Raw genomic sequence first — 144179 nt, forward strand, 5'->3', positions numbered from 1 at the left:
TATCCAAGTGGCTTTATAGATGAACTCTTAAAGTTGAATCAAGAAATTATTTTGAAATATTAAATTTATGGACAATACTCCCAAAACCCTTACCTTTTGTCTTAGAATAACAATGTATTTGATGGATGAAATGAGCCTACCTGTTTTCTGTTTTGTTTTATTTGTTTGTTTTCTGGTACTAGAGATTGAAATCAGGGCATTCGGCTACTAAGCCACACACCCAGTCCTATTTTTTATTTTATTTAGAAACAAGGTCTCACTGAGTTGCTTAGCGCCTTGCCATTACAAAGGCTGGCATTGAACTCCCCATCCTTCTGCCTCAGCTTGTGGGGCCACTGGGAATGCCATGGGGCCCGGCAAGCCTACATGTTTTCAACTATGCTTTGAGATTTCCAAACTAATTAAGTATTATACAACTTTGTTTCTCTCTCTTTTTAAATTTTTTTTTTTAGTTGTAGATGGGCACAATACTTTTATTGATTTATTTTTAGAGGATAGAACCCAGTGCCTCACAAGTGTTAGACAAGCATGCTTTTTAAATTAACTTGTGAGGCTGTGCAGTGGCTCATGCCTGTAATCCCAGTGATATGGGAGGCTGAGGCAGAAGGATCACAGGTCCGAGGCTAGCCTGGGCAATTTAACAAGACCTTGCCTCAAAAGATAAAATGAGCCAGGTACCATGAGGCATGACTGAATTCCAGCAGCTCAGAAGGCTGAGGCAGGAGGATTATGAGTTCAAAGCCAGCCTCAGCAATTTAAACAGGCCCTAAGCAACTCAGCAAGAGCCTGTCTCTAAATGAAATACAAAAAAGGGCTGGGGATGTGACTCAGTGATTAAGTGTCCCTGAGTTCAATCCCTGGTAATGTCCCCCCCACCCCCACCCCCGCAAAAAAAAAAAAAAGGTAAGATGAAAAGGGTTGGGGATGTAGCTCAGTGGTAGAGTTCTCCTGGGTTTAATCCTCAGTACTACAAAACCAAAAGTAAACATACATGCAGGGAAGATTAAACTTTATATATTTATACTTTTTTGAAATAAGTCTAAACTCCATATACATTGATCAAGGGGTTAGAATTCCAGTTATGCCTTCTCATCTCTAAACATATTTGTTCTTCTTTAAATTGGAGATAATGATGCAGACTTGATGATCAAGTTAATACATCAGTTTATTAATATAATTACCTGATAAATGTCAAGTTTATAAAATGTATGTAATTATTATCATTATAATTCCTGTCTTATTATTATTATTATAGATGCGTAGTGTGATTCCTTTTTTTTTTTTTCATAGTATGATTTTTTATTGTAAGATCTCAGTTTAAAATACTCCCTCCTGGGAATGGTGCATTGCATCCTCAGTGACTTATGATACCCTCCTCTGTCACAGATCCCAGTCCTTTCTCCATCTGGACCCTATCTTACTTTATTGTAATTGCTTGTTACCTTTGTTTGTTTCTTTCTTTTTTTCTTTCTTTCTTTCTTTGAAAGCAAGTTTATACTCTTTAATCATAGAAATAATTTATATTTTAATAAGGACAAAGCAGCATGGATGACAATAAGTAACTAGTCAGTCACCTTTCTTGCCTGATAAACTGAAAGCCCTTAGAGAACAGAGACTCTGGCCATTATTAACACCATTATATGCCACAAGTACTTGGCACAGTCTATCACACAACAGAAGTCTAATAAATTCTTATGTGGTGAATAAAGAGTCAAAATTAGAGTTCTTTCTCCTCTTCAAAACATTTTATTTTCAGTATTGAAGATTATTACGTTAAAAAAAAATAGAAGCTAAACACAGTAGTACGAATGTACAGCCCCAGCTTGTGAGGAGGCTGAGGCAGCAGGATGGCAAGTTTGAGACCAACCTCTGCAACATAGTGAGACCCTGTCTCAAAATAAAAGATAATTGGGGCTGGGGATGTGGCTCAAGCGGTAGCGCGCTTGCCTGGCATGCATACAGCGGCACGGGTTCGATCCTCAGTACCACATACAAACAAAGATGCTGTGTCCGCCGATAACTAAAAAAAAATAAATAAATATTTTTAAAAAATCAAAATAAAAGATAAATAGGTCTGTGAATGTGGCTCAATGGTTAAGCTCCACTGGGTTTAATCCCTGGTACCAATAAATAAGTAAATAGAATTTAAAAGAAGAGCTGAGGATATACTTCACAGATGGAACTCTCATGGGTTTGATCCCCAGTACCACAAAAAATAAACAAGCCAGGCAAGGTGGCACTTGCCTATAATCCCAGAAACTTGGGAGGCTGAGGCAGGATGATTGCGAGTTCAAAGCCAGCCTCAGCAATGGTGAGGCACTAAGCAACTCAATGAGACCTTCTCTCTAAATAAAATACAAAAAAGATGTGACTCAGTGGTCGAGTGCTCCTGAGTTCGATCCCTAGTACAAAAAATTTAAAAAATAAATAAATAAATAAACAAATATTCTATCTATCCATGTCTTTTTGCTGTTTATATACTTTACACTTATTAAATACTTAATATGTTGCATGCATTACAGAAATGCATTAATTGATGAGTGAATGAAAAACTGGCTTAATAAGAATTATTCTTAAATTTAGAATATCACAACTAAAATTTTCAAAAAAAAATCTAAAAACAAGAGTTGAAAAGCTTTTCAGAGCTGGGGATGTGGCTCAAGCAGTAGCACGCTTGCCTGGCATTCTTGCGGCCCCGGGTTCGATCCTCAGCACCACATACAAAGATGTTGTGTCCGCCGAAAACTGAAAAATATATATTAAAAAAATGTTAAAAAAAAAAAAAGCTTTTCAATCTTAGTCTGTATACAAATATGAATTTTGGTAACATTTTTTATGTCAAATTATGTATTTAATAATGTTTGGCAGAGCGGGGTACTCAGGCACACACCTGTAATCCCAGCATCTTGGGAGGCTGAGACAGGAGGATTGCAAGTTCAAAGTCAGCCTTGACAACTTAGTGAGGCCCTAAGCAACTTACCAAAACCCTGACTCAAAATAAATATTGAAAAGGGTTGGGGATGTGGCTCTGTGGTTAAGCACCCCCGGAGTCAATCTCTGGTATAATAATGATGATGATGATTGGCAAAGGATAAAGAAGCTTATTTGTGCATAAGAGTCAAATTTTATTCAGTGGACTAAATTTGATATTTCTCTCCCTTTCCCTGCTCTTGTTGTTTCTGGATAGCAATGTGTCATTATGATTGTTACAATTTTTAAAATTCATTTGTTGATTTACAAAGAATAGAATGAAAAACTCACCAAAAGATTTTAAAAATGAAGGGGCTAGGGATGTAGCTCAGTCAGTAGAGTGCTTGCCTCACATGCATTAGGCCCTAGGTTCAATCCCTAGCACCACTAAAAAAAAAAAAAAAAAGAAGAAGAAGAAGAAACAAAACAGGTAAACTAGATCATATATTACGTGAAATCTAAAAAAAAAAAAAAAAAGAAAGAAAGAAAGAAAAATCCTTACGTATTCTCAGTTGGACAAATGTCTTCTTTCCATTATTGACCAAATGCATCTACCTGATCTAATGTTCTTTATATAGAAGTAGTCTCCTCTCAACATCACAAAGTATATATTTAAAGCAAAACATTTTAATCAAATTCACATGCAGATTCCATGGGCTCTTGCCAGTTCCTCTTATGATAATCCACCAGAACTGTGGTATTGCCATGCTTTATAGACTTTTAGAATAATTTTCTTTGATGCACATTTCATATCATAATGAAATGACTTGGCCTGTTTACAAATGTGTTTTATAAAACCAATTCCCTCTTCTGCTTTATTAACTCTTGAAAGTATTGGACAGTAAAAATTTTGAAAGTTATTTATTTTCTGCCAGATATAGTGGTTTATACCTGTAATCCCAGTAACTAGGGAAGCTGAGACAGGAGGATGGTAATTTCAAGGCCAGTCTCAACAACTTAGCGAGATTCTGTCTCAAAAAAAAAAAAAGAAAAAAAGGGTTAAGGATGTAGCTCAGTGGTGAAGTGTCCATGGGTTCAATCCCCAGTACCAAAAACCAAAAAAGAAAGTTATTTATTGTTTATCTTTTTGGTTTTGACTTTTTTATGTTGGGAATTGGGGGGGAAACACTTAAATTTCACCTGTTTTTTAAAGCACTTTTACTTCTTTTTTTAATATTTATTTTTTAGTTGTAGTTGGACATAAAACCTTTTATTTTATTTTTATGTGGTGCTGAGGATTGAACCCAACGCCTTAGCATGTGCTAGGCGAGCCCTCTACCACTGAGCCACAACCCCAGCCCTGACTTTTACTTCTTATTCCAAATATATTAAGCAAGTACTACGAAATTTTTATCATATGTAGTTACGTTTCAAAATGGAGCAATCAAAATTAGTAAAGGCAATAAATGTCCAAAAACATAAGAAATTCTATTTAGAAAATTAGAAGCCTTTTTCTAATTTGCAAATCATCTTTAAAATTTTTAATTGTATAAGTGCACATCTAGTTTTTATAAGTGTATCATATGTTTACAAAGGTTTATAATCAGGTAGTATGGAAAACAAAAGGAATAAAATGTAATAAAATGAACCTAATAACCCATTAGCTCAAAATTTAAAACCTCAGTAGTATCAACTGGTGATGACAAGAGAATTACAAGTTTGAAGTCAGCCTGGGCAATTTAGTGAGGCCCTGAGTCAAAATAAAAAATAGAAAGGGCTGAGGCTGAGTGCCTGGGCACATACCTGTAATCCCAGCAATTTGAGAAGCTAAGGCAGGGGAGTCACAAGTTCAAGGCCAGCCTTGGCTATTTAGTGAGGCCCACAGCAACTTAAAAATAAAAAGGGCTGGAGATGTGGCTTATGGCAGAGCACCCAGAGTTCAATCCCCAGTCAGTACTGAAATAAAATAAAGCCTTACTAATATCTGAGAAGCCTGAGAATCTGCTCTTCCCAGATTAAAAATCCCAGGAAGTAACAACTATTTTTTAATGTCAATTTCAATGTCAATTTTAATTTCAATTTCAATGTCAATTTCTTTATATATATATTAGTTGCAGTTGGACACAATACCTTTATTTTACTTATTTATTTTTATGTGGTGCTGAGGATCAAACCCAGGGCCTCGCATGTGCTAGGTGAGCGCTCTACTTTTGAGCCAACAACCCCAGCCCTTGATTTTCTTTATTGAGTGTTAGTGAGTGTCTCATCCATCTCTAAAAGCTTATTGTTTAGTTGAATTTTATTTATTTTTATTTAATTTATTTATTTATTTGCAATATTGAGGATTGAACCACTAAATTATATCCCCAGCCCTTTTTATTTCATTTTTGAAACAGTTCTTATTAAATTGCTACCACTGGCCTGGAATTTACAATCCTCCTGCCTAAGCCTTTTAAGATTACAAGTGTGCACCACCATGCCTGGTTTTATTGTTCAGTTTCCATGAATGAGTAGCAAACCTAAACTTAGATGTACACAGAAAAGACTATATACTGCTACTGCTATATTCATAAGGAGAACACTAACTAAACAGAGTTCATATGCCACAATCTTGCTCCCCCAACAGTTTAAAAGAGCCTTTTTAAGAGAAGTCAGTGAAACCAGGCATGGTGATGTATGCCTATAATCCCAGAGGCTAGGGAGACTGAGACAGGAGGATGGCAAATTCAAGGCCAGCCTCAGCAATTTAGCAAGGCCTCAGCAACTTAGTGAGACCCTGTCTCAAAATAAAAAGAGCTGGGGATGTGGCTCAGTGGTTAAGCCTCCCTGGGTTCAATCCTTGATATTAATTAATAAAATAAAGTCAGTGAGCAAGGCCATGAATGAAAACACAAAACATCAGTTTAGACAGTAATGTGGATTAACTTAGAAGACAGAAAAATAATGCAAGGAGTACAGCTTTACAAGAGATCACCACTCAATAATATTGTTAAATATAACAGAATATATACATTTTCACATACATATGTAAAATTCTATGAAATTTATTGGCTAAAGGGCATACATTGTATTTTAGAAATCAGAAAGTTTCTAGAAATTTGTAATATACAATATGCTATAAATGGAAAGACTAAATGGAGAAGTTGAAAGATAAAGTTAGGGAAATCTTTTTTTTTTTAATTTTTTTTTTATTGTTGGTCGTTCAAAACATTACATAGTTCTTAATACATCATATTTCAAGGACAGGGTAGGGACGAAGAGCTTGAGAAGAAGATTTACATTAAACAGGGATGAGAGGTGGGAGGGAAAGGGAGTGAGAAGGGAAATCACATGGAAATGGAAGGCGATCCTCAGGGTTATACAAAATGATACATAAGAGGAAAGGAGGGGTAAGACAAGATAATACAAATGGAAGAAATGATTTACAGTAGAAGGGGTAGAGAGAGAAAAGGGGAGGGGAGGGGAGGGGAGGGGGGATAGTAGAGAATAGGGAAATCTTTAAAAAATAGAGCAAATATATTTAAAAATGGACCCTTACTAAATAAAAGAAAATTAGAATATTGGTCTAATAGACAAAATATTCAGATAGTGGATTATAAAAAGGTAACAAATTAGTAGGAGGAGAAATCATCAGTGAAATAGTTCAAGAACATTTCCCAGAAAAAAAAGACAGGTGGAGTCAATCAACCACCTCCTGCACCACTACCTCTATTGCTTCTGCCTCTGATTCCGCTGCTGCCAGCCTGAGATTTTTGGAGGTCTTCTTTCTGGGTGCTTCTGCCACAGAAGAAACCGCTGCCCTGGATGAAACTGAAGCTGACACTGCTGCTGACTCCCAGAGATTGCCTGGTGACGCTGCCCGGACAGCTGCAATTGCAGCCACCACTACTGCTAACCTGCTGCTGCTGCTAACAACTACCACCACTACCGCTGCTACTATAGCCTAGAGGACTGCTTGGGGGTGACTCTAGGTTTGGTTGCACATGGCTGCACCCATTTTGAGACACCAGCCAGGGCCTGGAGCCTGAGTGCCAGCAGGTTTACCACCACAAGAGCTTGTGTCTGGGAACTCCAGCTGGGACCTGCAGGTCCAGTGTGAGGGTGCCTTCAGGTTTGGAGGAGCCTGGGGTCTTCCTGCTGAGAGTGCTGGTGGCCCTTGTCTTGCTGCTGCATCTCAGGATTGCTCTTTTGCATGAGTGTATCGCTGGTGGTCTCTGCATGTAAGAGCAGCATTGAGATCTTGGAACTGCAGCGTGGCCAATCCTGAGGTATCTGAAGCCCAAATGGGTGGGATAGAGACTGGGTTTACTAGAGCTGATCTGGGTTTGGTGATCCAAGCTGATCTGGGTTTGGTGAGAGACATCAGCGACAGGGCCGAGAAACTGTTGAACACTGACAGAGACAATTCGACTTTCCAGCAAGATTTGTTTTATTTTATTTTTTGATTCACTGAACTCTGTACCATATTTGGAACAGGATGCTTTTTATGCATCAGTATGTGGAGGTCAATGATGTATGAATGGTGTTTTGCATTTTTGTTGTATTCCTATGTCTTTAATTTTTTTCTCTTTTTGTTTGCATTTTTTCCTCTCTCTTGTCTAGTTTCTTGGATTTTCTTTACAACTTTTCTCCAACCAACAGCCAATCTCTGTCAGCTCCTCTTCCACTCTTCCTGTGAATTTTTACTTCTAGCTTCTCTCTTCCTCCCTAGTCAATATTTCATACTACACTACCTCTGTTCTCTCATCTACCATTCAAAATTGTAAACTGTTTTAACAAATATTCTGTTTGTACTATGGATAGTTATTAAACTTATCATTTTGGTTTAATGTGAGAAAGCAGTAGACACCTTAGTGGGAGCTATTAGGTTTAAATATATATATTGTGTACATAGGGTGCTATTGATATTGTTCTCACCAGTAAGGTGAAGTGTTGGAAAACTTCAGGGACACTATAAGTCTACAGGGTAGAATTTATCCTGCCTTAGATCCATATTTTTAGATGGGAAAACACACTAACAACATGAAAAAACAAGGGAATAAAGCACTCCAACAAACCAAGATGCTTCAACAACAGAAGCCACTGATAACACAGTAGAAGAAATATTCAAAAAGGAATTCAGGTTGTATATAGTTAAATTGATATGAAAATATAGTATAAGGAGTGAAATTAAAGAAAAAATACAGGAAGTGAAAGACCACTTCAATAAAGAGTTAGAGATGATGAAAAAAAAAAAAGCAGAAATCCTCAAAATGAAGTAATCAGTAAACCAAATTGTAAATTCAATAGAAAGCATCACCAACAGACTAGACCACTTGGAAGACAATGAAGACAAAATACATAATCATAAAAGTAGAGTTGAACATGCAGAGAAGATGATAAGAAACCATGAATTATGGAATAACATTAAAAGACCAAATTTAAGAGTTATCGGAATAGATGAAGGAGCAGAGATACAAACCAAAAAATGCACAATCTTTTCAATGTATAATAGCAGAAAATTTCCCAAACCTAAAGAATGGAATGGAATACCAAATACAAGAGGTTTACAGGACCCCAAAGGTACAAAATTACAGCAGACCCCCACCAAGACACATTATAATGAGAATGACTAATACACAGAATGAAGATAAAATCTTAAAGACTGTGAGAGAAAAAAAAATCAAATTATATACAGGGGGAAACCAATTTGGATCTCAACTGATTTCTCAGCCCAGACCCTCAAGGTTAGGAGGTCCTGGAATAATATATTTCAATCTCTGAAAGAAAATGGATGCCAACCAAGAATTTTATATCCAGCAAAATTAAGTTTCAGATTTGAAGATGAAATTAAAACATTCCATGATAAACAAAAATCGAAAGCATTCACAACTAGAAGAAAGCCTACACTACAGAGCATTCTCAACAAAATATTCCATGAGGATGAAGTGAAAAAAAAAAAAAGTGAAAACCAGCAAAGGGAGGATCTACACTAACGGGACATTCAACCAAAGGAGAAACTAAGACAAATCAAAAACCAGAAATAAATCAAAATAACAGGGAATAGGAATCATATCTCAATAATAACCTTGAATGTTCATGGCCTCAACTCATCAATCAAAAGATATAGATTGGCAGATTGGATTAAAAAACAAGACCCAACAATATGCTATTTTCAAGAGACTCCCCTCATGGGCAAAGACATCCACAGGCTAAAAGTGAAAGGATGGGAAAAAGACTTATTACTCATGTGGATTGCATAAATAAGCAAGGGTTTCCATTCTTGTTTCAGATAAAGTAGACTTCAAACCAAAATTAATTGAAGAAACAAAGATGGACATTTCATACTTCTTAAGGGAAGTATATATAAGCAGGACATAACAATTATAAATATTATGCCCCAAACAATGGAGCATCTATGTACATCAAACAAACCCTTCTCAATTTCAAGAGTCAAATTGACCACAACACAATAATACTGGGTGACTTTAACACATCTCTCTCACTACTGAACAGATCTAATAAATGAATTCAGCAAAGTAGCAGGATATAAAATCAACACGCACAAATCAAACGCATTCCTATACATCAGCAATGAATCCACTGAAAGAGAAATTAGGAAAACTACTCCATTCACAATAGCCTCAAAAAAAATAAATAAATAAATAAAATACCTGGAAATCAATCTAACAAAAGAGGTGAAAACCTCTATAATGAAAACTACAGAACACTAAAGAAAAATTGAAGAAAACCTTAGAATATGGAAAGATCTCCCATGCTCCTGGATAGGCAGAATTAATACTGTCAAAATGGCCACACTACCAAAGCATTATATAGATTTAATGCAATTTCTATTAAAATCCCAATGAAGACTGACTTCATAGAAATAGAAAAGGCATTCATGAAATTTATTTGGAAAAATAAAAGACCAAGAATATTGGTCTTTTAATTGCTTTAGCTAAAGCAATCTTTAGCAAGAAAAGTGAAGCAGGAGGCATCACAATACCAGACCTTAAACTGTACTACAGAGCTGTAGTAACAAAAATGGCATGGTATTGGCACCAAAATAGACTTGCAGACCAAAGGTACAGAATAGAGGACACAGAGACAAACTCATATAAATACGGTTATCTTATACTAGGCAAGGGTGCCAAAAACATTTACTGGAGACAAGAAAGCATATTCAACAAATGGTGCTGGCAAAACTGGAAAATTGACAAAACTAAGCAAAATGAAATTAAAACCTCTATCTCTTACCCTGTACAAAAATCAGCTCAATGTGGATCAAAGACTTAGGCACTAGCACAGAGAACCTGTGCCTAATAGAAGAAAAATTGGGCCAAAATATGCACCATATCGGCCTAGATCTGACTTCCTTAACAAGACTCCTAAAGCACAAGAAGTAAAATCAAGAATCAATAAATGGGATGAGTTCAAATTAAAAAGCTTCTTCTCAGCAAAGGAAACAATAACATGAGAGAACCTACAGATTGGGAGAAAATCTTTACCACATGCACTTCCAATAAAGCATTAAACTCTAGGATATATAAAGAACTTAACAAACTTAACACCAAAAATAAATTAAAAAATAGATAGATAAATAAATAGCCCAATCAATAAATGGGCTAAGGAACTAAACAAACACTTCAAAGAAGACGAAACACATTGATCAACAAATATATGAAAAAGTATTCAACATCTCTAGCAATTAGAGAAATGCAAATCAAATCTACTCTTAAGATTTTGTCTCCTACCAGAATAGCAATCATCAAGAATACAGGAAACAATAAATGTTGGCAAGGATGTGGTGAAAAATGTACACTCATACATTACTGGAGGGACTGCAAATTGGTGCAACCACTATGGAAATCAGTATGGAGATGTCCTCAGAAAATTGGGAATAGAACCAGCATTTGACGCAGCTATCCCACTCCTTAGTTTATACCAAAAGGACTTAAAATCAGCATACCATAGTGATGCAGCCACATCAATGTTTATAGCATCTCAATTCACAATAGGTAAGCTATGGAACCAACCTAGGTGCACTTCAATAGATGAATGATGAATGGATAAAGAAAATACGGTATATATATATATATATATATATATATATATATATATATATATATATATATATATATAAAATGGAATATTGGTCAGCTTTTAAGAAGAGCAAAATGTGGGCATTTGCCAGTAAATGGTCGGAGTTAGAGAATATAATGCTAAGCGAAATAAGCCAATCCCACAAAACCAAAGACCAAATGTTTTCTCTAATATGCAGATGCTAATTCACAATAAGGCGGAGGGCACTAGAAAAAAATAGTGTTACCTTAGATTAGGTAGAGGGAAGTGATGGGAGGAGAAGGGAGGGGATGTGGGGACAGGAAAGATAGTAGAATGAAACAGACATTATTACTGTATGTATATATGTGATTACATGACCAATATGATTCTGCACACTCAGAAAAATGAGAAATTATATCCCATCTATGTATGATATATCAAAGTGCACCAAAGCGTTCTACTGTCATGTATAACTAATTAAAACAAATAAAAAAATTTAAAATAAAAAAATAATAATTGCTGGGGCTGGGGATGTGGCTCAAGCGGTAGGGTGCTCGCCTGGCATGCGTGCGGCCTGGGTTCGATCCTCAGCACCACATACAAACAAAGATGTTGTGTCCGCCGAAAACTAAAAAATAAATATTAAAAAATTCTCTCTCTCTCTCATCTCTCTCTCTAAAGTAATAATAATAATAATAATTGCTGGTGAGGATGTGGGGAAAAGATATGCTTATACATTGTTGATGGGACTGCAAATTAATACAACCACTTTGGAACGCATATAGAGATTTCTTAAAAGACTGTGATTGAAATGACCATCTTACCTAGCTATCCCACTCCTTGGTATTAATCTAAAATAATTAAAATCAGTATACTATAATGACACATACATACAAGTGCTTAGAGCAGCACAATTCATAACAGCCAAGTTATGAAACCAGTCTAGGTGCCTACCAACAGATAAATGGTTAAAGAAAACATAGTGTGTATATATATATACACACATACTATGGAGTTCTACTCAATCATAAAGAAGAACAAAATGTCATTGATGGTACTGGAGAACATCATACTTCGTGAAATAAGCCAGACTCAGAAAGTCTAGGGACAAAACATGTATGTTTTCATTCATATGTGGAAGCTGGAGAGAGAAAAATGAAATAAAAAATGAGGAATCTCATGAAAATAAAAGGGAGATCAGTAGAATGTAAGCAAGGGTCAAAGGGAGGGGAAAGGAAAGAACGGGGGAATGAAGTTGACCAACTCATGCCATGTGCAAGCATAAGTACTACATAATACATTCCAATTTTATATATTAATATAATGTACCAATTAAAAATAAATATATAAATAAATAAAAGGAAAACCAATAGAGTAGAAGAAGAAGATCAGGAAAGGGAGGATGGATGGAAAAAGAAAGTACTGGGGACTGAAATGAAAGAACCTAGATTATACACATTTATTTTAATTTTTTATTTATTTTTTAAAATATTTTTAGTTGTAGGTGGATACCATACCCTTATCTTGCTTATTTAGTTTTATGTGGTGCTGGGGAGCGAACCCAGTGCCTTGTATGTGCTAGGCACATGTTCTACCACTGAGCCACAAATTCAGCCCTGTTATATGCATTTATGAATATTTAAAATTAACTCCATTATTATACATAACTATAATGCACTAAAAATAAAATAAATGTTAAAAAAAAGAAGCAGGACATGTGGTACTAGATTGATAGATACCATTTAGTGCCAAAAAAATAGATACATCAGATACACACCAAAGCACATCATCAGGAAATTCCAGGACACTGGCTGGGTGTCGTAGTGCAGGCCTGAAATCTCAGCATTTCAGGAGTCTGAGGCAGAAGAATCACAAGTTTGAGGTCAGCCTCAGAAATTTAGTGAGACCCTCAGCAACTTAGATAGACCGTGTCTCAAAAAAAAAAAAAAAAGGAAAAAGAGCTGGGGATGTAGCTCAGTGGTAGAGCATCACTTCATTCAATCCTCAGTATCAGAAAAATAGTAACAACAACAACAACAAAAAATGCAAAGGGGGAATAAACAAATGTTTCTAACAGAGGAGAAATGATGTCAGTAAGTTCCTGGGATGTTGGTTAAGGGAGATATCAGAATGATAGTTGAAATGGGTGTAATGAGACCAGTTTTGAGAAGGTAAAAAGTCTCTGGGAGAGTTAGGCATGGTGGCTCACACACATAATTCCATTGACTTGGGAGGCTGAGACAGGAGGATCACAAGTTTAAGGTCAGCCTTGGCAATTTAGAGAGCCCCTGAGCAATTAAAGTGAAAGGGTTTAGGAATGTAGTTCAGTAGTAAAGCACCCCTGGGCTCAATCCCAGTAATAATAATAATAATAAATAACAACAATAATCTCTGGGATAGATTTTTTCTTCAATATAAACCCCTGATAGAATGCTTGCTGTGAATTAATTTTCTTTCTTTCTTTCTTTCTTTCTTTCTTTCTTTCTTTCTTTCTTTCTTTCTTTCTTTCTTTCTTTCTTTCTTTCCACTGGGGATTGGACCCAGGAGTGCTTAAGCCACATCCCAGCCCTTTTTATTTTATTTTTTTTATTTTGAAGCAGGGACTCACTAATTTGCTTAGGGCCTCACTAAGTTGCAGAAGTTGGCTTTGAACTTGTGACACTGGGATGCTGGGATAACAGACATGTGCCAACACATCCAGCTAAGGATGAATTTCTTTAGTGACCCTTTAGACAATTAGTAACTTAGGTTTGTATTACTGCTAAGTAGGTAGGACATTAACCAACTTAAAAAAGTCAAGTGAAAACTGTAGGAAAAATACAAATTCATTCTAGAGAAGTAATCCTCATTTATCTTATGGTTTAAATCTGAATTAATGAATATACTAAAATACTAATCTAGCCTAAATCCAGTAGGAGTGAAGTGTAGGGAGAGCAATAACAAGGATGCATATGTAAATAGCAGCAGTAAGGGAAGAAACCAAAGGGCCCTTCTTCTACATTAGGGTGTCAATAGATAATGCCCACACATTATTTAGATATATGGAAGATAGCAAAAATAATAAGCTGAAAATGTAAAAATTTTCCTTTCTTCTCTGGGAAAGGAAAAATGGTTATGGAAAGGAATGAGATCTTGAATTTTTCTAAAAATTTCTTGAAAACTAATTGATTCTTTAATAAGGTACAAAAATTAACTGAAAAAGAAAGAAGTAACTTTTTCAGAAGAATGAGAATCTACCTGGTCTGCTCTGCAGAGAATCCAGGACTGGGATGCATTGAACATAGAACTGGGAATCCGGGTTCTGGTAGCCCCAGTGGTGATGAAGAGAAGTAGAGAAATGTTCAGGTGAGTGGACAAGACATTTTTCAACTTCATATTACTATTCCAGGACCACACAATCAGGTCATTTTTGCACTGTGTGTGTGTGTGTGTGTGTGTGTGTGTGTGTATGTGTGTATGTGTGTTATAGTTAAAGCATCGTCCAGGTTTTATAAATTGACTTCCAGACCACTCACATATAATCAAATCAAGCCTTTATTGAAGCACACAGGTGGTGACTAACCAGAACATAAAGCCGTTCCCCTGATCAGCCCCAAACAATAGCAAGGGTGCTCCTTATAAGCCTGAAAACTGCAAAAGGGAGTTTGGGGGTCTAGCCAATGCAAGCAAGCCAGGTTACAGAAGTAATAGAGTGCAGTCAAGTGGAGGGAAGCCTAACCAATCACAGTTAGCCCGGTCACCCCAGTTACAGAAACAGAGCCCTGTTTCCCTAGTTACAGAAACAATGCCCCATTAGGTAGTTCCGTGTTCTTAAAGGTTTCTATAGCAAAAAGAAAAGAAGATCTTGCCCTGGTCAGGACCCTTCTACTTGGCATGGTTGTTTTACAAAATGGAGTTACAAAACAAAATGGGGTCTCTTTGGCTTGATATCACATGTGTATGTGTGTTAATAGAGGTGGAACCCAGGGGCACTCTACCAATGAACTATACTCCAGCCCTTTTTAATTATTTTTCATTTTATTTACTTATTTATTATTTTGGGCCAGGGTCTCACTAAGTCACTTTGGAGTCTCACTAAATTGCTAAGACTGGTTTTGAGCTTGCAATCCTCCAGCTTCAGCTTTCCTAGTTGCTGGGATTATAGGCATGCACTGGAATTATAGGCGTGTGCCCCATGCCCGATCAACTTATTTATTTATTTATTTATATTTTTGAGACAGAGTCTCACTATGTTCCCCAGGCTGGCCTTGATTTGAGGTTATAGGTATGTGCCACAATACCCAGCTTCTCCCCGTTTCTTATCTCATCCCTAGCTACTTGGCCTCATCTCTTCCATATTTTAAATATCTCCACTTCATCTTATCATTTAGCTCTCATTGTTGTTCTTCAGTATATATTTTTTTCTTGTATAGTGATAGAGATTGAACCCTGGCATGGTTCATGCTAAGCGAGTGATCCACCACTGAGCCATACCCACACTATTTCTTCAGTTTCTCCTCATTTCTTCTCAGTAAGTACAAATAGATGTTTAGCCGGTTTTTGCCTTTTAACCGGTTAAAAGTCTATTTGTACTTACTGAGAAGTAAGTACAGATAGACTGAATTTGTGGCTCGGTGGTAGAACATGTGCCTAGCACATGCAAGGCACTGGGTTCGCTCCCCAGCACCACATAAAACTAAATAAACAAGATAAGGGTATGGTGTCCACCTACAACTAAAAATATTTTAAAAAATAAATAAAAAATTAAAATAAATGTGTATAACCTAGGTTCTTTCATTTCAATCCCCAGTACTTTCTTTTTCCACTTTTTGTGATTTTTCAATCTTTATTTTTCTCTACTGATAAGAATTCTCTTTTTTAAACAACAATAACAACAACAAAGAATTATTTTGTTAAGGGTGGGGAAGTAACTCAGTGGTGGAGCACTTACTTAGCATGAACAAGGGCCCCTGGTTCAATCCCCAGTACCACAGACACACAAAATTCTTGTTAAACTCAACCATAATCACAGAGTCTCCCTCTCTCCCCATCTCTAAACATGTGATGGCTTGTTCATTTACTGACTTTGTGAGAAATAGAAATTCCAGTGATCCAGGGGCTCAGGTTGTGGTTTAGCGGGAGAGTGCCCACCTACCACATGCAGGGACCTGGGTTCAATCCTCAGTACCACATAAAAATAAAATAAAGGTATTGTATCCAACTACAACTAAATAAACAAAATATTTTTTTAAAAAAGAAAAGAAATTTCAGTGGTCCGTTTTCAGAATTCAGTATTTAGCTTAAAATGTAAAATTACTTGGGGAGCTGGGGATGTGGCTCAAGCAGTAGCGCGCTCACCTGGCATGCGTGCAGCCCGGGTTCGAACCTCAGCACCACATACAAAGAAGTTGTGTCCGCCGAGAACTAAAAAATAAATATTAAAAATTCTCTCTCTCTCTCCTCTCTCTCCCCCCCTCCCTCTCTCTCTCTCTCTTTAAAAAAAAAATGAACTGTAGATTCCAATCATACAGGATTTTCTTTAAAAAAAAAAATAAAATTACTTGGGATATAAGAAAAGCAACTGGAGTGGAGAGCAGAGTAGGAAGGTATAAGCAGTTAACACTGGAGTGTAACAAATACATAGTCCCTTGAAAAACAGAAGGTAAAAGGGAAGGGGCCAGCCTGTCCAAAAAGATAAACTATACATGTTCCAAAATGCACTCACCCGAAGAAGGTCTTCCTGATGCAAGACAACAGGGGAGGTAGGGACAACTAAAGATGCATTTCTTTAAATAACCCAAGAGGAGACAGTAAAACCTAGGTGATGTTTGGGAAGATACTACACCCCATGTAGTCAGCCAATGAGGAATCAAGGGAGGAACCCTGTGCACTAGGGAATTAAATGCTGATGGTCACTGCTCTAGGTGTGCCAGCTCATCCAGACACTCGATCTTGCAAGACCATCATTAAAAGCCTTACTTTCTCTGTACCTTTTGTTTCTCAGTCCATTCTTTGGGTTTGGATAGATGAGCTTGATTCTCACAATCATCATCACCATATTTAACATTTATTGAATACCTAATATGTAACACATTACTATAAGCACCTTATATGTAGTTTCATTTAATCTTTACATCTGCTTATTTTGTAAAAAGTACTTATTTTTATCCCAGTTTCACTATTGTGAAAACCAGGGCACTGAGAGTTTAAATAATTTGCTCAAGTTTAGAGCTAGTAAGTGGAAGAGCCAGAGAGTTTGATTCTACAATCCTTGCTTTTAACTTATATTCCAGCTGCCTTTTAGAAATACATTAATTTCAAATTTTTTAGAGTGACTTATTGTATTCTTCCCAAGTGGATCAAAAAACCTATCCATCCATTCACTAAATATACATTTATTCTACCAGAACATCATGAAAGTTTATTTCAGATGTAACAGCAATGTTAAAATAGACAAGCTTAATTCTTTTTTTTTTTCTCCACTGAGTCACATCCCCATTCCTTACTTATATTTGATTTAGAGACAGGGTCTCACAGAGTTGCATAGGGCCTCGCTAAGTTGCTGAGGCTGGCTTTGAACTGGTGATCTTCCTTTTTAGCCTCCCATGCCACTAGGATTATAGATGTGTGCCACTACACCGAGCAACAAGCTTAATTCCATTTTTTTTTTCAAGCCAAACTGTATCCGGCTTTCTTAAAGGTATTTTTCATAAACAATCATAGTATTTCAGACAAGACATGGGCAGACAATCGTTAACAGTACACAAAACTTTCAAAATTCCTTCTTGGGTAGGCCACCAAAATCAGAAAGCCACTGAGTAAGCTCTGAGTAATGAAAGTTTAGAGTGAGGGTTGACATTTCACATTTACATGTTGTTTAACAACTTTTCATGAGTGACCTTGACTTTCTGAAAATGGCAGAATTATTAATCTGAAGATCCACAATGTAAAGGAACTGCTGCTCTTCTGAGGGACACTAACCATATCAGTGATATCATGGAAAGTTCAGATTGCCTGACACACTGGTAAAGCCAATTTTGGAGAGTCCGGTCCTTACAGGTCTGAGTTTAGGGGAGTTAACTCTATGTGGATGGCAGAGGGGGAGAGAAGGACATAAATATGAATTTGAGTTTTCCATATCACAAAGCATTTGTGCCAAGATTGTTATGTGTGTCTACATCAGGGAATCCCTCCTCTTGGGAGCCAGGAGGAAGTCTCTCAAAACTAGCAGGGAAAGGTATTTTCCCCCTCAGCAATCCGGCTTTGGAGACATTCTACTAGTGACATATGCTCCCCACACCCCCAAATAAGAACAAAGTATTCTGTGTGCTAATAACAAAGCTTTAAAAAAAAAAAAAGCAAAATGGAATTCTGCATTTTTATAAAACTTGATAAAAAATAGTACTTCAAACTGTACAGTCACCAGAAAGACACAGTTATCAAAAAGACACACTCCTTTTTACATCTGCAGCACCTCCAGCTTTCTGTGCCTGGTCTGTTTTGGCAACTCCATTTTCTGCAGGGTTATTCTCATCCTTGCCAGGGCCAGCTTTTCCCTTTTTTTCTTTGAGTACCTTCTCTCCCTTATTGGCAGGGGCCTTTTTAGGCTTGGGCTCTGGCTTTGGAGGAGCATGTTTAGCAGATAACCTTGAGTCCTTCACCTTGGCTTTATCTCCTGTAGCATCCACTTCAGCCTTTCTCTTGGGCATGGCTGGGGGAGGCAGGTGCTAGATGCCGGGACGCAGCAGCCCATGGCTTTGGTTGGTGTAGAGGTCATTCTTGCCTCTTCTTCACACTGCTCCACAAGCTTAATTCCTCTTTTTTTTTTTTTTTTTTAAGTTGTAGATGAACACAAGACCATTGTTTATTTATTTATTTAAAATTTATTTTTTAGTTTTAGGTGGACATAATATCTTTATTTTACATTTATGTGGTGCTGAGGATCAAACCTTTTTTTTAAAGATTAATAGCAATTTATGTCTCAATTGTATTTTTCTTAAAGAGAGAGAGAGAATTTTAATATTTATTTTTTAGTTTTCGGCGGACACGACATCTTTGTGTGTGGTGTTGAGGATGGAACCCGGGCCGCACGCATGCCAGGGGAGCACGCTACCGCTTGAGCCACATCCCCAGCCCAGGATCGAACCTTATATGTGGTGCTGAGCCTTACATGTGCTAGGCAAGTGCTCTACCACTGAACCACAACCCCAGCCCCCAAGCTTAATTCTTAATTGCACAATAAATATTTATGAAATACTAAATACAGTTAGATTTTTTTTTTAAAAGGGAGCTGGGTTGTAGCATACTTGCCTAGCATATGCAAGGCCCTGGGTTCCATCCCAAGCAATGCAAAAACAAACAAACAACTTCCAAGAGAATATGGGTTGCTGGAAAATGTTGTTTACAACATTTGTAAATATGTTGTAAACAATTAAGTATATAAATCTGGTGTGGTGGCCCACACCTATAATTCCAGCTACAAAGAAGCCCTAAGTAGGATGATCACAAGTTTGAGGCCAGCCTCAAAACTTGGTGGGACCCTGTCTCCAAATAAAATAAAAAAGACTTGGGTTGTGGCTTTATGGTAGAGTACTACTACTACTGGTTTCAATCAACAGCAACAACAATAATAACAACAATTAAGGATGATGTGGTGGTGTACACCTGTAATCCCAGTGACTTGTGAGGCTGAGGTAGGAGGATTACAAGTTCAAAGCCAGCTTCAGCAAAAGCAAGGCACTAAGCAACTCAGTGAAACCCTGTCTCTAAATAAAATACAAAATAGGGCTGGGGATGTGGCTCAGTGGTTGAGTGCCCCTGAGTTCAATTCCTGTACCAAAAAGAAAAAAAACTGTATATAGTACAATGAAATAAAAATATTTCAATATTCTGTGTGAAAGGAGTGAGAAGTTTCAACTGAACTAAGTTTTCCTTTTTCATTCTTGCAGTAATTTTAATCTTCAAGATGCCATTAAATTGCCTTGTGCTCTACAGAAGCTCTTCTTCTTTTTTTTAATACCAGGGATTGAACCCATGGGTACCTGATCAATGAGCCTCATACTGAGCCCTTTTTATTTTGAAACAGGTTCTCTTGCTAATTGCTTAGGGTCTCACTAAACTGGTGAAGCTGCCTTGAACTTGCAATCCTTCTGCCTCAGCCTCTCAAATTGCTGGGATTACAGGTGTGTGCCACAACACCTGGCTCACCTGTTTTCTTTTCTAAAAAGTAAAGCCCGACTGGCTTAAGTCCATAGGATACAATACCTTCCTTGGCAAACAACCTGTTATCTGCAGGGTAAATGCTGTCCCAAAATACAGATAAGCACACAAGCTACTCTGAAGCAGGACTTTAGTGACATTTACACAGACAGATCAGATCTCAGAACTCAGGAAGATAATGACAATTCTTTTTCAATTAAGAACAGCTTCCACTTAGAACTGGTCAGCTTGGGCCAAAGTGATCTAGCGTTGTCATGAACAATGGGGACTTGAAAGTCTATTGTCATCCTGCTGTACTCTCTGGAAATGTCCTTGGGACACCCTCATGAAATTGGAGAGCAGAAGAGGCACATTGTCCCTTTCTCTGAGAGGACCCAATCTCACCCTTGATAGTGTCCCCTTCTCCCCATTTTCTATCCCTTCTAATAAACTCATGCTTGTTATTCTGAGTGACTTGTGTGAAATCGTTTGCTCTGCTCAGGAGAATCAATGTTTGAAGCGGGGGCCGCTGAGCTGGCTTGGTTTTGTGGCAGACCCTAGCCCTGTAACACTACCACTCACAGCTTGGTCATTTTACTTATTTATTACTTATTTGTTTATTTTTTGTGGTCTTGGGAATTGATGTGGCTGTGTCCCTGTAGTATGCTGTTTTTAAGTCCTTTGTTTATAGACTGAGGGCTTTGCTCATGTTAGATGAGTGCTTTACCACTGAGCTACACTTCCAGCTCCATTATTAAGTTTGATCTCAGCTGTTTATGTGCTTTGTCCGTTTTTCTATGGGATTATTTAGATCACTGGTACAAAACATAGCCTTTTTTTCTTTCATATGTGTTCTATTTTGTCTCTAGATTACCTTTTTGTGACTGAAAGCTTGGTCCTTGTCCCTGATGCCAATCTAATAATGAGGACATGGTTTTTGAGAAAAAGGAAAAAAGTTTATTGCTTTGCTAGCAAAGGAGAAACACAGGGGACTCCTGTCCCAAAGGCTGTAATTCTATCTGTAGAGGTGATTCAGAGAAATGAGATTAGGGAGGAGAGATCAGGAAGGAGAAGATCAAAGAAAAAAAGATCAGGATGGAGAAGGTTAGAGAAAAGAAGATCAGGGAGAAGTTCAAGGAAAAGAAACACTTAAGTTTCAAAGCCACAAGGTATATAGTCAGAGCATCAAGTGAACTCTTGTTACATTCTGAGAATCAAACCCAGTGCCTCACACATACTAGGCAAGCGCTGTATCACTGAGCTAAAACACAGCGCAAGAGTTAGGTTACTTTATCTGGGTGTGGTGGTACCCTTATAATCCCAGCAACTCAGGAGGCTGAGGCAGGAGGATTGAAGTTTTGAGGCCAGCCTTAGTGATTTAGTGAGACCTTGTCTCAGTATAAAAAACTAAAAAAGGGTTGGGGATATAGCTCAGTGGCAAAACACACCACTGTACACAGAAAAGCCTGAACACACACACACACAAAATTAAAAAGTAATTTTCTTTAATTTTGTAACCAAAAGCTTGGACACCAATCCAATAATAAAGACAAGGCCTTAAAAAAAAATTTAAAAGTTTTATTGCTTTGTTAGAAAAGGAGAAACACAGGGGACTTCTGCCTAAAGGTTGTGATTCTGCCTACTCACAGGAACTGGGGGGGGGCGTTTTACAGAGGTGATTCAGAGAAAATTAGATTAGAGAGGAGAGACTAGGAAGGACAAATTCAGGGAAAAGAAAAAATTCAGGGAGAAGAAATTTAGGGAAAAGCATCAGAATATCAGGGAAAAGAAGGTCAGGGAGGAGAGAGTTAGGAAAAAGATCAGGGAGGACAAGGTTAGGGAAAAAGAAAAAAAAAAAATGTACATTTCAAAGCCATGGGATATGTAGTCAAAGTATCAAGTGAATGCCTGTTACAGTATTATGTTTTTTTTTTTTTTCAGTATTGGATATGGAACCCAAGGCCTTTGCTGAGCTAAGTTCCCAACCTCAATATTAATTTCTTTTTCTTTTCTTTCTTTCTTTCTTTTTTTTTTTTTTTTTTTTTTTTTTTTTTTTTTGGTACCAGGGGAGCTTACCCATGGAGCTGCATCCCCAGCATTTTAATTTTTTTTTTTTTTTTTAATTTTGAAACAAGGTTTTGCTAAATTACCTAGGTACTCTTTAGGTCACTGAGGCTGGCTTTGAACTTATGATCCTCTTGTCTCAGCCTCCTGAGTTGTTGGGATTACAGGTGTGTGCCACTGTGCCAGGCCTCGATACTATTTCTTATATTCCATAGCTAATAACGTGCTGTGATTAAAAATATCAAAGATGCTATTCAGAATCTGAATCTTTTTTTCAATACTTGGGATTGAATCTAGGAGCCCTCTACCACTGAGTTACATCTCCAAGCCTTTTTATTTTTATTTTAAGATAGGGTCTTGCTAAATTGCTGAGGCTGGACTCCAACCTGTGATCCTCCTTCCTCAGCCTCCTGAGTTGCTGGGATTACAGACATGTGCCACTGCACCTGGCTTGAAATATTTAAAATTATGTCAACCCACTTGAATCAAAGTGTGAAATATGATATATCAAGAACTATGTAATGTTTTGAACAATCAACAATAAAAAATAAATAAATTAAAAATTAAAAATTAAAAAAAAATAAATAAAATAAAATAAAATTATGTCTCTGGAATCACTCACTCAATAATTATTTAGAAAATGAGGCACAATTTGTGGGACTGAATTGTTCCAGGAACTGCCTTTTGAAAATTTTAAAGTTATTTTAGAATTCTCAATTCTTGGTTTCTTGAAGGAAAACTCTGGTCTCAATTTAGACAAATTAAAATTATTTTTCAAGTATACTACTTTGAAAATATTAAAAATAATGTTTTACAGATCAATACACCAAAAACAAAAACAAATACAAAGCCAGAATTACAAAAGCTAGTTTTAAGGTCTTAATTGACATTATTACTGATGTAAGTAAAAGGATTTAAGCAGCAGAAACTTCCACATCTTAATGTAACAGAGGTTACTTTATGCATTGAATATAGCCTTTGCTGCTCTGCCACTAAAATTTACTTTTAAAAAGGTCATGTTTCTTTCTCTTTCTCTCTCCCGGCTCCTCCCTAATCTCCCTGCCTCCCTAATTTCAGGAGAAATAGGATTACCTTTCTTCCCTATCCAAGGCAGATTTATCTGTCCTCCACCTACGATAGCAATGTAGTAATCCAGATTTTGTGGATGGTACCAGAATATCTCAGAAATGACTATCTCCCAAATTAGCAAGTGAATTACAACTTTAAGAGAGAACACTTGGAATGTAACCTTTGAGTCATAGCCTCTGGGACTGGAGTCCCCTGAGTTTCTCCATTGATAGCAAAGCAGTAAGCCTTCTTTTTTCTTAAAACTATGTCCTCATTATTGGATTAACATCAAGGACAAGGACCAAGCTTTTGGTAACCAGGACATTGGTCTGTTTGGGTGTATGACTGTAATATGGGTGGCTCCATTTTGATTTTTAGTCTGGTCTGTTGCAGCAGCTTAGTCCAAAACTATGTCTTCTGTAATTTCTTTTTAATAAAGTTTTCACTGCTTGCTTAATTTTATTGTGAAAACATATTTTTCTATTTAATTTATAATTTAAAAATTAACAATACTGTTTTTTATTTTTTATTAACTCTTACTTTTTTTTTTTTTCAAAGGCATAGCAGAAGTTTATTCAGGAAAGTAGATACACATTCAAGGAAGAATGGGGGCAATCTCAAAAGGAGACACTTTTGGGGTAAAGCAAAGAATATGCAATCAAGGGAGAATGTGGACTATCTGCAGAGAGAGACATAGCTACTTTTTCTTTTTGAAGTACTGCTTTTTAATACAGAAAACTTGGAAAACATAGAAAAGCTCAAAGAAAAATAATTCATAATGCTGCTGCACTAAGAGAACCATAGTTAACATCTTGGTAAAGTCTCTCTCTCTCTCTTTTTTTTTTCCTGAGCCAGGCTGGAAATCAACCAAAGACCTCACACATTAGTCAAATAGTCTACCACTAAGCTATATAGTCAAACCTGTAAAAGTGTGGTCTGGGTTCGATCCTCGGCACCACATACCAACAAAGATGTTGTGTCCGCCGAGGGCTAAAAAATAAATATTAAAAATTCTCTCTCTCTCTCCTCTCTCACTCTCTCTTTAAAAAATAAAAGTCTTTATAATACATTTTCTATCTCTCTCTCTGAGACATTTCTTCTATAATAAATTAATACCTTCTATAAATTAATCTCTACTGGCTGTTGATTATTCCACGATATAGTTTTTAAAAAATGACATCTTAATTTCCAATGATTAAGTGATATGTTCATTACAAAAAATTTAGAAAGAATTTAAAATTATATATTTTTTGTCAACCATGAATTCACATTATGGAAATATCCATCATTAATATTAGGAATATTAAGTTCCAGACTATTTATTTTTCTATAGACACACACAATTTTAAATGTGATTATGCATTCTGTTTTTTGACTTCTTTTCCTTTTAATACTTTAATAGTGAATATTTTCGTAAGATGATTAAAAAAAAAAGATTTTCCCTCAGTGTGGTGGTACACGTGTGTAATCCCAGTGGCTCAGGAGGTTGAGGCAGGAGGATTACAAATTCAAAGTCAGCTTCAGGGGCTGGGGATGTGGCTCAAGCGGTAGTGCGCTCGCCTGGCATGCGTGCAGCCCGGGTTCAATCCTCAGCACCACATACCAACAAAGATGTTGTGTCCGCCAAAAACTAAAAAATAAAAAAAATTTAAAAAAAAGTCAGCTTCAGAAATTTAGTGTGGCCCTAAGCAACTTAGCAGGATCTGGTTTCCAAAAAAAAAAAAAAAAAAAAAAAGTAGGGCTTGGGATATGTATGGGTCAGTGGTTAAGCACTCCTGGATTTAACCAGTACCAAAAAAACAAAAAGTCATATACAAAAAAATTTGTACAGGAATCTTCTTATTCCTAATAGCCAAAAAATGGATTTGACCCAAATGCCTGTAAACTGATGAATGAGTAAATAAAATGATGTAAGGAGCTGAGGCTGTAGCTTACCAGAGTTCATGGTTAGCACTTGGGCTTCTCTTGGGCTCCTATCCCCAGTATCAGTCCACCTCCTCTACACAAATCACAATAAAATGATGGGTGCCCATTCAGTGGAATACTGTATTTGACAAAAAGGAATGAGTAGCAATATGTGCTTCTACAGGATGAATCTTGAAAACATGCTAAGTGAAAAGAGATAGGCATAAAAGACCATATATTACACATTTCTATTTTTGTGAAATAGCTAGACTAGGTAAATCTGTAGAGATTAAAAAAAAATTAATGGCTTCCTGGGGGTTAGGGTGAAATGGGGAGTGAGTACACTTTCATCCCCCCCCCTTTTTTTTTTGAAGTAGTGAAAATGTTCTAAAATTGATTGTGAGCCAGGTGCAGTGGCACATGCCTGCAATCCCAGCAATTTGGGAGGCTGAGGCAGGAGGATTACAAATTCTAAGCCAGCCTCAGCCACTTAGTGAGGCCTTAAGCAACTTAGCAAGACCCTGTCTCAAAACATAAGGGTTGGGGATGTGGCTGAATGGTTAAGCACCCCTGGGTTCAATCCCTAGTGTATTTCTATTTTTTTCTCTCTCTCCATATATATATCTGCAGTTTAGCAGATCCTGACAAATAAAAAATAAATAGGGCTGGAGATGTAGTTTAGTGATAAAGCAACTACGGATTCAACTCCCAGTACCCAAACCAACCAACCAACCAACCAACCAACCAACCAAACACAACTACAGCTGATAGCGGTGGCACGCCTATAATTACAGCGGCTGAGACAGGAGGATCAGTAGTTCTAAGCCAGCCTCCTCAAAAAGCGAGGCGCTAAACAACTCAGTGAGACCTTGTTTCTGAATAAAATACAAAATAGGGTTGGGGATGTGGCTCAGTGGTTGAGTGCCCCTGAGTTCAATCCCCTTTCCCCCGCCCCCCCTCCAAAAAAAACACTACAAAACAAAGAATCAAAAGCAGGAGAAGAGCAAACCAGCATGTGTTTAAGAGGACATTTTTTAAAAGAACATTTATAACAACATTGAGTACCTTTTGAGTCCCCATTTCTTTTGTGAACCTTTGGAGATGTTTTAAGTGCTAATCAAATGTGTACTTTAAAAAAAAAAAATATTGGAACTAGGGAGTGAACCCAGAGGCGCTTTACCACTATTACATCACCAGTCCTTTAGCTTTGTTTGTTTTCCTTTTTGTTTTTTGAGGCAGGGTCTTGCAAAAATTGCTGAGGCTGGCCTCGAACTTGCCATCCTCTTGCCTCAGCTGTTGGAATCTGTGGGATTAGAGGGGTGTGTGCCACCGCCCAGCTCAAATGTCAACATTTTTGAGGGGACTCCAAAAGCTAAGCTAGTGGGCATTCCATTGGGAATACCCAGTACCAGCAAAGCATCATTTAAAAGTTTTTCTGTGAAAATGATAATACTACTATAACATCACACATATAATAGAGCCCTACTGGTATTATTTCGTTAGGCATTCCTTTGGGAAAAAAGTTGTGGTATTAAATTGCTAAAACAACATTCAAAGGATCTGTGTCAGGATGCTTTCAGAGTGGGGGGTAGGTTCTGGTAGAATCATACAAGATGGTTCTACTTTTATCTTACTTGTGAAACTGCATGTGTTAGTAAGGGGAAAAGTGGCCTCCTGTTTTGTGAGGTTCTCTTGAGTACTTCCAGTAATGACCCAAACTCTGCTCCAGGTTGTGAACACCGCTAAATTGCCCTGAATATACTTAAGTTAAAGTGGTAACAGGTGGGGAAGAAAGTCGGCTGAACTGTGATGGGGTGTGGAACTGTGGAATTTGAATATAATAAAGTCCTTATTAAAAAGGTGGGGGTTCAGAGCGCTGGGGTGGACCCAGTGATTTGCTTGGGTAATTTAGGGAAACCCTGTCTCAAAATGAAAAATAAGAAGGGTTGGCGTTGTAGCTCAGCGTTGGAGCGCCCTTGGGTTCAATCCCTAGTAAGGGGCGGAGTCGGGGGAGGGGAGGGACCGGAGAGGCGGGAGACCAAAAAAAAATAAAAAAACAACCCAAAACAAAAAGCTAGGAACAGAAAACAGGGTGCAAAAATTTGGAGCACAATAGAATGCACGTTTATGCCTCAGCGGACAAATGAGGTCACCAAAGTTACTCTTCTGAAGGTGAGCAAGTCACTCTGGAGCTGCTAGCCCTTGAAGTTTAAGGGCAGGAGGCCGAACCCTCGTCTGCAAGTGCACAAGCCGCTGGCTGAAGCAGCCGACCGACTGAGCCGAACAGGCAGCGGGCTCAGGGGGCGGGGACTCAGGGGCGGGTCAGCAAAGGTCGGGCGATTGTGTCGGGAGGCGAACTGGGCGTAGGCGGCGGCGGGCGGAGCCCACCGTGAGTGATGTAAGGAGCGGAGGGATCCCGCTGGGAGAGTCGGGGCGGTACATTGAGACCCCAGGGGTGCGGGGCGGGGGATCCCAATCTCCTCCCTGTTTTCCCCGCCCCTCCCCCCGCCTCCTTCACGCCCCTCCCCCCTCCTCCCCTCTGGTTGGAAAGTTTCTAGAATCTCTTCCCAGCGGCCTTTGCGGTTCCAACATGGCGGAGCTGACGGTGGAGGTTCGCGGCTCTAACGGGGCTTTCTACAAGGTATTGACCCTTTTGACGCTTTGTAGGGTCTTCTGGGGGCTGGAGCGAGTTTGAGGGAGGATTGGTGATCCCACAGAATGAAGTTTGGGGTCGCAAGGGCGGCCAGGCCAACGCCAGAGGCCGCAGGGTTCCTCGCTTCTCCCCCCTCCATCCGCGGTTTAACGGTCTCGGGGGCCCAGGCTCCGTTATGTTTGGAAACAACACGTCGGACACCTCTTGCTTTTTTCTGTTTATGAGCCTCCTTCTTGGATGCCGGTGAGGCCCTTGGCGGGCCGGCAAGGAGAAGCCCGGGGCTGCGGGGTGGCTGGGAGCTCCCTGGGAACAGGCCCGGGCCCCTGGAGGTGGGGAAGCCGTGAGAGAAGGCGGTGGGATTGTGTGCTTACACCCGCTCCCCCGCCCCTCGACCCGGCGGAGCGGGAGCGCTCTGCCCACCCCCTCGGGGGGTGCTTCGCGGAATCTCAGGAATTCACCTTTGTATTGTTAGGGTTTGGGGCTCTGGAGCCTTTAAGAGTCTGAAGGGGAAGCGGGGTAGCGGCTTGGGGGCTGGTATCCCAGAGAGAAAAGTAGAAAACCTTGAATGTGGCGGGTCGAGCTATTTTTGCGGCCTGGGTAATTGGGCGGCGCCTTACTCTAGCCCCCTCTATTACGGAAGAAAAGAGGAGAGTTGTGAAGATTTAAAACGTGAAGTGAATTAGGGAGACAAGTGGAGAGGCGACTAGTTTCTTTATAGCAGTTTCTCTAAGGTGGTTATTTGTTTTGTTTTGTTTTCACGAGGTTCTTTTTGTTTCCTTTGAGAGAAAGGAGGTGTATAATCCTGGAATCCCGGCTGGGATACGGAAGAGGGAATCTGGAGTAATTTGTTAGGGGGCTTCCAGTGTGAAGAGGGGTCACGCAGCTGAAAATGAAATGCAGTTTATTTTTGCCTTAATAACGGTTCCTTCCTTCGATTCTCCCTTTCTTCCAAAGCATGCCAGAATGTTACAAGATCAATACAAAATCTTCCCAGCTGTTGTCTGTCAGTCAATCTCACTAAGCCAGCATCTCAAATGTTTGAGTGTCTTGGCTATTTTTATGAGGGCCTTCTTCTAACGCGCGAGTATTATACATACGCAGAATAATTTCTCAACAGATTTTCATTTCAGTGTATCTTTTATCCCACGAGATTTTATATGGTGGCGGTGATTTATTATTTTCAGCATTTCTTCTTAATCTTTCTTTGCTGATTAGCTCTGTGGACTTGGCTTAACTGTCACATAGTTTGGAATCTGTTTGCATCTTAAGGACTCTTCAAAACTTTCTAGTTTTAAATGTCCTTTGATGGTCAACATAAAGTAAAAACTGCCTGTTGTAAAGGTGTCTTTATTATCACCTATTGATGTGTAACTAGTTACATTAGCATTTCCTTCTCTGAAAGACTGCTGGGGCTCAAGGAATGGACTTAACCATACTATTCTAGTTAAGGTGCATTATTATTGTGCATCATCATCCCCCTTCCCTTGTAAAGTTGCAGTTCTATTTATACTGTTTTTGTGTATCAGGTATGCATTTTTCTTTGCATATTGAAAAGCAAAGTGATTAACAAATTATTTTGCATCATGTAGGAGAACACTTTAGCAGTAGTGGATAATCCGTACAATTTTCCCCCCTCTTTTATGAGATAAGTATATTGTTTATAGTCATATTTCTTATGATTTTTTTCCAGTCAAGTCACAATCAAATTCCATATTGGAATTTGGAAGGATTTGTTATTGACCCTCCCTCAAAACTCTAAAAATCTACAGCTTAAATCTATTCAGATTTAATTCCTTACCCATTTTATCTCACCAACTGAGGAGGTAATGGTTTGGCAAGCTTGGGAAGGACACATTTAGCCACATGTGTGTACTGTAAGTTTTCACTGAGACCTGTGGAGTTTTATTCTGTCATAATCCTCTTGTATGGAAACTGGAGTCTTTAAGAAATTCAAAAAGAGGGACAGGGTTGTGGCTCAGTGGTAGAGTGCTTGCCTAGCATGTCTGAGGCACTGGGTTTGATCCTCTGCACCACATAAAAATAAATAACGGTATTGTGTCCATCTACAACTAGAAAAAAATTTAAAGAAAGAATTTAAAAAATCTGAAAGAATGATGGAGTGGAGAGAACCCTGGATTTGAAGTAAACAGATGAGAATTCTGCATCTGCCCTTCAGTTTACTATTAACTAGCTCTGTACCCTGAGCAAATCTTCTAGTGTCTCTTTGTGTAGAACAGGGATTTGAAATAGTTCACTGGCCCCCAATATTTTCAATGGCAGTGAAATTCTCACTTGGAAAAAATTGCCTTAATACACAACATTTTATTAATTTTAGCCACTTGAAGTTTTATTTTTTTAACTATATTTTTTGTGGTGCTGGGGAAGTATCCCAAGGTCTTACAAAGTTAGGCACTCTACATTGAGCTCCATCTCCAACCCCCCCTCCCCCCCCCCCCCCGCGCTTTTTTTTTTTTTTTTTTTTTTAAATTTATGAGACAGGGTCTGGATAAATTGCCCAGGCTGGCCTTGAACTTTTTTTTTTGGTACTGGGGCTTGAATCCAGGGGTATTTTTACCACTGAATTATACTCCCAGAACTTACTTATTTGGATACTGGGGATTGAACTCAGGGGGCACTGAGCCACAAGCCCAGCCTTATTTTGTATTTAGAGACAGGGCCTCATTGAGATGCTAAGTACCTTGCTTTTGCTGAGGCTGGCTTTGAACCTGCAATCCTCCTGCCTCAGCCTCCCCAGCTGCTGGGATTACTGGCATGTGCCACTGCGCCCAGCTTTTTTTTTTTTTTTTTTAATTTTTATTTTTTGGTGCTGGGGATTAAGTCCAGGTGAACTCTGTTGAGCTACATCCCCAGACTTTTTTTTTTCCCCTACCAGGAATTGAAACTGTGTGTGTGTGTGCGCGCGCGCGCGCGCGCGTGTGTGTGTGGTGTGTCTGTGTGTCTGTGTGTGTGTGTGGGGGGGGGTTGCTTAACCACTGAGCCTATCCTCAGCCCTTATTGTTTTACTTTTGAGACAGGGAGGGTCAGGCTGAGTTGCTAGAGGGGCCTCACTAAGTTGCTGATGGCGGCTTTGAATTTGTGATCCTCCTGCCTCAGCCTCCCGGGTAGCTGGGATTACAGGCATGTGCCACTGCATCTGTGCTCCCCGCCCTTTGAGACAGGGTCTCAATAAGTTTTTGAGGGCCTCTTACCATGTCAGGCACAAAGCCCTTTAATTTTTGAGACAGGTTCTCTCTAAGCTGCTTAAAGCCTGCCTAAGTTATTGAGGCTGGCTTCCAACTGATTTTTCTTTCTCAGCCTCCCAAAGTATTGAAGTTTTAAATCGAGGTTAATTTATTTTTTGAGAGAATGCTGGGGTTTGAACCTAGGTTCACTTTACCACTGAGCTATATCCCCAGTCTTTTAATTTTAATTTTGACACAGGGTTTCACTAACCTAATGAGTATCTTAAGTTTCTGAGACTGGCCTTGTGATATCCTTCCTGCCTCACCTTCCCAAATTGCTGGGATTACAGGCATGCACCACCATGCCCAGCTGAAGTTTATTTACATACAGTACAACAACCTTCTTTCTAGTAGTATTTATTAGTGTGTGGTGGATACTGAATTTCCCACCTCCTTACCTCCCCTTGCCCCTATAACATATATACTTGACTGTAAGTATAAATTGTAATTGAAGAGTTTCAAAGAACAGGTGTCATCATGCCTTGAGGTATGTAGTCAGTGTAATGTCAGTGCACTGCAGATTCTGATTACATGAATTGAGTTTGGGTCTGAGATTATAGCTTAGTGGTAAAACACTTGGTTAGCATACAGGGTCCTGGGTTCAATCTCAAGCATTACCCCACTCCCCAAATATTTCACAAAATAATTAGAACCAGTGATGAGATGGACCTTGAAGATTTTACACAAAATATGATGGGCTTTCCCTCCCCACAATATTTATACAAATGATAGCATGCTATCATTGTCCTGTATGTTGCATTTTTACTTATCGGAGGATCTATAGTTCTAGAAATATTTGCAGCCCTATAAATTTATTTTTGTATTGGGGATTGAAACTGGAAGCACTTGACCACTGAACTACATGTCTAGTCCTTTTTTTTTTTTTTTCGGTGGTGCTGCTTATTGAACCCAGGGCCTTGTCATGTGAGGCAAGCACTCTACCAACTGAGCTATATCCCCAGTACCCCCAGTCCTTTTTATTTTGGGACAGGGTCTTGCTGCTAAATTACTTAAGAATTCATTAAGTTGCTGATGTTGACCTTGAAGTTGTGCTCCTGGCTCAGTTTTCAGAGTTACTGGGATTACTTTGTGCCTCAGTCTGGCTAGGCACAAACCATGAGCCACTCAAGCAGGAACAAACTTTATTTCGGAACTCCCCCCAACACCACCCACGCTGCCCTTTCAGGAACCCCACACACCAACCAGAACTCCTCCACTGGAACTTCACCAACCAACTCGGACTCCCCAGGAATCCCTGTGAGAACTCCAAAGTATTGGGCGCCCAGGTGGACAGAAGGGGTCTATATACAATTGAATATACAGCCTGTCTCAATCCATGATCATCCAGTCACAGCAATTTAACACAGCTTAACTTAATTATCATCATCTTAATGGAAAATGCCAGCGGCCATTCTGTGGTTCTCAACAACTTTGCGCTACCACTCCCAGCTAGCCCTATAAATCTATAGGAATGGAAAACAGTGGTGATATATAATAATTTTATAGAACGTAACTACTTTTGTAACTTTCCTAGCTGAGAGCAGCATGTTAGGGTTTATTATTGAACATTTAAAACATTTTTTTTTGAAAGCTTTATTGAGGTAGAGTGTATATGCTATACTTGATCTTAGGAAAAGGTTATGAGACATTGTGAAAATGTATGTTCTATAAAATTCACTTGTATAATCAAGTGCTGATTAAGCGTATTTATAGTTGTACAACCATTGCCACAATCTTATGTTAGAACATTTCATTACAAATAAAAGAAAACCTTGTGTTCATTTTATCTTAACATGTTTTTAAAAAATATATATGTATATTTACAATACCTTTATTTATTTTTATGTGGTGCTGAGGATTGAACCCAGTGCCTCATATGTGCCAGGCAAGTGTTCCATTGATGAGTTAAAACTCTAGCCCTTAACATGCTTTTTTAGCTGATGCATATGATGTTAAACTGTGTGTGAGGTAGAGGGAGGAAGGGGTGTGTGTGTGTGTGTGTGTGTGTGTGTGTGTGTGTATATATATATATATATATATAGAGAGAGAGAGAGAGAGAGAGAGAGAGAGATACAGATAGATAGATAAAATGGGGTCTCACCATGTTGTCCAGGCTGTTCTGGAATTCTTAGGCTCCAGTGGTCCTTATGCCTCCTGGGTAGCTGGGACTACAAGTGCTACAAGTACATGCTACTATGTCCTGTGATACTAAACTTTGTAATAACATTGCATGGTATAGTCTTAGACTGAATATAATTTACTTTTTTGGGGGTTCTGGGGATTGAACCCAGGACTTTGCACATGCCAAGCACGTGGTCTATTTCTGAGGTACATCCCCATTCCTGCATATAATTTTAAATAAATATTGAAGTCACACCGGGCTCTGTGACTTGGGAGGCTGAGACTGGAAAATTGCAAGTTCAAAGCCAGCTTCAGCAATTTAGTGAGGCCCTAAGCAATTCAGTGAGACTGTCTCTAAATAAAACACACAAATGATCTCATGATGTGTGGCTCAGTAGTAAAGTGTCTTTGGTTGCAAACTTCAGTACCAAAAAAAGTCACTTAGTTTCTGACTCATGTAAAGTTAACATGGTATTCCAAGAAAATGTGTAATCTCCAAGATAAATTAAATTTCTGCACCTCTCTGTAGAAGATAGAATTAATTACTTCAGAGCTCTGGGATTTCTGCTTTAACTATATAATTGACTTACTACAAAACAAATCTCAAAGTATTATGTGCATAATTAATTTCCTTATTCTTTGTTATTTTAATATTGAATGCAATTTGAGAGTAATAGCTGAATTATGCTGGAGGTATATTATCATTACTAATGAAGGCTAGAAGCATAGTAGAGGAGTTGTGTTTTGACTATATACTGACTTTTCAGGTAGAACAAAATATTTTTGCCTGGCATGATGATGCATGCTTGAAATCCTAGTGACTTGGGCATAAGGATTAAAAATTTAAGGCCAGCTTCAGCAACTTAGTGGGGAAGGTGTGCTAAGCAAATTAGCAAGACCCTCTCCCAAAATAAGAAAAAGGACTGGGAATGTAGCTCAGTGGTAAAGCATTCCTGGGTTAAAGCCCCAGTACCCTACCCCCCAAAAAAAGGGGGGCACAAAAATCTTGTTGGTTTATTGCTTTGGGGATATTAGTAATTGAAGAAAAGATAGGGGCTGTTTTTTTTGGGAGGGGTACTGGGGATTGAACTCGGGGACACTTAATCATTGAGCCACATTCTTAGCTCTGTTTTGTATTAGAGACAATCTCACTGAGATGCTTAGTGCCTCAATAAAGTTCTGAGGCTAGTTTTGAACTCTAGATCCTCCTGCCTCCACCACCGGAACCACTGGGATTACAGGCAGGTGTGGCAATAGGGGGTATCTTAATGTAAGGCTTCTCTGTTAAATAAGAAATGTCAGATATGAGTGATTTTTAGTTGTACAAATATAAAATAATGGTTTTTATAAGTGTTAAGGAACTAAGATTTTCCTAAGTGAAATTAAATGGTCACAGCCATTTTTGTTTTTATTCATGATTGCAGAAGCATGTTGTTCTTAGTTGGGGTAGGGGGATAGAAGCCTGGTAACTTTACCACTTAGCTGGTGTTGACCACAATTTTTAAAAGTTAAATGTTTGAGTTTCTTGTAAAGTTGTTTACATAAGTTCTATACATAATTATGGAACAGTTTGAAAACAAAAGTTAAAAGAAAACCTACCCGTATCTGTGATGACCTTGATATATCATCAAGGTCTCTCTATATGACCAGAAAACAGTTTTTTTCATATTTGTATTTAATGCACCTGTGTATTTTCTATGTCATGTATTTGTATGCCTTTTATAAATAGTTTAAGGAGAGGACATGTTACTTACACCAGATATTGTATATACATTTCACGTGCATTTCCTGCATATTCAGAACTCCATGAGGTACATCTTGATCCTGTTTTACACATTAGGAAACTCAAAAGTGAAGAAGTAACCTATCCAAAATTACACTGTAATGGAAATGGCATTTAACTTTAGGGCTTTCACCTTTTTCTTTTGTACCCGACTTTTGAACCCAGGGGCACTTAACCAGTGGGCCACTTTGCCATCTCCTTTTTTTGTATTTTCTCTAGAGACAGGGTCTTATTGCTTAGAGCCTTGCTAAGTTGCTGAGGCTGGCCTTGAATTTGCTATCCTCCTGCCTCAGCCTTCTGAGCCACTGGAATTACAGGTGTGTGCCATTGTGCCTGGTTAAGGTTTTCACTTCTGAAGTTCTTTAAAGGAAATCTTAGGTAGTAAATGTAATATTTTAAGAAGATAAGGGCAGACAATTGACTTGATTTTATAACTTGAGTTCTCTAGCACAGTGGTAAGAATATAGCAAATTAGCTGGACAGGGTGGTGTAGCATGCCTGTAATCAACCAGTTGGGAGGCTGAGTGAGGCAGGAGAACTGAAAATTCAAGGCCAGCCTGGGCAACTTAGTTGTCTCAAAAAGTAAAACTAAAGAAAGGTCGGGGATGTAGCTCAGTTGGTGAAACACCCCTGGGTTCAATCCCAATCACCCTACCTCCCAAATGTAGCAAATTAGTACCTCCCCCAAAGAGCAATATGCATTCCATGATTGAACCCTAATTTTTGTAATTGCAAGTTGTGAGACCTTGAGTTTTTCACCTGCAGTATGAAGCAGAACATTAAGAGCTGTTTATCAAGCACCCAGACTACTTGTTAGATTATGTGTAAGTACATGTGCATTTCTCATTCATCCACAGTTACTTAGTTCTAGTTATAGTCATTTGAGGGTATTGAGTCTAGCTCCATAATATCAAACTCTATCCTTGACTCCACAGATTATCTCCTTAACCATTAGGATGTGATTCTTTTTGAAGTACATATATGTGGTTTGCTAAATTGTTACTAATTAATATAGCAGGAGTTAGGATTGAATTGAGATGATTCCCCAAGAATAATTTAAGGTATTGTCGGATTTACAGGAATGTGCTTTTTCTTTTATGATAACCAATAGACACTGAGCCGAAATATGCTACTCTGAATTGATGTAATTGCAAAAATAATATAAAATATCTCAAAGACATTTTAGTTTCAGTGATATGGTTGAACCCAAGGCCTTGCATGTGCTGGGCATGTGCTCCACCACTGAGCTGTATCCCCAGTCCCTTAATAATTTTTAAATACTGATATATTATTTTGGATATATTAGGTTAAAATATATTAAAATTAATTTTAGCTTTTTTTTTCTTATTTTAATATTTACTAGAAAACTTAGAGATATAACTCAGTGGTATATTTCTGTTCAGTAGTGCTGATATATACTCTCCACATTTGTTAGCCTATAGATTTTTGACTGCGTAAGATATTTTGGGACATATTTGAAATGTATACATGCTTGTGCACACATATTATATACTTATGCTTTTATATAAACTGCTTTTGTTCAGTTGGTTTTGCTCAATTCTGAAATTGAACCCAAGATCTTCTTTATGTTATATAAATGCTCTACCACTGAGCTTCACCCCTACTTTCAAGTAATTTTGGCTGGGAGGAGGGTACTGAGAATTTAACCATTGAGCTACATTCTCAGCCCTTTTTTGAGACAAGGTCTCACTTGCTTAGCACCTCTGTAATTGCCCTGCTTCAGCCTTCGGAGTCTCTTGGTGTGGTGCTCCCCCCCCCCCCCCCCCCCCCGTGCTGGGAATTGAACCCAGGGCCTTATCCATGCCAGGCAAATGCTGTACCACTGAGCCACATACCCAGCCCAGTGAGGTGTCATCTCTTAATAATTTTGCCACTTAGTATTTTTGAATAACAAAAGAATTGAGAAGAGTTTTTCCTTTAAGGTTGGCTAATAAATAGGAAGATTGTACTGATGGCTTCTCTGGGACCAAATTTTGAAAAGAGTAGCTGGAACAAAGCAAAATTAATATGAGCCAGACATTGCTTTGTTAATCTGAACATTAGATGTATACCTACCTATGTAATATGCATAGGTTCATGTATAACATGTACATGTATAGCAGTCTCATCATATTTGTCCTTAAAATAAAATTAAATCTCAAGCTTATTTAATAGCAGATTTCTGTCCTCATTTCTCATTGTTTAAAACAAGATAACTTGTATCAATTGTTTTAGCTTATCTCATTATCTAGCCTCAGCATTTTTCACTCATCTATTTTGGGAGGATGAATAAAGAAGTCTCCCTGATGAAGTAAGTAGTTATTGTTGGCAGAAAGAATCTGTGTACTTGTTCAATATATTTTAAGGATCAGCCCTGGGCATGGTGGTGCATGACTGTAATCCTAGCTACTGAGGAGGAGACTGAGGAAGGAGTATTGTAGGTTCATGTTCAGCTTCAGCAACTTAGTGAGATCCTGTCTCAAAAAAAAGAAAAAAAGAAAAAAAGAAATGGGAACTTAACTCAGTGATAAAGCACCCCTTGATTCAATCCTCAGTTCCTGGGAGGGGGTTTGGATGGGGAGATAATTTTAAGGATCATGGGGCATATTTCTCATGTTTCCATCCACCCCCTTTCTTAATCTGGCTGATTAATCATAAATTGTTTTTGCCTTTTTAATTTTTTATAGTATTTCACACTATTTTAAAGATTTAAGTTTTGTAATAACTTGTGTTCATTTATATATTTGAATGAACAAATGAATTAATCTTAGCTCTGGACACTAATTGTTGTGTGATCTTAGTAACCTTATGTATGCACAAAACTATATCCTTAACAATTTTGGCTCAAACTGAACTTAAATAGCTTTTTTAGGGGTATTGATCCTGGTCACTTTGAGATGTTTGTTACAGAACTTTATACACACTTGGAGACTAAGTAAATGGAACCTCAACTCTTTGCAACTGTAATGTTGTAATAGCTATGGGTGGCCATTTGGAAACAAAGTTATTCCATTTTAAAGATGAAATGTTTGAGTAAATATGGTGGTATACATGTCTGTAATCCCAGTGATGGGGGAGGCTGAGACGGGAGGATCCCAAGTTTGAGGCCAACTCAGTAATTTAGACTCTGTCTTAAAAAAATAAAAAGGTCTGGGATGTAACTCAGTGGTAAACTGGCTCTAGGTTCAGTCTTCAGTACCAAAACAAAAAAGAACTGTTAAATCTTATAAGTTTATGTCAAGAACATTACTAGTATGAAGAAGTAGTAGATATTATGTATTATGCAATCTTCACATTCTTATTGCCCTCTGTTCTTCTATTCAGAATAGTTAAAAACTCAGTGTTAATGAATGCTGAAGGCTTGTTTGCAATAATTTTTTCTATATTAGAACTTAGTCCATAAGGATGCATAATTTTTGTAATTTATAATAGTTAGTAAATTTGCAGACTTTTGTAGAACATGTGTTCATCAGAATAAGTGTCCATTGATTTGAAATCATTTTTGTTTTGTAGATTTAGTTATATAATTGTTTAAAAATATGTTTCTGATGGGTGTGGTCACCCACACCTGTAATCCCAGGGGTTTGGGAGCCTGAAGCAGGAGAATTGCAAGTTCACAGTCAACCTTAGCAATTTAATGAGGCCCTAAGCAACAGACTCTGTCTCAATATTTATAAATGGGCTGGGGATGTGACTCAGTGGTAAAGCACCCCTGGGCTCAATTCATGGTACGAAAAAAATAAAAAATGTCAACCAAAAAAATGTTCTTTATAGTTGAATGGGGGGGGGGTTTACCTGGCATTGAACTCAGGGGCCTTCATGTTTTTAATTTTTAAAAATTTTGTTTTTAGTATTGGGGATTGAACCCAAGGGCTCCTAACATCTACACTACATCCCTAACCCTTTTTATTTTGTATTTTGAGGCAGGGCTTCGTTAAGTTGCCAAGGGTGGCTTTGAACTTTTTATGATCCTCCTGCCTCAACCTCCTGAGTTGTAGGGTTAACAGGTGTGTGCTACCTTGGCAAGGCCCCCTCCCCTCATGGGACTGCCATATTGCCCAGGCTTGTCTTGAACACTGTGCTCAAATGATTGATTCTCCTGCCTCAGCCTCTAGATCAGCTGGAACTGGAAGCATGCCTTTGCCTGAATGAGAGGTTTTTTTTTTGTTTTTGGTTTGTGTGTGTGTGTGTTGCTGGGGATTGAATCCAGAGCCTTGTACATGTGAGGCAAGCATTCTACCAACTGAACTATATCTCCAGCCCTAGTAATAAATGGTGCTTTTTGTTGGTTTTGAATTGCAATGAAGATCTTTTAGTAATGGGTATGGTGGTGCACACCTGTAATCCCAGCAACTGGGCTGTGGCAGGAGGATACAGAGATCAGACCCAGTCTCAGAAACTCAGTGAGACCCTGTCTTTAATAAAATATAAAAAAAAAAGGGGCTGGGGATGTGGCTTGGTGGTAAAGCATTCCTACGTTCAATATCTGGTACCCAAAAAAAAAAAAAAATCTTGTGAACATGTAAAAGATTTCTTAATAAAATTATAGATATGAGATTAGAGGTATAATCCAGAGTGTCGTGATGTATGTGTATACATATGTGTTATATGGAACAAGTGCTGGTTGACAAAAAGTGTTAAAGATGCATCTCCACTCTTTTTTAACTGTATGCATGTTGTCAGGCTCAAGGGCCTACCTCTCATCCTTTTCAAGGGGACTATGGGGACTGTTAACTTCCTCACCTTTAGTGTCTCACCTTTAGTGTCTCACTAGGGTTTGAATTTGCTGTCCTCCCACTTCAGCCTCCTGAGCCTCTGGGATTACAGGCACATGCCACCAAGCTCGGCTAACACTCTCAACTCTTTCTAAAAAAAAAAAAATGTTTATGTGTTCACAAATACGTTGATTTTTATAGACATGATAAGTATGATACATAAGCTCGATTTTCCCCTTACCCCACCCACCCCACTATCTGTGGCTTGATCTCTCTCCCTTCAGTTTCAGGTACTCTTTGTTTTATAGCCCAGTACACGTTATTTCAGATTTCTCTCCATGTTCATAGACTCTAATATGTTCAGATACAAATGTATGCCAGGTGTGGTGGCACATATATGATCCCAGTGGCTCAGGAATCTGAAGCAGTAGGATAGCAAGTTCAAAACCAGTTTCAGCAACTTAATGAGGCCCTAAGCTACTTGGGGAGACCCTTTCTCAAATTAAAAAATAAAAAGGGCTGGTGATGTTATTGCTCAGTTGTTAAGCGCCCCCTGGGTTTAAGCGCCCCCCTAGTACAACTTTTCAGCATGTTCCATAAAAATGGAGTCATTTGCATATTATTTTCATGTGTAGTGTGATTTATTTGTAGTTACATAATTTTCATAAGAATATCAAATTCAACCATTCCCAAATTTATAGTAATTTCATTGTCTCTTTTTGGTCACTCTGCATATCTGTTTCCATTAGATTTCAAAGAATAGGAAAGCTTGGTGGAGAACTTAAAAAAACAACTAATAGTAAATGTTGACAAACTACTTTTGCATATTTTTCTGTTGCGGTACCCTTTTGTCATTTTTTGAGATCTTTTTGTATATTGGACATTAAGCCTTTGACTTAACCTGTGACTTAATTCAGGTGTCCTCTTTCCTGTCTTCTTGATGGAATTCCTGGACATAGAAAAGTTTTTATTTTATTTTATTTTTAATGTTTTTCTCCCTTTAAAGCAATCCTAGTTAAAACAGCTTGTGACTGGTTATACATAGAATTTCTTAGTTATACAAAGAATTTCGTAGGTTATTTTGTAGTGTTTTAATTATTTTTACATTGAAATAATTACTACATCAAGAAATATTTTTACTAAGTACACTTGTATGTTATTTTAGTGACTCTGGAGGCTGAGGCAGAAGAACTACAAGTTCAAAGCCAGCCTGGACAACTTTATAAGACCCTGTCTCAAAAAAATAAAAAGATCTGGGGATATATAGCTGGTAGAACACTTGCCTAGCATGCACAAGGCCCTGGGTTCAGTTCCCAGTTCTGAAAGAAAGGGAGGGGAGTTGGGGGTGTAGCTCAATGATAAAACATTCCTGGTCCCTGGGTTCAATCCTTAGCACTGCAAAGAATAAACAAAAACTTTTTTGAGTATTCATATAGATAGATGGGCAGTTGTGCTAGCACCAAGTATTAAATAGTAATTCACCTATGAAAAGTTTCTTTTGGGGGCGGGGTGATGCACGACGTGTAAGAATTGAATTGGATACTTCCTTCCTTACCCATCTCTCCCTAACTTCTAGGATCAGGATGAGAGGATGATGTCTGGCATCCAGGGGGGCTGATTCCATTCTGTATTGATAAACACTGCTGAGAATTGCTCCAGAGAGTTCTGGGGATGCTCTGAGAAGACTATCATAGAGACCTTAAAGAGGGAACATTGTGATTTGCCTTTTGACAAATAAAGCTAGTTAGGAGTCTTATTTACTTTATTGCTTTGAGTCTTGTTTTATCTACCACATATTAAGTAATGGATATGAGACTTAAAATCTTAGCAGTGATACTGCTGTATTTTGATGTCATCATTTGGTGAAGTGTTTTTCCCTTGCTCTTATAAGGACTATTTTTATTTTTTGTATTTAACTATGCAAACAGTCCAGGAACATAAAATATTTACTTTGTTATGAATTATTTCAATTATTTAACATAAAAGAGTTAAGGGAGATAATCTCTCCAGATATTTTAAGGAAAGGGAGTAGTATTAAGTATTCTTGGCATACCTTTGAGTACATGAGAGTACCACAGCTTAAGCAGCTTCAACTGAAATTGCCTGGGTAATATGATTACCCAGATCTTGGAGAGTGTAAGACTTTTTCAGTCTTGAGTTTTCTCAGACTGAATTATAAAACACCAGAAACAATATATTCTAAATTCTCGAAACCTTGGCACAGAGGTGCATGAGAGAGAAATTCACTCATTACACGATAGTGGATGCCTTATTATATTGTGCTGTATTAGAACCCTGGTTATAAAAGATTGCAGCTGGACATGGTGGCACAAGCCTGTAATTGTAGTGACTCAGGAGATTTGGGCAGAAGGATCACAAGTTCAAGGCCAACCTTAGTAATTTAGACATTGTCTCAGTAAAATTAAAAAAAAAAGGGGAGCTGGGGATCTAGCTCAGTGATAGAGCACCCATGTGTTCAAAATAAACATAAATAATAGATTGCAAAAATAATATAGACTTGCTGTATTCAGATTTGTTTTTTTTTTTTAATTGGGGTGCTGGGGATTGAACCCAGAGGCACTTAATCACTGAACCACATCCCCAACCCTTTTTATATTTTATTTAGAGACAGGGTCTCATTAAGTTGCTTAGGACTTTGCTAAAATGCTGAGGCTGGGACCATACGTGTAAGGGTATAAAACTGGGAAACGTGATGTTCTGATGGTGGACACATTGATGTGAGGTGTCAGTAAACCAAAGCTAGAGATGTTTAAATTGTTGGAAGTTGAGTTAGAATCCAGGTAATAAATTGTTTCTGCATAAATATTTGGAAAATTAATGATAGATCTATGCAGCTTCTTTGTTCCTAAAATGTCATCAGTTGTAAGAGGCACTGTTGCTAATTATGAGTTATGATTTTATATTTTAATTTTTTTTGGTGGGTATAGCTATTGAACCCAGGGGTGCTTTACCACTGAGCCACATCATAGCCCTTTTTAATTTGAGACAGAGTCTAAGATCCTTCTGTCTCAGTCTCCCAAGTTGCTGGATTACAGGCATGCACCACTGAACCCAGGCCTCTCTTAGTATTATTATGTATACTTTAGAGGTCTCCTTTAAACACTTGCATGCATAAAGTGGGAAATGGAAGGAAAATAGGTCAAGCTGGGCATGGTGGAATACAATTGTAATCCCAGTAGCTCTGGAGGCTGAGGCAGGAGGATTGGGAGTTCAAGGCCAGCCTCAGCCATGCAAAGTGCTGAGCAATAGTGAGAATCCTGTCTCTAAATAAATTACAAACTAGGGCTAGAGATGTGGCCAGTGGTCATGTCCCTGAGTTCATTTCCTGGTATATCCCCTCAACCAAAGGGAAAACAATGGTCAAAACATCTTCATATTAAGATGTTTGTTCTCACCATCTCTTTCTGAGTGCCATGGAGTGGATTGATGCTGCAAAGCATACTTTAAAAGTGCTCTCTCCTCATTGGGCACAGTGGCGCCTGCTAAAATCCCAGTGACTCCGGAAGCTGAGACAGGATCACAAGTCTGAGGCCAGTATCAGCAATTTAGTTTAGACCTTTAGTAACTTATTGATCCTCTCTCAAAAAGGGTTGGGGTATTGCTCAGTGGTTAAGCATCCCCTGGATTCTACTACCTTGTAAACCCCCTCCCCCCAAACACAACAAAACTCGTGTATCTCCAGAGTTTGTTTTTTTCCAAGAATTTGTCATCTACACTGTAAGGTATCAGAAGGTGTTAACAGACCCACCTTCTTGATAAGAAATGCCAGTCCTTCCTAAAATGATTTTTCATTGGTTTACTGACTGAAGTCAAGGGGTTTTAATCAAGTATTACAGAAAAATTGCATGCAAACAAAAGTTTGAGCATATCCTGACTGCCATGTGGATATCAGCTATTCTAAAATTGCCCTCAACTGTAAGAAGCATCCTGATTTCTGAGATTTTAATCATTAGAATTTGAGCTGGGAAGGTAGACTGGGCCAGAGAATGAACCAGTAAGTAAAATGATAATTAATCAGGGGATAGCAAGTGATAATTGTTGTGACAGTTGTTGAAAAACAGAAACCTGAGGTGGTAAATTTTGGGTTAAACATGCCAGTAACTTCCTTTTTCCTAGGCTATTTTTTTTAATGAGATTTATTCTCAACAGTAATCTTCAACTTAAGTGTTGGGGGAGAACGAATAGAAGAAAGGCTCTACATCTATAGCATCTAACAAACTGAGCCCAGTGTCTCTAGTAGAGCAGAATTTATTTTCAGAAATACAGTGCTTTATCACAAGTTTGCTTCAGGAACTAAACTTATCAACTGCTACTTATTTTTGGTTGTTTGTGATGGGGTGTTAATATGAATTGAATCCAAGATCTCGCCCAGGTGAATATGTGCTTTTCTACTGAGCTGCACCCCAGTCATTTATTTATTTGTTTGTTTGTTTATATATATTTTTGAAACAGGGTCTTGCTAAAGAGTCAAAGTTGGCCTCAGATTTTGGATCCTCTTGCCTCAGTCTATTGAGTTGTTGGGATTTCAGGCAATACTTGGAGAAAGAATAAAGTGTGAAATTATTTTTGACTGTGCTGTCAAATCTTAAAAATGTTTCTTTATTTCCAGTAATCCATGGCAAAAAAACAAAAGAGAAAAATTTTGATACAACTATTAAAACTAATATTACTTGAATTATACCATAAGAATTCTTTGTCAAATGTGAAGGAAGGGGTATTGTGAATCTGATAGTTTCTTTGCTTGTTCAGGAGAATAAGTGTGAACTGGAGGCTTAGATCCTTGACATCTCTTTTTTTACCATGAAAAAAATTGTTTTTAAAACATGAAAAAAATTGTTTTCAAACCATGAAAAATTTTAATAGGTTTTATTCACTTTCTTTTTTTGGTACTAGGTTATTTTATTTATATAGAGACAGGATGGATCTCAGGAAGTTACTTAGAGCCTTACCAAATTGCAGAGGCTGGCTTTGTTCTTGGGAGCCTCCTTTCTGAGCCTCCCAAGATGCTGGGAATTTCAGGAATGTGCTACTCCTCTTAGTTTTACTTTTGTGAGTGAAGTTATCAAAAAGTTAATGACTGCACTGAGGAATGGTTCCTGATCTCCATTTAGAAAAATGCTAGTGTTTCTCCTAGCTTTTCTTTTGTTGTTAGTAGTTTGTTTTGCAATCTGTGTTTCTGACAATTTTGAAATTTAAGCACACTGCGTGCTAGAGTGCATGGGGGCCTAGTTTTGGCTCCCAGGTCTGTTTTTGGGGAAAAAAAATGAAATATAGCATTTGACACTTTGGACTACAAATCTTGGATTTTTGGTTCTGGACTTCACTTTTCATTCTAAGTTTCACTGTGTGGATTCAAGCTCTTGAGTTCTTGATTACAGTTTATGGTCGTTTGCGGAGTATTCATGTTTTTAAGTTTGTTTTCCTTTTATAAGGAGTTTAGTGTTGTAAATTGTGTACTAGGAATGCATTGGTGGTTTTTATTTTTTTCCCCCTTTTTCTTTTGCAATGGTGGTTAATATTCAAAGGAATTTTTCTGGGTGAGGATGATGTTTGTAGTGGGTTTAGTAGAATGGTCTGCAAAGGATTTATGGATCTCTACTTAAGATTTCTTAAGCTATTACTCAAGGCCTCTGATGATGTTGTGTTTTTTAAGCAATAACTTTCTTTTAAACTAAAGCCCATATCTTGGACATAACTGATTGTCCAGTTGGCAACTAGATTTTGACGTTTTGTTCTGGAACTATAAAAGGTACCAATTTTCTCCTGATGAATATTGCTTCCAGAGTAAATCTTTTTTTTTTCTTTTTCTGCGAATAACAGAGATTGAACCCAGAGGTGAGCAACTGTGCATCCCTTTTTTAATATTATATTGAGATTGGATCTCCCTAGGTTGCCCACACTAGCCTTGAATTTGGAATCCACTTTCCTTAGTCTCCCCAAGCTGGAATCAGAAGTGTGTGTCACTACTACCTCCACTGCTGGACTTAAATCTTGTCATCTGGTTCATAATGATGGAAAGAGCTGCAGAAAGATGATTTTTTTTGTGTGTGTGTAGATACCTATTGTTGTAATTTTCCTTTTCTTGAAAACAAGGGGCTTGGAAGGTTCATAAGTAAAAATTTGTCTGTCATAATATAGTGTCATTAGGTAACTTTCAGCCAGGTCCATAATTTGCTTTTTTCTGATTTTGGCTACATTTAAAATACCAATCTTTCAACTTTTTTTTTTTTCTTTTGACGGGGGATATTGGCGGTTTATTCCATGGAGTACTTTTACCACTGAGCTCCATCTCAGTCCTTGTTATTTTTTTGAGACAGTCTTGATAAGTTGATGAGGGTCTCCTAAGTTGCTCCTAAGTTGCTGAAGCTGATCTCCAGATCCTCCTGCCTTTAGCTTCCCCAGTTGCTGGGATTACAGTTGTGCACCACTGAGCTTGGGCCAGTGCAGTCTTTCAGCACTTTTTTTCCCCTTCCCGGCCTGGACTGGAGATTGAACCCAGGGGCACTCTACCACCAACCTACATTCTTAGCCCTTTTTATTTTATTTTATTTTGAAAAAGGTCTCATGAAATTGCTAAGGTTAGCCTTGAATTTATGATACTCTTCTCTCAGTCTTCTGAGTAGCTGGGATTACAGGTGCATGCCATTGTAAGGCTCTCATCTTCCTACTCTCAACCACATTGCTAGCCAGTCCTTTTTAAGTTTTGAGAGAGGGTCTTGCTAAATTGCTTAGGGCCTCACCAAGTTAGTTGCTGAGGATGGCTTTGAATTTGCTTGCAATGCTTGTGCCTCAGCCTCCTAAATAGCTGGGATTACAGGTTAGTGTCACAAAACCTGGTAATTATTGTAGTATTAAAGTAAGCATTAGTGCTTGATATGTACCTGCCTTTGTTTCCAATTTTAGTGCCTTTAAAATAACAAGGTAGATTTAATTTATTTTTCTCTAGAATACATACTCTCCCCTAACAGAGTACATATGCTCCCTTAACATTTTAGTGGGATTCCATGGAAATTATAGGTTAATTTTAGGTGCATATGGAAACTTACATTATCAAAACTTATATAAGAAGATGGTGCTTTGTTTTTCTAAATTTTCATTTATAATCACAAGTGTTTCAAAGATTTCTGCACATAGGTCCTGTACTTCCCTTAACATGATGATATCCCATTCCAGTTTTTAATTGAGGGCCTTAGTAAGATTTAGTTTTTCAGTGAGTAAATTTTTAGTGTGAATAGAATACCTTTTTTCTTTTATTTTTTCAGCTTAGTGTTTAAAACTTTTTTTTTTTACATCTGTAAGTGTATTGATTTTTGATTAATTTTCTGCCTCACTGTATCACTAAAGAATGTTTTCCTTTAATTTCTATTTTAGGGTAGATTGCATTTGAAAAGCTTCACTTAGAATTCCCACTGCTCAGGGATTCCTGCTACTTTGTCCAACTGCCCTCCTCAGTGTACATTTCAATTCATGGTATTCCTTTGTGTGAAGTCCTGTTTGCTTTTGTTTGTTTGTTTGTTCAGTCAGACATGGGGATAAAAATTTAAGATTTTGATCACCCTTCAGATGTGTTATAGTGTTATTAATTAAGTTATAGTTAAGAGTATCCATTCTAACCAGATATTGGGCTAAATAAGTGACTAAAGTGAACACATTTCATAATGATGCTTTGGAAGCTTTCCCGTTTGTATATGTATGGGAAGAAGAAAAAAACGTAAAAAGTTTTGAGAAACACTGTCTTATTATCATGATGTATGATCAGACTTCCCCACTGGATACCTAAAACTGGATAGTATTATTACTTTTTTTTATATAGATACCTTTTCAAGAAAGTGAATTCAAAATTTATTGCTTATTTCTGGAATTTTCCATTAAGAGTTTTGGATTATAATTGACAGCTGGGTAAGTAAAACTGTAGAAAGTGATGATAAGGAGGGTCTATCGAGTTCTGGGCCAGATGAAAGGCCTAAAGCCTTTCTGTGCCATGTGCAGACAAAAGTGGCTATTTTGACAGTGATTTTTGCTAAAGACCCAACCCTGACTTTTTTGCGTCTATTGTACAAATGACAACCTAGCATTGTTCTGGTGGCTTGGAGAACACCAAAGCACCTTTAAAAATAGTGCCTGTGTGTGTGTAGGGGGCGGAGCTGGGGGCTGGGGAAAGGCTTAGTAGTGGAATGCTCCCTTAGCATGCACAAGGCACTGGGTTCTATCCTCAGTACCACATAAATGTAAAATAAAGATATTGTGTCCACCTAAAAACCTAAAAAATAGATAGTGCCTGTATTATGTTAAATGGACTAAATGTTAGACATCTGGTCATTAGCAGTACTTATGTCTGGGACTGTGTGAGTAGCACAGTCATAGAGCAATTGCCTAGATTGTAGGGGACCTTAGGATTCAATCCCCCAGCTCTGTGGGCAGTGGGGACATAGTAAATACCTTATGCCTATGAATTAGGATTTGACGAATAGAATATAAGGAATTTTTCATTATAAGTGTTTTTTTCCCTGTTAGTACAGGGGATTGAGCCCATGGGTGCTGTATCATTGAGCTACATTACCAGCCCCTTTTTATTTTTTAAGACCAATCTCCTTGAGTTGCTGAGGCTGGTCTTGAACTTTGAGTCCTCCTGCTTCAGCCTTCAAAGTTGTTGCCTACTAGTACAAATGTCTTAAGATACTTAAATACTAGGTATTAGGTCTTTTATTTGGGTGAGGGGACATATTCCAAGCAATTTTAAGTTATAATTAGTACATATTAATTATACTAATTAATGAGTTTCTTTATGGCATTTCCACTCTCCCTATGGCTTACCCCTCCTTTGACAATTCCCCTGCTTCCTTCCCTAACCATTACCCCTTCTTTCCCGTGGTCCCCTTTTTCTCCCCCTTCTACTTTTATGTCATTATTTACTCAGAGCATATTTTTTTCTAGATTTCACATGAGAGCAAACTTGCAATACTGCTTTGTGTCTGGCCTATTTCACTTTACGTTATGATCTCCACTTTCATCTATTTTCTTGCAAAAGACATTGTTTCATTCATCATTATGGTTGAATAATACTATATTGTATATAAACCACATTCATCTGTTGCATTTAAACTGATTCCATAACTTGGCTGTTGTGAATAGTGCTCTGTAAATATGGTATGTAGGGCTTTTTTGTATGCTGGCTTTGATTCCTTTGTGTGTGTGTGTGTGTGTGTGTGTGTGTGTGTGTGTGTATATATATAGGTAGGAGTGATATAGTTGGATAATACAGTAGGTCATTTTCCTTTTTCTTTTTTAAAGGAATCTTCATACTTTTTTATAGTGGATGTGTAGTAATTTATATTCCCATCGACAATGTATATGTTTAAATCCTCCTGCTCTTGTCTGTGCATCCTTATTTGCATTGCTATTTTTACCAGTATTTAAAAAATGTTTATTCCTGATAATAGTCATTCTGACTGAACTGAGATGGAATCTCAGCGTAGCTTTATTTTTTTTGAAGGTATAGGGGATTTAACCCAGGAGGATTTTACCACTGAGTTACATCTCCAGCCTTTTTTTATTTTTTTGAGACAGGATTTCACTAAGCTGCTGAGGCTGGCTATGAATTTGTGATCTTCCTACCTGATCCTCAGCTTCCCAAGATGCTGGGATTACAGGTGTGCACCATCCTGCCTGGTCTCAGTGTAGTTTTGATTTGCATTTCCCTGATGGCTAAAGATGTTGAGCATTTTTCATTTATTTATTGGTTGTTTACATTTTTATTTTGAGAATGGTCTGTTTACCTTAATCTGTTGTTTCTTATTGTGGAAAGAAATTACCAATAAGGATGGATTTCTAAAGGTTTGTTTATAGTTTGTATAAATGTGGGAAATTGACACATTCAGGGGTGTAAAATATTTGTGGGGGAGTGATTAAGCATGGTCTTCCTTCCCTCTTATTTTTCCCTCCCTCCCTTCCTTCCCTCTGTCCCCTTCCCCCATGTCCCCATACACAAACACACCTACACATCTATATACCTACACACACACACCAGGGTTTGAACCCAGAGGTGCTTAACCACTGTGAGCCAAGTCCTTAGCCCTTTTCATTTTTTTTTTTTTTTTTTTTTGAGAAAGGGGTCTCCTTAGCTTGCTGAGGCTGACCTTGAACTTGAGATCTTCCTACCTCATCCTTGGAGATTGTAGGCCTGCCCCACCATGATGGGCTAAGCATGGATTTTTAGATTGATTAAAAAAATTTTTATTATGATTACCAGAATTTTCTGTTGGATTGGAATTCTGATTTGTATTCTATTATACAGAAACTAGAAAGATTCACTGTCCAAACTCAAGTTTCTTGTTGAAGGATTGGAAGTGTTAGTGAGAGTTGAAAATATGACTAGAATCTGATGGTAAGAGATGATTTACTAATTAATATTTATGAACTTGGAAAATTTCAGTTCTGAAATATTTCTTTTTTTTTCTGAAATATTTCTTAAAAATTCAGAATCCCAGTTACATGGGAGGATGAGGCAGGAGGAGTGCACAATTGAGGCTAGCCTGAGCAATTTAGCAAAAAAACTGTCTGAAAATCAGAACTGGAGCCATGATCTCACTGAGTTCCTTAAGGGCCTTGCTGAATTGCTGAGGCTGGCTTTGAACTCATAGCCATCCTGTCTCAGCCTCCCATGTAGCTGGGATTCCAGGCCTGTGCCACCACCTGGTGGTTATTAGCACTCTTGAAACAGGAGGTAATCCTCTGAGTTTTAGAACTCCTGAAGCTATTTGCATGGAAATATGCTGTAGCACAAAGCAGATGAGATAAATGGAATTTGGGACTGTAGAAGAGAAAAGGGACAAATTACAAAGATAATTCAGTTGTAGTAGCAAATATGACAGGAGGGAACTAGAAGATTACCTACTTTTCTGCCCTTGGTCATATTAGGTTATTAAAATAGTGATAATCGCAGCTGTTACTTATGTTCTTTTAGACTTCCTTCAATTTCAAAGATTTTTCTGGGATTGATCTGCTTTTGGGTTTTTAATCACTGACAGATTGTTTCATGTACATGTATACATATATACATACATACGTGTGTGTGTAAATATATTTGTATATTTTTTTCTTTTTGTACTAGAAAAGACCATTTTTTTTTGAGAGGAGAGAGAATTTTTCAATATTTTTCAGTTTTTGGCGGACACAACATCTTTTTATTTTATCTTATGTGGTGCTGAGGATCAAACCCAGCGCCCCATGCATGCCAGGCGAGCGCGTTACCACTTGAGCCATATTCCCAGCCCCAGACCAATCTTTTTGTGCTTTTTGAACCCAGGGGCACTTTACCACTGAGCCAAATTCCCAGTTTTCCTTCCTTCCTTCCTTCCTTTCTTCCCTCCCTCCCTCCCACTGAATTGCTGAGGCTGGCTTTGTACTTGGGGTCCTCCTGCCTCAGCCTCCAGAAATTCTAGGATTACAGATGTGTCATCATGCCTGGCATTGTTTTGTAATTTAATTTGCTCAGAATAGTGTCTGAAATATAATATATATTTAAATATTAGTTAAATATTTAAATTGTTTTTCATTATTTTTTTCTTTTGTTTCTGGAGATTAAATCCAGGGACTCTTGACCATTGAGCTGTGTCCCCAGTCCTTTTGTTTTAAAATTTGAGACAGTTGCTGGCTGGCCTTAAACTTGAAATCCTTGCTGTAGCTTCCCATGTCGCTGTGATTACAGGTGTAAGCTGTCATGCTGGGCTTACAGTTTTTTTTTTTAAGGGAAAAGAGAAGTAGATAGAAAAGATACTGTTAAAGCTACTATTCAGAATGCCTTTATACTTTAGGTGGCTACAATTTAATATTTATGACATAATTTAATTGAGTTCTTACTCTGTCACTCGTTGTGCTGGATATTTATTTAATTTATAGTTTTACGAGGTAAGATACCTAATTAACTATTAAATATTAAAGTGTGCTCAAGAATATGCAAGTGTTAGAACTGAGGTAAATTCTGGCATCAGATTACAGACCTTGACCCTTAGATACAGTTCAAAACACTGTACTCTGGTCGCAGCACTAAATTCTGACTTATTGAGCCAGAACATATAATCCAAGGATGAACATTTATTTTTTGCTGAATTCAAGATAGGTGGTACTATATTAAAGTGTAGTTCAGAGAATTTAAGTACTTAAACATCATACATTTCACAAAAGGAGATGAAACTGAAACCCATACCTGCCTAAATTCAAAACCCTATGTTCTTTTAAGTATTTTACATTGTCTTTATATCTAATTGTAGCTTTATAGGATTATGTAATGTTTAACAATAATGATGAGATTTTAATGTTTTGTTTCTCTGCAGGGATTTATCAAAGATGTTCATGAAGATTCCCTAACAGTTGTTTTTGAAAATAAGTAAGTTTTTTTCAACAAAGATTAATTTTATAGAGTGGAAGTGTTTGCATGTTCTACTGCCAGTAAGCCAAATGATTTTGTTTTTAAATGGAAGTGCATTGGGTGCTTGATCACCTTATGAGTTCAAATAAGCCCAATTTTGGTAACCTTTCACTCCTTTTTCTGCTCCTAGTTTTTTTTTTTTTGTTCTTTTTTTCCCCCAAGTCCTTTGTCTTTGTAAAACATGTGTGGATTTGATTCACTAAGTTGTTTTTGTAGAAAATAAATGCAACATCAAGTGATATTATAATATGCTTAAATTGTAATACTAGAATTTTGAAATGATACTGTAAAAGGCCTTCCAAAAGATTAATATTAGAGAAAATAAAATATCAGACCACTTTAACTGCTTGGTTTTAATCAATATGAACGAATTCTACAAATATTGTAAGGGCTAGGCAGTCTAAAGTGAGCAAGACAGTAAAGGCTTGGTTGAGAAGGCTTATAAAAGAGCACAATTTAATTGACAGTGAAAGAACTGTTCAAATTCCACTTTTAAGCTGCTTCTGGTACTGCCTGAAAAGGTCTTTGCTTGGAGCTGGGGGATTTTGCGCAGTGGTAGAGTGCTTGTTACAGGAGGTCCTGGGTTCAATTCCCCAGCACTATGCACACAATATAATAATAATAAAAGATGTTTGTCTACCAGCTGCTTCATATAGAAAGCAGTATTGAGATGATGTCTCTCTTTGAGCATCTACCATTTTGACAATAATGGTGAAAAAGAAGTACACTCCAGTTTTGTATTTGGCAACTGTTGCTTTACCCAGCTTTGGCAGATAAAGGCCTTAGAACATTTTTATGTGCTGGTATACGTTCCAGGCATATAACCTGTGAGAATTTAAGAGTAGGAAAAATGTTTATAGCTTTATCAGTTCATCTTAAAATACAACAGGACCTATCAAGTAAGCAACAGCTAAATGAGTAATTTAGTATATTCGTATTTGTTATAAAGAAAGACCAAGTTTTTCCTAGGTCCTAATTATAATGTATGTATCCATTGTAGAAAAGATAAATTGAAAAGGACAATATGAAATATTTTGTAATTCAGCTATTCAAAAAATTGCCTTTAAAAAAATTTGTTTTTTTGAATACTGTGGATCAAGCCCAGGGTTGTGTGCATGATAGGCACACACTTTATTCCTGAGCTGCATGTCCCACCTAAATTGCTGGGTTTTTTTTTTTTTGTACTTCTGAGCATGTGCATGTAGTTTTTATTTTTGTAAATCTACTATGAAACTTTATAATTTTTGACAAGTCACATAGTTGTGTTTGAAATAAATTAATCCCACCATTTTTTGGCAGCTGTGTAAATGTTACATTATTTCAAACCTTAGTGGTTACTCTAAACTTAGTCTCTTATTTGTAGAATAAAGCCATAAACCATTCTTAACAATGAGTAATTTGGAAAGTAATACACTATTATCAATGTTGATTATTTATAAATTTCATCGAGTCATGTAAAATCTGTTCTACCTCAATGAAATTATTTAGGAAATTAGAGTATTAATATGTTTTTTCCTCTTTAGGGAAAATTAAATGAAAAGCTAACCTGAAAATATATGGCATTAAACATAGACTATATAGCTTCCATATTAGATGCTGTTAGAATATGTATTTTAAAATTCATTTCTTTTCTAATCTTTCAGTTGGCAACCAGAACGCCAGGTTCCATTTAATGAAGTTAGATTACCACCACCACCTGATATAAAAAAAGAAATTAGTGAAGGAGATGAAGTAGAGGTATGTGTATTTAAATTTCTTTTCTTGTGGTGCCAACTTTTTGTTTTTTAAAAAATATTTTCTTAGGAAAATGTTTTTAGCTGATAGAGAACAAATCTAATTCCTTTCTCTTGGAAATGTAGTGATACTTGAGACTTGGAGTCAGAATTGGATTTGTATCTTGGCTCTGGTGTTTTTAGCTGTGTGAGCTTGATCAGGTTTCTTTAATCACTAAAATGAAAATAATTTGAACATTAAGGATTATAGTGCATTTGAATTGATTTTAATACAGTCTGGCACAGAACTATATGGTGTTATTATAGTTTTTGTGCCTTTTTTCTTTTTTTGGTATCAGGGATTGAACCCAGGGGTGCTTAACCTCTGAGCCACATCCACAACCCATTTTATTTTATTTTTTGGGGGACAGATTCTTACTAAATTACTTGGAACCTTGCTACGTTAATAGGGCTCTTGCCCCAGACTCCTGACTTGTTGGTATTATAGGCATGTACCACCATGCCTGGTTATTTTGCTTCTTTTGATTGTTGCTTCAATATCTTAAAATTTTCATAGTTATCCTTTATTAATTATGATTGTTAATATAGTTTATATGTAATCTGAAATGTAATTATTTGAACTGCCTTGTGGAGTATTTTCAATGTCTGGAAAAAATTTTGAAAGTTCAGAAAAAGAAAGAAAATCACATCTAATAGAAAAAAATACTGTCCATGTTTTACATTTTCTTCCCCTCCCAAATAGGTTTCTTTTGTACATTTTTTTTTTGTATTAGGAATTGAACACAGGTACACTTAACTATTGAGCCACATCCTCAGCCATTTTTATTTTGAATTTTGAGACAGGGTTTTGTTAAGTTGCTGAGGCAGACCTTGAATTTATAATCCTCTTGTCTCAGCCTCCCAAGTTGCTGGGATTACAGGTGTGGGCTTATAGTGTCCCCTTTCTTTCTTCCTCTTTTTTTTTTTTTTTTTTTAACATTGTTAGAAAAAATGAGGGTACTGTAAGAAATCAGTCACATGCTTGAAAGTGGGTGGGCAAGGCAAACTTTTACTTCTTAACAGAAAGGCTTACTAGAGAACCTGGCTAGCAAGCTTACCTGGGGGGATGTTCCCTGGTTAATATACCTAACATAGTGATGCCTTTGGCCTTGATTGGAGGACTCAGATATAGTCTGTGCAGTTGGCTAATTTTAAAGTTGAGGCAGTCAAAGGGAAGGGCTGTAATTAAAATGGCTACATTTGGATCCAGTTAAGGCTGAATACTATATTTTGAAAATGGTCCACCAGACCTGCTGTTTCTCACAGCACTTAATAGATTTTGAATAGCTTTCTCTCTGATGCTCGGAGGGTTGGTTTGTTTGTTTTGTTTTTTGGGTGCTGGCGATTGATCCCAGCAGTACTTAACCATTGAGCAACATTTCATTTCTTTTTAAGTTTTTATTTTGAGAATGGGGGTCTTGGCCTTGTGATCCTCCCTCCTCAGCTTCCAGCTTTATTGGTTATATGCATGTACTTTGGCACCTGGCTCAGTGTTCAGTGATCTTGATAAGTATGCCATGTCTGCTGTTACCTAATAAAGTTGAAGACAACTATCAAATAAGTGCAAACTCTGGACATGGTGTCCCATGCCTGTAATCTCAGTTACTAGGAAGTCTGAGGCAGAAGGATCACAAATTTGAGGCCAGACTGGGCAACTTAGGGAGACCCTGTCTCAAAATAAAAAGGCTGGGAATATAGCTCTGTGGTATAATGCTTTGTTTATAATCCCCAGTACTACCCCTTCGCTCTCTTGTCCCCCAGGGGACAAAAAAGTGCAATGATGAGTGTAATGGATATTGAAGATTCAGGTTTTTGGTTTAATTTGTGATATTTCTCAGATATTTAAATTTGCTAAGTTCCCCCCCCCCCCCCCAAGAAGTTAGCTTAATAGTATTGAAGTCATTCTGAAGTTTCCTCTGTGCTTAGTTGATGTAGAATTGAGAAGGTGAACTGGTAGGGTAAGAATTCTTTTAACTTATGAAATGTTTGTTAGGTGAGCTGGTAGGGTTAAGAATTCTTTTAACTAATTGAATGTTTGTTTCTGGTAATGAGAGCTAAACCCAGGGCCTTTATGCATGCTAGTTGGCAAGCACTCTACTAGTGAGCTGCATTCCCTGCCCTATCTCAATTTGTGTGTGTGTGTGTGTGTGTGTGTGTGTGTGTGTGTGTGTGTGTGTGTGTTGGGGGGTGGCTGTGTGGGGGGATTGGGGGTGTGGGGGTTGGGTGGGTGGGTGTGGGGTATACTAGGCATTGAACTAAGGGGTGCTTAAACACTGAGCTACATCCCCAAGCCCTTTGTATTTTTTGAGACAGGGTTTTGCTAAGTTGTAGAGGCTGGCTTTGAACTTCCATCCTCCTATATCACCCACTTGTTAGGATTGTAGTGTGTTCCTCCATGCTTGGCCTGTCTCAGTGGCTCTATAAACACAGTACTTTCTCAGCTGCATAATTCTAAGCACTATTTTTTTTTTTTAAACCCAGATATTGGGGCTTGAACCCAGGGACACTTTACCACTAGGTTATATCCCTACCATTTTTCAAATTTTGAGAGTCTTTTTTTTTTTTTTTTTTTTAAGAGAGAATGAGAGGAGAGTGAGAGAGAGAGTGAGAGAATTTTTTATTATTTATTTTCTAGTTCTCGGCGGACACAACATCTTTGTTGGTATGTGGTGCTGAGGATCGAACCCGGGCCGCACGCATGCCAGGCGAGCGCGCTACCGCTTGAGCCACATCCCCAGCCCCTTGAGATAGTCTTGCTAAGGTTTTTTTTTTTTGTAGGTGGTAGTACTAGGGATTGAACCAAGGGCCTAATGCATGCTAGGCAAGCATTCTACCAGCTGAGCTATATCCCCAGCCTAAGTCTTGTTAAGTTGGTGAGGCTGGCCTCCAGTTTGTGATCCTCTGGAGTCCCTGGTTTTTATTTCCGGGTATGCCAGTGAGCCTGGCTCTAAGTACTTTTATCTGCCATTATCATTCTTCTTTTTTTTTTTTTTTTAGTGATAAATTTCCTTTGAGCCTCTCATAAATCTAGTTATTATACAGGAAACCAAAATTATAGTGATTAAACCCCTGACAACCTAAAACCTAAATTCCTGGCCATTTTAAAATTCAGCCTTTATTTCAATTATTCTAAGTTCAATGTGTGTTTTTTTTTTAGCTTTTGCTAATTCAAAAGTATTTGTTTTAATTGTGTTAGGGTACTTAGAACTTTGTTTTGTAAGTAGACCTGTAAATGTAGTCTGGATGTATTAATGTTCTTGAGGGAAATGTCACTGTGCTGTGGAGAGACACAAGGAAATAGTGGTGAAGTAACTGCTGCAAAATGAAGGAACCTGAGGTAGGTACTTGATGGGCACTAAGGATTATGGCAGTGATGTAGCAGATTATTGTACCCTGTTCATTTGGAGTTAGACTGTATGAAAAAACTTTCTCTATTGTATCTTTAAAAGTTCTGTGAGCATGGAAGAGGCTTGATTTTTTTTTTTTTTTTTTTTTTTAATTCTTCAAACATTTTTATGAAGTTTTTTTCCTGGAATTACAGAGTAAAAAATGAGAGATCAAGTGAGGAATGTTATTTTGGAAGTTTCTAGAATTAGAAATGTGTGGAGGTAAATTTTGAGATAGTGTTTTTTATACTTTTTGGTTGTTGTCCAGTCACTTATTAGTAGGGAAGGTCTTAAATAAAAAAGCTAGTCTTATTGAGGTACTGAGGATACCAGTACCTCTCCCTAGTTCGAATCCATGGAAGCCTGTTCTTGTTCCTATTATCTTTTGTGACCTTCCTCCCCAAACTGTGAGCAAAAAACAGAGGTATTTCAAAAAACAGGTATTTAGAGTATCCTAGATTCTTTCTTTTTACTTTGGTTTTTTATTTTTTAAAATTTTAAAAAATAATTTGGCTCTGGTAAAATTTGCTACTTTTGTGAATCACGACCAAAAATTTAAGATTTTTTTTCTTCACTTAGGAAAATATAAGAAAAAAAAAATTTAAGCCACATGTTAGTTATCATCCATGTTTGCTTGTTTTTTCCCACCAATTTTTAGGAATCTATTCAATGTCCTGGGCTATTTAGAAATTCTGGTTGTTAGTGCTTTCTTTTTTGAACAACAAGGTAGCTTTTTGGAAACTTACTACCCCTCCCTTTAAATTCAGAGTAGTAAAGCTTAATATGTAAACATGAAATGACAATTATATAAAGCAGAAATCGAATCTATCCAATTTGTGTAGGTTTGCTTGTCACCTGAGTTTAAATCTCATTTTTTAGCTTTTATTGCATTCACAGTTTTTCCTTTGCATGTGCAGAGTGTATAATTTTTCAGTTGTGAAAAAATTGAACTGTTAGACATTGAAACTACTATTTTTTTAATTTAAGTACCAACAAAATAGTTAATATTATTATGGAATTTTTAGTATTGATCCTTACAAGTTCAGTCACTGGATTAAAAGCCATGCATATTGAAGTTTTTGGTTTCTCATTTTTTTGGTGTTGGGAAACAAACCAGGGCCTCATGCTTGCTGGGCATGAGCCTCAGCTCTTTATTTTTCAAGGATGAGGAATTGGGTCCTGCTATGTTGTTACTCAGGCTGGCCCCATCCTCCTTTAGTCAGGCAATCCCCCCTGTGAGCATTTGAAGAAGGTAGGATTTATGGTGCATCCCACTGCACTTGTCCATGAAGTTTTTGTTGTTATTTTTTAATTTAAAGGAAGAGAGCAGGAATTTTATTAAAAGTGAAAGAAAATGACTTGGAATCCTTCTGGCTCCTAGCACTGGGAGAGGGGCAGGAGTGCTCCTGTAGGTTTTGTGTTTTTTTTTTTTTTTTTTATATAATGGTGCTAGCGAGTGAACTGGAGTGGGGGGGGTACTTGACCACTGAGTCACATCCCCGGCCCTAGAGCACCTCACCATTGCTGAGGCTGGTCTTGAACTCCTGATTCTCCTCTCCTAGCCTCCTGAGCCATTGGGATTAAAGGTGTGTGCTTAACACACCAGGGCCCCGTGTAGTTTTCTTTTTTTTTTTTTTTTGAGAGAGAGAAACTTTTTTAATATTTATTTTTTAGTTTTCAGCGGATACAGCATCTTTGTTTATATGTGGTGCTGAGGATCGAACTCTGGCCACATGCATGCCTGGTGAGCGCGCTACTGCTTGAGCCATATCCCCAGCCCCCATGTAGTTTTCTATATAGGAAATCTTTTTGAAAATTTTCCCTCTGTGGTACTGAGGATTGAATTGGGGTGGAGTGGGAGCCTGCCACTGACCTACTTTTCCACCCCTTTTTGTTTGTTTGTTTACTTTTGGTACCTTTGACTTAAACCAAGGGATGCTTTTGCAACATTCACAGCTCTCTATTTTTTATTGTGAGTCAGGGTCTCACAATGTTGCTTAGGGCCTCACTTCCTTACTGAGGCTGGCCTCGAACTTGTAGTCCAGTCCTCCTGTCTCAGCCTCCTGGGTTTCTTGGATTACAAGTGTTTGCCACTGTGACTGGTTTATTTTTGTTTTGAGAAAGTGCTTGGTAAGTTGCCAGGTTCTTGAACTTGTGATCTTCTTGCTGAACCTCCCAAGTTGCTGTGGTATAGGCACGCACCACTGAGCCCAGCTTCCTTTTCTTGTATATATCTTAGAATTTTACTACTATTATTATACCAGTTTACCACTTTTTCTTTTTTTTTTTTTTGGTCCACTTTCCTCATCAGTCCAGGATAACATTGAAAGCACTAGAAGACAAAAATAGATTTATGTAGGTAACACAAATTTCTATTTGAGAGTCTTGGTTATGAAATATTTTTCCTATGTACACAGCAGTTTTTTCAATCCTTCTGGAATTTTGTTCAATAGCAGAGGTAAACTGATATGTAGAAGAGATACATAAGGCTGGGTGGTGGGGAAGTACCCAGGAAGCAGAGTTTTCATGCTTTTCTCTGAGTGTATATCAGTACATCAGTGTGTACTAATCTGGAAGCTCCACCTATGTGGTGGTTTTTTTTTTTTTTTGGTAGAAGGATTGAACCCAGGGGTGCTTAACCACTGAGTCACACCCCTCAGCCTTTTTATTTTTCATTTGAGAAAGGGCCTTGCTTAGTTGCTTAGGCTGGCTTTTAATTTGTGATTCTCCTGTCTCAGTCTTCCAAGTAGCTGGGATTACAGGCCTGTGCCACCTTGCCTGGCTCCACTAACATGCTTGCTTTTTTTTTTTTTTTTAAAAAAGAGAGAGTGAGCGTGAGAGAGTATTTTAGTATTTATTTATTTATTTATTTATTTTAGTTTTCGGTGGACACAACATCTTTGTATGTGGTGCTGAGGATTGAACCCGGGCCGCACGCATGCCAGGCGAGCGCGCTACTGCTTGAGCCACATCTCCAGCCCACTAACCTGCTTTTTAAGCTGATTATTTCTGGCTAACATAATAGTCTGTTTCTCTTCTAAATTCTGAATATGTCATTGGTTGTAGAATTTCCTGTGAACCCCCTAATCTGGGCATGCTTCAAGTCTCAATCAAAATATCAAAAGTTTTTTCATGTACCTGAACAGCATTTTTTATATTTTAAATCATTTCTAGTATGGCAGAAATGTAAATATTTGTTATACTGTGTTTAGTGGATGATAAAGAATGACTTTTATTTTTCTGAATACTTCTGCAACTTTTGGTAGCTTGAATCCTCAGATATCAAGTATTGACTATTTTAGCTAATGTTATATACATTGAAGGTATGGAAGTTGAAACCCAATTTAAGTTTCAAATATTCTAATATTTGCTACGTTGTTTGGCCAGTTTCATGATGAGCTCACAGCTTGTTCTTTTGCAGCTCTAGAAATCCTTCTTCTCCACGAAGGGATAAATGCCTTTGATTTGGCTGTTAGTAATAAATTTTAGGACAAAAATGATCCAGGAGAACTCTTTCTTTTCCCTGCCTCCCTCTTTGTTTTCTTTCCTTTTGGTGGTGGAGATTGAACCCAGGGACTCTTTACTCCACTAAGTTATATTCCCAGCCCCCCCTCCACATTTTTTTTAAAGAGTGAGAGAGGAGAGAGAATTTTTAATATTTATTTTTTAGTTCTTGGCGGACACAATATCTTTGTTGGTATGTGGTGCTGAGGATCGAACCCGGTGCCGCACGCATGCCAGGCGAGCGCGCTACCGCTTGAGCCACATCCCCAGCCCCTCCCAGCCCTTTTTACTTTTTACTTTTTTTTTTTTTTTTTTTTTTGGTACGGGAGATAGAACTCAGGGGTGCTTAGCTACAGAGCCAGCTACCACCTCCCACCCCTGCTTTTTTAAAGTATTGGAGATTAAACTCAGGGGCACTTAATGACTGAGCTATATCCCAGCTGAAGCTTGCCTGGAACTTGTGTCTCCTGCCTCAGCTTCCCAAGTCATTGGGATTATAGGGGTGTGTGCCATTGAACCTTGCTGGAGAGCTTTCTTTTGAGTTTTCCAGGAGTTGCTTGAGTTGTCTGTTCGTGAATATTGATCATTTCATATGATTTACTCCAAAGTACTTAAAAAATAGGTTGGCTGCTTGAACACTAGGTTTTGTCTCTCTGTGGCCCTTTATGAAACTTATATGAAGTTAGAGCATGTTAAATCAGTGTCATGGGCTGCTAGTGACATAAATAAGGTTCACTCTGTTTCATAGTAGAAAGTTGATTTTCCCGGAGCCAGATTGACCAAACTGTGTTTTTCTATTGTGTACTGCTAGGAACATGTAACAATGAATGACTTATGTCTTAAATTATGATGTACCAATTGAAAATTGATTTCCTAAAGGTCTAAAATGCAAATGTTTTTTAAAAAATCTAATAGCTTTTTATTTGACTTCAAAATGGGGGCATGTTTTTTTAAAAAAAATCTTTATTGTAAACATTTAATGTGTTATTAAATTTTTAACTATTGGTTCAGTGATTATTTTTAAATTTTTTTTTTTTTGGGTACCAGGGATTGAACCCAGGGGTGCTTAACCACTGGGCCACCTCCCCAGCCCTTTTATTTTTTAGTTTTAGACACCGTCTCAACTAAGTTGCTGAAGCTGACTTTGAACTTGTGATCCTCATGCCTCAGCCTCCCAAGTTCCTGGGAATGTAGTAGTGTACCAGTGTGCCTGACTTATTGATTGATTTTTGTTGACCAATGATAGCTGAGAAAATATGTGCAGTTTATTTTTTTTCATTATTTTTTTTTTAGAGAATCTTAATATTTTTTAGTTTTTGGCGGACACAACATCTTTTTTGTATGTGGTGCTGAGGATCGAACCCGGGCCGCACACATGCCAGGCGAGCGCTCTACCGCTTGAGCCACATCCTTAGCCGAATATGTGCAGTTTATAAAATTGAAGTACTGGGAAAATGAAAAGTTCTTTTGATTGTCTTATATATATGATTATTGGAAGGATGGTCAAATCCCTCCTCTTCACATGACTTCACATGTGACATGTTTTGCTTTTTATTGTAGATACCTGCCTTGTTCAGCAAGTAACACACAACAGATAATGTTACATACTAAGACTTAGATCTCAAGCTGTATATCATTTTATAAGGTTTTCTATTTTGGGTTTAGCATATTTTAAATTAAAAATAATTTGGTTTTAAATTTTAAGGTTTTCTGATGTACAATAATGGGCTTGTTATTATGTATGACATGCCTTTCTACTTTCAGCTGTGGTAGATTGTGAGGCATTAAGGTCAGACATATTTTCATTAAAAAGGTATCTTGAGACATTAAGATAATCTTGAGAAATTAGATAAAAACAGGAATGAAAATCATTTAATGTGGGTGTGGTGGTGTATGTTTGTAATCCCTGTGGCGGGGAGGCTGAGGCAGTAAATTGAAGGTTCAAATCCAGCTTCAGCAACTTAGAACCCTAAGCAACTTGGTAAGACTTTGTTTCAATTAAAAAAAAATCTTAAAATAAGACATAGCTGTATCATAACTTTTTAATGTTTTATTTATACAAAAATAAAATGTAAATGTATGGTATACTATCAAAAGATAGGGAGTTTGATTTTTGTAGCCAACATGAAGTTTTTAGCTGTTTTAATTTAGTCTTTTCATAATACCAAGGCCATTGTTAGCCTTACTGCTTGGCAGATGCTCACACATGGAGGAAGATCATATATATTCTTCATTATTTTTCTGTTTTGACATACTGCCAGTTTCTGGGGGCATAATATTGTCAAGAAAGTTGGTATGAAACTTATTTTTAAAAAACATATCAGCGGTAATGTGAATGAGTTACTGTCATGTAGGTAGATAAATTGATAATAGTATATTCTGAATATTATTAAGCTTGCTTTTCTTTCCCCCTGCTACTGGGGTTTGAAGCCAGGGCTTATAACATGATAGGTAAGTGCTCTATCACGGAGCTATATCCCCAGCCCTTTTTATTTTATTTTGAGACAGGGTCTCGCTAAGTTGCCCAGGCTGGCCTTGAACTTGTGATCCTCCTGCCTCAGCTTCCTGAGTCGCTGGGATTACAGGCGAGTTGCTGGATTACAGGCATGTACCACCATGCCTGGCCTAAGCTTGCTTTTCTTATGTGCATTTTCTAGTTCTTTGTGGATTGTAATGATTTAAAATGGCAGATACATAGGAACAGTATTCATATATTTCATATGTTGGAAAATGGGTCTTTGTGATGAAGCATTCAGTTTTATAGTTTATTATTATTTGTAAAATTTATTTAGGAAGTCTGTTTTAGAATAAAGTGTATATAAAGTTAGGGTATGGAAAAATGTTAAAAATTATGGTGTTCTATCTTTATTTGGTATTTCAAAAGGCATAGTCATACTTGAATGAAAAATTAGGGATTCAGATTGGAGTACCAAAATCAATAATGGTTGCATGCTTGAATTTAGAGATTATTTTATAACAAAGTTGGAAGAACTAGGGCTCATTTAGTGAAAAGATCCTAAAACTAGTGTTTTGAGATTTCCTCCTTCCCATTTCTGTCTTTCAATAATGAAACATGGTAGTCTTTACTGAGTTCTATTTGGTTTTAGGTTTCTTACAGTCACTCCTTTATTTCTGTTCCATTTTAAACATTTTCGGTTTGAAGAGACTTTAGGTTGTTAAAAATGATGGGAATTGCTTTCAAGGGTTAGTTTGAGTTAAGTGAAATCTGAGAATGGGAATTTCTATTCCTGTTCACAAATCCATTCACTAATCAATATTAGTGACATAGTACAGTAGGCTACAATTGGGTTATTAAAGAGATTTTTCTTTTTGGGGGAGGAGTACTGAGGAATGAATTCAGGAGCACTCAATTACACTTGATTTGTATCTTCAGTGATTTGACTCCATACTACTAAATTGGAGCCAAATCAATAGTGGTGTTACTTAGGTTCAGGGACTTAGATTTTGTTGCCTTTATCTTTCAGAACTAAAGTTATTAATGATGCTTACAGACATGCATGAATTAGGTAGAAAACTGAATCCAGGTCCCCTTTTCCCTTTTAAATTTTAGGGTGGTGCTGGGATTGATTCCAGGGATTTCATGCCCATTAGGCAAGGACATGTCCATGGAGCTACACCCCTAGCTTGGTGAATACATCATTTTAATATTTAGTGAGAATTAAAGACACCAGCCATTTGAAAATAGTTTCTTTTGTAAACATGCTACATATGAATTAAGTTTCTAGAAGGTTAAGCTTTGATCAAAATAGAATAAAAGAGGTTTAAGTAATTTAATATTGTCCTTTTAGCAAATCAAGCTTGAGATGCCCAACCACTGAAGTGTAGTGAAGTTCATATTAATAAAATATAAAATGTAATTCTGTTTTTGATTTCCATATTCCTTGTTTTGATGATACGTAAGCCTAAAATGGATAAAATTCTCTCAGTATAGCTAATAACTCATCAGCTGTTATTTGTGATTCTAAAACTCATTACGTGTTGTAAATATTGATATCACATTTTAAATATTTTTCTGAAAAGATCTGTTGTTGAGCACTGTCTATATGCCTGTAATCCTAGTGACTATAGGAAGGCTGAGGCAGTAGTGTCTCATGGTCAAGGCCATCCTCATCAACTTGGGACCTGTGAGACCCTCTCTCAGATTTAAAAAGGGTGGGAGTATATGGCTCACTGGTAGAGTGCTCCTGAGTTTAAGCCTCCGAAGTACAAGGGAAAGTACTATAATAAAGATCTATTGTTACTTCTCATTTTCTAGTTCATTTTATATTCGGATTATCAGAATGCAATACTTGAAAAATAGTTTGAAACAGTGTGGGTTCCAATTTTATCAAAGATTAAGACCATTTTTTTGTGCTTATAATTATGGCATATTTTTGTATTTAGCCAAATGGATTTACTAAGCCTTTAAAAATTTTATATTCAGCATCTGTCATTCTAGTCAATTTTAAAGATTGCCTTTAGCATTTTTCTACTTAAGAAGTAATTTTTGGTGCACAAGAATACTATCCTGTATTCTGGAAAACAGCATGTTCCAACTGCTTAACAGATAAATATTTCACGTGATGAAATTCCAGTTGAGTGTTTATATGAATGAGAATATTCCCTTTCTTTTTTTGTTCCTAGAAATAAGTTGTTTGAGGACATTTATCTAAGATGCTGTCATGTGAAGACTTCATAGTCTGCGACATTATGCTTTATAATTTCACATTCATCAATAGAATCTAGAGTGCTGCTATTTTTTTGTCTTCTGGTTCCCATAGTAATTGTGAAGGGTCTTCCTGTGTAAATTTTCGTTTTAACTATGGATAGAAAATAATAAATTCCAAATTCTCTACTGTTCACAAATATTAGAAAGCAAAAAAAGATGGTATAGTCAGTGTTTTGGTGCTTTCAAAAGAGATGGGATACTTGAGGCTATGCAATAAGGAAAACTGATAGATGGCAGTAATAATTTCAGTGTGATATCCTTTTAGGTGTTGCCATCATTCTTAAGAAATCTTTAAAAAAACTGGGGTCCAACTTGGTAGTGTAGTAGCTTAGCAGGCCCAAGCACCAATAAATAATAAAAGCTGAGACTAATCAGTGATGATGAAAAAATAAAATATTTCAAGATAGAGGGAAACTAAGATTGTTAGATTTATTCATTTTGGGGGGATGGGGCATCAATGATTGAACCCAGGAGTGCTTAACCACTGAGTCACATCCCTAAACTATTTTTTTTTTTTTTAGATAGCCTAAGGCCCTATCTTTGAACTTGTGATCCTCCTGATTCAGTCTTCTGATCTGTTGGGTTTACAGGTGTGCATCACCATACCTGGCTCTACTTAGATTTATTGTAAAAGGGTCCAGTATATAACATCAAATTAGAAGGTAGAATGAGTGTTATTCAGTTAAAATTTGTGGAAGATCTCTATGAAACAATAAAAGTGATGAAATATAGAATAATTAGATCTTCTCAATGTGCAAAAATTCAGTTTACAGATCTTGATTGTAACATTGGTCTTCCTGGTTTTTTTTCACCCCATAGTTGCCTTGCCACCCTCTCCCATCATGTGATACAATAAAAGTTGATCTTTAATAGTCAGTCTTTACTAGGAATTGAACCTGGGGTGGCCTACTCCTTAGCCATCGTATTTTGAGACAGAGTCCTTCTAAGTTGCTGAGGCTAGACTTGATCTTGATCCTCCTTCCTGAGCCTTCTCAATTACTGGAATTACAGACTAGAGCCACCAGTTCCCAACTGATTGTTATTAGACTTTGTTTTATTCATTTTCTATTCTAGTATTCCCACTACTTCAAGGTGTCTTTTTTTTAATTGAGGCTATAACCCAGGGCCACTTTATCATTGAACTACAAACCTCAAATTTGCAATCCTCCTGCTTTGGCTTCCTGAGTTATGTGGATTACAGATTGTGCGCCACCACACCCAACTGATCATTATTAGATTTTGTCTTAATTAATTTACTGAGCCATTATTCCCACTACTTAAACTATTTTTAAAATTATGTTGATAGGATTTCAGGCTTTCCATAATATTTATTTGCATGTTTGGGTATTGATACCATTTGTAGACTTCCCTAGCGACTTCTGCATAGGCAGTCCTAGGTCCTGTAATCAAGATATTTGTGGCACACTGCTTTGTTGTTTCTTTCCAGCCAACCACTTGTGTATATTGAAAATACATTATGCAAGGTTCTGTATCATAAGGAAAATGATAAGCTACTGATTCCCAGAAGAGTTATTTCTATTGTATGTTGTTTATAAGAATAACAGGCAATGTTGCTGGGTGAGACTGCGTTCAATCCTAATATGTCAAAAAACCAAAACAATAAACAGAAAATGTGTACTTGAGGATGTGGCGGGCGCGCGCGCACACACACACACACACACACACAAAAAAAACCTAAAAAACCCACAATACCAAAACTGCTGATGTTAACATTTAACATTTATAAAGAATATAATATGTGTATAGTTGGCTAAATGGACTAAAAGAGTAATTTTTTGTATTTCCACTCAATCATTTTAATATGTTTGGCTTGGGTTCAAAGGATCTAAATGTCATGTGTAAATAAATTTAAAATGGGGTTTATCATTTCTGAAAACAGCTTTTCATTTAGATGAATAATGGTGACACAGACTGTAGGATCTGTGATTTTCTTTCTACCTTGTAAGAAGCATTTCTTTAAAGTAATGTTTATATTTAGTAAGTCCAGGAAACCAGATTACCCAAAAAAGTATTCAGGCTTATTTTTGAAGCAAAATTTGAGTGTACTTAATACTTTTTTAAAGTTCATTTAGTATACCAATTTCGATGACATTTCTTTGTTTTAGTATTTGGCATATATAACAAGTCATTTTATAGTGTTGAAATCTTTTGGGATGAATGGATAAACACATTTCCCCCACTGTACTTCTCAGGTATATTCAAGAGCAAATGACCAAGAACCATGTGGATGGTGGTTGGCTAAAGTTCGGATGATGAAAGGAGAAGTAAGTGATGTTGACACTTGTTTCTTGATTGTTTTCAAGGAAATATCTCAGCTCTTGATTTCTGTAAATTTTATTCTAGCATTCAGTTTTTTTTTTAATATTAATGTTTTTGGTTGTAGGTGCATACAGTACCTTTATTTTATTTATTTTTATGTGTTGCTGAGGATCAAACCCACATAAAAATAAAATAAAGGTACTGTATTCACCTTTATAAAACTGATGCTGGAGGGCTGGGGTTGGGGTTGGGGTTGTGTTAGGCAATCGCTCTACTACTGAGCCACAACCCCAGCCCTCCAGCATTCAGTTTTATGCCTAAAAGCCTACCTTAAAAATAGTTGATCTGACATTTCAAAAATTCATTAGACAGTTAATTTTTTGTTTGTGTTCTATGTTGGCAAATACCAAAGCTGCTTTCCAGAGGCACATCTCAAGCCTGTAAATAACTCCAAAGTTCTTATTTGTAAAAATTTATAATCTAGTTAAGGCAAGTTAGATTGATACAACTAAAATGGGCTTAGTATTTATGCTAGAAGGAGAAGAGTTTACTGGTTAAGCTGAGCAAGGTAATTATAATTTCATTTAAAGTTCATTATTTTTGTTCAGAAGGGATTTTTAAAGTATTTTGATGTCTTTTAGTTTTATGTCATTGAATATGCTGCTTGTGATGCCACTTACAATGAAATAGTGACATTTGAACGTCTTCGGCCTGTCAATCAGAATAAAACTGTCAAAAAAAATACGTTCTTCAAGTGCACAGTTGATGTTCCTGAGGATTTGAGAGAGGCGTGAGTAATTTTACTATTGGATTGCTTTGTGAGTTTTTTTTTTTTTCTGCAGAACAGTATTTTTTTTTCCTCAAACAGTCAAAACCTTCTGATGGGAAGCCTTTTTAATAAACAACATTTTAATGGGAGATGTCAAAATGAAATATTAAGTTTGCATTATAAACCTTCCCTAAATTTAATCTTATTGAAATCTTAATATCTGAATTAATTTCTCTCTAGGTGTGCTAATGAAAATGCACATAAAGATTTTAAAAAAGCAGTAGGAGCATGCAGAATTTTTTACCATCCAGAAACCACGCAGCTAATGATACTGGTAAGATAATAGCATATTTTAAGGTAGCTAATTAATGACTTGCATAGATCATAATAATTAGATATTTCTAAAATAAAAGCTTAAGGTAAACATGTATATAGTGAATTTATTAAAACAGTGTAAGAATCTTGGCAGCTGTAAAGTGTTAATTCCTTTTGATCTTTTCTGGTTACAGGGAAACATAAAATTGATAATATGACATTTTGAAAATTGTAAAGTTTTTAATGTGTTATATTCTGGATTTCCCTCCTACCCAAACTTACTCTGATAGCAGATAATTTAGAAAGGAAAGTAAGATTATTTAAGAAAAGGGGAGTGTTACCTAAGTTAGGGGAAGAAGGAGTATCAAAAGTGTAATAGATGAAATTAAAGAAGATAGTATGTGTAGATTTGTGTTTGTGTTATCTTGAAAAACAATTAAACTTTTGAGTGATTAATTTGTTTATAGTCCGCCAGTGAAGCAACTGTGAAGAGAGTAAATATTTTAAGTGACATGCATCTGCGAAGTATTCGTACAAAGTTGATGCTAATGTCCAGAAATGAAGAGGCCACTAAGCATTTAGAAGTAAGTGAGTTTCTGATTCATTGTGGGGTAGGGAGGGGGAGCATGGGAGGAATGTAGGAACTCTAGATAGGCAGAGGGATAGGAGGGGAAGGAAGGGGGTGGCGTGTGGGGTTAGAAATGATGGCTGAATGTGATGGACATTATTATCCAAAGCTTATGTATAAAGACACGAATTGGTGTGAATATACTTTGTATACAACCTGAGATAGGAAAAATTGTGCTTTATTTGTGTAATAATTGTAATGCATTCTGCTGTCACATAAGTAAAAAAATTAATAAAAAAATAAATTTTTCACTATTGTGTATAAAGTAGAAGTATGTTTATTTTTGTGTACCTTTATTTTTATAAGTATGCTTTTCACCCTCCGTGGCCTGTTTTATGGCTAATATCTGGAGGTCATAGAAGAAGGACTCTTCTATTTTATCAAACTTTCTTTTGCTAAATGCCTCTTGATTATTTTGTTATGGCTGAGATACTAGTTGTCAAAAGAGCTTAGAGACTAAAACTATGGTTGCTGAATTATTGTATTGCTAGTTCTCTACTCTGTCTTTACCCCTACTACTATTTTTTTCTTTTAAACTAACCCTTCCCTGTCAGTTTTAACACACTTGTTGAGTAAATTAGATCAGTGTAATAACTCATGTAGGATATGAGGATTAGGTGAGGGGAAATTATATTACATGCAGTATCCTCATTCCCCATAGGCATGTAATTTATTAATATTAAGCCTGTTGTGTCTGCTCTATCTCAAGATTCTTTCTTTTCTCATTTTTTCCACTGCTATTCTTGCTCTTCCCCTTGCCCTCATCCTTCCCACCTCTGAACACTTGTACATACAAACATTACAAACCCCCCCCCCCCCCCCCGCCACACACACACACACACACTCGGGATTGAACCCAGTAATAAAGTTGGAGGCTAATCTCAACAAGTTAGTGGAACCCTGACTCAAATTGAAAAATAGAGGGGTTGGGGATGTAGCTCAGTGGTAAAGTGCACCTGGCTTAAGTTTCTGGTACTATAAATAAATAGTGTACAAATAGTCTAGTCAAAACATGTTTTTGCTTCCATTTTTTGTGACACCAAATGAATTTCTTTTAAGCAATTGAAATTTAGCCTTAATTTTTTTTTTGTTTTGTTTTCAGTTAAAGAAACTAGTAAAATACACGAGAAAATTTACTGTCTCAACTTTAAAAATTCATGGTTCCGCAGTGTTAAATGTATTTATATTCTTAAAAAGCCCATCTTTAGAACTTTTTATATTATAAAGCTGAAAGTGTCCCATTTTCACAATAACTTTGTATTTCCTCTTCTCTCCAGGCTCTTATAACCAACCAACCGTCTTCTTCCTTCCTTCCTTTCAGTCTATTTATTTTTTGTTTAGTGTTTTTTTTTTTTTTAAATTTAAAATACGGGTCTCACTAAGTTACTTAACGGCTTGGCTAATTTGCTGAGGCTGTCCTTGAATTGACTTATTTCACTTACCAAAGTAATGTTCTTAAAGTTCATCCTTGTGTATGTCAGAATTTCATTTCTTTTAAGGTTAAATGGTACTGTATTTTATGTATCTATGACATTTTGTTTATCCATTTATTGGTTGTTTTCCACCTCCTGACTATTTTGAATAATGCTGTGAGCCTGAGTGTATAAAAACTGTTTTGTGTTTGATTTCTTGTAAAAAATTCTAATTTTTTTGTTTTTACTAGTGCACGAAACAACTTGCAGCAGCATTTCATGAAGAATTTGTTGTGAGAGAAGATTTAATGGGACTGGCAATAGGTACACATGGTAGTAATATACAACAAGCTAGGAAGGTTCCTGGAGTTACCGCCATTGAACTAGATGAAGATACTGGAACATTTAGAATCTATGGAGAAGTAAGTTATCTCTTCCTGCCTGAGCTTTTACTTTACAGCATATTAACAAACCTATTGTTTATATAAATAAGTTGTTGATGGATTTTTTTATTATTTATTTGTATGTGGTGCTGAGAATCAAACCCAGTGTCTCACATATGCCAGGCAAGTGTTCTACCACTGAGCCACAACTTAGCCCTGTTTAATTATATTTTATCTGTACTTTTCATTTGTCAAAGCATTTTTTAAGGTTAAATTTATGCATTTAGAAGCAATTACTATAGTAATCATTATTTAAGAAGGTGAATTGAGGGGGCTTGCCAAGAATTGTGAGGCATAGGGTTTATCTACAACGAAAAATATTTTTTAAAAAATTGAAGTTGGTTTTATAAGATTTATTGGATAATAAATGAGTAGCATTTCCAGGTTTTCCTTAACTGCTTTTCAGTTTCTTTTTTATGCTCATTACAAATAATTTATAAAAAAAAAAAATTTCTTTTGGGGAGGTGCTTGGGATCAAGCCCAGGGCCTTGTGTGTCTTAGGCAAGCACATTACCATTGAGTTGTTTCCCTAGCTCAGACATTAAAATACTGTTTTCAGAGATTTCTGTATGTCAGGCACTGGTAATAGTAAATAGCATATGATACAAATATCATTATATAACTTGAATTTGGATAGTAATTTGTCACTTGTTAACTGTGACATTTAAAAGGATAGAAATTAGTAGATATTTAAAAATATGTACCTAATAGAATCAAAACCAGTGCCTTACAGTGAGATTATGTTTAAAATTTGAATAAATGGATTTTTTAAATGAAATTTCAAGCCTTTCATTTCAGCTCATTTTGTATAATTCTGACAAGATGCTTCGTTTTTATTTCTGAAATCTTTGAAAATGAAGAGTGTGACATAGTCATTAAGAAGATAGGCTTTAGAGCCATACACTGTGGGTTGGAATCCTGTCTTTACCATTTAGAATGGGCTTAAGACAAGTCACTTAAGTTCCTCAAATAAGTGTCTCTTAAAATGATGATGATGATATATAATGCTATTAACCTTTGTAATTTATTTTGGTGCTGCAGAAATGAGCCCAGGACCTTCAGTGTTAGTTAAGCACTCTACCACTGTGCTACATTCCTGTTTTTTTTTAAAGAATTAAGTGTGTGTGGGTTTTTTGTTTGTTTGTTTCGGTACTAGGAATTGAACCCAGTGGCACTTAACCACAGAACTACATCCTAGCCCTTTTTATTTTGAAATAGGGTTTGGGTAAACTGCTGAGGCTGGTCTTAAACTTGGAATCCTGCCTCAGTTTCCTGAGTCACCTGGATTACCCAGTGTGTCTCACTATGCCTGGCTTCATATGGTTTATTTTATTTTATTATTGTGTTTGATATCAGGGATTGAATCCAAGTGGCTTAACCCCTAAGCCACATTTTGAGTCAGTTTTATTTTTTATTTTGTGTCAGGGTCTCTTGTAAATGGGATTGTAGATGTTCACCACTATGTCTCATTGCATATAGTTGATGATGGAGTGAGCACACAATACATTTGATCTGTGGTCATTAAAAAACAAATATTAAAAGAGGAAGTAACTACAAAAAATAGAGGAACATACCTGTAATTCTAGGGATTTAGGAGGGTGAGGCAGGATTACACGTTTGAGGCCAGTTTTAGTAATTTAGCAAGGTTATAAACAACTTAATGAGATCCTATCTCAAAAAAATGAAGAGGCTTTGCATGTAGTCCAGTGGTAAAGCTCTTGGATTCAATTCCTAGTATCCCCAGACAAGGAGGAAGTAACTTTTATTGAAATCTGTGAAATCTCTTAAAGACATCTTGCCTTCCAGTTTATTAAATCACATACCCTCCCTACTCCTGGTACTAGGGATTGAACCCAGTGTACTCTGTGCCACTGAATTAACATCTCTTTAAATATTGAGGCACAGGGTCTGAATAAGTTGAGTAGGCTAGCCTTGACCTTGTCATTCTGCTGCCTCCAGCCTTCCCGGTTACCAGGATTACAGGTGTGCATCATACCTGGATTAAGATTATTTCTAATGTTGAGCCTGAAAACAAAATAGAGTCTTAGAAAAATTAAAACATTATTATTTTAAACACACACCTCGAGAAATGCATCATGTGAGTATGTTTAGGATTGGGTTAAAGTTTGGCTGCTCAGTAGCTGTACAATAGAAGTAATTTGAACTATTGTTAATATTGTCAGCATGTAAAATGGGACCTTAGAAATGCCTGGCCTTTTTAGGTTTTAGTAGTATGTCGGTTTTTTTTTTTTTTTTTAAAAGTACTTTGTGTAAATTACTTACCCACTTTAGTGGCCTCAACAGAATCTCTTAGTACAGCATAATTCAGAATTTTCTTTTTGCCTTATTTTTGTTTAGGATTATGTGATGCTTCAAGACCCTAACAAAACTTTATTTTTCCCACATTTAGAGTGCTGATGCTGTTAAAAAGGCTAGAGGTTTCTTGGAATTTGTGGAGGATTTTATTCAGGTTCCTAGGAATCTTGTTGGTAGGTACTTCTAATGTTAAAAAGTTCAATATTACTTATAACGAATTAATTGAAATCATTCTTGTCTGATTACATTATTCTACTTATAGCAATGTGGAATAACTAGATAGCAAAATTTATTTAATTATTGATTGATTGTTTTGTTTCTCGTCATTGTCATATGTTAAAAAGTAAAAATGTCCTTTTTCTCTACAGTGTGACCCAATAATAGTTCCCACAATTTTTGTTAACAGTTTGTCATTATAGTTTTTCTGTTCATCCTTGGGGCTTTTTCCTATTCTTGATTTCATGGGTTTTTATCATTCATATGTGCACCAGAATGGTTACATTACTTTTTGAGAATTGGTTGCGACTGATTTTTTTGTTTAATACAGAAGAAAAAAGTTAACTTTGGAATAAGAATAGAGTAATAAACTTATTCACAATAGGTCCTGAATTTAATAATAATAAGTTATGTTAAAGGCATATGTTGAGTCATGGAAAGGAGAGAAAGAAGGTGATGATGATATGAAGGGAGGTTTCACTATTAAGTATTTATCATCTTTAATGAAAATTATTTTACCCATAGTTTATAAGTTAAAGTGACAATATTTGGGTTTAAAGTTATGGATAAATTAGCAGTGTAATTCAGGGGGAAGTTAATATGTCATGATTAATATGTCATTTGTCTTTGCTATGTCTTTTTAAGTGCCATTTTATGGCAAACGGGATGGATTTGGTTATGTGTTAAGTACTTAGGGATTTTCCTAAATAATGTAAAATGAAGAACCAACATAATGTGGAATAATTTAGTGGTAAGGAAATGTTTTATTTCTTCATTGTCTCTGTACTTTTGACCATAACTAATTAGTTTTAGCCTTTTGTGCTCTGTTTACATGATGACTCCTATTCAGTCATTAGGAATTTCTTAGTTCTAGTTGTTTTGTTAAATTCTGTAGTACAATCAAAAATAGTAAGAATTTTTAAAACACTTTGATTCTTAAATGTTATTTTTGTCCATTATACTTACCAAGAACCAATATACTTCAGAAAAATAGTTTATAACATAGAATTTGTTTTTTGTTTCAACAATTAGTTATGTAAGAAGATTCTTAATTCTGCTTAATGTCAAACATTTGAAATAGGTATGTTATAATGCCACTTGATAAGCTCTGCTTAAGCAATTCTTGGAGTACCAGTGGTTAATAAAGACTCAAAAGCTGGAGAGATGAGATAACTAAAATTGAATAAAAGCTTGAAGAACTTTGTATAATTTTAATAAATATTGATACAAATTGTTATCAAATGATAATTGTTGAATGAAATCACCCTGGCAAACTGCTTTTGAAAAGCTTATGTATGGGCTGGGGATGTGGCTTAAGCGGTAGTGCATTTGCCTGATTTGTGTGCGGCCTGGGTTCGATCCTCAGCACCACATTACAAACAAAGATGTTGTGTCTGCTGAAAACTAACTAAATAAACAAATAAATTAAAAAAAAGCTTATGTACTTTAGTCATTTAAGTCACACTAAATCATGAAATTAATGGTATTTTTTGGGTGCTAACATTATGATAGCTTTTTTGTAAGACATGATGATTTAACTATAGTAAGGTTTTCTCATTTGTAAAAACAAATTAATGGTAGGGGTTGGAAAAGGGAATCATTTCCCCTCCCCCCAATTCAATTCTGAGATAGTCTTGATCCAATAAAGTTTGTGGTATTGGTAATTATGAATATAAATTCCTAGTATTTAAAAAATAAGGAAATGGGATATATTTGTGATGCTCTAATTTTTTTCTTTATTCATATATCAGTGAAGTTAACCTTAGTTTATTATGTCTCTGTTTTCTTCCCCTATCCTGTCTTGGTTAGCTTCAGTTATGTATGGATTGTGTTCTCTTAAGGACATACATATTAATTACAATTTCCTTCACAGGAAGTGCAAATGGGGATTTGCATTTGTTCCCATTGATGAAATACTGAAGAATAGTATAAAAATTTCTGTTGTCATGTATAATACTACTATTGTTCCCTCAAGTATTTTATAGGTGAAACAGTCTTGAAAAAACAGTGCATTCTTTGAAAAAAAAAAATAGTGCATTCTTTGTCCAAGTAAATAGAAAAAGAGGACTGATTGATAAACGAGATTGAGGACCACTTGGTGGATAAGTTCCACAGAGGATTCCTTTACCCATTTAGGTTCCCAGATTTCTAGAATTTGACTCCCCCTACCCCCAGTTCCTAAATCGAAACAAAATATTGTGTCCATATTGGACCGTAAGCCCTTTACTTCTTAGAAGCCTTCCCTTAATCACTTTACTCTATCCCTTTGAACATTTATTTTCAACGCTCAATTTATACTACAGGTCTGCTTCAGTTTGTCAATTTGCTCTGGAATTATATTATGGAAATGATCATTTAAAATATTGACAGTCTCTGGTGGGACTATATAAAACTTGCAGGTAGGTCCCTGCCAAGGACCCCAGAAGAATGATGGATGTTTACTGACCACTGGTATAATTCATAAGAAGGAAGAACAAAGATTGTGATTCTGGGGGTAGGGATAATGTTCTTTTAACCTGGTTTTTGTTTTTCGAACAGATAATTTGCTTATATTTAGCAGGGTCAAGGATGAAGTTGCTGCTTGACCCTCACTGTGTTAACATGAAGGTTGCTTTTATGTGCTGCTGCTAGGGCTTCTATGAAGACTTACATCATGTGAATTCCCTGTCCTATTCTCTCTCTCTCTCTCTCTCTCTCTCTCTCTCTCTCTCTCTCTCTCTCTCTCTCTGCTGCTTTTAATTTTAAGGGTTACAGGGAAGAAAGTTAAAGAGTAGGGAAAAGAGCGAGAAAATCCCTTACAGTTAAGCTTTTCCTGTGTTGACCAGTTTGTTTTCATTGTTCCTCATTCGTTCTTCAGTGGAAATTGTTCTTTCAAGGATGCAATGGGAAAACTTACATTTTAACTTCTTTCTACCAAAATGCAGCTAAGATTTTTTGTGAAAAATAAATTGTTAAAAAATATAAATGGGGATGTGCACTTGATTAAAAAATATGGGGTTGCTCTTAACTTTATATGGGATATACATCTGTTCCATATAGTGAAGGTTACCAAAATATTTACTTTTTACTAGGTAATACTACCTGGTGTTGCTTTATTATTATTATTATTATTTTTGTGTTAATCTTTATAACTAGATAGTAAGTTCTTGGGGAAGGAGTCTTCACATCCCCCTTTGTTTCTCATGTCATTATTGTATGTTCAATAATTGCTGGTTGACAGACTGATAATGATAAGTCAACTGTGGAAAAGGTAAATAATTTGAATTTTATGTCATTTTACTATATTTCATACCTAGCAAGGTAGCAGGAATATTGTATACATGTTATGTATTTTTATAAAACTATGAAGTACTTGATTTAAAATCTAGTACTTGTTAAATGTGCATTTAACATTTTATGGAAGAGAATGTTCATTTTAAAGCGATATTCGAGGCACCTATGTTGTGGACAAACAGAACCTTAAAAAGGCAAAATTTCATAATTTGATAGTTTTGAACAAACTAATATGCTTAAGGCCAAATTAAAATAGTTTTCTCTTTGCTTTTATGTAAGTTTTGAAATGGGTTAGAGTTGATTGATATTTTTGAGAGTGAAAAATGAAAATTGCTTATGCATGACCAGCATTGTCAATCTCAGTTAAAACGCATTGGCATACTGAAGAGAAAGAAATTTCAGAGGGAGGATAAAATTTGTTGGTAGTCTGTAGGTGAGTTAGTTGAAGGTACAAAGATGGATCCTGTTGGTGAATATTTGATAGCAAGTTAGGTGTTACCTTGGGCTGATGTTAAATGGATATCAAATGTTTTTTAACTTGTGTATTTGTTTTGTCTTACTAAAGGAAAGGTAATTGGGAAAAATGGCAAAGTTATTCAAGAAATAGTGGACAAATCTGGTGTGGTTCGGGTGAGAATTGAAGGAGATAATGAAAATAAACTACCTAGAGAAGATGTAAGTACAGTTGTATTCATGTTCTTTTTTTGGATGACTTAGCATGTTATATTTTGAAAATCATTATGGAAACAAATTACATCTGTTGAGCTACTTAACTCTAGTTACATCACTGATTATATGAGCCTTGGATTTGTCAATACTATTTTTTTAAAAAATTTTTTTAGTTGTTGATGGACCTTTATTTCATTAATTTATATGTGGTGCTGAGAATCGAACCTAGTGCCTCACACATGCTAGGCAAGTGCTTTATACCTGAACCACAACCCCAGCCCAATACTTTTTTTAAAGCCATTTATTAATATATTAATACAAACATTTTAGTTGGATCATATTAAGTTTTATGCTTTTTATTGTTCGTTTTTTGTTGGTGCTAGGGATTGAACCTGGAGTCTTTACATAAGGGAGGCAAGCAGTCTACCACTAAGCCACATCCTTAGCCCTCTTTTTTATTCTTAGGGCGCAAAGTTATAGAATTTGATTCTCAACAAAACAGTCTGTTGTAAAGGAATTTTTGGTGACATTCTCCTTGTTCTTTTTGTAGAACCTGAAAGTGTTCATCATTTTTAATTGAATTTTTCATGCTTTTATTTTGTAATTCTGATACCATCTTTCTGAAATTTCTTTTCCCATCTGTCTTCTCACATGGTGATGTTTTTCCCACAATTGTTGTTGACTCTTTTGTACATTACTTCATATTTGTAGATTCAATGGCCAAACTTATACACTTGACTTAAGCCTTGGTATCCCTCAATATAAACTAAGGATTGTCTCCAAAATTATTTCCCAGAAAGAATACGCTTATAGCTTCTTAGTTTTGCACAATAGAGTACTATTTGGGGTGGTTGTTAACTGTTGGATAGAATCTGTCCAATTAGTACTGGGGATTGAATCCAGGGGACCTTTACAAAGCATTGAGCTACATCCCCAGTCCTTTTTATTTTTTTATCTTTGAGACAGGGTCTCACTAAGTTGCTGGCCTTGAACTTGGGATATTCCTGCCTCATTCTCCCGTGTTGCTGGGATTACAGTTAATCACTGTACATGATTAAACAGTTGGGATGTATAAAATAGGTATGGATGAGGAGATGCCTTTCTGTATTAGAAGCTTATGGTGCTAAGATCCAGCCTGGTTATGGTGTTGGAATGCATGATGTGTAACTTCTGATGTTTTTATATATTCTTTAAAAATTTTTGCAATCCTGGGAATTGAACCCTGGGCTTTCTAGGTGTTAGGCAAGTCCTTTATCACTGAACTACACATTCTAGTTAACAATATGGCTTTTAAAAAAAATTGTGGGAATTTCAGAGAATTTATGCATGCCAGGCAAGCATGCTGCCAATGAGTTACCTATCTAACACTCTAGCCTTCTGATATTTTTAGGAGAAGGAGGAAATATATGATATACAACATTGTTATTTTTAAAATGAAATTTGAATGTTGTTATCAGGGATAACCATTTTATAACTTAACATTTTTAAACTGGAGACTCAGTTTATAACTAGTTTACTGTGAAGCCCTACTTGTCCCCTGCTTATATACCATAGTAATAATGCTTATTGGTATAATTGGGAATTTAATATATTTTTTATTTCTTTTTGGTAATGGGGATTGAACTCGGGGCGCTTTAGAAATAAGCTATATACCTAGCTCTTCCTCCCACCCCCCCCTTTAATTTTTGAGACAGTCTCACCAGGATGGTTTGTCCAAATTGCTGAGGGTGATCTTGAATTTGGGATTACCATGCCCAGTTAAGTGTATTTTTTTTTTAAAGAAGAAAGTTTTTAACCCCCAAATTTATTTCTCTTCTCTGTTATTTTTAAAAATCTTTCTGTTCTGAAATTCAGCCTAATAAACAAAAGCCTGGGTTAGTCCTTGGGTTCAGTTTAATATCTGGGATTAAGTATCTTTTTTTCCCCCCTCTTACCAGGGATTAGACTCAGGGACACTGAGTCTAATCTGCCAATAAGCCACATCCCCAGTTCCTTTTTGTATTTTATATAGGGACAGGGTCTCATGGAGTTGCTTAGCGCCTCACTGTTGCAGAGACTGGCTGTGAACTTTGAATTCTCCTGTCTTAGCCTCATGAGCTACTAGAATTACAGGCATGTGAGTCTGTCAGACTCTTTCTTGTTGTGTTTTTTGGTAACAGGTATTGAACCCAGTGGCCATCAACCACTGAGCCACATCCTCAGCCCTTTTTTGTATTATTTAGAGACACAGGGTCTTGCTGAATTGCTTAGAGCCTTCCAGGTTGCTGAGGCTCACTTTAAACTCAAGATCCTCCTGCCTCATTGAGCCACGGGGATTATAGGCATGCACCATCATGCCCAGCTGCTATTTATTTATTTATTTATTTATTTATTTTAAATGAAAAAGATTTTTTATTCCAATTTTGACATCCTGGAAAGGGCAAAATAGAAAGGAATTAATTCAGTGGTTGATAAAAGAACCTGTTCTTAATAGTAATTCCTTTGTTTATGCATTGTGTAAGTATTTACACTCTGTAGGTAATATATTCTTTTTTGTCTAAATAATTTTTTTAACTGAAAATGGATACAATATCTTTATTTTGATGTGGTGCTGAGGATCTAACTCAGTGCCTCATGCATGCAAAGCAAGAACTGAGCTACCACCCCCGCCCTAAGTTATACATTCTTCATGTCAAGAATCCCTTCCTGTAATATGCTGATACCTGAAGAGCTTATCTGAGCACATGCTATTAGGGACAAGTTGGTCAAATTTTTAAACTCATTTTCATACTGTACATCATGTAAGGTTCAGCATCACCCCCACAAATATCTTTCAATGATAGACAATTATCTTATAAATGTCTCCATCTCCCTTGGAACAGAGGCATATCCCTATAATATTCCCAGTGCCTTGGGTGGTGGAGCATCTTTTGGGTGGGAGTATTCTGTGAGCTCAATCCCAGCAGCAATTAAAAAAAAAAAAAAACAAAAACACTTTATTCTTATTCTACCCACACAAACAGCATCCTATGCAGTTTAGTGAGATATTGTCAAGAAATAAAAGTTAAGAAAAAAAAAAAAAAAACTGAGAATGTAGCTCACTGGTAAAATAGCCCCGAGATCAATTTTGCATTAATAAACAAATACAAAACTCTACTCAGTTCTTACTTAGTTTTGTCTGTCTCCTTTTTCTATTTCTTTTTTCTTTTTTTTTTAAATATGGTATTGATTCCAGAAGTCTACTTAGCCACATCTTTATCACTTTTATATCTGTTTATTTTTTTATATAGGGTCTTGCTAAATTACTTCGGATCCCCCAGTATTTCTTAGTCTGCCTTTGAATTTAGATCGAATCCCCTTTCCTTAACGTCCCAATAGTTTTATCTACTATAGTGCTTGTTTTTCTCTAATTCTGAGTATCAGCGGATTTTAAAAGTCATGAGTAATCATTATAACACTTTTACAATTTTCAATCAGTGTGTTTTACTTGTTTTTGGTATTGGAGATTAAACCCAGGGTCTTATGTTGCACGTTTATAATCCCAGCTTCTCTGGAGGTGGACACAGGAGGATCATGAGTTCAAAGCCAGCCTCAGCAAAAGTGAGGCACTAAGCAACTCAGTGAGACCCGGTCTTTAAAGCACAAAATAGGGCTGGGAGTGCAACTCAGTGGTTGAGGGTCTGTAATTAAGTTCAGTCCTCCATTACCCCAGCCACCAAAAAGAGAAAGAGAAACAGGGAGAGAGATTGAGATTGAACCCAAGGCCTTCTACCCTTGAGTTACATCTTCAGTCCTTTTTTAGAGATGTGGTGTTGCTGAGTTGCTTATTTACTGAAGCTGGCTTTGTATTTGAGATTCTCTTGCCTCTGCCTCCCGCCTCCCGAACTGCTGGGATTATAGGCAGGGACCACTGAGCCCAGCTACCCTCAGTCCTTTTTATGTTTTATTTTGAAATGGTCTCATAAATTTGCTCAGACTGGCCATGAATTTGGTATCCTGTGTTTTCAGTTTCCAAGTAGCTGGGATTACATGAATATGCCACCCCATCCAGCTACTTTATAAACATTTTAGGCTTACATTCATTCTCTGTCTGGTGTGAAAGTTCATGGTCAGATTGATGTCAGATTTTTAGCTTAATATAAAAGGGATAGTTAGACAATCAAATTAAATTAGAACTCAGAACCTGACATGATGTTTTAAAAAGGGATTTCTTAAATTCTTAGCACATACATACTGAATTATAACAAAATAACAAGGTGTTGAAAATCTTGAATATTTCAAATTATGATTTTTTTTTTTTGCCATGGCACCCACAAATGTTGACATTTAGGAGATGGATGTAAATTGCTGTGTGTTTTTGAAAAGTTGAAGAAATTGTTTTTCTTTGAAAAATTCAGATTTTCTTTAAATATTACATACTGAGGACATTGTTTTTTCCTTTCTTTTTATTTATTTTTTTAACAGGGTATGGTTCCATTTGTATTTGTTGGCACTAAAGAAAGCATTGGAAATGTACAAGTCCTTTTAGAATATCATATTGCTTATCTCAAGGTTTGTATATTTGCTCATTATATTTTTATATATATATATATATCCTTGCTGCATTTAGTATGCAAATATGTCTTTACTGTAAACAAATATAACATATCTGTACATTAAACGTTTTCTATTTCTTTATACTGTTTCAAGTCTTTAGATGTTTTTAATTCACAATTAGTGTTGCTCAGTTTTTGTTACGTGAGAGTTTAAGAATAAAAATACCTTCTCCATAATAAAATGGCTTTATGTGCATTACTTTTCCTCTTCTGAGCTTTTAAATTTCTTTGCTTGCTTGCTTGCTTGCTTGCTTATTTATTTATTTATTTATTTATTTATATTGGTTGTTCAAAATATTACAAAGTCTTTGCTTATTTTTTTAAGATGGTCACTTCTAATGTTTATAAGAACTTGTCACTTTATGCATCTGCATGCTTTATATTGGATCATTTTGTTTTTAATTTTATATATGCAAATAAAGTACAGAATCAGAAATGAAGGTAGGCTTCCTTGGTAACTTGGAAATCAGCTATACTATACCCATAGACATCATTAGAGGGAAAGAGACAGCTTGTGGGCTCCTGTGCGCTCCTCTGCATGATGCTAAGTATCAGAACTGGTCCCCTTACCTGTATTCTACTTATAAACTATTTCCCTACCCTCTATTAATTATTTGAGTTGATACACAGAGAGCAAGGGTTTTAGAAAAAAAAAAACTCTCTAAATCAGTAAATCTTACAGTTATTTTCTACTTTTTTTCTTTTGTACCTACTTTCTTTCACTTGTTTGGTATCTAGTAATATCAGTAGCTTTTATGCTTTCAGTATGCTTTCTTTCCAGTCTCATATAATTGGTGCTATGTTAATATTTTGAATGCACCCCTTAATAATGTCATTTCTTTAAAATTAATTCTTTAAAATTAATTATCTAATAGTTATCAATCCATACTGGCATTCTAAGCCAATTTATATATTTTGACTTATTTTTTGATGCTGGGGATTAACTTTAGAGCTATGTTGCCTTTTAGCCAAGAGCTTTATCTCGCTAGATATTTTGCTTTTACATCCTGCAGTAACTTCAGTTTCTGAATGATCCAGTCTTGCTAGGCCACCCTAGGTCCTGACTCATGTGTTACTACTTTGATAGGAAAGTAACTTTGTAAATAATAATTCCATTCATTTAGTAATATTTTAAGTACACGAGCACAATATCTGATAATATTGTGTAATAGCTATTTATTACATAAGCAAGTTTAACACTGTCGATGTCCATCTTCCCACCGGAGGGGGAAGAGTTTATCTTCCTTTAGAATAGCAGTGTGGTTGTCATACTAAGTCAGTAAATGTTTGAAGGAAATTAGCAGATGACCTTGTTAATTGTGTTTACTATGAACATAATACTGATTTATCAAATAATTGGTAAAGGTCACAGATTCTTTGGTAGAGGACATAGTTCTAGCTCTAGGCTTTAAGAAGATAAAACTATATATAAAAGAAGACTTGTCCCTTTGTTTTGATTATAGGAAGTAGAGCAGCTAAGAATGGAACGCCTACAGATTGATGAACAGCTTCGACAGATTGGTATGGGTTTCAGACCTTCTTCCACCAGAGGGCCTGAAAAAGAGAAAGGATATGCCACTGATGAAAGTACCGTCTCTTCTGTACAAGGTTCTAGGTCTTATAGTGGAAGAGGCAGAGGTCGTCGGGGCCCTAATTACACCTCCGGTTATGGTAAAAAGCATTTTTTATTTTTGTATTTCTATTCTAATTTAGGTGCTCCAACACATTTTGTTTATAATTAGTTAGTTCATCACTCTTCTTGGTTTTTGAGGATGAAATGTAGTTCTGAGGTATATGTCTTAATAGTTACAGTATACTTTGTTAATGATAGCAAAAGGTATGTAGTTCCAAGCAGTTATGTAATAAAATGAAGCATATTTTTAAGGTGGTAGATTTTTATTTATTTTTTTCCTGATTTTTAAATACTTAGATGAATACATATAAAACTTTCCTAATATTTCCCTAGTACGGTTCCATTTCCCACCAAAAACTTAGTGCTAGGAATCCTCTTTTACCAACCAATCCTCCAAGTAAAAATGAAAATATTCTAATTACTAGACCAAGATGGCATATAATAAATCTCTAATAGCTTTTAGAATATAATTCAGTGTCAGGTGTGGTGATGAACACCTGCAATCCCAATAACTCTAGAGTCTGAGTCCGGAAGATCTCAATTTCGAGGCCAACCAGGGCTGTTGTCTCCACCAAACAAAAAACCAAACTTGGGTGTGGCTTAGTGGTAGAATACTTGCCTAGCAGGTTTGAGACCCTGGTCAATCCCATTATATCCCAAACCCCCAGAGATGGACAAATATGCATGTGTTTGTGTGTGCACACGGTCGGTCTGTGTGTCTTTCTGTCTTTCTCCCCACCTTCCTCCCCCCTCCTCCTATTGATTTTATTTGGCAGATTTGAATATTAATATTTTGCATGTGGAAATAGTTTTATAACATTTTATTAAAATGAAGTCTGTTTAAATTAGCATAATTAATATTTTTATAAAATATATTTTATTTTGAAGATGGGGCCTAATCTAAGCTGAAAGGGGCCAGTGGAGTGGTAATAGTTAACAATTCTCTAATCCTAAATTTTCATTTATTCTTCTTCAGCTTTGGAGTTGTTCCATTTTCCTTCATTTGGACTTGGATCTTAGCAGTTACCTGATTCTCCTCTCTCCTCCTCCCCAACCCAGTTTTCTTTCATTTCTCTCTTCTCCATTCTCTGTGCTCATCTTGTTGTGAGAAATATTTTATAAACCTTTTTCAAAATAGCAGGAATTTATGGAAAATATCAAATTTTCATTGTGCACATTGTAAATTCAGATTTCATGTTTAAAGAATATAATGATGCTAGGGTCATATTAAACTTACACTGTTTCATTTGTGTAGAATCGGAAAGTTAAAAGTTTTATTTGTTCCCTTTAGCATCATCATATCCTTATATGTCTGTGCTTTGTTTTCCTGATGTATTTTATTTTGGTAAAGCCTCATTGAAAACTTAAAAACAAAATTTCAGTACTAAATGTGGAATTGTTTTAACATGCAAACAACTGGGCACTGGAAGCCAGTATTCCTGAAAGCATGCTTAATATGAAAAATAATATAAATAACTACATAGAATTGCATATATTCTGATTGATTTTTGAAATATAAATTACCAACATGGATATAATCATTTTAGCTTTTTGGATCATGAGTATAATGACTTCATTGAAGAAATTTATTAGTCTCTGTGAGAGGTTTATTGATGAGCGTTCCCTCATTAGTAAAATGTTTTTTTGGAAAGTAGATTATTTATGAATTGGAGAAAGCTATGCAAATTCTTCAGCAGATGGCAGTCTTCTGAATCTTTACAAAACTCGTAACATTGTATTTCTTGAAATAGCTATTGAAATTGAGTTAGCTTGAGGAGTAAAAGCCAAATATTCTTGAATACTTCATTTCAAAAGGATTTTTAATTCATAATATTTGTTGAGTCTATAAGAAAAATTGTTAGTGTGGCATTGCTGAAGTTATTAGGTGCCTTACCTTGAATGACATCGAAATTGATCACTTTCTGTTTTAGTGGCACAAAATATATCTCTTAATAGATGACATCTTGGATTTGATGAAATATAATGTTTTTAGTTTAGCACTTAAAACCATGAAGTGATGGATGCAGAGCACTTTGATAAGGTGTTTTTTTGTTGTTTGTTTGTTAAAGGAGTTTTAGAAGGGGGAAGTCTGACTTCAAATGTGGTTAGAGATAAGAAGTTCTGTTTATTTGTTGAAATCACTAGAAATTGGAGCGGTGTCAAAACCTTTTTTTAAAAAAATCATGATTTACAATTTTATAAAACAGGTTGGAATGATTGTAGTGATTCTTACAGTGTTATTTATATCCTGTTGCTACTGCAGTAATTTATTGTATACTTAGAGGCTTTAACAACACAAGTTTATTATCTTAAAATACACTTTCAGAAATCTGACCTAGTTCTTCTGGGCTAACATTAAAATTTTTAAGTGACAGCTGGGTTATATTCCTTTTTGGAGGCTCTAGGAGGGAATCTGTTCCTTTAACATTTCCAACTTCTAGAGACTACCCCTATTTCTTAATTTTTGGCCGTTTTTCCTGCATGTAAAAAAACATTAACCAGTAAAATCTCAAGTTTGAAGCCAGCCAGCCTTATAATCAATTGCAAGTTTGACACAGTCTCAGCAACTTAGTGAAAACCTAAGCAACTTGTTATATCCTTTCTCAAAATAATAAATAAAAAGATCTGGGGATGTAGTGCAGGGGTAGGGATGTAGTGCAGGGTAAGGCACCCCTTAGTGCAATTCCTCATCATTGCACCCCCCACACCCACACATCATAATAGTTACGGAGAATTCTAAAGTTACCATTTTTCTTTTAAGCTAGAAAGGTTCTTTATTTTTAAAGTTTTTCAATTTTTAAACTCAGTTATTTTTATATTTAAACCCAATCCTAGACAGCCTTCTCTCTTGTGGTCCTTACTTTGTCACATTTACAAAGTCCAATCATAACTTTTGAGTGTTTAAATATGAATAAAGCTGAGCACTAGCCATTTATTTAGCCTTTTTGACCTCAGTTTGTACCTACTGAAATTAATACTTAGATTTTAGGTTAATTTTAAGGGAAAAAACTCCTTGCTTGTGACCCTGGGCTTCATAAATAAGAATGTTATTTTTTCCCTTTAAATTTAGGTAATATTTTCAGGCAATATATAGATTTATAAATAAATTTGAGGTTTATATACTTCAGGCTTTTTTCACTATTCCTGAAATGGTAACTTGACTTCATTTCCAACATTGATGACATCCTTAAATGTTTTTTTCCTTCCATCCGGTTCTCCACCTATTTTCTATAAGTTTTTAAGGGAGATTCATTTCTTTCATGAGATTCTCATTACAGAGAAAGACTTGAGAGCGAATAATAGAAACTTGATGTATTTTTTTCCCTAAAGTGTAATTTCAGCTAATAACTTTTAACCCAGTCTTCTATAATTGACCAGTTATACCATATTTTAATTGTACATGAAGAGAAAGGGAAGCATTGCTGAGTTATCTTTAAAGCAGAAAGGAAATGGTAGACTTATTATTAAACTTTATTTTTCATTCACTGTCCCTTGTTACTTTTTGTGTCTAAAGTGCTCTTGTGTTTTGCTTTTATTATCAAATGACTAGAAATTTCAAGCAGCATTAAGGTACTTTGTGAAATCTTAACTTGCAAGTTGAGCAAATGAACTTCAGAGGCATGAAAAAATTTACTTAAGCTTTTTGGGCCATTTAGAAATAAAAGATGGAGTTCTACCTTTTATATAGACTAGCTTTAAAGTAATTTTGGGGTGAAGGCAAGGGAAAGTAGAGAACTACTCTTGACACAGTGCATGATTAATACACAGTGTTTCTATGGAACTAAGAGTAAGGAAGAGAGTGTTTTCAGTTAAATTGGTCTGAAGCTAGAAATTGACCTAGTCTCTGAAGGAGACAGATTTGGATATATGCGAAGAAGGATGTGGCATGTCAGAACTACAAAAGAATGGAAATGGGTGGGCATGGTGTTGCATGCCTGTAATCCCAGCAATTCAGGAGGTTCAGGTAGGAGCCTGGCAAGTTGGGTAGCTTCATCAACTTAGGCCCTAAGCAACTTCACAAGACCATAAAAATTAATAAAAAGGATTGATGATTTAGCTCAGTGATAAAGCATCCCTTGTTCAATTTGCAACAAATTGTGCGCGTACACCCACAGAGAAAATTGTGAATGAGTATTGTAACAGTAGAGTCTATATATCTGATTATTTAATTTCAGTACGATAATAATGATAGTGTAGAAATTTTTACAGTTTGAAGGTCACCATTAAATAAACTGTTTTAAATTTTTAAAATCATGAATTTCCATCTCACTGTTCGTGTCTTTGGTTACATTGGTTGTTGAGAGCTATCTTTTCGTAAACCTTAAAATTTGTTTTAGTGATTTTTTTTTTAAAGATATCTCATTATAATTTGAGATGGTACTAAAACATGGTATTACTTATGTACAGTCACTGAAAAATATATTTCCAGCAATTCAGGTTAGTAAAACCTCAATGGGCAGAAACTTTAACACTGTTCATATATATATGTATATATATATTTAAAAATATTTTGTTGTAAATGGACATAGTATCTTAATATTTACATGATGCTGAGGATTGAACCTAGTGTTTCACACATGCTAGGCAAGTGTTCTACCACTGAGCCACAACCCCAGTCCTTAAGTATATTTTAATAATGTGTTTTTTGTATAATTGTTCTATTAGCTGTTTTTATACATCAAAACAATTCATTTTGTAATTTGTTTTGACTAGTCCATATTATGCTATTAGTAGAGTATAAATGTCATTAATAAACATCAGATGCAGTTGGCTTTCTTTGAATCAGACAATTACTGTGCTTATTTAAATACTACTTTGTAGGGAACAGTTTTGAAAAAAATTGAATCTTTTTTCTCCCTCCAAATAAAGAATTCTCAAATGGTTTGTGTACTTTTCTTTCCCAAGGTACAAATTCTGAGCTGTCTAACCCCTCTGAAACAGAATCTGAGCGTAAAGATGAGCTGAGCGATTGGTCATTGGCAGGAGAGGATGATCGGGAGAGCAGACATCAGCGTGACAGCAGGAGACGCCCAGGAGGAAGAGGCAGAAGTGTTTCAGGGGGTCGAGGTCGTGGTGGACCACGTGGTGGCAAATCCTCCATCAGTTCTGGTAGTCTTTTATATATTATGTCAGATACACTTTATCTGCATCCATTCTTTGTAAACTGTATAATCCTACAAAAGCTAATTTATTTCCCAGGGCCACACATTCTTGGAACATTTGTTTCTACTCACTGTCTTATGGAAAATAGTAGACCATATAGCAGAAAGGTCCTGTAGAGTATTTTTCAGTGAAGGTTTACTTAAAGTACTCAGGTCATAACTTTTCAGTTGGACCGACTTTCCTTTTTTGGGGTCAGATGTTTATTGCCAGCTGGGTGGCAGAGAGTCTAATTGGAATGTTTTTTTTTTGTTTTTGTTTTGTTTTCTGTAGATGTTTTGAGTTATTTAATTGTTTGCCAGATAGATCCAGAAAATTCTGATGCACAGAATTATAAATACTTCTATATATTTTAATATTAAAAACTAATTGAAAAGCATTCTCTGCTATAATATGTTCTGTTTTGGAAACGGCAAAATTGTGACATCAGTTCTATTTTGAGAAACTGAGCTGTGACGATTAGTGCATAGATGACTAAAGATTGAGGTGTATAAAACAACTTTTGACTTAAAATTTAATGCTTTTAAAAGTTTTATGTAGTAGAGGTGTTGCCAACAATGTTCTTTATGAGCAGATTGGGCTGGAGAGAAGATTTGTCAGGGATATGTAGACTAGGTTATTTCAAGGATAATTAGTATATTTGTGTAGCCATTTAAGTAAAACATTTTTTAAATGTTGTTATCTATTAAGCTTATGTAGTATTTTATTATGGAAGAGATGTGCATGTACATTCAGTATGTTAAGTATGCTTACAAATTATAAAAACTAGAACAAATTAATACAAAATTATGGCAGCTATTCTAGGTTCTTTCTGATTCCACTGTAATCTTCATTGAACCCTAATTTTAGTTTTATAGGCTTTCAGGAAGGTAGTTTTTATATTTTAATATATTGTGCACTGTTACCAAGTGCTTTAAGATTATTGTAAGCCAAATTGTAAAATAAATGCACTTTACCTAGTGTTTATAGTTAGTAGATAAGCTTTAGTGTCTTTTGCAAAGATGCTAGTTAGCTGTTATGAAAGGAAGCTTAGGAAAAATTATGACTTAGGTTAATTTCTTCTATAATTTGCTTGTTGGAGGCAATAAATGCTCATAGGTAAGATGGGTAATTTTCTTTTGAATTATTCTTCAAAGTTTTAACTTTTCCACTCTCACACCACCTTCTTGTTTCATTTCTAGAGTTAGAATATAAGTCAACATTTGTTTCCATAACTAGTTAGAATTTCAACCTTAATTTGATGTTTTGTGTGGACTTGTTTTGATTAGTTTGTATTTAATAGATTCTTGTTGCATCATGAAATACAGGTGCTGAGTGTTATTTATATATATGCATTAACATGACATCAAAGGAAGTCCATGAATGGTATAAGAGCTATCAGAAGTAATTTATATTAGCTGAATTTGTATTTTATTTCATTTTTATTTCTCAAATAGTAGGATTACCTTGGAATGTCAATGTCAGAATTGGCAGAATTACACTATATCTCAATATAGTCATCTCTAAGTACTGTGAGGGATAGGTTTTTTGGATCTCCTACAAATAAAAATCTGGATGATCAGGCCCATTATATAATACAACATGGGAATGTGCATATAACCAAAGCACATCTTTAATTAAGTGATCTTTAGGTAATCTGTAATATCTGATACAATGTAAATGATATTTGAATAGTTATTTTGCTGTATTTAGGGAATAGTGATGGAAAAACAGTCTATACGTTGTATGCTGGTGTATAGACAAAATTGTTTTCCAAATATTTTTGATCTCTGGTTGGTTGAATCTTGCAGATAGAGTGTGTTTCTAAATATACATGTGCAATTTTTTAAAACAAGTCAAAGGAAATTTAGGAAGCTAAGATGTCTGTTCACTTTTGCTTTATAATTTTCATCTCCATTTAAATCTTATTTAATCATCCTTGTTATCTTCCAGGTAAAACAGTGATACTGAAAACATTTTATTTGAAGACAGTATGTTTTTTATTGGGGGATATTGAAGTTTATTTACCTTTAGTTGTAGATCAAAATATTCATAACTGCAGCCCTCTTAAACAAATATTTCTTGCCTCTGACATGAATATAGTGCTCAAAGATCCAGACAGCAATCCATACAGCTTACTTGATAATACAGAATCAGATCAGACTGCAGACACTGATGCCAGCGAATCTCATCACAGTACTAACCGTCGTAGGCGGTCTCGTAGACGAAGGACTGATGAAGATGCTGTTCTGATGGATGGAATGACTGAATCTGATACAGCTTCAGTTAATGAAAATGGGCTAGGTATGTAAGCATTTAGGGAAAAGATATAAATATATAAATATGTATATATACATATATAAAATTGTAAAATAATTGTTAAATTTTTTTGAAAAATATGCAATTCTTAAATGACTTTTTCTAGTGTTTTCAAACAAGCTATATAGCTTTTAGTGTGTTTCGTGTGTCTAGTTCTCAGATTTGTCATAGGTATTTGAAACTGGGAACTTTATTATTAAAGTGCCCTTTGATGCCATTAAGTCAATACAAGTATTCCAACTGCTCTTATGGTTTCCAAACCAAAATCAAAGTCAAACTTTCAGCTTGTCTTCTTAAAAAATATTATAAATGGCACTAGTAAAGGTTTATATATCAAGAATGATAATTAATTTTTGAAAGGCTAAAATGTCATTAATATTGGTAAATACTAAACCCCCTGTTGCAGTGGAGAACTTTAAATTATGGTAATTTAACTTCAAGGGTTAATTTTATTAGGTGTTGAAACTTTTTTTTTAATTTCCAGGGGATAATCCAGTCTTCAGTCTCCTTGGGTTGCTTTGAACTGTATAATGTTTATCCTGTCAATATTGTTCTATCTTTGATGTTTAATTAAAATTTTCTCTTCCCCTTCTTTAAATAAGGAAAGAAATACTTTTTTTGTTTGCTTTTTTTTTTTTTTTGTCAGAATAGTTCATGGTAAATTTTGCAATTGCAGATGATAGTGAAAAAAAACCCCAGCGACGCAATCGTAGCCGCAGGCGTCGTTTCAGGGGTCAGGCAGAAGATAGACAGCCAGGTAACTTGAGTGGACCTGTTGACATCAGGTCATAAGCATGAAAAAAAATGTCCTGTGTCTGCATTCTAAACATATTTACATGTGTACACGTGTGCATATATATTGAAAATTTGCACTGCATAAATTGTTTATTCAACTAATGAGACTACTACTCTTTAAGAAAGTACATCTTTACCTCTCAATGTAAATGTTTAGTAACCAGTCTAATTGAACTAATGTTGTATCTTAATCTTTTTACACAGAAATACTGTTGAGAAAACCATTAGTTTGTTAACTTGATGTGTTCTTCATACTTGAGATGGGTTTTACCGTCCCAGGCACTATTTTGTAGATTGTAATTAAGATTGATAGGCGAAACTGGGCAGATTTTGCATGGTGCCTGCTTACTATACTGGATTCAGAACCTCATTTTTGTGGGAAATGTAATACCCACAGTTAAAAAAAAAAAAAAACAGAAAGAAAAGAAAAATACCTGTGTTCTATTCCTCATTAAGGAATGCATGTTATATTTTTGGTTTTATTGTAGTGTGCTGCCTTTTCCTTTACACCTACTAACTAGTGAAATTTATAGTATTTACTTAGTTTTACAGTGTTGATTTATTTTCTGTAGTCATAATTTTTAGTAGCCACAAATTGTTTGTTGCAAACATAATTCCATTTCTCATGTATAGAGAATCACATGTGTATTCACCATGAAGAAATTGTGTGCACCACAAATAAACCCCTTTCAAACCAGTTTTTGCATTCTTTCCAAAAACAAATTCTTTCATGTGTTTTTCCAAATAATGTAAATTCTAACATTTTAAGTTAGTGGTTATAGAAACTCTTTGGAAAACCACATAAGATTGTTAGTTCCCATTCTGAAAAGTTCATGTTTTAAAGATAGTTGGAATTTTAAAAGGGATTAAACACTATCAGTAAAGACAAAACTGTACAGAAAATGTTTATTTCTTTGTACACTTGCCTTTCCTCACTTAGTCTTATTTCTAAGACTATGTATTTCACTTTTTAAAGGTTGCAACAGCATTTCCTGTCCCTATTTTATAACTATGAAAATTTAACCTTATTGGTATGTTGTTAATAGAATGACTTACAGCATAATTTACTAATGAGGTGACTGGTCTAGAAAATCAAGTTAGTAGAATTTGTTGAAAATTAGGATTTTCTGAATGGTATGAATATAAATTTTCAATGTTTAGGACATTTATTTGTCTTGCATTCCGCATTTGTTCCTATTTTACTCTGTTCTTTGGGATTACTGTGTTTCTTTTGAAATGCTTTACATTCTCTTATTTGCTTCTTCCTTCAGAAAAGATAGGGACACAATTGGGTGAAACAAGCACCAATTGTTTTCTTTGTTCCTGGCAGCAGTTTTAAGGGGAGGCAGCTTCCATTTAAAGTTAATTGACATTCTTTTAAAAAGATCTTCACTGAATTTATTCTCAGTTGCTCAAAATTTCTTATTACACCTGGTATAAATTAAGCACTGAACATTTTTTTTTTTTTAACTGTAGTTAGAATATTACAGTCCTATGATTGTCCATCAGTTTCTGGACTCCCTTAATGGAAACTCGAATCCAAATGATACTACATAAATTGTGAAAAGATATTAGTATGTATTGAATACTTATGGACCCTTCTGTTACAAGGATTGGCTACGAACAGGTTTTCCTTAGAAAAAAATAAGGTTTCTTTTGGCTTACTTTGATTTAGGGGGATAAGGGAGGGAGCACTTCAGCTTAAGTGCCTCTTCATGATAACTTTTTAAAGGATATTGTAGTGGATGAGAGGACTTAATGAATTATTTCGAGTTATTTCAAGATGTGTATAAATTTAACAGTATTCCTTTGTGTTTAGTAGAATCTTACGTTGAGTTTTCATGATGAGTTTTCTAGGTTTTACTAAAGCCTGAACTGTAGGAATAGAAAATGTTCATTGTGCTGCTCCCCAGACTATGGCTAGAATAAGTCTGAAAATCATTTTGTTACCATGTATATAGTAGTAATGAAATATAGACTAATAGAAAACATCCCTGTCACCAAAATTGTAAATTATTACAAAATATGTTTATAAATTCATTAGCAATGAATTTAAGCGTAAAACTATTTTGAAATATTTAAAATATGCATAGTGAGTTTCTTGTAATTTCGAAGGAAAGAGATAGTTTTAGACTTCACTTCTAGTGGTTTTCTAATAAAAAATATATGTTTGGATCTAAGTTGGTTTTTTTTCATGCTTTTTAAATGATTCTTTTATTTCCTATAAAGTTCTTGGATTTTAATCTTAGTACAGTGAATAATTCATAATTAAGAAAAAGATACCATAATTGCTATCCAGCTTCTATCAAAATGATTTAGTTAGTGCCGTATAATTGAACCTGATGTATTCTCTCCATATTTAGGGACTGTAAGCAATTTAAAAATTTACTTATTTTCATTCTTTACATAGTTAACTTGCTCTCATAATTTGAAATACACACTTTAATATATCTGGGATTTCTTGAAACATTTGTGATAGAAAATAATTATTTCAAAGAGCCCTGTTTTTTTATTTCTTTCCTTTTTTTTTTCTTTTTGACATTTCTTCAAATCAGTGAATTCTAAGTTTAATGTTCTTGTTGAGAAAAAATTGAGATACAAAATGAGGCTAGTTCACCAAATCTATAGAACAGAGGTCACTTATTGCATGCCGGTCAATATTAGCATATTTTCTTGGGTTAGTTCTTTTCTAATCCACTAATTCTGCTTCTTTGCAACACACACACAAGACTGACAAAGCGGGGAGGGGAAGGTGGTGACTGATTTCACTTTGGCTCCTTTATTAATCCTGAACAATGTGAACATTGAGAGAGGTGGTTTGTCATCTTTAGCTTGCTTGTACTTTTTTTTAAACCAGGAAATCAGATTGTTAAATCAGAATAGTTTCTGTTATGAAACATTAAGATGGGATCACAAAATATCACACTTGGATACCATAGTTATGCAGAGTAAATCTTTTGAAATTTGCGAAGTTAAGTATACAACCCCAGGATTTGCACCAAATTTACCCATTTTCTTCCTACTAATAACTGCAAACACCCGTTTGAGCGTAGAACACCACACTGCATGAGAATTTACTAATTCTTGGTTGTGGGTTTATATACCAAATATGTCCCACAGCCTTAGATTAAATCCAGAAGGAAAGAGTTGGATTCTCAGGAAAGAGGACTTCAGATTTCCTCAATTTCCAGCTTGAAATTCTTTTGTCAGCACTAAAATCATAGGCACATTTTTCAAGCTTCGTTTTTAGTTTAAGGTGGTACCCAGCTTAACATTTTGAAATTGGGTTATCCACCATTAGTTTATTTTAATAGTGAATTACTCTTTATCCATAAATAAATTTTAGAAATATTTTTTCAACACCTGTAATTTTTTTCTCATCTTTAACAGTCACAGTTGCAGATTATATTTCTAGAGCTGAGTCTCAGAGCAGACAAAGAAACCTCCCAAGGGAATCTTTGGCTAAAAACAAGAAAGAAATGGTAAGGAGACTTTAACCTGTAGGGTTTAAAAAATTTATTTATTTATTCATTTGTTGTTTTGTTTTTTTTCCGTTTCTTTTCCCTTTGTGTTTTTTTTTCTTTCTATGGTCTAGCTTTATTATTTATTTATTCTTTTTATTGTATGATCACTTGTTCCCCAATTAGATAAATATTCTTTTAGGTAAAGAACTCTTTTGATTTTGTTCTTGGCCCCAAGTAACTAAAGATATGTATGCTTGAGCTAGAACTGTTTTTCAGATAGAACTTTTTAGCATTTATAAATTTCAGTCTGCCCAAAATGTGGATATAGTGATTTGCTTCATTTGATGAGCAAAAAGTTGTATCACTCTTTTTAGTAATTGATGTAAACTTTTAAAGTTTTAATTCTTTTAAGTGCTGCCAAAAATTTGATATGACTTTCACAAAAAGGTGAGTGATGATTTTCTTTATTCAGGATTTTTTTTTTGTTTGTTTCTATTCATTTACATGGTGAATTTTCCAGTGATTTAAAATAAAATTAGGTATAATTTTCATTAAGTAGTATGCATACTGTTGTGGTTTGGGCACTCATAGGTACTAGAGATTCTGAGTTGACAGACCCAGAGAGTGGAATATACTGGTATTTGTTTTAAATTTTAAGAACTTTTTAATTCTTTGATCTACTATGGCATACAAAGTTTGTTTTTATTTCATCAGCTAATTAATGTATATGTAGATATTTTCTTCCTCCTCAGCTGTAGATTTCATTTATGAAGAAGTTGAAAAAGTTGTCTCCCTTTGGCAGGCAAAAGATGTGATTGAAGAGCACGGTCCTTCAGAAAAGGCAATAAATGGCCCAACTAGTGCTTCTGGCGATGAAATTACTAAGCTACAGCGTACTCCAGGAGAAGAAAAGATTAATACCTTAAAAGAAGAGAACACTCAAGAATCAGCAGTCCTGAATGGTGTTTCATAAACTGAAGAAGTTCCTAGTTTACAGTTCTTTTACATTACATTTACAATAGTGCTTGTACAAGCTTGCCAAAGATAGAATATGGATCGCCAGTCTTTACATCGCACTTTCAGTTCCTCCATTTGGAATTCAGAAAGGGGAGGGATCCTGAAGAAATCATATGTTAAACATACTTTGACACCTACTGTGTTATAAAATATATCATCAGATGTGCCTTGAGAATAGTATATGTAACATTAAAAAAAGTTGCTGGCTATAGGAAATGTTATTTTGTTTTCAAAATATGGCAGAGATGGGGGAGGTGGGTGGGGTGGGTGCCCTAACGTAATATTCTTTATGAAAGCATTAGCTGCTTTTGTTACATTTTTAATAATATGCAACCACTTCTTCACCTGAGGAAACCTAGAATGAAATGCAGTCTAAAATATTTTGCACTGAATTGTAATTTCTTCATTAGTTTAGTCTGGAAACTGGTCTGTTTTAATGTGTTTTTTAAAATGCTTTATGTTGAAGAAAATCTGCAGACCACTGGAAGACATTTGTTAACGCTCATCTGCAGGGACACTGGGTGAAATTGGCAGTGACTGTTCCTACATTGAGGCTTTGTTTGATTTATTTATTAAAGTGTACAGTATTTAAAAATCAAACATAGCTTTAGTTAAAACACTAAGCTGAATTAGTCATGTCCATCAGACATAACCTGAACTACTGAAAAGATCAATTTCCAGAAGGTTTGTTCTGTATAAACTACATGTTAGTCTTCAGTAGAATATCTTTCCCCTTTTCCTTTTTTTAAAATTTTTTTTTTTTGATTTTGGTTGTTTGATGTGCAATATGTTTTTGTATGCAGGTAGTAAATAAACTTTGATCTTCCATTTGCTGATATTTTAACTTTCTACTTTTTATGCCAATTGTTGTAAAGTAGTTGGAACTACTTATAGGCCTAGAATAGTATTCTTTGATTGCTTTTAAAAAGCATCTACCCTTGCTCATACATAGAATTAAAATGTCAGTTGGCTATTTAATCATTTTGTTATGAATCTTCGGAAATCTTAACATTCAACGTTTAGTCTGTTAAATGGTTTAGGTAGTTAACAATACATTTGATATTAGGGGGAAATCTTTGTATCAAATTCTGATCAAAGGAATATTAAGAATTGGGTGGTAGAAGCCAGATTTTTACTTTTGTCTTTAATTCTCTATTGAAAATTATTTTTTAAAAATTATGGTAAGCAATTTTTAAATAAGGAATAGGTTAGCAGTTTGCCTTTTGAATTACAAGGATATAATTTTGAATGATTCATTTAAAACGAGTATTTTAGCCAGAAGGCTCAATTTCATGAACCAGACTTATGTGAAATTTAATATAGAGTAATAATTTATATAACTAGTTGTGAGGTCAAGTGAAATGTGCATTTGTGGGAGGGTTTTTCTCTATGATATCACAGGGACCCCCGAATGAGAAGGGATAGTCACTCAGTTTTGTCATTTGGCAGCTAAAATGATTTTTATGTGCATAATTTGTTATGTGCATAAAAATGTGATTTTGATTTATATGAACTAAAGGATAATTCAGGGTATAGTTAAAAATGTACAGTTTGCCCTGCCCATGTGTGTGTAACCCTGACCCTCAAATATATTCTCACTGAGGTTAAAATGTGCTGGTTATCAGTTTTTTCCCCCTGAAAACTTAGTGGTTCCTGATAAGTGATAATTTTTAAGTAATGTATGAGTAGTGAAATTCCTGCAGTTTTTCTATTCATATTCTGATTTTTAAAAACTACTCTTAAACTCATCTGTTAAAGTTAAAAACAAATTGTTGGCCTTTTGTTAGTTCTTTTCCATAAGTGGGTTATAAATTAACTATAAAGGGCCCTCCACAGTTTTATTTTCAAAAATTTTATGGTGCTGGGGATTGAATCCAGGGCTTCTGAGCTATATCCCCAGTTTGTGAAGAATTCTAATTAATCCCCAAATTGGTAAATGTGGTATGAAGAAAAAATATTTTTTCATTTTCTTCCATGCAGAACAGTCAGATTCGCTAAAGTCTTTTTTTCATAAAGATTGTTCCATTGGAAAGGAAGAAACTACCTTAAAAAGTGAGTATAGTTGAATCCCTTTATGAGAGTAGCAGTATTTAGTTAATCGTACTTTTAAGAAATAACATGAGGTTTCATTTAGTTTAGAAATGACTACACTCAGTGATTTGTTCTTTAAAAAAAAAATGTACTGAAGCAAATTTGGGGTGTGCATACCTTAGATTGTTTTAAACAAAAAACACTCAGATTCACATGTATTAGTGAAAAGTCCTCTCCCTAGAAGTAGTTTGATTCAGGTTGCCTTTTAAACTTTAAGAGGTGTCTATCCTTGGCTGCTATCCTAGTTAGATATAATGGGGAGTACTTGTCATATACACTAAATACAAAAGGAAAATAAAGTAGAAATGGAAGATCTTGTGCATCTCAGTGTTTTCAGCATATATGTGAAGTCGTTTAGAACCTCAATTATTATGCTGGAGTTGAAGATTAGGGGCAGGGATGGTGTGATCATTCTAATACCCTTGGGTAGGCTAAGGATTCTTCTTTTAGGTATGTTTTTAAAGCCTTTTAAAAAACTGTTCTGGGAGGTGTTGCCTCTGACTAGATATCATTTGTCTTAAGTACAAGGATATGTGATCTTAAATTTGCATGTATTTTAATGTGAAATTTACACTTTAAGTACTGCTTTTGGAGAAAGCTGAGGGTGGTTGCTTAGATGAATATTTTTCTTTTGGTACTGAGGATTGAACCCCCAGGGATGTTACATCCCTAGCCCCTTCTCATTTTTGAGACAGGATATCTCCAAGTTGCTTTGTACCTCACTCAGTTTCAGAGTGCTAAATTTGAGGCTGGCTTCAAATTTCTGCTCATCCAGCCTTAGCCTCCCAAATCTCTTGATTTCAGGTGAGCACCACTACACCCTGGTTAAAGGAATGTATTAAAAAGTATTACAGGTGAAGCTTAGGTAAGCAAAAGAACTGAAGAATAATGAAACAAGCTGTGGTTAAGTCAAAAGCAGCTGATGATTTTTAATTTTTGTATTCTGGATCTTCATAGATAATAGTCATTCTTTCTAGGCAGGTTCCAACACTTAATTATGCAGATGTCGACAGAAGATTTTTGTTTGTTATTTGACCAGGGTTTTAGAACAGAAGAGTGTCTATCAAGTTGCTGGGTTAATTAAAATTTACACTTGGATTTGGAAATTGTGCCATTTTTGTCATATGCAGGCATACTCATGCCTTTTTGGAGGTAATTCTCTGAACTATGTTTATAATTATACTAAGGATAAATAAATGGATAACTGGATACATTGTATCGAGCCCTTTGCCAGTCAGATGGTTAATGTTATTGGAAATTACAGTAAACGAAGATTACTTTGTTTTGGTACCAGGGATTAAACTCAGGGATTAAATTTAGGCATTGAGGCACAACTCCAGCCTCCCCCAGCCCCCTATTTTGGTTTTTAGATTGTAAGATAGGTGCTGAATTGCTGAAGCTGATTTTGAACTTGCAACCCTCCTGCCAGTGTGTACCACTGCTTCCTGGCTGGAAAATTACTTGAATTTTCTATAAGTCTTTTCTATTAAGTCTTCTTGAAACTTAGAAATGGATAGGATATTTGTTTTGTTAGTAAGTCTCACTCTGGATTCTTAAAATGTTTTCTTTTTTAAAAAAAATATTGATGTGAATGTACTACTTTAAGAATTTCAGTTCCTTATTAGGTTGTGTGTTTGAATGGACTGTAGTTTGCTCAGAACCCATTATTAACCTATGGTAATATTGGGTTTTATTTTAGGTACTGCTGTAATAAAGCAGTGACTGTGATATGCTCTAGTCAGATTTTTGGCAAGTGGCATTAACTTGAAACTGCCCTCTGCTGGTCCATGTATTGAACAAGAGAAAATTGCCACGTTAATAGTCAGAATTTAAAATCTATGAATAATTTCCTGTGGTTCAACCTAATTGCACATTTTAAGTATGAAATTCAGTAGAGCCTAGGCATCCAGAAAACTTCTGATTACTGGATGATGGAGATACATATAATCTGTAGGAAAACCTTGTTTTTAAAGAGAGTCAGGTTCTTCTGCTGTTCCTAAAATAGGGGCTTGAGAAGTCCACTGGGAATAACTAATGCAGTTTTATAATTTACCATATTCCATTTGTCTTGTTTCCTCCTCAGATTCAAATAGATGTTATAAGTTAATAGTACACAGTTGGGAAACTACTATTTTAGTTTTGCCTATTTTTTTTTTCCTCTGCCTCCAAGGAAAGCTAGACTGACTAGTTGGTGTTTCCAGGGCCGTTTCAATATTAAGTTTAGTCTAATCATGTGTCACAGAGTGTAACATTAACCATATGTCTTGTATTCTCATAAAGAGTATGCTGAATTAAAATGATGTGTTTTACATGTATCCATTCCCAGGCATTTCCAATTAGGTAAGACTGCTACCTAAAGATGGCCAAAATACGTTTTCTATCTTCCTAGCTCTTAAATGCCCCACTATTAAATGCACTAAATAGCTTGAATTTCTATTTCAGTGTTTTTTTTTTGTTTTGTTTTGTTTTTTGTTAACCTCGGGTAAAATATTTTCTGCACTTTACCTTTTTTAAAAATTTTTACACTTAATTATAAAATGCAGCTACTACTTTTATAGATTAGGGACCATTTTCATAAAAATAATTTCAGTAGTTTTTCTAAACAAAATTTATACTTGTTGCCTGGGGCTTATATTACAAATCATATGAGGTTTATCTTTCAAATGACTTGCTGTTTTCTAGGGGGAACAAAAGTGTTAACATGTACCAGGTTATACCATAATACTGGACTGTTACCTTATTGTGCTCAGATATAATAGGTTAACAGGATAGAAGCACTACTTATATTCTGTTTCTAAGGCAACAGTAGGCCCTGAGCATAAAAACAGCACTGTGCATAACTTGCAACAACTAAAAGCAGAGCTTAGCTCATTTATGTTTCTTGGTACTCAAGGTTACTCAGTTCATACTTTACACAATCTAGCATTTTAGTTTTTTTTTTTTAAACTTAAACCTCAGATTTCTTCCTATAGTACACTTTTTGAGCCAACCTCTGACTTCTCCACAGAAATAATATGTTGGGAGGGTTGTTTGTGCTTGATGCATGCTATATTTTATATACATACAAAAAGCCTTTCATAGGCTTTTGCAGAATGCTTTTGGTAGGTCAGCTCTCAGAGTTGAAGTAGAACTCCGTGTTCTATCCTATAATGCTTAACCATGAATGAATGAAGCATGGTGCTGCAGTGCATTTTATTTTTAAATATTTCTAATGTAAGGTTTTTACGGTAGAGCATACATTTTCAGTGTTGAACGCAGTATAGCACTTCAGTATGGCAGTTAACATATTTAGGCTTTTGCCTTATGTTAAGGTAGCTGCTAAATTTTTTGTAATCGTCAGTGATTTTGCTTCTAGTTTTCTATATCCTCCTGTTTTAATAAGAAATTACGAATGACAGAAAACCATTTAAAAAATGTGATGAGCTGAATGTACAGGTATGGTGCTTATATGCGACCTGTTTTTCATAAAAGTGTTCTCAAATATTTGTGGAATGACATGTGTCCTCTGGAATAGTGGTCTGCATGACTTTTTATTCAAGTACTTCCATAAGTCCTATCAGTTGCAAAATACTTACAGGCAAGACAATTTTGTTAAAACAGCGAGGAAAGAGGTTCTAAGGCCATTCATAGCCCACTTTCATTACCAAAAAAGAAAAGCAGCTTAGTACTTACCTCCTAATGATGTCAACACTGAAAAAAGTGAAAAAAGTGTAAGGGACACACAATCCTTCCTGTGTCAGGTCTGTTAAGGTTGTGGATAGTAATTTCCCCAAAATATTTATTGAGAGTAACTAGAGTACCAAGTTATTAATGAATATAGTGAACTGGATGGGACACCCAGAGGTTAATTCTACTTGGACTAGCTGTGTAATCTCAAAAAAATTATCTCAGGTTTTTGTTTCCTCAGCCATAAAATGAGGAATCCTCAACCGTTTTCAAGTTGGCCATTTATCCTTCATTTTACAGATGAGAAAGTATGAGCCCTCAGTAGAGAACACTTGCTGAAAGACATATAGCAATGATTACAAATATCGGATTTGAATTCTGCATCTTGTTTTCTTTAAGGGTGTTTTATCATACTTTCTTGGGAAGACAAGGATAGGTGGTTTCAGAGTGAAACAAGGGCCTTCCTGCCAGTGAGCTATACGCCAGTCCCTTCCTCTCAAAATCTATAAACATCAATTGGCAAGGAAAAAGGTCTCAAAATAGGTTTTTAAGGACAAGTACTAGACTCATCTTGGTATAACTAAGGTAAATATGTTTGGGTTATTGGAATTGTGGTATCACAGTACTGAGTATAAGTGCATGGAACTCTTGATCTGCGAAAGATTTGCCTTTGGCATTTATCTATTATACATAACAGTGACAATGCTTTAGCACAATGCTAGCAGATTTTAAAGATTCTAGTATTTTATATGAAAATACCAATTAGAAAAACTTTGTTTCAGTCACATTTGAATCAAATTACCCATTATGGTCTACAGCCCTCACAAATGTTATTTAAAACATTTTTTGCTTATAGCTTTCAATTAAGTATGAGTTCTTCTACTTGAAAATGGTAAGCCTAGAGAAAATAAACGTATGAAAGAAAATTGAGGTCTGTTCCTTAGTATTAAAGTAGTTTCTTAATACCTGTGGTAAAAAAACAGGTATGCTATTTTGTATTAAACACTTGAAAGTATTTGTATCTACTATATTAAGTCTGTCTTTTTTTATAGTTAATGCTTGATTGCCTGTGGGCATATTATCACACTATTTGTGGAAAATGGACTGATACTGTCTCCTCTTTAAGCTCTTCTTCATGGAAAGTTTATTAGTCCAGATAACTGAAATAAAAGGTTAGTAAGCCATAACACAGCCAGTCTTCTTTATTAGTGGATTCCTTATTTGTGAATTCACATACTCACTGAAATTTATAACTTCTAAATCAATATATCTGTGACTTTGTCATTTTTGAACATTTGCAGAGTGGCAAAAAACGGAATTACATCATGCATTGAAACAAGGCAGTCTTGTGCATACTTTTTTCAGCTCTCATACTTTGTGGGTGTGTTTTTTTTTTTTTTTTATTGTTTTTGGTGATTTCTCTAAGATGGCTCACAACCATAGCAGTGAAGCCTTATCTAGTTTTCCTAAAAGCAAAAAAAGGCTATCATATGCCAAGTGAGTTATATAGTGCCATTGAGTGAGTTCAATATTAATAAAGCAAAAATATAAAATAGGGTGTCTTGAAATAGAAACATAAATAAAACAAGTTTATGTATTGATCGGTTTGTGTAATATGACCAGAGACTTTAAAAGGAGCCTGTATTTCCCCTAGTAACAAATGGTTTAGAGTTTAGTAATTATGTTCACAATGACTTAAAAGAATGCAAGTGCTGTGAATACAAAAGGACTGAAAGTATCTTTATCCCCACCCCCACCCTTTGACACAAAGCCTTAGAAGCCAGTTCCTCCTTATAACCTACAGATTTCATCAGATAAGGATACAGGGAGGAAAGTAAACCAAAGAGCTATTTCAGCACTAAATTTGGTTACTGTCCCAATTGTCACCCTCAAAACCTTTGTCTTCTACATTAAAGAACTTTACAATGACTTTGGTAAATTTAGATAGAAATTATTGAGGATCACTGGCTAGTTTACTATAGATGTTTTATACGGGTTAAGACCCTTTCATATTTTGTCAGACTGTTAAATGTCTGCCGTGAAATGTCATTGAAATTAGTGTATAAATTCTAAATAGTCCAAGACCTACAATATTTTGACACTTGAGTGAATTTCATTTTCACTAATGATGTTTAAACTTGATTATAAATATAAAAAATCTGGATTATGTAAAAAAGAAAAGGGATAATTGATCAATGGTCAGTATGTCTTTAAGAAACTAGCTGTATACTGTATAAATAATTCTGATTAAAAACAAACCTGTACTCAGAAATCTTTCATATTTTCATAGTTTTACATACCTAGGACATTTCTTAGGTCAGAGCTGTGGCTAAATTAAGAATTCAAGTAGGCCAGTAGTATCTTGAGTAGTTTTTCCTCAAAGGTAGTAAGAATTACCTGCTTCAACAGTTTGTGTGCAACTCCATAATATTTTAGTCCCCCATTAGACTGGCTGTTTTAGAGCAAGAACTGTGCCTTAAGAGCACATATGGGCACCATATGTGCAAATAATAAATGAGTAATGAATAATAATGTTTCTCCTAACATCACATGTATCTTTCTGTAATTATTGAATATTAATCTGTAAACACTGTAGTCTGATTTTAAAAATCCTCAAATTTGAAATTATACCAAGGCTTTTATTTTAGCTTGTGGTTAATCATTTTTTAAAAATTGGAGCTCTGAGGAGTTTTATTATAAAAAAAAAATCAGTACTCATATACATAAATTAATGAGCGTAAAATCCATCATACATTTACTTCATTTTTTAGCTTGACCTTCTAATAAATCTTTAGCTTCATTGATTTTGGCTGCTATGTAAGGAGATCCTCCTACAGGAAGAAAGAAAAAAGAAATAGTTATAAAACAGGCTTTAAACTTCTATTCAGTAAAGTTATACTGTGACTGCATCTTGATCATCAAATACTTAATATAGATGACCAGTGGTCAATGAAATAATTCCTCTGAGATTTCCACAGAAATATGCTTAAAAACTGATAGGGTTTTTAGCATGGTACCAGGGATTGAACCCAGGGACACTTTACCACTAGGCACATTCCCAGCCCTTTTGTGGCTCCTAACTTGCAGTCCTGCCTCAGCCTCATGAGCCACTGGGATTATAAGTGTGTAATACCATGCCTGGCTGTGTGTTTGCTTTTGAAATCCTATAAACCTACTTATCAGGAGTGAGCATCATTTTTATATCCTCAAAGGTTCTGTGTTGGAAGGACCCCAGTTTACTTCACATCCTTCCTTCTGTCCTCTATGGTTTTTCTAACAACTGACCTTTCAAGATGTCCTCTATAGCTGCTGTACTGCTATTCTGTTGGGGCTGTATGGATCGAAGACCACCAAACACTGTTAACAGGAAACTTTGTAGGCCACCCCACGCCCCCAAACCTAGTCGGATCTGTGACCATCATTAGTAGCATTCTCATTTCATCACAGTTATAGATATCAAAACACTGTTCATGAGCAAATTCAGGCATTTCAACAGCCAAGAATTATAAAATTTGTCAGCCCTGTGTAGTACATACCTGTAATCCTAGCTATTTGGGAATTTGAGGAATTTGTAAACTCTAGGCCAGTTGGAGCAACTTAGACCATGTCCCAAAATAAAAATGGGTGGGTTATCAATTCAGTGATAAAATTACCTTAGGTTCAACCCCCAATCAGGGAGAGGGGAGGTTGGGTCACTCCAACACATTAAAGTGATTACTTACCTTTATCTGGGTGATTTAAAAGCATAATTCGTCGATGAGCATCTCTAATTTTTGCTTTATTGGCTGTAGGGCTGATCAAAAGAGGAAAAGATATCATTTCAGTCTACTTCTGGATGATGTAAAAAAATGTATATGAGGGCTAACTAAATGAAACTACAGTAAATGAACAAAACACTATGAAAAGTTCCTTTGCATCCTCAACACAAAAACTGCACTTTCACAAATGCATTTCTCTCTCTCTCACACTTTTTACAACGACCCTTTTATGAGGACAGGAAGACAGGTTTTCATCACTAAAACATCTTAAGTTACAGAGAGCAAGTTTATGCTAATCTGTAAGGTTTCTTTCAGTAAATTGCTGCTTTCCCAGGGTGCTTTTCTCATTTGGCAGGAGTGTCCAGACATTAAAAACACATGGATGGAGCAGCAAGGTTCTACTGACACAAATCAATTCTCCAGGGATAAAATTCTCTAGAGTTGTAAAAAAAGCAAACATGAGGGATGTTTACCTTACACCTAGTATTAATGCTGCTTCCCGTTTTGTCATTTTGGTTTCAAACCCACCTCTGTAGTAGCCACCACTGAAGGCCTGAAAGAGGAAATGCATTCATAAGGAAAAACAAACTGTTTCTTAAAAAAGCAAAGTCTAAAGAGTCTGTCCACAGAGTTAGATGAAAACTTGACATTTCAGAGAATAATTTCCAGTTATTTCAGATTAATTAGTAGCAAAAAACATTTAAGTGACACAAATATGGGATATGTCAAAGGAATATGTATTAATGCTAGTTGTTTGAGAAGTAAAGGGAGGACCATTCCCAGAAAGATAAAAATTCTGATCAATATGGTTTAAAATAGAAGTACATTAAGAAGAGGATTTGGATGGAGAAGGTGGGGGGCATACTGGAGTTTGAACCCAGGGATGTTATAAGCTATAATTACCAGTCCTTTTAAAATTTCATTTTAGATAGGATCTTATTAAGCTGCCCAGGCTGGGCTTCAACTTGCAATGCTCCTCCATTAGTGTCCCAAGTATCTGGGATTAGAGCTGTGTGCCACCACACACAGCTGGTTGGAGATCTTTTGAGATAAAGGAGTCCTAATAGATTAAATAGATAGATATGCCCTGTTAGAACCAAGGTCACACACTTAAGAATGGATCACTTTCAGTCCCTCTGTGCTTGTGATGCAGAGATGAAGGCAAAAATGTAATGATGTAAAAAAGCAAAGTGGTAATTAACTTTCATAATAATAGAATTACACATGCCCCAACAGACAACATTTGATTTCTTAGTGTAGCACAATTACAAAGTTTGCAACTACTACACCCTTTATAGGAAGCAAGAGAAGGGGTCCAAAGTCATATTCTGACTTCGTGGGTGTTTGGAAATTCTCCCTTCAAACTATGGTTCTACACTTCAAACATAGGCAGCAAAGTTAGCAAAAGCACAAAAAATGTTTAGTAAGTCTTACAGATTTTGGTAGACTTTGAAAAACTTGTTTTACTTGAGGCTCCATGTGCTTCATGGCTTGTAAAACATAACGGCCTAAAACCAAAAGTAACAGGATAAGTAAGTAAATCCCTAGTCTCCCTACTTCACTTTCATCCCCAAACCAAAAACAAACCTGCAAATCCTGCAGCAGCAATGGTCAGTCCAACTGCTACCACTGTACTGGCCTGGTAAGGGGGAAGAAAATGAAAGCATTTACTTTTCCAATTCCTACCCTTATCATACCCATTTCCCCATCCTAACTCGGTACAAGTTTCATTTCAATGGGAGAAGCAATCTTTTAAGGTGAATATATTCTATTCAATGGACCTATAATACTATAACTTTTATAATAGATGCATTACAAAGGTATCATTTTTCACTATGTAAATATCGGAGGGTAAGTTGATCTGTTATTTACCTCTACAACAGTATTATTTACCTTTACAACAGTGAAAAGAATGATTCCCTTCCTTTGAAAGCTTATTTCAATGAAGTTTAAAGTTCAATCATGACAGTGAAATAAAACTGATAGAGGGGCTGGGGTGGTGGCTCAGTTTGTGCAAGGCCCTGTGTTCGATCCTCAGCACCATATAAAAATAAAGGTTAAAAAAAAAGTGATAGAAAAAGTAAAACTGTTTATAAAGGGAGTTTTGAATACTAAAAATGTAGGTTTAAATAGGCAAAGAGACTTTCAGAGTGCCTTTGACACTGTCCTGCCTCGTAAGAATAGAGAAGCCCAAATATTTTCGGGAAGCAAGGAAAATGAATTTTTGTCAGTAGGACCTAGAAAGGAAGGACAGAGCAAAGTGAAGCAAATAGCGGGAGGATGTATTCGATAATATTAAATGCATTTCTACTAATCTCCAAATTGACGGTAGTATCTGACTTGAGAATTCAAGAAACGCCTTCCTGCCCAGAGCTCAGGGACCACGGACCAAGGCTGGCGTCCCCTACCCAAAGACAGTATAAGAACACAAAATCCACGAGGGGTGCGCCAACGATTTTGTGTCCTGGAGGCTGACACTCCGGGGACCTAAACCTCCCGCCAACAGACGCACTAGGGAGCACAACTTTGCTCCACTCTTCCGAGGCCAGGAGCTGAGGCTCAGGCCTGGGCAGGAGATTTCCCGGGAGAACAAAGGTTGAACTCACCATGGCTCAGCTCGGCTTCCCTGCTTCCACCAGGAGCGCGGTTCATCCCAGTCCAGAAGACAAGGTCACCACCATAAGCCTTTACCCGAAAGAGACGCAATCACCGAAGCAACCTCAAGTTCTCAAGTCCAGAAGCCCTGTGAAATACGGCAGTAGCGGCCGCCAACTAGGTCGGAAAACTGTCGTAAAAGTAAGCGCAAAGCAGGATGTAAGGTCCCTCAAGCAGTGGGCGGGCGGAAACCGAGACTTCGGGTTAGTTGAAGGGTGGACAGATAACCTGGGCTAAGGGTGGGACTTAAGGGTGTCGTTTGTCCTTTGCTCCAAGACTGTTGGGATTTGGAAATTCTTGTCAGGAGGGCATGGGTTCTGGAAGAGTGAATAAATAGTGGGAAACCTTACTCAAAAAGAGTTTCTTTTCCTACGTATTACATTGCGATGCTATTTACGAGATTTTTTTAAAAACCAAAACTCTGTCAAAGGTTGTGACTACACCTAAACATGCTGTGATAGATTCCACCACGAATCTAAATAAATATGTAACAACCTTGTGTAGCAAACCACATGTCCCAGAACACCAAACAAATTTTACTGTTTCAAGTGTTGCTTAAGATGCGACTTGACAGCACTTTCTGTGAATGGACTTTTATTTGTGGAATATGATTACTACTTCATAGACAGTTAATAGCTGATGCGGGATCTCAAATTCCTACACCTGAAAAGTTGTACTTAAAATTCCTCTCCCTGTCCCCTAAATAGAATGTAGGGTTGATTTTTGTCCTTTTTAGGGCATCAGTTTCGTATATCTCTAATTAAAAGGAGAAAAATAATAAAGGCAATAATGGAAGTTTACAATGCAATATTTGATGACTAATATAAATTTGTAGTTGCTTACCACTTAGAACTTATAGAATATTAGAGCTGGGTTGTAACTCAGTGGTTACAACCCTGCATGCACGCCTAAGGCCTGGGTTTAATCCTCAGCACCACATAAAAATAAATAAATAAAAATAAAGATATTGTGTCCATCTACAACTAAAAAATTTTTTAAAAAGAACAGAGTGTTAAAAATATTCATAGTGCAATTCTGTTTTGATAAGTTGGTTGGTTTATTAGGCAAATATGCAAGTAAGTTGGCTTTCTTTTCTTCATCTATATAAACAGTTTGCATTTGGATCTCTAAGAACTCTTCTGACCCTAAGATTTTCTCATTTATTGTCAATACATGATTTCAGGTGATATCCAGCACTGAGACACTAGTTTGAAGTGTACATCTTTTCCCCTGCTCTTTTATGTAATTTTTTGGGGGAGGGTGCTGGGGATTGAACTCATGGGCCCTCAATCATTGGTCCACATCTTCAGCCCTATTTATTTCATTTAGAGACAGAATTTCACTGAGTTGCTTAGAGCCTTGCCTTTGCTAAGGCTGGCTTTGAACTTGTGATCCTCCTACCTCATCTTCCTGACTCACTGGGATTTTTTAACGTAATTTTTAACCCAACAGTTGCAAAAGAATTAATCAATGGAGGCTTAAGACTTTGGTACCAAATTGGCTGAAACAAACTAGAATGCTATCTGGAAATTTGTATTATGCATATTTTCAAGTGTACAAACTATGGCATGTGGTTTGTGTGAGAAACAGCTTTCCACACGCTAGCCTCTAAAAATGAGATAGATAATACAGCAACACACTTTGTTGAGGTGATCAGATCCTGATTCTGTCCTTACTTCTTTGAATTGGACAAGTTATTTCTGACTGAGTTTTTCATGTGTAAAGCAAGGACAGTGATGATTACTTTGCCATTTTTTTTGTGAGCTTGGAGATTATGTACATGATGTGCCTTGCACATAGTCATCACTTAGCCTGGTACCTTATTATTATGAGACAAGCCACAGTATAAATTGGTATGCAAGGCTTTCCTAATATTTCTCATGACACCTCACTTAAGGATCCAAATTGGTAAATATCTTTCCTACCTGCTAAAATCATAGAAATAGGCTTTAAAAACAATTTTCAAATATATCCCTTAACTGATGAAAAATCATACCTTGCTATTTCTAACTAGTGACTGTCAGCATTTCTTGTTTTGTTTATGAGTCATTTCCATGTGGTAGGCTAACTTTTGAAATTTCACTCTAATCTGTCTTCATCTCATCCTGCTTGGTGTGTAAAATCTCTTTCTACTCCTCTCTTAAAGGATACATGTTGAGGTATGTATAATCCAGAATCATCTCTCCTTCTAAGGACTCTTAATCATAGCATCAAAGAAAATGTTCACAGGTTTCAGGTATTAGGACTTTGAAGGCCATTGTTTACTACAGAGAAGAAGAGGGAAAAAAGAAAGAAAGAGGGATAGCAGGAAAAAGAGATGAAAACTGTAATCTCAGGGGATTGGGAGAAGGATGCAGGAAAATCACAAGTTCAAGGCCAGCCGTAGCAATTTAGAATAAGTAATTTAGAAACTTGCCTTAGAACTCTGTCTCAAAATAAAATGTAAAAGGGATGGGGATGTGACTCAGTGTTTGAGAGTCCATGGGTTCAATATCCAGTACCCTCCCCCACCCCTCAAAAAAAAAAAAAAGAAGAGGAAAGAACTTGAGCATGTGTACTCAATTTTTCTGACTTGTTAGGCAAGTAACTTCTTGAGGAATGAGAGGGATTAGCTGAGAGTTTTCTTCTTGCATTATGGCTTTCAAACATGTTTTGATTATGTAAGAAGTACATTTTACATTATGACCACGAGAACAAATACATACTGGTGTGAGGATGTGCATGTGTATGCACACACAGAAAAATTCCCATAATTGAAATTTGTGTCTTATGAGACAATACCCTAATTTCATGAGATATGTGCTGGCCTTCTCTTATTTTTTTATTAGAGCTTTGTGTTTATACATAGTAGTTGGGGTCATCCTGACAAACTCATACATGCATAGAAACCAGTTTCACTTTCTGTCCTTTCCCCTCCTGCCCCCTTCTCCTTTTTCTATTCTACTAAACTTCCTTTCATTCAACTATTAATTTGTATTTGATTGGATCTTTATCTTTTTCTTTCCTTACCCTTTCCTTCATTTTACTTTAGCTTCCGCATATGAGAGAAAAATTGGAGCTTTGAGTTTCTGAATTTAGCTAATTTCAGTTAGCATGATATTCTCCATTTCCATCCATTTACTAGCAAATGCCATAATTTCATTGTTTTTTTATGGCTGAGTAGAACTCCATTCTGTGTGTGTTATGTGTTTATATATTATAACTTCTTAATCCATTTATCTATTGATGGACAACTGAGTTGCTTCCATAATTTAGCTATTGTGAATTGTGCTGCTAAAAACATTGATGTGGCATGTCACTGTAGCATGACGATTTTAGATCTTTGGGGAATATACCCAGGGATACCTGGATCACATGGTGGTTCCATCCCTAGTTTTTTGAGGAATCTCCAAATTGCTTTCCAGGGTGGTTGTCCCACCAACAATGTAAAGTATTCCTTTCTCTCCATACCTTGCCAGTATTTATTCTTGATCATTGCCACTATGATTGAAGTAAGATGAAATGTTAGTGTAGTTTTGATTCATATTTTCTTGATTGATTGCTAGAGATGTTTTTTGAGTTCTTTGTATATTCTGCATTTAATCCCTTGTTGGCGGAGTAGCTGACCAAGAGTTTCTCCCATTCTCTTGGCTCTCTCTTAATCATTTCCTTAGCTGTGCACGTCCCATTTATTGATTGTTGGTTTTATTTCTTATACTTTGAGTGTCTTAGTAAGGAAGTCTGTGACAGCACCTATATGATGGAGTGTTAACCTTTATTTTCTTTTAGCAGTTGTAAGATTTCTGATCTAATTTCCTAATTCTGACCCATTTTTGATTTGACTTTTGTGCAGGGTGAAAGTTAGGGGTCTAATTTCATTTTTCTACATATAGCTATCCAGTTTTCCCAGCACCATTTGTTAAAAGGCTAGCTTTTCTCCAAGATATATTTTTGGTCTTCTGTATTTTATAAAAACAAAATACTAGGAAACCTGTTAAGTTCATAGCCAACTTGAAATTTGACTTGAAATTTGGAAGGCACCTCTGTACAAATATCCACAAATGGAAAATGTAATGCCAGGCAAATATTTTCCCTCCTTAAAAACTATATGCCAGTGTTGGGGATGTGGCTCAAGCCGTAGCACGCTCACCTGGCATGCGTGCGGCCTGGATTCGATCCTCAGCACCACATACAAAGAAAGATGTTGTGTCCGCCGAGAACTAAAAAATAAATATTAAAATTCTCTCTCTCTCTCTCTCTCTCTCTCTCAAAAAAAAATGTAAAAAAAACTATATGCCAGACATCACCTTACACAATTTCATTTCATCATGTGGAAATAACATTCATTTTTGTTTTTGTTTTTCAGATGAGGATATTTTACTGACATATTTTGTTTTTCCCTTCTCATCTCCTCTGTTTCTATCCTGCTCTGTGCCCTAGAAGAGCACAAATACTTAGGAAATGACTTTAATGGACTGAATCAATGATCATTTTTGTCTTCTGGCTTGGTTAGCTCTATGATTAGAAGTTCAGAAGATAGGAAGAAAGTGAGTTCATGATCTTTATTTCTCCATCTCCCTTCCTAGCAGTTGCCTTAGGCTGAGTGAATTTGTCCATTGAAGACTACAGCTCCTTCTGTGTGTAGGTTCTGGTAATTACTCCAAGCCCTTGCTCCTCAGATTCCTCTGGCTTGTGTTATTAGGCACAGGACATTTCATCATTGTTTGCCAGTGAAAACAGTCCAGGCCTTTGAAAACAATCCCTTTATTCAATTCTCCATTTAGCTATGGTCTGAATGTTTGTTTCTCCAAAATTCATTCATTGAAACCTAATTACTACAGTGATGGTATTAGGAAATTGTGTCATGGGGAGGTGTTTAGATCATGAGAGCAAACCCATCATGAATAGCATTTATGTCCTTAAAAAAGTGGTCCACAGAGAGACCCTCACTCCTTCCACCATGTGAAGACCCAATGAGAAGATGTCATATATGAGTAAGAAAACTGACCCTTACCAAACATGGAATCTACTTTAATTTGTACTGAGATTGAGAAGATGGCTATCTATGCAGAAACAGGCTGTCACCAGACACTGAATCTGCCAGCACCTTGATCTTGAACTTCTCAATCTCCACAACTTTTGTAAATACATATCTGTTGTTTACAAGCTACACAGTCTGTGGCATTTTGTTATTGAAGCTCAAACAGACAGTGCACCATTTGTTTGAAGCAAGGATAGTGAGTTTTATACGAGGCTATTGCAATAACTGAAGTAGGAGATGATGGTAGCAATGAAGGTAATGAAGTGTCTGGATTCCTTCTTTTATTTTGAAGATATAGTTGATAGTTTGCTGATGGATGCAATATACTGTGTGAGAGAAAACAAAGGGATCTGCAGTGGCTACAAAGCTATTAGCGTCAGTAGCTAGAAGTGTAAGTTGTCACTTAAAAGTGTTAGAAAAACTCCAGAAAGAGCAGTCAGGGAATGGGAACTATTATCATGTTAAGTTTGAAATGACAACTAGATATCCAAAGAGTTTTGTCAAGTAGTTTTGTTAAAAAAGGTCTGGGAATCATCAGCCTCTATATAGTCACCAAGGCCACAGAACTGCTGAAACATGTATTGCATGAGTGGAGAGAGAAGAGGAATAAACGTTTTGGGTTATGTCCATGTATGGAATTTGAGAACATAAGGAAACCCCAGAAAATTACATTGAAAAGGGGTGGGCAGAAACCAGGTGAATATGGTTTCCTGGAAGCCTAGTGAAGAAAGTATTAAATGGAGGAAAGATTGATTAACTATGCCAGTGCTACCAATAATCAAATAAAAAAGACCAAAAATTGACTACTGGAGATCAATGTGATGTTTATGAGAAGTTCTCTGATATGAAGGGAAAAAAAGTCTTATTGTAGTAGTTTTAGGAAGCCATGATAAGAGATAGTGGAATACAGATTATAAGAATACAGATTATAAGAATTCAAAGAATCTTTGCTGAAAAGGAAACTAGAGAAATGGACAGTACCGAGAGGAGGAGGAGGTCGTAGAAGAGAGTTGGCTTTTTTGCATTTGGCACATTTTGCAAGGTGCCACTGAACTACATCCCCAGTCCTTTCATTTTTTTAAAAAAATTATTTACATATATATTTTTGATTAGTGATGGATGTTTATTTTATTCATTTATTTATATGTATTCCTGAGAATCAAACCCAGTGCCTCACACATGCTAGGCAAGTGCTCTACCACTGAGCCACAACCCCATCCCTTTTCATTTTTTTTTTAAACACAGGTTCTTGCTAAGTTATTGAGGCTCTCCTCTAATTTGTAATCCTGCCTCAGCCTTCCAGTTGCTGGAATTACAGGAATGTACCACCATGTCCCACTGAGTTTTTTTTTTAAAGATGTAAGAAATAATAGCATGTTTATTGGTCATAGGAATAGATTGTAGGGGAAAAATTGACAAAATTCATCAAGTTACATAACTTAAGAATAAAATGTAGAGACTATTTTTCTCAAGAGCTGTATTTTAGAAATGAGGAAAATGAGCCATAGAATGTTTGACCGACTTCTAAAGTCCTTAGGGTCCAGTAATAACTTGCCGTTTTTCATTTTTTCAGATATGTATAATGTTGGGTCATAAAATATACCTTCAGGTATATTTTCTTACCACTATTTTTAGGGATCATCTAAGATCATTATTAATGGCATTCAAGTTCCTAACTAGCAATCATTAAGCCCAGTGAATCTTTTGTAGGCACCTATTCACATAATGCTGTATGTAAAGGCTCTTTGCCTAAAACTCAGTGGTACTTAATAAATTCTCACTTCCCTTGTCTTCCTGTTTTCTTCCTTCTACCCTTCTTTGTCTCCTCTTTCCCTCCTTTGCTCCAATGATTTTGTCATCTCCTAACAGCATATTATTGGGAATTCATCCTATTACTCCCTGCTCAAAATGAATATTCTTGGTAAATAATCATTTTGAGCTATGATCAACAGATTCTTCTATTAATTGTGTTAAGAGATTTATTTTGATGTTGTAACTAGCAAAAGGAAGAGTTTAATTGGAGTAAAAAAGAAGGAAGAAAGAAGAAGAGATTTAGAATTCAAAGAGATTGAAGACAGGTCCAGATAGGAGTCAGATAATAACCTTGGCATTGGGAAGAGGAGAGAATGCTTCGATGCTAGAATGAAAAGCCTACAGTCTAACCACTTTTTTCCAGTTGGCCCCATATGCACCCAAGTCAGGTAATGCCACCCTGCTCTGTGGCCTTTATAAAATAATTTATGATGATTTCTCCTGTGATTTTTCTCTCTCCTTTCTTTATTTCATTTTTTCTCACTGCGTCTGTTTTAGTCTGACTTACTGCTTTCATTTCTAATTGCAATAACTGTTGTCCTTGCTTAGCCTGGAGCATATGAGTGGTGAGTCAGAGACCAGGCTGACAGTGTATTTGTCCAGAATGATAGTGTTCAGGTGACAAATTTCTGGATGAAGGCTCTGTTCTTTCCTCAGACTGTAAGGGAAGACAATTGAGATACCTGGAATTTCAGAGGAAATGGGAAATTGAAGTAGCTTACATGCCTTTTCACAAATGGAGATTTCCCACCTGACCCTCCATTTTATTCCATCTTAGCTTGAATTTTCCTGTTGTCTTTTTTCAGGCCTTTTCCCCCTCCCTGAGAGAAGGTTCCAATTGCATGCAAAGCTTTATACATTTAATAAATTGAGCCCTCCCTGCTGAGCTTCTAGCAAATGGAACTGACCAACAGAATAATCTGTGTAAGTGCATCTTGTGCCTGGACTAGACAGACAAGTACAATTATTTGATTGCTATGATTGCCACTAAATGAGGGTGAACTACTGGGTCTGAGATTTGTTGGTGAATATAATTAATAATATAGTGTCATGCATTAATAACATAGTGCCATGTGAAACAAAGCTACAATGGAAGGTCTGTGTGAAGTTCTACTTTAAATCACATTTTCAGAGAGCTAGATGATTGAGGAGATGAGCAATAATAAAGCAAGATGTCTTTAAGCACCAGCTTATGAGTTTCATTTGATTTAGGGGCAAGTTAAGAGAATATACATTGCTGTTAGAAGTTACTTGGTGGTCACAATGAAGTATGGGATTCATTCCTAGCTAATTGTCATAAAAATTACATTACTGTATTGCTCTACTGTGAAAATTTATCTTCACTGTCATTATTAGAAGAAAGGGCAATGCAAAAAATCAGACCTATTTTTTTTGAAACTGTAATGTCCTCAGTAATTACATAGTTCACTTCCTTAGCCCAGAACCACTCAGCTCTTCCAGGCTTCCCTTCCACTTCTTCCCTTGGTAAATCTTATAGTCCTTTCAAACGGAATTTGTCACCACTATTCTCCAAATGTACTCTAAAGTCCACTGCTCCCTGGGCTTTTAGTTAAGTCATTCTCTTTTCTAAGTGCCATTCCCCCATCCCATCTTTGTCCTTCAGTTAAATGTTCGAATCAGATGTACCTTCTACCATGTTTTCTTTGTTCATTAAAGTCTGGAACAGGTTCATGACTTTTTTTTTAATATTTATTTTTTAGTTTTAGGTGGACACATATCTTTATATTATTTTTATGTGGTGCTGAGAATCAAACCCAGTGCCTCACGCATGCTAGGCGAGCACGCTACCACTTGAGCCACATCCTCAGCCCTGTTCATGACTTTTTAATATAAAGGAACAGATAGTAAATATTTTAGGCTTTTGGGGCCACATGTAGTTTTTATATTACTTGCTTTCATTAAAATTTAAAAACCATCCTTGCTTGTGGTCATTCAAAAATAGATTACAGAGCCAGATGTGGTGTACTTCTGTAATCCCAGCTATTGGGAGGCTGAGGCAGGAAAATTATAAGTTCAAGACCAGTCAAAGTAACTTAGTGAGGTCCTAAGCGATGTAAGTGAACCCCATCTCAAAATAAAAAAATAAAAAGGGTTGAGGAGATAGCTCAGTGGTAAAGTGCCCTGAGTTCAATCCCTGGTTATACTCTCCCACAAAACAACAACAAACTATGGGATAAATTAGGCTCATGGGTCAAAGTTTGTAACTCATAGTCTAGAGTGATCTTTTCTTTCTCTGATCTTCTGTATAATTTTTTGATGCTACACTACTAATTTTTGTATGATGGATAGAAGCTATTAATATATAAGTTTTTTCTGCATTTGACTAGAGGTCCTTGAGTGAAGAAATCATGTCTCAAATACTTCTTTTTATTTCTTACATGTATTAGAGCATCTAAACAGAAAGTACTTGAAGAATATTTGTAAAATAAGTAACTTATTGATAATATTTTCCATCAAGATATTTTCAACCCTTCTAAGCCCTTCCTTATAAAGAGGTGTGTCTTCCACCTCCATCCTGTCCATGGACCCTTTAGTAAGGTCATGTACGCTATAACTGCAGTGGGTAATTAGAGAATATTGTTTTTATTTGTTAAACATTGCATTCATTGAGCAGTTATTATGTGCAAGGCACTATTCTAGGCTCTGAGAAAACATCGATGGAAACAGACTAAAATCTCAGCCCCTGTGTAACTTTGCAGTGTAGGCTGGGAAACATCATGTTATTGGGAGCTCTCCTCCTAATATGTCTCAACTTCACTTTCCTGTTTTCTCAGGTCGTTGACTTAATAATAGTATTTGCCACTTGGTTTATCAGGGTGCAAGAAATAATAAAAATTGTAATAAAAGAAGCTGACATTTATTATATACTTAAGACAATTATAGATGTTATCTTTTATTGTAAGTCACTTAAGGAATTTATTAAGCAATTAACTGCATTTAGTTATTTTGTTGTCAATCTGGATAAACTGGTGATCATAACTGTCACTTAACCTGGATTACTGAAGTCAAACTAGTCTACTAGAGGCAATATTTTGATCAAAAGATAAATTTAGCAACATTATGTAAAATAGGCATATAGAGCTTAACAATTGGTGGTAGTTTAAAAGAATAACTTAGCTAGTAGGTGAAGTAGTAAAGATTGGACTTAAGGTTTATTTGAATCCCAGGTCTATGATCTTCCCAATGTAACCAAAGTAACAATGATCATTTGAGTTTTATTCTGGGCACAGAATTGCATTGAAATTAACAAAAGTGAAGCAAAAATAAATATAAGCAAGAATCAAAAGCAAACTACACATACAATTATTTGAAAGAAATTAAGATATTTTGTGGCAGTCTCCAAGAGGGAGTATGTTTGCATGTGTGTGAGTGTGGTACTGGAGATTGAAACCAGGGGCAGTCTATCACTGAGCTACATACATCCCAGCCATTTTTTATTTTTATTTTGAGAGAGAATGTTGCTAAGTTGCAGAAGCTGGCCTGGAACTTGTGATCATCCTGCCTCAGCCTCCCAAATCACTGGGATTTCAGGCATGGGCCACCACACCCAGCTAGTAAGCTCTTACTATTCAGAATTTCCTTACAGTCTTCTTCCCTTATTGCATCTTACCTTTCTTTCTTCTTCTTTTTTTGTGGTGCTGGGGATTGAACATAGGTGGCTTTGCATAGTTCTTTACCACTGAGCTACACCCACTGACCTATTGCATTTCTCTTAATGTCTGCCTCATACAAAATTAATTGCCAGAAAAAAAACCTCTTCAGTTATCTTTCAGTGCTGTTTGTCCAGCTCTTTTTCTTCCCGAGGTTTCAGGAACCACTCCTCAAGCTATTTTATTCCTTTATTCCAGTCACTCTGTCCATTCAAGTGTTCTTTCATTCCTTTTTTTTTTGTTTCTCCCTTAAATGTGTACTCTGGTAGGTCAAATTCTAGGAGGACTCCAAATATTCCCATGTAATGGTATGTACCCTTTATATGATTCCATCACCTTGATGGTGAGCTGGAACTTTAGAAATGGTGGATGGTCACTTTTGCTTAGATTACATTATATGGTAAATGTGTTAAGATGTTCACTCCTGTGGTTACATTACTTTGTGTAAAACAGTGTTGTAGCAGACTAGATTGATAGTCTTCTGCTGGCTTTGAAGAAGTATCCTGTAAGTTGTGAGAGGTTCATGTGGCTAAGACATGAGGATGAGCTCAAGGAGCTCACAGCCTGTAAGAAAATTTGGGGTCTTCATTTATACAATTGCAAGGCACTGAATTCTGCCAACTTGAATGAGGTTGGAAGAGGCCCCAAGTCTCGGATGACATCATACCTTGATTTGAGCCTTGTGAGATTCTGATCAGAGAATCCAGCCACACCTTGCCTGGACCTCTGACCTAAAGGAATTATGAGATAATAAATATTATTTTGTGAAATACATTTATAATAATTTATTACACAGCACTAGGAAATGAATACATGCACATTAACTCGGTTTATGTAATAAGGTCCAAAAACATTTTGGGAAAGAGTGATTGTGATTTCCCTGCCGTACCATCAAAATACATAAAAATTACGCCTGAGGAATGTGTAATTCTTGTATTACAGTAGTGAGTCCCTATACCTATGATTCTCCAAGGGTGATGTGAAGGTTTGTGTAGTTTGTCTAAGTGACTGGGACATGTTTGGATTGAAAACTACATGGTAATACTTTAGGGACTGCTTGAAATTGAGAAGAAAATGAATTTAGCTCTTGTTGGATGAAATATTTTATTGATGTTTGTTAAGTCCTTTTGATTTGCCACATTTTTTAGGTCTGAAGAGTCTTTACCAAGTTTATGTCTTAATGATTGGTGAAAGAGTTGTGTTGAAATCACCTAATGTTATTGTGCCCCAGTCTGAGTCTTTAAGTTGAGTTGTGTCTGTTTTATGTACTTAAGTATATCAACATTTGGGGCATAAATCATATAACTCAAATATCAACCATCAAATGTTCTTTTCTTAAGAAAAAATTGTTTAGTTGTTGATGGACCTTTATTTTATTCATTTATTTATATGAGGTGCTGAAAATCAAACCCAGTGCCTCATACATGTGAGGCAAGTGTTCTACCACTGAGCCACAACCCCAGCCCAGCTATCATATATTCTTGTTGGATTGTTCCCTTTTCCACTATGAAGTAAACTTCTTTGTCATTTTTGATTATTTTTGGCTTGTAGTCTACTTTGACAGATAGGAGAGTAATGACCAGGAATGGGAGGGGAACTTGTTGTTTTGGAGTGTGTCTGAGCCCTATGCAGAGAGGAACTTCAGGCAGAAGCAAAAGATTTTGCTTGAGTTGAGGGCATTAGCAGTATTGTTCTGATTCTCAACACCAACTGAGACATTAAAAAGGCCACAAAAGGATCTAATACAGAAGACTTTGTGGGAATCAAATTCCATTTCTGTAATTTGGTGCTGTAAGACTGAGACCGAAATGGCAACTCAATAGGCAACTAGAATTATGATCCAGAGTGTGTGGTAGAACTTAGTACAGAAAAAAAGGATTTAGTACATAAAATTCAAATTTGGCAGTCATCAGCCTAGAATTAAGATTGATACTCTCAGAAACAGAGATACTACAAAAAGTTATATTGTTTTGCTGAGCATGGTAGTACACACACACACACACACACAGAGAGAGAGAGAGAGAGAGAGAGAGAGAGAGAGAGAGAGAGAGAAGTTATATTGCTTTAATTTTTTTTGTGTGTGTGGTGCTGGAGATTGAATCCAGGGCCTTATGCATGCAAGGCAAGCACTCTACCAATTGAGTTATTTCTCCTGTCCAGTTACATTGTTTTAAATACATAAGCCAAGAATTTCTTTATTCTTGAATATATTCCTGAGTTGGTGTGACCCAGATCATGTCAAAATCGAAGTATTCTGTTAGGCAGGGCATAAAGAGCAGTGAAACCGTGACCTGAACCCCACTGAAAGTAATCTGTCAGGTAGTGGAGTAAGTAATAGATTTATTGAGGGTTAAGGAAATAATAACAAAAAATGAAATTTAGAATTTAATTAGTCCAAATAATCAGGAATATCATTTACAATAAAGTAGTCACAATAGCTGGTGAAGACATATGAGCTCAATCTCAAATACAAGAGAAAACTCTTCAGAGATAATCAGGGGTAAATTTGAAGCTAAAAGATTTCTGCAAACTTTTCTTCCTTACTCACTTTAGGTCACCTGTCTGTCAGTGAGGAGTTTACTTCCTGGGCACTGGGAAGTCAACTGTCTGCCTGTCTTCCTTCCTTCCTTCCTTCCTTCCTTCCTTCCTTCCTTCCTTCCTTCCTTCCTTCCTTCCTTTCTTCAAGAAAACAATTTATTACCAATAATATTCAGCTGGATGGTGGTGCATGACTGTAATGCCAACTAGTTGGCTAAGGCTGGAAGACAGCAAGTGCAGAGAGCGTGGACAACCTGGAAAAAATCCTACCTCAAAAATGGAAAGGGCTGAGTGTATAGCCCAGAGAGCACTTGACGATTATGTATGAGGCTCTGGATTCAATCTCTAGCACTTGCCACCACAGAGGGCGGGGTGGTGGTGGTGGTGGTTTGATGAAGACCCAGGGACATAACAGAGTGGTAAAGTGCCCTTTGGTTCAATCCTGCACAAAATGTTCAGAATGGGGGTGTGACATGCCAGAGGCTTTGCCTGGCATACATGAAGCCCAGAGTTTCCTTTCTAGCACCACAGAAAGAAGTTCATCTAGTGAGATATGGCTGGGCTGGGGATATACTCCTGTAATCACATGGACTTGGGAAGTTGAGGCAGGAGGATCCCAAATTTAAGGCAAATCTCAATAACTTAGAGAGATCTGGTCACAAAATAAAAAGGGCTGTGGATGTAACTTAGTGATAGGAGCCACCCCTGTGTTCAATTTCCAATACCGAAAAAAAAAAAAAAATAGACAAGAGGGGTTCAGGACTGGCTCAGAGACAGATCTCTGGTATGACAGTGCTCAAGGTTGTACGTTGAATTCCAACAGGATAAAAATCTTGACTACAGCTGGAGGGAGGTGAAATTGACTTGCATGTTTACACCTGGCAACTGTACAACTTCTAGCAGCCCTTCTTCCTCTGAAGATCTCTGTCCTCAGGCACTGAGCCATTTTCAAATGCAGATCTTGGCAATGGCTATGCCTCCTCAGGTCCCCCCATTCCTAGTCTCTTTTGGGGATGGAAGGCACACAGGAACCCAGAGAACATCTGAAGTTTGTAAAAAACTAGAATTCCCTTTGTAGCTTAAGGGCAAAGATTGGAAATTTCCCAAGTTGAAACATTAATGTCAAAAACATTGGCTATTAGAAAAATTGGAGATAATTGTGTTAGGAGTTAAGTGTCATAGCAGGGTACTCAATATATGCCCTCTAGGGAAAACCTGATCCCTTTCCACCCCAGTGGCCTCTGTCTTGTTTAGTGGTGGGCAGCACAGAGTGGGGTCCATGAGACCAGAACTTTCCTCTATCCCTACTCCCATCCTTTTTTGTTCAATGTATTGATCTTATTTTGAATTTAAGAATTAGCTGGGGCTGGGGATGTGGCTCAAGCGGTAGTGTGCTCATCTGGCATGCGTGCGACCCGGGTTTGATCCTCAGCACCACATACCAACAAAGATGTTGTGTCCGCCGAGAACTGAAAAATAAATATTAAAAATTCTCTCTCTCTCTCTCTCTCTCTCTCTCTCTCTCTCTCTCTCTCTCTCTCTCTCCTCTCTCACTCTCTCTTTAAAAAAAAAAAAAAGAATTAGCTTACTGTGGGGGAAAGAGGCCTGGCATTTTTGTAGGACTGGACAGCAGTGTGGAAGTCAAGGAAATCCAGAAATGTTTATCGTGGAGGTCAAAGGCAAACAGGCTCCCAGAGCACCTTCCTCAAACAGTGTCTCTTGCTTCTTTCTATTCTGCTCATCACCCCCCATCAGCTCCGGACTTCATTCCACTGCAGTTACATTTATCATACTCACTGGGTCTGTTTGTTCTGTTGATATTCTTTGCTACAAACCTCTCATGAGGTGATGTTAGTGTATCCTCAGTTGCCTCCATTCTACCTGTTGTGAACATGGGGCAGGATGAAAGAGATAAAGATTAAAGATGGAAGAGAACCCTGCCATGTCTTTCTGGTAAAGATGATGTGCAACAAAGGAAGGGGACAGAAATATCAGTGTTATCTCATACGTAAATGATGAAAATGTAAGCATTTTAAATGGAGATAAAGTATTAGACAGTGTTTTTAAGTGTTTCCAATGCTTTTTAAAGATGAGCAACATCAGGTGAAGCCACCAAAGAGAGGATATAAAGTTGAGTCAAACTAAAGAGGTGGTCACTGGGAGAAAAATGGCAACATGGTATTCTTTTTTCCCCCATAGCTTTATTGAGGTAAAATTAAAGTGCAATAAAATACACATACTTGAAATTTGATCAGTTTTTGACATATATGTAATTAATACAATCAATATAAAAAGCATTTTCATTTCTTTTTAAAACTTGAAATCATGTGTGTTTCCTGCATGGTTTATTACATTAGAAATCAATCACCTTAAGACACACAGAACCCCAGCCCCACATGTCAACTATTTCAAAATTAAATGGCACACTTATAAATGTTTCAGAGGTCAAGGAAGAAAGCACAAGAAAAGTAAATAAAAAGTGCTTTGAACTAAGTGATAATAAGAGCTTAAAATATCAGGATCTCTGGAATAAAATGGTACTCAGATGAACATTTATAATTTAAAGTACTTGTATCAGAAAGAAGCTAGAACAATAATCAAATTATTTTCATATTATGTAGGAAGAAGGAAAATATAAGAGCAGGAACAGAAATATATGAAATAGAGAAGATAATACAGCTAAAATTTGATAAAAAAAAGTCTGATCAAGAAAAAGCCAAGAACACAAAAATTCATATCAATGGAAAGGGAGCTAACAAAATAACCCTACAGGTGCTAAAATATATTAAGGTAAATATTACAATTGTATGTCAACATATGTGATAGCTTGCATAACATGGTCTAAATTAGAGCAGGATCTGTGTGCAGTTGAGAAGAAAGTATATTCAGTCATTGATGGATGAAATATTCTATATATATATATATATCTGTTAAGTCTAAATTATCAATTGTATTTTTTACTTCTATAGCTTCTTTATTTAGTTTTTGTTTGGAGGATCCAAACAGTGGTGACAGAGGCAGGTTAAAATTACTCAGTATTATTGTGTTGTGATCTATTTGATTCTTGAAATTGAGCAGGGTTTGTTTGATATATGTAGATGCTCCATTGTTTGGGGCATAAATATTTATGATTGCTTTGTCTTATTGATGTATAATTTCCTTAAGTAGTATGAAATGGCCTTCTTTGTCCCTTCTGACTAACTTTGGCCTAAAGTACACTTTATCTGATATGAGGATAGAAACCTCTGCTTGTTAATGCAGTCTATGTGAGTGATATGTTTTTTCCCCATTGTTCACCCACCTTGCTGAGAAGCTGCTTGCTTTTTTTTGCAACATGGAGGAAAGTAGCTCAGGACATGGCACCAGGAAGTAGAGAGAGAGAGAGAGAGAGAGAGAGAGAGAGAGAGAGAGAGAGAGACTGAGACACTCTCCTCACCATGGATAAAATATGGTATTTAAAATGAACAGTGAACAATATAATGTAATGAAGTATATAATGAAAAGTGAGAAAAGAATTGTTCTTAGTTTGTTGGAGAATATTAGAAGAACAAAGGCAAAACTTCAGAAGTTTATAGCACCTTGGCCCTTTAACCTTTCAATTGTTCCCATCCTGTATTATCTTTTTCACTGCGGAGACCAAAAGATCTGACAAGAACACTTTTAATGGAGGAAAAGTTTATTTGGCCTTTCTCCCTTCTTGGGTCCTCAAAGATATATTGACTTAAAAGGGTTCAACAAGACAATTGTCACAATGAACCAAGAGCCTCAGTATCTTATTCTCTGTCCTACCCTAAAATTGTATAGGGAAATGAATTCACCTTTTAAAATTACACACTTAATATTTTCCTTGTCCTATTTTCATGTACTAGGTTTAACAACATTTGAAAATTAATAGTTCAGTAAGAATTTATATCATTACCTTGTTATCTAATACAGCAATGCCACCAGAGTTGCTTAGGATGGTTTGCAATTATAATAAATGATCTAACTAATTTCTTATTTTCATACACCTCAATTTAAAATTTATGATTTACTTCCACTGTGAATTTAGACAACAAAGCAGTAATATTAGCAATGCCTACAACTGTCACCAATGGAAATCTCATATATCTTTTAGCATATCAAAGTTACCATAGATCTTAAAGTATCATTTATATACATCACTACTTCTACTACTTCAAACCAGAGTATTTGAAAATAACGTATTTAGCGTTAATAAGAAAGCATACTTATGTCACAAATTAAAAAAATATCAGCTTTATTTAAGTATAATATATATTTTTGATCCTATGTACTTTATTTTAAAATCCTCATTTTTAAAAGAGGTCCATAGGTTGGTTTCAACAGACATATCTGTGGTGAAAACAGGGTTAAGAATCCCTGAAGTTTAGATTCTTTTTTCTCTCTTCTCCCACAATTCCTGATAATCCTATAGTTTACCTACTACCATATGCCCATGGAATCCAAATTTCCTCTGGTCATTGCATAGACTTTGGCAAGGATACCTCTGCTGGGTCTCTGGTTTCCTTGCTAAGTTCTCTGAAGTCCTACTATGTATGACACTGGGCATTGACAAAACTGGTGCTGGAAGTCACTTGATTCTGCAGTCCACGAGCTGGATTATCTAGGTTAATTGGCTTCTTTTCCTAAGAGTTCTACTGTACAGCCCTGACAGAAGACCATGTATATGACTATGTAATTCAATGAAAACTTTGTTTCTTTCTACCTCTGGACTTCATGTTTACATGAGAGCATAAAGCACTTAGACTTCATCCTTATTTTGACTTTATGACCCAAAACTTTAAATATACAAACACTTTTTTAAACAGACTCCCAGCTGTGCTCAGCTTTTAGTCTTTTTTTCACTTTCTGTTTTTTCAGTTCCAATTTCTAATTGATCACTACCTTTTGTTAATTACAGCTTAGCATTCTCTCTCTCTCTCTCTCTCTCTCTCTCTCTCTCTCTCTCTCTCTTTCAACTTTTGGTACAGGGAATTGAAGCTGGGTACTTAGCCACTGAGCCACATCCCCAATCTTTTCATTTAAAAATTTTTTTTTTAGACAGGATCTTGCTAATTTGCTTAGGACCTCACTGAATTGCTGAGGCTGGCCTCAAACTTGTGATTCTTCTGCCTCAGCCTCCCAAGACACTGGGATTACAGATGTGCACCACCATGCCAGGTTACAGTTTTGCATTTTCTACCTTTTTTTCATATTTTCTATTATTACATTTGTTTATATCCTCTTCATCTCTTGATTGAATTGCTAGCAAAAAAGTAATTTATGGAAAGGGTATGATGGAGTAGGGTGGGTTTTTACTGAAAAAAAAGTATATTTTAGTTGGAGAATTTTCTTCTTTTTCAAGGACAGAAGGGGTATTGAACATGAACTCTGAGGCATATGCTCACATGCAGATCCACTGGGGTAGTGGAGTGGCTCTTACTTCACAGATCCCTGGCAAGAGTCAGGCATAGATTCAAGGACACATTTGGCCCTATAATCTCTAAAAGTCATTCTAGTACAAAGTACATTCTATGTTAGATTTTCTCATCCTCAGGTCTTCCATAAAGTTTTTAAAAAGTGTTACTCTACTGTGAAATTGAGAGGAAGCATTATTTCCTCTCCAAGGTTGGAGGAGGAGATATGAACAGAGACTCAGGTGAAATTATGCTCAGCTGAACAGCTATCTTCAAAGGAGTCATCTCAAAGAAGCAGTGCTACAAGGATGAGATGAGCAGGCAAAGCAGATGATGCACAGAAAATTATTATGGAGCATGCCTGTGGCACCGCATTAGCAATCTCCCAGAAATGCTGGAAGTGGCAGGAGCAAGAGATGCACTTTCTACCTCCACTAGTGGACAAGTGGAGCCATATCATCATGATTTGTTTAGGAGTAATCTCTGATAATATGCACAGGCTGCCAGGCAGACAGCAAACACGTTATCTATAGTGTATAATTTTGAGTTACTCTAGATATCTTTGAAGATTAGTAAGGATTCACTTGACTCACAGATACGTTTATTTACAAATAAAATTCATCTATCATAATTCAGTTGATAGTAAGGCAACAAGTCAACTCAAATCCTCTCCTCCTCCCCTTTATTGGGAAAGGTGATAAAATATAAAAAATAAATTATAACAACATCAGGAGAATATTTATTTAAAACTGGATCATACATAAAGGTGTTAGATTGGAAGATTTTCTCCGTGCCAGTATTTTAATTGAATCAATAGGACTATAGGCTTTCTTTTATAAACTCATTAAAAAGCATCATTATTTCCTTAATTTCTTATGCTCTTGTAAATGGTATTAAAAATACTTTTAAAATTGAGATATAATTCACATGTCCTAAAATTAACCATTTTGAGATGTAAAAAAATTTAGTTTAGATATTTAGTATATTCACAGAGTTGTACAACTATCATCACTATCTAATTGCAAAACATATTTATTATCCTCAAGGAAATTCAGTACCCCTTAGTAGTCACTTTTTATTGTTCATTCCCCACATTTTTGGCATGCACTGATATACTTTCTATTTCTCTATATTTGTGTATTTTGTACCTTTCAATGAATGGAGTCATATGTGATCCTTTTTGTTTGACTTTTTTCCCCTAAGGATGATGATGTTTGCAGGTTTTATACATGTTATAATAGTAAGTAGTAAAGTCAAAGTTCTTCATTTTTTTTAAAGTACTGGGGACCAAACTCAGGACCTCCACATACCAGGAAAGCACTCTACCACTGGGCTATCCCACAAACTTGTCGTTCCTTTTTTTGGCTCAATAAAATGTTGTTGACTGATTATACAACATTTTGTTTGTTATCAGCTGGTAAGATTTGAGTTTACACATTTTAGCTATTATGAATATATATAATAATGCCACTGTGAATATTCCTGTATGATTTTTGTATTAAAAGTTATTTTCAATTCTCTTAGTTATATACCTAGGAGAGGAATTGCTAGGCCATGTGACAACCCTATGTTTAACATTTTGAGTAACTGTCAAGTTATTTTCCACCTTGGTTGCACTATTTTGTATTCCCACCAGCAATATCAATATATTAAGGCTGCAATTTCTCTGCATCCTCACCAACCCTTATGATTTGCTGTATTTTTCCCCTTTTATTAGAACCATCTTACAGAGTGTGAAGTGATATTTCATTATGGTTTTGATTTGCATTTCTTTAATTACTAATAATGTAGAACTTTTTTTCCATGTGCTTATTGGCCACCCTTAAAAGTTTCTATTCAAGTCCTTTGCCCATTTAAAATATTGAATTTTAAAAATAATGTAGGAGTTATTTAAAAATAATGTAGGTGTTATTTAAAAATAATGTAAGAGTTATTTCTTTATTTTGAATATTAGATCCTTGTTGGATATATTATTTGCAAAGAACTTTTTAACATTTTGTGGGTTATCTTTTCATTTTCTTAATGGTATTCTTTGCAGAACATTAATTTTTTGTGAAGTTCACTTATTTATTTATTTTTCTTTGGTTGCTTATGCTTTTGGATGTGATATTTAGGAAAACATTGTCTAATCTAAGGTCATAAAAGTTACTCCTGTTTTTGCTTTGGTAAACATACTTTTACTTCTTTAATCCATTCAATTTTGTACCTGATATGAGAAGTTGAATTCTTCTGCACTTGGATATCCAGTTTTCCCAGCAATATTTTAAAAAACGCTGTTCTTTTACCATAAAATTGCCTTGGCACTCTTGTGGAAATTATGTGACCATACATATATGAATTTCTACCAGGACTCTCAACTTATTCCATTGATCTTTATGTCTACTGTATATTTATGCATTAACTTGATCACTGCAGTTTTATAGTATAGTTTAAAGCTGAAAAGTGTTAATCTCCAAAATTTGTTCTTTTATTTCAAGAATTTTTTTGGGTACTATTATGTGTCTCTTGTAACTCCATTTGAATTTTAGACTCATTTCATTCATGTTGTTAAAACTTGAAATTTTGGTAGGTATTGTATAAGACCTATAGATAAATGGAGAGTATTGATAAAAGTATTACATCTTCCAATCCATGAATATGGGATATCTTTCCATTTATTTTGGTCCTCTTTAATTTTTCTCAACTATGTTTTATAGATTTCAGCATATAGTTATATTAGTTTTCTATTTGATGCTATAACAAAATATCTGAGGCAGGCTAATTTTTAAAGAAAGCAGGATTATTTAGTTTATAGTTTTGGATGCTGAAAGCCCAAACAACATGGCAAAGGGACTGGTGAAGGCCCCATAGTGGGTGGAGGGAGTGATTATGTGGGAATGAGCAATATCATTTTCAAACAGGAAATCAAAGAGAAATTTGGGTCCCACATTCCCTTTTAAGAGCATGTCCCCACTTGACCTAAAAACCTAGTAAGTTCCACCTCTTAATGGCCTACCACCTCCTGTCACCACACTGAGGATCAAGCCTCCAACATCTTTGAAAAGACAAGATGAAAAGAAGCCTGTTCCTGTGCCAATTCTCTGGGAAACCTACCTGGCTCACCCCTGAAGGCAACTCGCAGCTGTCAACTCATGGATTTTATTCCATTTTTATAAAGAGAATTTAAACAATGCTTTTCAGTGTTGTTGATTTTTCTTACATATAATGAACCAGAAAGACCTTGCCGTGTGGCCCTAAACAAGTCCTCTCATCTATGCCTCACTTTCCACCAGTGAGAAGTGGAAGATCTATCTAAATTTCTAAGACTGGCCTTGAACTTGTCTTCCTCCTGCCTCAGCCTCCCCAGTTGCTGGGATTACATATCTGTGCTACCACTCCCAGCTCACAACATCCTTGTTTTGAGTTTTCCATGGACACAGTCTGCAGAAAAACGTAGGCCTCATGTGTTGTCAACTGCCGACAACACAACCTGGAGATAGTGCCCCTGTGTGCGTGCCTTCCAGGTTCAGTTCTGGCATCCCTTAATCAGTGGCCTTTAACAGATCATCAGAATCCTGTACATTAGAAGTGGTGTGGCTGCCAACAACCAGCTCTTGCTATCTAGCAACCAGATCACCCCAGTCATCAACATCTTGGTAGAAGATGTAAATACCTTCTCTGAGGATATCTAGTACACACAGGTGCCTGTGGCTGATATATCCATTGTGCAGCTCTATGACTTCTTTGACCCCATCTCCAACATATCCACAGTGTGGAAATAAAGCAGGGCTATACAGTGCTACACTTTGCTGCTGACATGAGCTGCTTAGTTAGGCTTTGTGCCTTGCCTACATCATGAAGTACCATGCCATGTCCCTGCTGTAGGGCCACACATGGTCCATGTAAAGCCAGCCCATCATCTGTTTTGTTTTGTTTTTGTTTTTGGTACTGGGGAATGAATCCAGGGGCAATTTACCATTAAGCTATATCCCAGTCCTTTTTATTTTTTGAGACAGATCTTTCTAAGTTCCTGAGGCTGGCCTCAAACTTACAATGCTCCTGCCTCAACTTCCCAAATTGCTTGGATTACAGTGTGTGCCACTGTGCCTTTTTCTTTTTCTTTTTTCCTGGTACCCAGGGACACTTAACCACTGAGCCACACCCCCAGCCCTTTTTTTTGTATTTTATTTAGAAACAGGGTATCAATAAGCAGGCCTGGGTTTTGGGAGCAGCTCATTCAGTATAAGTTACAGCTGTTTGGTAAGAATACTGTGTTCATGATCAAGTCCCCAGTGTGAGTGATCCCTGACATCTATGAGAAGAAGGTCAGTTTGATGATTCCACTGTGAATCATTCCCTAATCCCTGCTTTAGGATCAGCACACAGACCTCTTGTTGATATTATACCAGGATCAGAACTTGAACAATCTATCTTTGTTGATACCAGAAGACACCAGATGATGCCTTTTATAAGGGCAAGAAAAAGGGAAGAATTGCTACAGATTTTAATCTTATAATCCACATCTTTAAAGATTAAACTTATTTAACTTTTAGATGGTGACGATAAGTTTTCTACCCCAAGAATGGCAGGCCTGGGCTGCTGGTCAGATGGTGAAGTGAGGCAGGGGATACACTGGACAGAGACTGTGCTCCAGTGTCTGTGGCAGGTCTGGAATCCTGATACCCATTTTTCCCCAAGCTGACCAACTCTGAAATAAATCTGCTATAATCCCACTTTGTTCCTTCAAACCCAAAGCCAGAGCCTTAAGCATCATGGTACCCCCCGAAATTTTCACAGTATCAACCTCCTGGTTAAGTAGCCTTAAAGCAGTGTGTTCTAGGAACCCTAGGGGTCCCAAGTAACCACTCTCTGGTTTTCTAGATCAAATTTATGCAGAAGATAATTTTCAAATAAAGATTCCATTGGGTAAAATTTTTTAAAGATATTTTTTTTCTTGAATGCTATTCTATGAGACAAGTTCTTAAATTCACCACCCCCACTCTTTGATAAAGGTGGCTTGTGACAGCCACCTTATTCTCTAGGGCCTGTGATAACAGGTCTGACATCAGGCCTCAAGGGATCTAGAAAGGCTGGACCTACAGAACTCAGCCCTGTCACTACTCTCCATGTGACCTGGATCCTCTGGGAACCTCAGTGTCCTCATCTGTGAAGATCAAACAATACCACAGAGCTGAATCCAGTGTATGCTTTGTGCTTAGTGTAATAGACAGCTCTCATCATGAATGGTATCCTTCCTCATTGGCCCTGATGTCCCAAGTCAAGGCATTCATTTGTATAAAGACATTTCTTCCTCTGTGCGTAGTCCTCTCTTGTTTACAAGTGCTTTTCCAGAAAGTCACTGTGTGGGGAAAAAATGGTCCAAATACTACCTCAGAAGAGGTCTCAGCTCACAAGCATCTTTAGAGTTCCCACAGTTTAAACCAGGTGTGACCTAGGAATCCTGAAGCAAGGAACACAATTTCAACTTCCCTAAAAAGACCTTGTTGTGAACTGCTAATCATTAGAGCCAATAACCCAATCTGACTGATTACTGGGATCCACGGGAGCACATGTCAAAGGGACAAACCAGTGGGCTCCACCAGTAGACCCTGGAATCCAGGGTTGCTAAAAACCCCTCTGTAAGACCAATTGTTCCAATTCAGAGCTTCATAGACAGCATAGGAAACAAAGAAAAATGTAACTTCACTTGGTAGCTTGGTGCAGAGCTGTGTGTCCAGAGACCAGTGGAGGCCAAATTCCTCTTTAAACCTACCCACACCCAGAGCTTCTACAAAGGGAAAGCCCCAGGTGCATTGCCATAGACTGATCTTGTTTTACAAATGGGAAAACAGGCCCACAAAACTACTTTTCTGGGCAAAAGACCACATGGAAATTTAAGGCTGTTTTTTTTTTTTAATTTGGTACTGGGGATTGAATCCAGGGGTACTTTACCACTAAGCTATATCTCAGTCCTCTTTATTTTTTGAGACAGATCTTGCTAAGTTGCTGAGGCTGTCCTCAAACTTGCAGTGCTCCTACCTCAATATCCCAAATCGCTTGGATTATGGTGTGTGCCACTGTGCCTTTTTTTTCCCCTAGGGACACTTAATCACTGAACAATATCCCCAGCCCATTTTTTGTATTTTACTTAGGGTTGCTAAGTTGTTGAGGCTGGCTTTGAAGTGGCTATCTTCCTGAGCTGCTGGAATTACAGATATGAACCACTGTGCCTGGCTTAATTGGTCATATTTGTGGGTTTTTGAGGGGCTGGGGATTGAACCAGGGCCTTGTGCATGTGAGGCAAGCACTCTACCAACTGAGCTATATCCTCAGCCCTAAATTGGTCAAAATTGTAAGACATAGAATTCATCATTTAAACCATTTTAAAGTACAATTCATTGGCATTTAGTCTATTTACAATGTTGTGTTAACATTACCATATAATTCTACAACATTTTCACACCTCAAAAGGAAACTTGTACTAGTGACTCACTCTCCATTCCCTTCTACCCTCATCTTCTGGTCAGTACTAATCTGCATTCTTTCTCCATGAACTTGTCTACTCTGGATATATCATATACATAGAAAAATGCTACATATGTTTTTTTTTTGTCTAGCTTCTTTCATTTAGCATGATGTTTTCAAATTTCAAGTATGTTGTAGCATGTATAAGTACTTTACTCCTTTTGATGGCTGAAGAATGTCGTGTCATATAGGCATCCCACATTTTGTTTATTCATTCATTAAATGGACATTTGGATTGTGTTCACCTTTGGCTATTCTGGTTGCTGCTACTAGAAATTTTCATGTACAAGATTTTGTTGGAACATGTGTTTTCATATGTATTTAGCAGTGAAATTGCTGGGTATCATCAAAAATCTATTTTTAACTTTCTAAGGAACTGCCAAATTGGTTTTCTAAGTCACTACACAATTTTATATTTCCATCACAGTTCTGCAATGAGAAATTCCAAAAGCATCTGAGAAAAAGAAAAAAAGAAAAAAAAAAGAGAAAAGAAAAGAAAAGAAAAAGACAAGCTCCTGAGAAGATTTATCAGGAATCCAAGGGTCAAAAGAGTTTTTTGAGAATAAGATCCACATTCCCCCTTCTGGGCCAGTGCCTGAGGTGGTAAGTGGAAGACAGTGTAAATGGGTTAAAATGCCACAACATTCTTATCAAAATTTAATAGCCTCTTTTCTTATTAAGTGTTCCTTTGGTTTTTGTAGCTTTTTAGATTCTAGAGTTCTGAAAATGTTGTTTCTAACATTCTTTGTCAGCTTAATTGTTGCCTTAATGGGGAAATAGAGAGGTACCTGCCATGTCATTTTTCGTTATATCAATCTTATTATTATTTTGTTTTTTTTTACTATATTAATTTTATTGGTTTTATCAGTCCATTAACTTGTTTCAGCTCAAACTAAAAATGTGATTTTCATTTTGAACAGTAATAGCTTAAATTTTAGTTCAGTTCTTTTAACCTTATCTGGGCTGATTAGAGTTTGTCCGATGTAAGCATGGATCAAGAAGTGGCATTTGGGCAGACATTTGGGCAGAGCTTGTGTACAGAGTCTGAGATACTCTTCTCTGACTGTCTTCTCTTTCTGGTATGTGTTTTTCTTTTTCCAAATATTGTGGTTACTTTGATGCCTAGAGAAGCAAGTTCATAGTGAATCCACTTCAAGTCAGTGAGATTGTGTGTTTCTCTCTAATTTGTAGTTCCCTAATGTTATGAACTTGGGCCTTAGTTTTTTGACTTTTAAAAAATGTATTATTTTACTGTGGTAAAATACACATAGTACAAAACTTACCACCTTAACTGTTTTAAGTGTGTAGTTCAGTGGTATTCAGTACATTTATAAAATATTTATTTACCATCATCCAATTCCTTCACCCTTTTTATCTTACAGAATTGAAATTTGGTACCATTTAAACAGTGACTTCCTATTCCTTCCCTGTCACAACCTCAGCTCCTAGCATCTACCATAATTTCTTGTACTCTATCTCATATAAATGTAATCATAGAGTATTTGTCTTTTTGTAACTGTCTTACTTTTGTACCATGTTTTTACAGTTCATCCATGTTATAGCATATATATGTTGAGAGCCACAGCCAAGTCGGAATGGCCCCTGGCATTTTGCCAGAAGTAATGGTTGAGAGGCGAGCCATTAAGATGATACTGGATTGATTCAATTGTATATAGATCCCTGCTGTCTTCCTCGGGCGCCCGCTACTTTGAAGTTCCCATTGAGTTCTTGCAGGGTTCCAAGAGTGAGTGCGTGTGCAGCCTGGTGGAGGGAGTTCCGGTTGGTGTGTGGTGTGTGCCAGAGAGGAGCCGTGTGGGTGGCATTCGGGAGAGTTCCTGGGGAGTGTGCGTGGAGTGCTGTTGGAGTTCAGGCAATAAAGTTTCCTGTTTGAACATACAAGTGCTTTGTGGCGCTCGGTGATTTGTTCCCAGGCAGACTGCGGCATTTGGTGGCCCATGCAGGGAATGCCTGAAGCTTGGGGGTAAGTAAAATTGCTTGCCCCTGAGGGAAGGCAAGAGAATGGGTGACCATTTCAAAAAACAATGTGTTCTTGTTTTCATTTCTTTTTTTTTGTTTCAAGCTGCCTGTCCCTAGAACTTTCTCAGGCAAACTGGGGAAAGCGGTTGACTCAAGGTTTGAAGTTGTTCGCCCCTGAGATAGAGATAGAAATAGACCATGAATATACATTTCAAGAAAATAGGAAAATTGATACAATGCATTTTTGTTCCATTTTGGTTTCATTCTGTTTCAGTTTTGTTTTGTGTTATCTTTATAGTAGAAATATGGGATCAGAAATTAGTAAAAAAACCCCGAAAGAGTGTTAAGTAAATTGTTAGAGGTTCAGACTATGGTAGAAATCATGTTAGATCAAGCAAAAGAGAAGATCTCTTGAGTTAGTCAGACAGAGGAAGAAAATTTAAAGGAGAAAGGGCTATCAGGGGAAAAGTTACATCAGGAGGCTGCTACTAACACCTTTCTATCACTAGAGGGAGTAAGTGTCCAACCAACAGCTCCATCTATGGGGCCCCCAACCCCCATAGTTGATAGATGGGATCCTGAGACAGGACCTCAAAGATTAGCATACCCTGTACTTGAGCAGGTAGGAGGGCAGCGAATTCACCAAGCTTTAGATTTCAAAACAGTGAAGGAGTTAAAGGAGGCTGTAAAAACCTATGGTCCCCAAGCACCCTTCACTGTAAGCATGGTTGAATCCATTACCAACTTGGACATGACGCCAGCAGATTGGGCTAGTATGCGTAAAGCTGTGCTAAATGGAGGGTAATATTTGTTATGGAAGGTTGCTAATGAGGAATTTTGCATGGAGACGGCTAGGCGATATGTAGCAGCCAGTTATCCTCAGATATGTTGTTAGGAAAAGGACCTTATGAGGATCAGCAGCAACCAATTAGATATGATCCTGCCATACACTCACAAATTGCTGAAGATGCCGTTAGGGTATGGAAGACTTTACAAGAACCTGGAGGTTTACAAGGTCAATTATCTAAGATAATACAAGGAGCTAATGAACCTTACGCTGAATTTGTAGATAGGCTTATTCAAACAGCTACCAGAGTTTTAGGGGATACAGAGCAAGCAATGCCATTAATTAAACAGCTAGCCTATGACCAAGCAAACAAAGGGTGCAGGGAGGTCATTAGACCATGGAAACATGAAGATTTAAACACATATATGTTGAGGGCCACAGCTGAGTCAGGATGACACATGGCATTTTTGCCAGAAGTAGTGATTGAGAGGTGATGCCAGCGAGTTTTTGCGGAGTTCCCGTTGAGTACCAGTTGAGCTCTCTCGGGGATTCCTGGAGAGTTCCCATTGGTTGGGGAAGTGCTGGAGGAGGGATATTTCCGGTTGCTGGTTCCTGGACGAGCCGCGTGTTGTTCGGGAGGATTCCCGGGGAGCATGTGTGGAGTGTGCTGGCGGAGTTCAGAAATAAAGTTTGTTTCTGCTTCAGTGGCTTGTGATTTGTGCCCAGCCAGACTGTGGCACATATATTAAGTTATGTAGAGACATTAATGAACAAAGGCAAGTCTTGGCAGCTGCAGTACAACAGGCTTTAGATGCCAGGCCAAAAACATGCTACAATTGTGAACAAACAGGACATTTTAAAAGGAGTTGCCCCATAGGAGGAGGGTTTAACAAACTAGGTATCAAAGGGGTAGAATACCGGGTATTTGCCCACAATGCCATAGAGGGAGACATTGGGCTAATGAATGCCATTCTCAAACCACCATAGAGGGTACTCCGTTATCAAAATATAGACAAGGACCAGGTTGTTTACCCACGATATCATGGAGAAAGGCATCGGGCTCCATTGCAAAAAACAGACAGGGGGGCCCAATGCTCCGGGGCCCATGACCACAAATATACGGGGCACTGGAGGAACCCAGCAACACCATCAGGGTAGTGCCCAGAACACATTATCCATCAGATCTCTCATCAGACAAACCAGAGGGAGCACAGGGTTGGACATCTGTGCCTCCGCCAGAGCAGTACTAACTCCAGAGATGGGAGTTCAAATCATTCCCACAGGAGTAAAAGGACCTCTTCCCTAAGGAACAGTAGGCTTATTGTTAGGATGCAGTTCTTCTACTCTAAAAGAACTTATGATAAGTCCTGGGGTAATTGATCCCAATTATGAAGGTGAAATAAAAGTTATAGCTAGTTCTCCAAGAGGTATATCAGTAATTTCACCAGAAGATAGAATAGCACAGTTATTAATAATACCCAGCCTGCATGATAAATTTTCCAGTAGTACTATAGAAAGAGGTTCCAGGGGATTAGGCTCCACAGGTGTAGATTGGGCTATGCTGTCTTTAAATTTAGATTCTCGTCCAATGCTAAAACTAAATATTCAAGGACATGAATTTAATGGGCTACTGGATATACAGGTGCAGACCTTAGCATCATCTCTCATCAAGAATGGCCAAAACATTGGCCATTACAACAAGCCACTCAAACACTTTGAGGCCTAGGAGTAGCAACTAATCCCCATAGAAGTGCAATGGTATTAGATTGGAAGGATCCTGAAGGATGTGAAGGAACTATACAGCCATATGTATTGGATCACCTTCCTATAAATTTATGGGGATGAGATGTCCTAGATCAATTAGGTTTGACATTAACAAATAACATCAATCCAAATGTGTCCACTATTATGGCTAGACAAGGTTTTAGGAAAGGAAAAAGATTAGGAGAAAAAGGACAAAGTATAGTGGCACCAATACAAATAGATCAAGAAATAGATAGACATGGATTGGGTTTTCAGGAGGGGTCACTGAGACAATAAAAATTACTTGGAAATCAGAAAGACCAGTATGGGTTCCTCAGTGGCCCCTGACTAAAGAAATGATACAAGCAGCCCATGACCTGGTCAAACAACAATTAGCGGAGGGACATATACAAACTTCTGTATCTCCCCATAATACTCCCATTTTTTGTCATTAAAAAGAAATCTGGTAAATGGAGATTATTGCAAGATTTAAGAGCCATTAATATTGAGATGGTTATTATGGGACCTACTCAATCGAGGATTCCTCAATTGTCTGCTTTGCCAAAAACCTGGTATGTTTTAGCTATAGATATTAAAGATTGTTTTTTTTTCAATTCCAATTCATCCTGAGGATAGTCCACGTTTTGCATTTACTGTCCCTGCGTTGAATAATGAAGGTCCTGATCAGAGGTATGAATGGAAAGTACTCCCTCAAGGGATGTCTAACAGCCCAACTATGTGTCAAATTTATGTTAACAAAGCAATCCAGTCACTTAGAAATCAAAATCCTGAACTACAAATATTTCACTATATGAATGATATATTGTTAGCACACAAAGATACAAACACATTGCTAGAATGTTATGCCACACTTACAAACTTATTAAAAATTATAATCTAGAGATAGCAATAGATAAAGTACAATTAAATTTTTCAATTAATTATTTAGGAGTTCTATTATCCTCAACCATGGTCTGCCACCAAAAATTCAAATACAAGTAGATCAACTCAAATCACTTAACGACTTTCAAAAGTTATTAGGAGACATAAATTGGATAAGGCCTTATCTAGGTATACCAACAGGAGAGTTGGGACCTTTTTTTGATATCCTAAAAGGTCCATCAGATCCAAATTTACCCCGAATGTTAACGCCTGAAGCAAGAAAGGCATTAACAAAAACATATATGGAAAACATGCATTTGGATAGAATTGATATGTTTGCCTTTATTATTTATTGTACTACCAACAAAAAATATTCCTATAGAAGTATTTTGGCAAGAAAGTCCATTATTGTGGATACATCTATCTTATTCTCCTAACACTATTCTTACTAGGTATCCTGAGGCTGTAGGACAATTGATACTCAAAGGAATAAAAGCATCAAAGGGAGTGTTTGGAATTTCTCCCAATAAAATTATTACTCCATATACTATGGATCAAATTGATGAGATAGCTAATGAGTTAAATACTTGGGCAATAATCATGTGCAAATCTAATGTTTCATTTGTTAATCACTTACAATCTAATCCTTTGCTGTCTTTTTGGTCTTCTCATCCTATAGTTTTTCCAAAAATGACAAGAAAAACACCTATCATGAATGCTCCAAATATATTAACTGGTGGGTCAAATAATGGTACAGCAGCAGTAGTTACCCCTGATCAAACTTTTACATTTTTAGTACCCAAACAATCAGCTCAAAAGGTAGAGCTTAATGCAGTATTACAAGCTTTTGTGATGTTTAAAGATTCTGTATTTAATTTATTTTCTGATAGTCAGTATATAGTTAATGCTATAGTATCCCTTGAAGATGCTGGTAGAATTTCCCCTTCCTCTACTGTTCTCTCTTTGTTTTCCACTATACAAAGTCTAATCTGGGACAAAAAAGATCCATTCTTTATAGGACATATCAGGGCACATACAGGATTGCCTGGAGCCCTTAGTTTGGGCAATGATTTAGCAGATAAAACTACACATGACATACATATTTTTTCTACACTAGAAGAAGCTACAAATTTTCATAAAAGGTTCCATGTCAATGCTAATACTTTACAAAAGAGTTTTAAAATAACTAAGGAACAAGCTAGACAAATAATAAAACAATGTCAAAATTGTGTGACCTTTTTACCACAAGTTAATCTTGGAGTCAATCCTAGAGGACTGATACCTAACCATATTTGGCAGATGGACGTCACACACTTGCCACAATTTGGAAAATTAAAATATTTGCATGTTAGAGTTGATACTTCTTCTGGATTTTTGATGGGCTCCCTTTATGCCAGAGAAAAAACTAAAGATATTATAGCTCATTACTTACAAAATTTTGCCACTATGGGCGTTCCAAAACAGTTAAAAACAGATAATGGTCCTGGCTATACTTCTACCTCTTTTAAACAATTTTGCTCATCATTTGGCATTACTCATATAACAGGAATCCCATACAATCCACAGGGACAAGGCATAGTTGAAAGAGCTCATCAAACTATTAACATGTACTTATTAAAGCAAAAAGAGGGAATTGGGAAAGGGTATATATCCCCCAAAGATAAACTTAAAATAACCCTTTTTACTCTAAACTTTTAAAATTTGGATTCATCAGGGCTTAGTGCTGTGGAAAGGCATATGTGTCCAAAAAATGTACATAAGCCTAAGGTACTATGGAAGGATATTCTAACAGGACAATGGAAAGATCCTGACCCAGTGATTGTCTGGAGTGGGGGGTCTGTTTGTGTGTTTCCACAGGGAGAACATTAGCCAATTTGGATTCCAGAGAGACTAACTAAATCGATTTCTACAGACCAAAAAGAAGATGACTTGACTCCAATCCATAACAGCTGATATCCTTACATCTGCAACAGTGGTTCTCCCACACCTAGAGGCTAATGAATAATGAACACCATTAAGGCCTATTTCAAATGCAATAAAAACCTTGGGGCTTGCTTGTGGAAATACCTTCAGACCCATATGCAAGTTATAGGAAAAAGGATGGGATATCCAAAGAAGAGTCAAACCCAGGTGGTAACCAGGATGCTTTTTTCAATATCTATTTTTTTATTGCCTTTTCCCACATCATGAAGTTCTATTTTATTTTTTGAGCTCATACAGACATAGGTTAATGTTTTTCTGATCAGTTCTATTTTTTGACTGGAATTTTTTAACATTGCAATGGAGATTTCACCTGTGAAAAGCTACAAGGCCTTTACTATTGTCTTATGTGTTGTATGTTATGTGTGCACACTTCTGTTTTGTGTTGTATGTCTGTAGGTGCATATGTCCATATATCATATATGAGGAGTGCTCATGAAAAAATGGATCCAAATATTTTTTTTTATTCACGTGATTTAAATGGTTTAATTTAAATTGGGTAAACAGCTGTTGAGGATTGTTTATTATGTGAACAAAAAAGGAGGTTAACAGATCTGTTTGTTTACTTTCACCTTTTCTTATCATTATATTTAATAATTCTGTTCAGGATAATGTAAATTGTTCAGAAAATTGTTTTCTTAGTGCCTGCTTGAATGTTACATAATTTTTTTTTAGCCATCATTGCCAGAATTCCTATCTTCATCCCAGTGCCGGTGAAGACAAAGATAAAACCAAACTACAGCTTCTTGGATAGCTTTCATAGTAAACTGTATAAACTGATGAATCAATGAATAATAACTCAACAAGGGATGCTCAATCAAGGAATCGATTTACTTTGGGAGGAGTCAATTTACTTTTTTTTTTTTTTTTTTTTAAGATTTAGGAATTCTCTATATATTCTGAATATCAAGCCCTTATAAGATATGTGATTTGTAAATCTTTTCTTCCATTCTTTGGGATGCCTTTTTTACTGTATTGATAAAGTTGTTTGATGCATAACATTTAAAAATTCTTATGTAGTCCAATTTCTCTGTTTTTTCTTTTGTTACCGGTACTTTCATTTTTATTTTTTTATTTTTAAAATATTTATTTTTAAGCTTTAGGTGGATACAACATCTTCATTTTACATCTATGTGGTGCTGAGGATCAAACCTGGTGCCTTGTGCATGCTAGGCAAGCACTCTACCACTGAGCCACAACCCCAGCCCTCGTTTTTAAATTCAGAAAAATACTGCCAAATCCAGTGTTATGAAAGTTTGACCTGTTTTCTTTTAAGAGTTTTATAGGTCTTTGATCTAGTTTGAGTTAATTTTTATGAATGACATAAGGCAAGAGGTCAATTTCATTATTTGGCATATGCATATATAGTTTTCTTGGCACCATTTGTTGAATCAGTTCTTTGCCTTTTAAATAATTAATTTTTTCATATCTCTGGTTATACACAAAGTAGAGTCACATCATTCGTGTCTTCATATATGTACTTAGGGTAATGATATCCATCTCATTCCACCATCTTTCCTGTAATCCCAGGAACCTAGGAGGCTGAGGCAGGAAGGTCATAAATTCAAGGCCAGATTTAGCCATTTAGTGAGGCCTTAAACAATTTGTCAAGGTCCTGCCTCAAAAAGAACTGTATATGTGGCTCAGTGGTTAAGTGCCCTTGGGTTAAATCCTTGGTACCAAAAACAAACAAACAAACAAGCAAATAAACAAATAACCCCAAAACATCTACATATCAGAGAAAACATACAACCTTTGGGTTTTTGTAATTGGCTTACTTAGCATAATATTCTCCAATTCCATCCATTTACCTGCAAATTCCATGATTTTATTCTCTTTTAATGCTGAATAATATTCTGTTGTGTATATAAACCACAGTGTCTTTATCTATTCATCTACTGAAGGAAATCTATGTTGGTTTCAAAATTTAAATATTGTGAATTGTGCTTCTATAAACATTGATGTGGCTGCATCACTGAAGAATGCTGTTTTTAAGTCCTTTGGGTATAGACCAAGGAGATGGATAGCTAGGTCAAATGGTGGTTCCTTTCCCAATTTTCCAAGGAATCTCCATACTGCTTTGCATGTTGGTTGCACCAACTTGCAGTCCAACCAGGAATGTATGAGTGTGCCTTTTTCCCCACATCCTCGCCAACACTTTTTGTTGTTTGTGTTCTTCATAGCTGCCATTCTGACTGGAGTGATATGAAATCTTAGAGTGGTTTTGATTTGCATTTCTCTAATTGCTGGAGAAGTTGAACATTTTTTCATGTTGTTGATTGATTGTATATCATCTTCTGAGAAGTGTCTGAGGTATTACAGTTTCTATCCTATAATCTTATAGGTCCTTGGCCCATTTATTAATTGGGTTATTTGTTTTTTGGTGTTAAGATTTTTGAGTTCTTTATATATTCTAGAGATTAGTGCTCTATCTGATGTGCATGTGGTAAAAATTTGCTCCCAGAATGTAGGTTCTTTATTCACCTCACTAATTGTTTCTTTTGCTGAGAAGAAGCTTTTCAGTTTGAATTCATCCCATTTTTTGATTCTTGATTTCTTGTGCTATAGGAGTCTTATTAAGGAAGTTGGGACCTAATCCAACATGATGAAGACTTAGGCCTACTTTTTCTTCTATTAGGCGCAGGGTGTCTGGTTTAATTCCTAGGTCCTTGATCCAATTTGAGTTAAGTTTTGTGCATGGTGAGAGATAGGGGCTTAATTTTATATTGTTGCATATGGATTTTCAGTTCTTCCGGCACCATTTGTTGAAGTTTCTTCAATATATGTTTTTGGTGCCTTTGTCTAATATAAGATAACTGTATTTATGTGGGTTCTTCTGTGTGTCCTCTATTCTGTACGACTGGTCTATAAGTCTATTGTGGTGCCAACACCATGC

At 36.3% G+C, this 144179-nt stretch overlaps 3 protein-coding genes and 1 pseudogene across 7 annotated transcripts; 2 read left to right on the top strand and 2 right to left on the bottom strand.

Annotated features, from left to right (window-relative positions):
- Positions 1 to 18371: 18371 nt before the first annotated feature.
- LOC101955795 (non-histone chromosomal protein HMG-17) lies at positions 18372 to 18641 on the bottom strand. The gene has a single exon (XM_040270567.2). It carries the CDS (start codon positions 18639 to 18641, stop codon positions 18372 to 18374), a length of 270 nt encoding a protein of 89 aa, XP_040126501.2.
- An 8903-nt stretch (positions 18642 to 27544) lies between these two features.
- Fxr1 (FMR1 autosomal homolog 1) lies at positions 27545 to 97620 on the top strand. 5 transcript variants are annotated; one of them, XM_005330260.5, is made up of 18 exons: positions 27700 to 27808; positions 52035 to 52087; positions 53773 to 53866; positions 67734 to 67805; positions 68442 to 68590; positions 68810 to 68903; positions 69352 to 69468; positions 71176 to 71346; positions 73778 to 73856; positions 77738 to 77847; positions 82285 to 82371; positions 83879 to 83936; positions 84024 to 84086; positions 88954 to 89157; positions 91291 to 91491; positions 92183 to 92263; positions 95692 to 95783; positions 96568 to 97620. In XM_005330260.5, the coding sequence occupies exons 1-18, from the start codon at positions 27758 to 27760 to the stop codon at positions 96736 to 96738; spliced, it is 1947 nt and encodes a 648-aa protein (XP_005330317.1). In that variant the 5' UTR covers positions 27700 to 27757; the 3' UTR covers positions 96739 to 97620. The 5 variants fall into 5 exon arrangements, with proteins under 5 accessions (XP_077899829.1, XP_005330317.1, XP_005330318.1 ...); XM_005330261.5 differs by lacking the exon at positions 92183 to 92263; XM_078043703.1 differs by lacking the exons at positions 27700 to 27808; positions 92183 to 92263 and adding an exon at positions 27545 to 27565 and having other exon boundaries at positions 83879 to 84086.
- A 7537-nt stretch (positions 97621 to 105157) lies between these two features.
- Positions 105158 to 109065, bottom strand: Dnajc19 (DnaJ heat shock protein family (Hsp40) member C19). The gene is made up of 6 exons (XM_005330258.4): positions 108904 to 109065; positions 107885 to 107936; positions 107732 to 107805; positions 106771 to 106850; positions 106262 to 106332; positions 105158 to 105370 (listed from the first exon to the last, which is right to left on the bottom strand). Exons 1-6 carry the CDS (start codon positions 108904 to 108906, stop codon positions 105300 to 105302), a joined length of 351 nt encoding a protein of 116 aa, XP_005330315.1. The 5' UTR covers positions 108907 to 109065; the 3' UTR covers positions 105158 to 105299.
- Positions 109066 to 122313: 13248 nt separating this feature from the next.
- LOC101955504 (dual specificity protein phosphatase 18-like) lies at positions 122314 to 131738 on the top strand (annotated as a pseudogene).
- The last annotated feature ends 12441 nt before the right edge of the window (positions 131739 to 144179 follow it).

Source organism: Ictidomys tridecemlineatus, chromosome 3 (assembly GCF_052094955.1).
Source record: "Ictidomys tridecemlineatus isolate mIctTri1 chromosome 3, mIctTri1.hap1, whole genome shotgun sequence".
Lineage (NCBI taxonomy): Eukaryota > Metazoa > Chordata > Mammalia > Rodentia > Sciuridae > Ictidomys > Ictidomys tridecemlineatus.

Bases quoted from the DNA above. Each gene is read 5' to 3' on its own strand.
- LOC101955795 (XM_040270567.2), bottom strand. From the start codon at position 18,641: ATGCCCAAGAGAAAGGCTGAAGTGGATGCTACAGGAGATAAAGCCAAG.
- Dnajc19 (XM_005330258.4), bottom strand. The intron at 106,851-107,731 runs GTAAGACTTACT...TTCCTCTTTCAG, and splicing joins TTCAAAGTCTACCAAAATCT to GCCTTCAGTGGTGGCTACTA. The intron at 106,333-106,770 runs GTAAACATCCCT...TCTTTTGATCAG, and splicing joins GCATTAATACTAGGTGTAAG to CCCTACAGCCAATAAAGCAA.
- Fxr1 (XM_013360762.4), top strand. From the start codon at position 27,758: ATGGCGGAGCTGACGGTGGAGGTTCGCGGCTCTAACGGGGCTTTCTAC. The intron at 52,088-53,772 runs GTAAGTTTTTTT...CTAATCTTTCAG, and splicing joins ACAGTTGTTTTTGAAAATAA to TTGGCAACCAGAACGCCAGG. The intron at 68,591-68,809 runs GTGAGTAATTTT...ATTTCTCTCTAG, and splicing joins CCTGAGGATTTGAGAGAGGC to GTGTGCTAATGAAAATGCAC.